The sequence below is a fragment of the Tinamus guttatus genome, unplaced genomic scaffold (genome assembly GCF_059628265.1).
Source record: "Tinamus guttatus ecotype Peru unplaced genomic scaffold, ASM5962826v1 Tinamus_guttatus_pri_ptg000023l, whole genome shotgun sequence".
Classification (NCBI taxonomy): Eukaryota; Metazoa; Chordata; class Aves; order Tinamiformes; family Tinamidae; genus Tinamus; species Tinamus guttatus.
This window is the reverse complement of record NW_028288557.1, coordinates 1,244,605-1,388,783: the sequence shown is the minus strand read 5'-3', so window position 1 is coordinate 1,388,783 and position 144,179 is coordinate 1,244,605. Positions and strand designations below refer to the sequence as shown.

Here is a 144,179-nt window from a genome sequence, read left to right as displayed (position 1 = left end):
CAACATAGCGAGGAGCTAAGCTGCTTGCTGCAATGTTACCGCAATTTACAGCTGCAAAAATATTAACATTTTGCCTCCTGCACATTCACCACAAATAGGGAAAAGAAAATACATGTTTTGGAATACTGAACACGTTGTGTTTGGACGCGCTTTCAGATCACAAAACCCAAGACATTTTTAAAACCAAGATCACTAAAGATGCATTATGTAATACCCTCTACCTATTTCCAGGCTATAAAAATATATGTTTTGAATGCAAAGCAAGCTGGCCATAAACTGTGACAAATCCATGGGGATGCCCCTAGAGGAAGGTAACTTCTCCAAGGGGTTGAATGATGCCCACCAGGGACACACGCCATCCAGGAGGACAGTGAAGCCCATGTATACAGATACATGTGAAAACACATATACATATATACGTACATAGATAGCATTTGAGAACAGGCAGCAGTTACAAAAAAAGCAACCTTTACTTTCCTGTAAAGGGGTTGCTGAGGACACCTACTTGCCTGTCTTCCTGCATTTCCCACACGACCCAGGCGGAGGGAAAGGAGGAAATGCTGGAGATGAAGGCAGGTCCCACCGCTTGCTTCAGCGGCCAAGACACAGCGATATAAACGGCGATATAAAACTTAATGGACTAGATACAATAGAAAAACCTGGGAGAAAAGATCACAAGCTGTAATTTAGCAAGGGGACCCTTGGAAAAAGAGTTAACATGTAAGGATACAAACAACCCAATGCAAAGACCACCCTTCATTGTCTCCTTCTTCCACAGGGCTACGATTCAGCTGAGGTCTTCTGGTATTGCACTGAAAACCACTGTAATACCATCAAAACCAGTAAAAGATGTCTTGAAAACTCACATGTCTCTTAAAACATCTGCGCTTCCTTCAGAGCAAGGGAGTACTGCACAGACCTTCTGAACAGCAGATTTCTGCCCTTGCTAACCTTGGACCAGGCATTTTTCATATCCCCAATGTTTCACTGTTTTCAATGACAGCCAAAAGTCACAGATGCAGAAATCTGTGGATTCTGCAAATTTACCATTGTTCTACACTTCTTGCTGTTTCCATCAAGATCACGCTTTGACACATATAAAAAAAATACTTGTATTGAGATACATTTACATTACAAAGACCCTTCGCAATAAAAAGCATTGCCTTTTTTTCAACTCAGTCATTCATATAGGTACCTGCCTCAAGCCATAAATAAATAAATAAATAAAAGAAGAGATACTGTTGCTCCCCCATCTACTCACATTAACAAAGCCCTAATTTCAAAGATTAGTAAAGACTTTGTAAAGGGTATCATCATAAAACTTGGAGTAATTTCCTAGAAGGTCACCTTGATTATGGAAAAGAGCTTAAGCAATTTAAGCTTTTTTTTTCTCAGGAAGAGAAGAATAAGCAGCAATTAATACAGTTTCCTCTGAAGATGTCTTTGCAATTCAGGCATATATTTATGTTAATAACAACAATAGTAATTAACAAAACATTCCAGTACCTGAAGTAAAATTCCCTCAATTCTTCAGTCCCTAGGGACTGGAAGAACCTGAAGGAGGTTTAAGATAAACTTACAAACACAACAGGCAAGATAGATATGTGCCTTGCTCTATTCTTTCAGTCCCTATCTCATTTTGCACACTTTTAATCATTTTTGATCAGGTGATGAACATGGCAAAAGCCGGGGCGGGGAGAAAAGGATCCATTTTGCCTCTAAAGACTCGGCAGTAAGAGAAGAGTCATTTCCAACATAAACGCAACAACCCCCTGAGTGAAGGTGCAGTTTGTTGGCTCGAAAGGCCTGATCTAGGATCTCCTGAGAGCTACGTAGTGTCTTCTCAGATATTTGACTCCCAGTTACTCACAGGAAGAAGAAAGGAGCGTGGTGCAAAGTCACCATTCTGCTCCACGACCTGAAACGATGCAAGCGCTTCTCTGAGAAGCTCGGGAACACGAGGCTGTTGCTTTCTGGATTGCAAAGACGTTTTCTGGCAGGCTTCTTACTGCTATCCAAAGCCCTCTACTTTTTATTTTTTACAAAATGATGTAATTGAAATCATATACTCGTACCCCAGACACCATTTCACTTTTACAGTACAACAAAGCAAAACTGATGTGCATTGATCTGTCCAGACAGCTTTAATGAAGTAGAACACCTTCTACAGTGTAATTTCTCTCCTGATTGTGTTACTGTATCTTATTATTTGTATGTCATAGAAAGAATATTTTATTCATTCAATACCTTAACCATAACTTATTAATACAGAGCACCTCACCTTCGTGGTTAACGTGGGACCGAGACAGAGCATACTGAAGCTTTATACTGCAGACACACTGCCACTTATTTCACTGCAACTGAAATGCTAGTTGAATTATGCCTCTTATCTAGCTCAGCTTCACATTATTAGCTCCAGAAGCCGATCTGTCAAACAACTTTTATTCACATAGCCAGCAAAAATATTTTTTTGTTCTTTGTAATGACTTAAAAAAAGAATCCCAAGATATATCTGGAAGAATAGCAGGAGCTAAGACACAAAAAGATATTGCAAGAACCAAAAGCAAGCTGCAGGGCACAACTTAAAGAATGGCAAAGAAATACGCAGCAGGACAAAAAAACCTTTGAGACAGATGCTGGGGAAGGCAGCTCCTCCTAAACGTCCAGCCAATGTCTTGCAGGAACATCCCACTCCAGTGGCTTGGGGAGAGCTGGTTACAGGGATATATCTTGTCATGTGTAGGTCACGGAAGAGAATATTTTACTTATACTGGTACATTAATGGCAACTTTATTGCTCATTGTAAATTATCATTAGCAGAAACTTGTGCAGGAACATACCTGTGGGCACCTTGTGTTTTGTCCATTGACATTTACTGCATCCCACAGCTGCAGATCTCAGGCTCCAGTGCTCTTCCACATGTTTCTTTCCTCTATTCAGGTAGCTACAAACTTCCTCCTGTTGAGAGAGAAACACCCTGGATGAACCACATGCAGAGATTTCTTGCTTTAGCCAAGAGGAGGCAGAAGATCAGGCCATTTCTTAAACTCATAGGTTTGGGGAAAAAAAAAAAAAAATCCAAAACATGATGCTACCCAGGCTGACCAGAAGTGATACTTAAAGCACAAAAGTTGTGTTGCACTGTTTTCTGCACCTTTTCCTTCTTCCACCAGGTATTTGCTGAGAGGATGCAGCGAATCTCTTGTAATTCAAGAGATTTCCCTTTTTAATTGACCTTTAGCCTGCATTTATGCTATCATTAACAACAAATACTTTTTTTCTTCCCCATTAAAATCGAAATCTGCTCACCCAAAAATAGTTTCTGCCCTTTAACCCTTTGGATTTTGTGTGTATATTTTTCATATTATCAACTCAGGCTATTAGCCTCAGTGATCATATTCCAGTAATTAGAGGCAAACTGGCATGCAAATTGCTACTTGCATGGTCCCCTCCATTACCTTATTTACAGTATGGTAAAAATTTCACTTCCAGGGAAGTCCAAGGCAATGAGGGAGAAAAAAAGTCGCGGCGCATGATGCTGCGCAAGGCCCTGTGTAACCCCTGGGGAAAAACACAACTGTGTGTTAGAGCAGTGAGCCAAAAACTCACGCTTAGCAAAGAGAGATCCCCATGTTTTAACTCATTCCTTCAGCCTGGCATTTCTAACGATACATTTTGAAGAGCCCGGGTGCGCAGGAGGGACCGCACTCCCTGCGCTCCGGTGCCATGCGCCGCTCGCGGCAGCGGCCGGAGCTAGAAGGAAAAGTTCCCCACCAAGTAGACCAAGCCCTTTGCCAAGCGCTGACACGGCTCAGGTACCTGCAGAGCAGAGATTCAGGAAAATGGAGTGTTTCTGCAGCAAGGTCTCCTCTATCTGGTGTCCATCACAGACTCAAGATAGGGTGTAATAGAGTAGAAAGAACCTAAATGGACCAAAGAACAAATCCATATATTAAAATTCCCCTTCTTTCATTTGCTCGCTTATCTTTGCCACGCAACTATAATAAAATAATGTTAGAAACTAGCAATTCCTATAGTGTTAAGCTTTGGTCATCATTTAACCCATGGATCCCCTCCAAACGTGCACGGAAATAAGCAGCGTTTTTGTCACAACTCGACACACGTTACTGCAGAAATAATCATCCACCACCACAGCGGCTTTTTTTTGGAAAAGAAAGAAAGAAAAAAAAAAGGGCTAAAATGTACAAAAATTGTTAACAGTCACCGTATAAATCATGTTCTTCGCATTAATGTTATGCATCTTTATTTTTCAGGAATCCAAATAGCGCACGGTGTGAGTCTCTGCAAATCACAGCCACCCTCTGAAATGTTTAATTTACATGTAAATGAGATTCAGGGACCTACCAGTTGCAGATATTCCCTTTTTTGTCATAAACTGGCCTTTCAGCTTAACTGCAAAGATAACATTATGGCAACAAGATTACAACCGGTCCTGTAAAAGTTTTGCTTTAAAAACACCGACCACAAGAATTCAGTGAACAAGAACTGTGCCATGCGTAGGGAAAAAAAACACAGCCAGACATGAAAAATCTTGCTGCCAGAGCAGCAAATGTGAAATGGCTTAATTTTCCAATAATCATAATAAAACTAGGACTTGGGGAATTACGGTGTTTTCTAACGCACCAATTGTTTAGCTGAAGAAGTCTGTCTATAGACTTTATTTTTCCAGAAGAAAAACACCCATCGCTTCTGCTACTCGATATACAAATTCTTATCTTAGTCCAAAATATTTCAGGCATGTTCTGCTAGAAGCGGCTTCCCAGTGGAGGTAGCTCCGCCACCTCCGTTGCCTAAGGTTTAGCTTCACCTACCTCTTGCTCAAGAAACCTAAATGGAACTGCTGTAAAGACATCTCAGATGTAGGACATGGAAAAGGTTTTCACTCCAGAGCCTTTTCCATGGCTCCATTACCCTGTCAAGGCACCCAACTGCAAAGGCAGCATGAATTCAGGATTTTTGCCTGCCTGTCACGACGACACAGCACCCCAGCAGACCATGTGCTTAAGAAGGGCTTTGCAATGGGAAGAAGGAAGAAGAAATCACACAGGCAAGTCCCCAAATCTCCGTGACATCTCGTTGCTAAGTGCCCATCTCCCCTGCCTGTGTTTCCTAACTCCGTGTCTCCCAACATCCTCAAACATGCCATACGCCTTAACGTGAAAAACATCCTCAGCTGGTTTAAGCACTTGAGCAATGTCACTTCTTAGTTATGCGCCAAGCAAAAGAAATCCCTTTTTTTCCGTCTTACCCTGGATAGGAACCCCATCTGTTATCTTGGCTGCTCTGCTCCAGACTTTTTTTTTACTAGTTTCTCTCCTTTTTTTTTATTTTGAAATTGGATGACCAAACCTTGACCCTACGCACCAAACACCATCTCCAAAGTGCTTCATAAAGAGTTGGCACAATCCCTCAGGCTTTCCCTTCTTGACCCAAACTAGTATCTTCTTAAACAACCTTTGCTGCTGCTGTTACTTATGTAGCAGCCTGGGGACTTACAGGTGACGTCCCAAGCTCATTTTCCTTTACGTGGGCAGTATTTCACTTCCATGCTTTCGAGGTATCTCAGTCTCTGCAAATACTAATCGAGATCTGCAAATATTACATATGTTACCTTGGAAAGTCAATTAATCAAGCAGGGTGTTCCTGAGAACAGCTGCTTAACAGTATTACAGAAAGTGTTTGCTGGCTCCATGTAAGAAATCAGTTATGTTAAGTCATATTACATCAGGAACCACCATGTCAGGATCTAACTCTCATTCTGTTCCCTGCCACATACAGTTATGACCATAAACTTTCCTCTTTTTTCTCCTCCTGATAAAACCCTGGAAAGGAACAGGGGGCTTTGCCTCAAAAACCATCTGAAGCCAGCACAGTCTTGGTTTTTCATATGAGAGATAAAACTTTGACTGGAATTGAATATTCCCAATATTAAGGGTGTTCCTAAGGCAAAAGGGGAGGAACTACAGGGGACACCACACGCTGGTCCATCACGAAGCTGGTCCATCAGGAAACAGGCATTTGCTTCACCGGGATGTGCCCAACCAGGCAGCTCTGCATCTCTAGCAGCTTCTTGGCACCGTTTCTCTTCCCGAACAATTTTGCAGCTCGCTGCTCTGGCCCTTGTGTAGCTTTTCCATTATTTTTCACTTTGAAGAAAAGCACCACATTATCAGTGATTTATTAGGATTTTACCTATGGCTAATGACGACCGATTTCAATAACCTCCTTTTGAAGCTCTCTCAAACTATTGGTTAGCACTCACGCTCCTTGCAACCCCTGCCTGAGACTCCTGCACTACACTAACTCATTAACAATCCCTACCACAGGCGGATAACGACAGGATAAATCACTCCAACTTTCACCCAATTTGCACGTGAAGCTCGTACCCTCGCCCTGCCTGATGCCGCTGCAATAATATTGCTATTCAACAAGTGTTTGAATAGAAAAAAACATCTTATATCCCTTGCCTAAATTTCATCTCAATGCTCCCCACCTTGCAACTACTCCACACGTAAGCACTAGGGCAGCCTGAAGCTGCAAATGTCTGTTTGACGTGGGGAGGCATTTTCCTTCACAATTTACTTCCTTGGCCTTTTATATCAGGCCCCGTTTCACAGTTAGTGAAGCAAAGCAACGTGGTCACTGGAAAAATAGCTTTGGGTCCAACATGAAAGGAAATAGCTTTTTATAGCTTATTACAGAGTTCTCCCACTGAACGACGGGGGAAAGTGCAGCACAACGAGACAGACTGGCTGCCGCGCCGCGTTTTACTCGTGCAGCCAAAAATTGTTTTTCCTCCAAGAACCCCTGAGCACACTGGGCAGTTACAGCCAAGCCTGACAAGACACGGAGGCCTCAAAAGTTTTGAGCTTGCTACAGGTTTCTGGAGCAGTGGTGGTGGGATAAAAACATGCCTCAAAACTGGTTTCCCCTCTGAGGGCAAGGCTGAAGTTCAGCAATTACCCCATCTTCCTCCCCATCTTACAGCCTGTTGGGCTTGAGCTCACCTTTTCCAAGAGGCTGCGTGTTCTGTTCCCAGCTGGCAGAGCTCACAGGATCCTTCCCGGGCTGCCACCTGAGCTGCTGGAATTATCGGCCTCAAAATCCAACCCCGGGAGGTGAAGGACGGTGCATTTGCAGTAGGGAGCCTTCGGAACACGACGGAGGTGTTTTCCTCCAGCTCATCCAAAGTTTTGCTCTAAGTGGGGCCTTTCTCTTTGAATCCAAAAAGTCTGTTTCTATAAAACTCTATGAACTTCAAAGAAGCACAAGGAAGTAAAGTACCATATGGCCTATTCACATTCATGGGGTTGCCATCCCACTTAATAAATCTTTCTTTACTTACATTTTTGATAAAAATATTGTGTCCTACAGGGATTTTAATTTTACGTCTCAAAAGGAGGTTAATATATTAAATTTTACTATATACAGATTAAAAGAGGACTTTTGAGATTTTTCAAACTTATCTCCTCAACTAAATACATTTTCTGACTTTGCACTTGGGGTAATTGTAATAGAGTTTTTGATCCCTGGGTAGATGGATGTAATAGTCCTATAAATCCCAGATTTTCAGCATCTTCAAAGACTATAAAATGTTTATGAGAGAATATGGTTTTAGAGACATCTGGTGGTTATATAATCCTAAGGAGAGAAATCAACAGCGAAAGCATTAAACATAAATTCTACTTTTTCAACAAAAGCATCCTGTAAGGAGGAAAAGCGACTAGCTTTCCCCTCACACCGAGGTAGATAATTTGCCCTGAGAGGTGGCTGGGTTTATCGCAAGTAGGCAGCTTTGCTCGCATTAAAGAAAAAGAAAACAAAAGATTTTTTTTCAAGATAAGTTAGTGTATATTACTTTCAAGGGCGTTTAAACATATCACAGTCTAGTCAGAGTACGATGGGGCAAGAAATTGGAGATACTGCAAGTCCCACTGCTAGACAAACTCCTTATCTCACTTGTGTCTGAGCTGGTCCTTTCTCCTAACTTCTGCTGCGCTTTTGTCAGCGAGTTCCCCAACTCCTTGACTTACTTTTCTACTTAAATACTTGCCTACAGAACAGCTCAGAAACCAAACAGCATCTTCAAACTTGTGACACTCTGAGGGGATGCTGAAGACTTGATGATTTAATAAGGTCAAATTATGAATCCTTATACATCCCTGTGTTAGTCATTGAGACACGTTGTTCCCCGGTGAAAAAAAAAGTATGTTTTTGCACTCATTCCAGAGCAGTTTTGTATCTAAAGTTTTCATTTTGGATGTGATTTACATGCAATGAGCCACATTAGTATTTCATTATGTTTGAGATTATACATGTACATAATTCAGGATATTTAAAGTCACGGTTGCTGTAGAAACCATAATTACATTTCTTGTTAAATCATTAAAGTTAACATCATTTATAGAATTGCAAAATACTATGCAAGAGTAGGAACAAGGCAGCATAAGGCCACTTCGCAGCCCTGCTGTGTCCACGCTCATGTAGGAACTGCAAAATCAGGATTATTCCCCAAAAACAACTGCCTTTACACTTGATCCTTTGCCACGCTTTGGAAAACCTGAGCTTCTTTCCAAGCAGCTGTGGGCTGGTATCTGGCTCCTTGTAGACACATGAAAACTGTCCATATTAATCATGTCTTACGTTCCCAGCCATAACAGAATTAGCATTCAAGTGCACAGCACCTAAATCATTACTTAAATTAGCATCATTTGTCAGATGAATCCTTGTCTCTCTTTCCAGTGATAATCCACAGTTAATTGAAGTGTTGTGTAATACCAAACCTGCTGGGAAAAAGAAATGCTTTAAAATTTTCTGATGGTCCATATGAAAGTGTGCTACTGGATCAACCGTATCAAGGCACATGAGTCTCATCTACCGAGGGCCAGAAGTTATTTCAGTGTCAGCAGCAATTTTATATGCTTCATTATGCTGCAATTTTCCTTGTAATTCCCAGAGACTTGGAATTGTATTTAAAAGGCATTTGCACAGGCAACGGTTGCTATCCGTACTGACTGGCAAACAAAACACAAGAAATTAGAGGAGACAGAAGACGGTCGGCGCATCCTCTCGGTCAGGGCTCGGCTCCTGAAGCCCTGTGCAGATGGGGAAGCTTCCTGCCACGGCAGGCTGCATCCCTATCCGTAACTGCAAACTGGTGGCTTTCAGCATGGAAAACCAACCCTCTCCCTCCTGCTCTGCCACTCGTTCCGCTCCCGAGTTACTGAAGTTGTCACACGCTCGACACGGTCTTCAGGTGTTTGCACCAAACCGGCTCCGTCGAGTCTTTCAGGCACTGTCCCCAAAAACCTGAGGCACCTTCTCCTTTCTACTGCCTCTCCTAATTATTTCTGATTAACTTCCTTCACCGAATGGCTATTACACTGATTAAATCACAAGGATTACCAGGGAGGCAAGCTCTTCCTTTGAACATGAGTCTGTAACAATTACAAAGCAAACTCAAAGGCAAACACCAGTACAGAGATTCTTAGGAGCAATTCGTCGTCAGCTGTCACTCAGACCGCTGCAGTCTTTGAGCTAGTTATTTCAAATTGGAAACCCATCTAGCAAAGATGTTACTGCTGATTAAATGATTGATTATAATGGCTTTAAAATACACACTTCAAAACTTTCAGCTGGGTAAAATCCATCAAACTTTGAAGTTTCATTGCCAATGCAAAACTGAAGTCTGATTTACACTCTACTAAAGCTCCCCAAAGCAGCTTGTGAAATTGAGCCCAACAACAACAAATCTCCTATAATTTGGGTACTGGATTAAAGAGACTGCAAATGCTTATAGTCTCACCAGGTATTAATTCAGATGCTGCACAGGAAAACTAATATGTTACAAGTTCCAAATATAAGAATAACGAACACGGGAGCATGAAGTATGTCCCTGAAGATCTGCATGCAACACACCACAGCATAGGGATCCAGGTCCTTGCTAAAGGTCGGGGTTTTCACGTGCTGCTTTTTGTTTTCCATCAAAACAGGTAAATCTTCAGAGTCAGGTAAATCTTCAAAGTTTGGAGCAAAGCACCACCGATTTTCATGCTTATCTAGGACTTATTGGAAAAGTGCCTGCCTTCCTTCGATATATAAAACCGAAGCGGATTTCTAGCACTCCCATCTTTCAGCAAGCCTGGATGGGAGGGTCTTTTGCTATTTCATTATGGCATCTTTTTTTCCCCTCCAATGTGTGAAAAGGGAAGAGATGGGAAGTTGAACCCAACTTTTCATTCTCCTTAAATTACGGTTCTGATAACGGAAGGAGGAAGGAGTTGTAATTTCAGCTGATGACTACACACCGGTCCTGTGTTTGACCATAAATTTTGTTTTTTTTCATATCTTCTCTCGCTGCCCCTTAGTGGGTTGAGGCCCTCACACCCACCTTCCTCGAGTGGGTGAGCACCATTCAGAAGGGAGGCACATTTTCAAAGCTTGTTAATTAAACATTATCCCTCTCTAATCACAGCTCTGCCGCATCTTCCTACAGACTTGCTTATTAATGTTGTTTTGGTGACAGTTTAATAGCCCTAAGAAGTCCAGCTAACGACAAAATTCATCTTTTTAACATTTTTCACTGTTACGTATTTATCACTTTTATTTCTATTTGGGCTTAGGTGTCCTGATTTTATTTTCATTTATGAAGCTCCTTTGGCTTCTTACGTCCACGTGGGTTGTAAAAACAATACATGGGGAAAATGACAACCGATTAATTTTACAAATGTAAGGCGTCTAGAGGAGGCCTACAAAGTTGTCCTTTCTCATGTATCATTTCTGTTTACGGCATATGAATTTAGACATTACTTACTGGACCATGTAACTCAAAAAAAAAAGTAAGTACACCACTTCTGTTTAATTTTTGTGCATTTAGTGCATTTTCCTCATCTACCAGACAATATTTAATCACTCAAAGCTAAGGAACAGAGAATAATTATTTACCCATGTCCTTCAGTAGCAGTTTTTCAGAGTTTGCAAAGGGAGGAAAAGTCCTCCCTAAAAGAGCATCCTCAGGTTATCTCAATAAAAGCAACCCTCGATCGATAGCTCTGCTGAGCCCAGGACACAGATTCCAGGGTTTACCATCTCTCAGGCCTTTGCTTTAAATGTCAGAGATTCTTGTCTGGTTTGGGAAGATCTCCAGGGAGCTGCCCCATTCAGCACCAGGATTCTTAAGACTTACTTAAAAGGACCAGGGAGAAGATGGATAGCCTGCAAATCCCAACAAAACCTCACCTCCGCTTCCAAGGAAAGTCCCATAAATCTCTGAGAGATTAGCTCTGGTTTGCAATTTGTTAGTCGGACCAAGACTGACTGACTTCATACATGAAGACCTAATAAGAGCCAGCCTATGGAAAGTACATTATAAATAACAAAAGGGGACTTTATTCCTAGCATTAAGCTCAACCACTTTTTCTGCCAAAAGCACACAGAAAAGTATTACCACACACACCTAAGGGGAGAAGTGCAGACTTCATGAAACACTCAATACACACGTTTTACCCTCTAATTTTTTGTTGTCTGCATTTTCTGCTTTCTCAGAAAGTTGCAGTGCTTTGCAGGGTAAACTTTTGAGCTTCGTCAGCATCATAGCTCAGGTCCTTTCCTGCAGTATTTTGGGTTTTCTGCCACCATGACAAACTCAAAGCAGCGCCCACTCACACTATTAGCTTCCTTGCTGACTAACTACTCCTTCTTGATGAGCTCCCATTACTCTGGTGAGGGTCCATTTTCGGTCTCCCATCATTTCTCTCTGAGCATCTCCCAGGCTGGTTTCTCATGAACATCTCTTCTCCCTCCTAAAATGTGATTTTCAGCCTATATGAGTTGCAAAGGCTCCCAAGAGTCTTGCAAAGGCCCTTTACAAGTCTCGTTCCCCCTGTTACAAACTACCTGCTGGCAAGACTCCCTTTTGCTGACAGTGCCTGCTTTCCCCAAAATACCATTTTATACTTTAGCTCCCATTAAAACACTTGTATAAAGGTTTCCGTAACAGTCCATTTATTTTAAAATTTATTATTTTAAAGTTTATTCCCTTCAATGCCTACATATTTCTGCAGCGTTACTGAGCTGCAGCAAAATGGAGCAACGTACCTTCCTCCAGCCAGAGCCTGGTTTCAGCCAGATGAGCATTAATCTGGAGTGTTTTCTCAGGAGTTACACTCATTTAGCTAACAATCGTCTCCAGACCGTTGAATTAAATTGCTTTACAAGGCACTAGTTTAATTTTAAGTAATATTCTTTAAATTAATATAAATGTGTCTTTGAGTTATATTTTAAATAAGACCTATTTCAAATGCATTAATTAAATTACCTTGTTTTATAGATATTGAACATTTAGCAGGCTTTTATCAGTGCCAGAAAGCCAGCAGTAAAGTTCCTGCTGGCTACACTCATAGCAAGAGTGAAATCTAAATGTGCCCATATTTGCATGTGTACACTTTAAAAAATAATGGAAATATCATCATTAACATTCCACGGATTCTGACAAAATTATAAACTACATACAAGATTTTTTTTAAAGGGTATTTGTTATAACCTGAACGCACTATGAAAAATCTTGCTCCTTGCAAAATCAGCCCAGCTGAATTCCCTGGTTTCCCTGAATTTCTCCTGATGTGGACTAAAATTGGCCTATACTCTCTGTACGAAAGGGCTGAAAGAAATACAATGCAATGCACTTGGTGGTTATAACTTTGTTACCTGCAAAACCTGTTTGTCCAAATACAAAGGCACATCAGTTCCGCCTGAAAATTTCACCGGCGCTAGGAGTTCGCCAACCAAAAGGGGCATTTCTCAAATTTCCAGTCTCACAAGCCAGGTCAAAACAATTTTTTTTAGAAATGCCAAAACTTCTTACTCTTTGTGCAACTTAATCCTGCCCTCCTACACACTCTGATAAATAGGAAGCATTGGCATGAATTTAGTTTAAAACCCCCCTTCCTTTGCTGCAAGGGCTCCTGTGCCGCTGGCGGAGCTGGGGTCAGCGTTCAGGTCCTGCCCATAAATATTCAATGGCAGTGCCTGTCCTGAGATTATAAATCAAATTTCTTTTTTCCAGCTAGCTGCCAAAGTTGAAGCAGCAACTAAGCCAAATGTTAGTGACTGCTGCTTCCTCCCACACACAGACATCATCACCCCCACGCAGACATGTCTGTCTATCAGCATAGCCACGGCCTCAGTGGAAGTAGTGGGTTTGATATAAATAAAAAACAAAGGACTTGCTTCATTCCATTGAATAAAGCAGTACAAAGGTTGGCGCATATTTACTATGGCATGAAATGGTTGTGGAAGAGGACTGATGGCTTCACCCTATTCACCCAACATACCTGAATGGGAAATGTATTTACATATGAATTAACACAGCAACAATAATTTTTACTTTTTTTTTTTTTTTTCCAGAGCATGATACCCTCTTTCCTCATGCTCTATATTCAGGTTTACCCTCTAATGAAAGATCCATTTATGGAGAAGCAGGAAGCAAAGAAACAAGTAACCCAACACTATCAAACCACTCTTCTCTCTAGCCCAAGGCCAAATCTTTGGCAGATCCCTTAAATTCATATTACCTAAATAAATGGAATAGAAAACCCACCCCTGTGCCTGCTTCTCTGGCCAGTTTTGCAATGCGACAGGTATTTCTGGTACATTTATGTGTGATTGACTGAGTGATGCTCAGTACCTAGCAAGGCTCCACTTATACTTTTTGTGCAACACAAAAGATGAAGCTCCTTATTCACCTGCAAAAATATTATTCCAAGGCCTAATTGTGCCCTTCTATCCAAGCAAAGCCCCTGCCAAACTGCAGATTTTTGTTGTATTAATGTTTGTAAAAGAATAAAAAAAAGAAAGTTCATTTTAATTTACTCTGTTAAGTGACAAAACGAACAGTGAATATTAAAATAATACAAGGGTTTGGCTATTTCAAAGCCCAAATGGCTCTGGGTTAATATATGTTTATTTTTTGCCTCTATAATGAATGCTTCTAAATATTCTCAGAGAAAAGGAAGACTATTACCTTTTTAATATTTAATATTTTGCAGCCGCATACACAGAATCAATTTACCATAGGTATATTTCTGGTAAAAGAAAATAGCTGTATTACAAGGCTGAAATGTAGCTCTGATTGTAAAAGCTCTGAAATACCCATGTTTTGCATCCAGAATGTCGAGTAAAAAAGTCAACCTCCCAGGCTTGAGGTGAGCTGCACATAAAATAGCAAATAATCAAATGCAAATACAATTGAAAATCTGTCTTGCACAGTGGTACATGCCCAGATCTACTCACATGGCAAAATACTCTAGGATTTTATCAGCTGGATATTTTTAAAAACCCTTATCATTTAAAAAAATGTCATCATGGCTAACATCACTGCTGAGATTATCCACACACTATAAAGGATTATATGAATTTCTTCCTTTTTATTCAGTGTATCACCTGAGGAAGAATTGTCTCCCAAACCCCATACAGAATATTCTCTATTCTGTCTTTTGTCTGTATTTTTGCTTTAGTTTTGTCAACCGATTTCTTACAAAATTAGAAATAACACAGGGCCTCCCAAAGTGAATTAAATCCTTGGATGCTATGGCTCGAGTTGAGATCCTGCAGCTTATCCCTTTGGCAATAGATGCAGGTCTTCAAAAACCATACACAAAGCAGTCATGACATACACTGTTTCAGAGGTGTGCACTCTGCATGCAAGTGTGGCAAAATACAAAGTTATTGGATATTTAAACCAGGAAAACATGCACCTTTCTGTTGCACAAAATTTACACTGATGTATATGCGGTGAATTTGTTCCAAATTCCTTCTTTTGCGCTTTTTTATATTCCCTTTATAAGATTTATTTATATTTTCATATTATATATTTATATAATCTTATATTATGTACAATTTTACATTAGAATTTTATATTCTATGCTTATAGGATATTTTATATTATATTTTATATTTATATTTTGTATATTTTATATCGATTATATTTATATACAGGTATCACAGACATCATAAAAATCCCAACACTTTAACGGATCGGGAGGGCCCCTGGAGGCTTCCCATCGGACTCACCGCTCGAGGAGGGACTGTTCCAATTGCTACATCAGGTCATCTTCACCACGCTGAAGTCTCAGTTCTTCAGCTTTTCCACACAGGTCTAGTGTCCGGAGACGCTGACATCTCCAGGTTCTCAACTTTCTGTTACTTCCCTCCACACAACTACAGCAGAAGACTTGGAAACTGGTAACAGTCATAGTATTAGTTACCAGTTTATAAGGTGATAAAAATCATATAATCTACAACAGTGATTAAAAAAAAGATAAAAAGCTCCTTCCTGTACACTGTTTTCCTGTTAGACTTGTTAGATTTTTTCTGTAGACAACAGGCCTTGAGGGAAAGCTCCACAGCCATGGCGAGACGCAGTGCCCATCGCATCCTATGGGTGCTGCAGAACTCCCAAACTAGCTGTGGTGACATGTGGGGGGCACAACCTGCCCCTCCTGAGGGCTGCCTGAACGCACTTCCTGAAGGAGGCACCTTCTTCCACCATTCCCAGCTCCTGAGGCCCTGTGGCTCTCCTTCTGCTCCCCTCATAGGGGCAGACATGGTGGGAGGCCATGAGGCCCTCGCTGCCGGCCTTAGTGGATTGAATTCCTTTCAGAGAAGATAAGGAAGATTTTCCAAGACTTTTTGAAAGCCAATTCCAAGAGCAGATGCCTGCTGGGACTTGCTAAGATCCCTGCATTCCCTCCTAGAACCAGACACGGGCCAAGAGTGTGTGGAAGAATTGCCTGAAAAGGGGGAACTTAAAGGAAAACTAGGGCCTAACAGAAGTTTTGGGCTTACCGAAGCTTGTGTGGGCTGATACCCACTTGCCACGTCCAGGATGGCTGGTACGCAGGGACTCTGCTCCTCCACGGTTCCCTTGGCACCACAACCTGCCCTCCTCGCAGCTGCAAAGAGGAGTAACGGAGGGTGGAGCGGAGTGAGGACACCACAGCCGAACTCTGCGATGCTCCCTGTGCTGGGTCACTGACAAGCCGCACAGTGGCTGCCCAGTGGGAAATGCACGATAACATGTCCGGTGCTGAGCAAGGGTGGCAAATCACCCCTTTTGGATGAACTTTGCTTCACCTTTGCTCATCATAATGCCAACACGCACCTCCATCCCAAAAGCTACCTGCCTCCGAGGTACCTCTCACTGAGCACGCACTCTAGATTTTCTATTGACTGCACCTTTAAATGAAAGTGAGAGATTTTCACCAATCAGTAACAGTAAATATGACTACAGTCACTCAAGCTCCACCTGAATGTGAGAAAAAAAAAGTATAAAAGGTGAACTAAGGAGGAAAGAAAGAGGAGGGAAGACTCCATCATAACTTCTGGGATCGCTCAACGGGCTGAACCCCCTTTCCTCCCCTCGGGTCGGGACTTCACCTCAGGAGACTCAAGACTGAGAGCCCTCTCCCATCTTCAGGGGTGAGTGATGATTGCACATTTGTACATCAGAGCTAGCAAAAAATCCCACGCCATAGTAAAGAATTTCCTGTGCTGACATCCGAAACCTGCTTTGTAAATGCTGCATTTGAATAAATCCCACTATTTGCGAACTCGACTACTTGTTTGGAAGGTGATCGGGCCTACGGTCTACAGACTGTTCGTGAATCTGATACTGCCAGAGTTGGGCCTAGAGCTACCACAGTATCTTCTGTGGTATCTTCTGCCCCCACCACCACTTTCAAACTGCAACAGAGAGACACTAAAGAACATAGCGCTGCATGCACAAAAACACACACACTGCAGTGCAGACCTGCTCCTAAAAATGAAATATTCCCTCAGCTCTTCCCTGCCCCCAGTGCCTGCTTGCAAGTTTCTTTGAGAAAAGTGGTGACAGGGAACAAACTCTGATTTCACTTTTTCTTGTCACATAACTCAGCCAACCTCAACTCCTCTTTACTTTTATATTCTGTTACTTATATACCTGCCGAAACGCTGGGCAGCAGACATCACAGCCAGGGACTCAAAATACTCAAAATACTGTGTTCCCACTACTGCACTTCCCTTTGAGACCTCTGCTATTCCTTCTCAATGCATCACTCCTGCCCCAGACATTGCACTATAGAGAGAGGTGCTTTCCCCCACTGTAACAACTTACTATCAGGCAGACTGTCTCCAATGTTTAGCTGCTCAACTGGAGATGATCAGGGACTGCCCAGTCGGTGTTTGCATCCTGCACACTAATAAGATAGGGATGACCGTGGTCAAGACCTGCCAAGATCACAGAAAAGGATTTCACACATTTACAAGTCAAGAAAATAAGAGTGAAGATTTTTGAGCAGTTTTGAATGGGGCCTGTTATGGATGTTTACCTTCTGGGCACCATTTCAGCCATCGCTCTTCCCAAGGACTATCCCACAAACAGCAAGAAGCACCTGCTTTTCATGTCCTACCAGTTTTAGAGCTTCTAGTTTTTCAAGAAATGTTAAAGTACCATCTATATTGAGGAATTCACTGTGGCAGAAGCCCTGCTGTCTGTGCTTATAATTTTAATATTTGAAGGAGATGCCCATCTTTTCTTCTAATAAGCAGCAGTAAATAATCCCAATTAAATACTTAATATCAGGGTATTTGCCCTTTACCTATAATTGTCTTTTTCTCCACTCACAAAGGGAGATGATTTAGTCTCACCTATACGTTTACTAACACTTTTCCCTCCTAGATTAACATTTCCAGCACTGTTTGACATTTTGTTTTCATGATTTTCTTTTCCAATTATCTTTTTATTAGCTGTGATTCTGTGCCTTTTATCGGGGGTGCGGAGGGCCATCTGTCAGAAACTCAACGACTGCTGCATGAGCCTTGCGTCAACATTGCACATATGCAACAGACTTAAATTAAAATTAAACAGCCCAACAAACAGAAAACACCTAAGTTATTCTGCCAGAGGTATGAATAAAGATTGTGGTGCCATTAACATTAAAAAGCCTTGTTGCTGCAGAAGAGTGTGGCATCAAGAAATATGTGTCTTATGCGGACGCAGAACCTCCTGCAGGATTAGGACACTTCTGACAAGGTGCAAAGGCCTCCAGAGACAGCACTTGCATTTTCACTAGTTTTATTTTCATCAAGCCTTCCCCCAGAAGAAATTCTGCCTTCAAGTTTAATTAGCGTCTACTTCCCAATTTGAAGAATGCTTTTCAAGTTTCACTGCACCACCATTTACCAGGTAAATATTCCCAGGGACACTTGGCAGATTTTTTTTTCCTCTCTTTTTTTTTAAGCAGAATAATTGTCTTACTTTTTCACTATTGCTTTAAAAACTAAGCTGTATTTTACTGTGCATTTCTTTGAAGACCCTTTCCATCAGCAACAGCAAAGCTATTGCACACCTCCAGAGCATAACTCCATGCCTCTGCAGCAGACAACAAAGCTGCCTCCTCTGTCCTTGGAAGGACCGTTAGCTGGAGCTGCAAAGTCCCAACGTGAGACTTTGGGAAAGACCTCTCCAGGCAATGGAGCAGCAGCAACCCCAGGATCATGGTTATGGAGGTACCTGGGTACCAGAATTTCCCCATTGTTTGGTCTCAAGTAGAGAAAATACTCACCTGCACATTTTCCTCATAGTCCTTCTACTTGTAGTTTTAATGGTCACTCGTTCTCTAGTTGAGCAGAGACCTGTCCACTTCCAGGAATATTGGAAAAAAAAGAGAGGTTTCTTACAACATCCTCCCAAGGCAACTCTTTGTGTACTCTTCTGGACATGCCATAAACACAGATGTCTGAATTTTCACAAGCCACTTACCAAGTAAGTTCATTTCCCATGAGCTTGCTCATATTTCCGTCATTCTCTCTCCTCTCTCTCTCCATCTGAGCAACTTCAAAATTGAAAGAGGTTTCAACCCTAGGAAAGTTGCCTGTGAGGTCCCGGCGTCTTCATTTTCTCTCTATGCCCAAGCAGTTTTTTCTTAGTCGATTCTCCCATGCTGCGCTTAAATAGAGTGCAATTTTTCTCAGTCATGTTCCCTGGACTATCTTCCTAAATTAACTTGTCATCTGTACAAATTTCAAACCCGCGCAATTTAACATTTCACTGTTCCGTTCCCATTATTCCTCGGGAATTTTCTGTTGTGAAATGTCACGGTAGTTATCTGAGATTATCTATATCACATTAGCTATAAGTTATCACATTTTTGTAGAATTTTTATTATTATGATCTATCTTATCTGAGTGTCTCTGGTAGAAGTGCCCGACTCTTCCTCCAGCTGCGCTGATCCAAACGCAGCCTCGCTCCAAGCGCTGACAGACGCATTCCAGACAAACCGGATCCCTGGGATCCCGTATGGTTCTTCTACAGGATTTGATCATTTGAGGAAAACAGCTGTCAGGAAATGTCTTCTCCCAGAATTTGGTGCTAAGCTTACTCTTAATTATTATATTTAGAACACGGCAAGTCAGAACAACCTGTGGGAAATGCCAAAGATGCAGAGTTTTTTTTTTTCCCCTTAGTTCTTGATGGCTTTTAAGTCTTTGTAGCGGAATGCCTGGCTAAGAAGGTGACAAATGTCATAGAAAAGCTTACATAAAAATGCTTACAAATACACGTGCTGCCAACTTACAGTTTTACCCTTACAGGTCTTGCAAAGTCTTTTCCATTTCTCTAAATTTATTATTCTTCAGCACTCTCCAGAGCAGTGAAATAGTTATCCTAGTAGATTTCCAAAACCTCAGAAAATCCAACCCATTTTGTTCAAACCCGGCAGTAACATTCCCTTTGCTTCAAGCGATACTGTTGAGGCCTGGTTACCCTTCTCAACATCCTGCACTTGCTCTACTCTAAAGCTGCAATATAAATGTTTCTTCAACCTTGAGGTTTCTTAAGAATATGTTTTAACAGCACCCCTAGAGAACATGAAATATAGACTGTCTGGCAGAAATTTTAACATCAATTTAAATTTGCTCTTTGTCTCTGAATATTTTATTAGGCTCCAAAGTTTTTCTTTTTACTTAAAGCATTTACAAGGCACTTTTTCCCCTAAGTGGGGCTTAAAACCATAAGATCCCTAAAGGTTTGTTTAAGGGTATGTGTTTAAAAGGCATTTAATTCTAAAACTTCCATTTCTGCAAGTAATTTCAAGCCACATTATCTCCAACTTTTCTTCTTTAGTATATAGCAGAAGTTGTTTTTCACTCCCATCCACACTTCACATTGCAGAGTTGGGTTGGTGACTCGTGTGCGGAAAACCTCACTGTCAAGAACTAAATGTCCAAAAAGTAGACAGAGGAGTCCTAAAACTGTATTCGAATAAAGGGAGAGTCCACCGGGCACAGCCCTGTGGGGTCTCTCCAATTGCTGGGGGACGTAGCCCCCCTTTTATCCTAATTTCCCGACCGTGGGACGCCCTCTCCTTTTCCCCACTGGCCAAGGCACCCAGAAGCTACAGCCTTCCCGGCCGCCTACACCAAACTCCTGGCCTCGCTCCATCTGTTCTCACCTGAGGTCCCCCGACTCCTTCGTCCCCCTTGCTGAAGAACATGCAGGAATTCCCTCCTTTGTAACGGCACCAACTCTTGGCATCTGCTCTTTTGTCCCACTGCTCATGGCTCCTCTCAGTCTCCCCCCATTTTGTCCTGCTCTTCAGCCAGATTGGGGGGAATCCCCTTATTGTGAATACACAAACTTGGGTATTCCGCTCACTAGCCTGGGTATTTGCAGGTAAATTCAAAAGTCACAAATGTAATATATATTTTTCTACATATTTTTTTCTGAATCTGAACTTTTCTCTTTCACTGATCATTTATTTGATTTATTTATTGTGAATCACAAGCAATAAAGAGTTGTTGGTCCGTATATCTTACACATCGGACTGAGCATCTTGCCTTGTCTCATTAGTTGTTTGAAAAGTCATTTCTTCTGGCATAGTTTTTAGGTCATATGGCTGACTTTGCCACTTACATTAGTTCTTTCTGAGATGTTATCTATGCTTTCAGTGTGCTCGTTGACTTTGCATCACTTCCCTTGACTTTCCCTGTATCTGAAAAATCACTGCTGAACAGCTGTATGTTTTTGTTGTTACAAGGATCAAGCCAGAAGTTTAGGTCAGAGAAGAGATCAGGACAAGAGCTTTCAAAAATGAAAAAAAAAAAATTGTCAGCAGCAAGATCCAAGCTCATTTACGCCTCCCCATACCCTTCACAACTGCTCTAAAGCTTTTCTTAACGTATTTCTAAATCCTCCTAGGTAAGCACTTTTAACTTCAGGAGAGCTGTGGACAGGTAAAAGCTGCAGGTACCGGTTACAGTTTTGGCAAAGCAAATACCTTGCAGCCTGAATGAGTCTGTATCATCTGAGAAAGAAAAAAAAAAACATTCAGAAGAATCTTTCCTACCACCTTAACTGCTGTAGGGGAAATTAAAATAATAAATCATTCTTTGACAGGGAGCAATTTCAAACAAGCAGTTTTGGATTTGGAGTGTGACGACCATCACGAGTTTTTTGTCCATTTCCACGACACAATTCAGTAGAATGACACTTTGTATGAACAGCAGAAAAATTAAGGGGGTTGAGGTCTGCTAGCTTCAATCCAGAAGAAGAGATCACGATGGTTAGTAAGATCTTAAAGGAGCCAAACTTGTTTGTTCTTGCTGAAAAATCTACAGAACTAGAAGCTTTTCATTATAAACGTACCTCTGGGTCCTGCCTGCAAAAGGAAACCCACTGATGGCTTGAAAAGCACTCAGTTGAGCACAGGGAGCCTGATTACTTCCCGGGAAACCAAAGCGCTGCCCAATTTGCAGCTATTCTAACGCAGATGCTCTCCTTATTTACATGTCAGTGCAACACTAATAAACTTGGCTCAGGGCTCCTGTGCTGCCTCACTGCACACCCAACGGGGAAAGAAAACAAACCTTGGCATGGTGATGTGTTCCCTGGCAAAACGTTTTCCCCCGACGTTTTTTTAAACCTGTTTCCAAACACTGAGCTAACACACAAAAGAACTCAGAAAAGGGCGCCTGTGTGTCCTTGTAAAAAGGTGGCTTTCCAGTTGAGGCCAGAAGAACTGTGCAGGTTGCCAGGGAAAATAAAACAAAACAAATCTCTCCCAGACTACACAAAGCAGAGTTTTGTGAATCTAGGCAGGTTGCTGTACTGCTAGGTATTGTTAGATAGATGCAGAAAGTCTTTTGATGGCCAGTCCTGCTGTAATAAAGGTGTGTGTGAAATTCGATAGGAAAAAATGAAGACATACACCTGGGGCTGTCATGATCTGACAATCCTTATTCTGAGCCGCAACAGTTTCAGAATGTTTCCTTTTGGAAGCAGTCTCAATATGTTGCATTATGCCTCCATTTACAGTCTCTAATTAAGGGGTTTTATTCTGCCATGAATAGGGAAACATTTATGTAAACTCTATAAAGCTGTCAGCAACATCAGCTCTTCTTTTACCTCTAGCATTTAAAAGTTTATGGGTTGTGTTTTTCTGCATATTATAAGCAGAGTTACAGATTTACTCCTGCCATATTCTGTGATACGGCCTGATGTCTGCTAGGTATTTTGACTCACCAGTAGCTGTAAAACTTGGAGCCATATCACAGGAGAAGATGATCCACACCTGAAAGAGCCAGAGCTTCCACAGTAATCCAAAAGGGAATAGAGAGGAGGCGAGGGGGAGACACTGCGAATCATTTCATGGTGCACAGTGGTAACAAAAGGAGATTCTCGCTCTTTCTCATCCTCTAGAGGCGCAGTTTGCCATTAATAACAACACCTAAAAGTCACTTAAATCACCAGTGAGTACTTTTGCTTCTGCCACTTTGATGCATTGTTTTAGCAGAGTCCCAACACACAGTACTTCATTGCATCAGGTTAGATCTCATTTGGATGTTGAGCATTTGCACTGGCTTTTCATCATCTGACACACTGTGCTTCAAAATATTTGCTGCTTTCATTCAGCCTCTGTCCTTTTTCATTTGCCAAAAAATCTCTGATAAACAACATTACCAGCTCTGCTGCCTCTGTGAGCTGGAGAAAGCAGCTCCCACCAGGTCACATCACGTGGCTCCGCTTCATCACATGGCAATAACAAGCTCCCCAATTAAAAACGAAGCCTTCGGTGATGAATAGCTGGTATAAAAGCAGTCAGGACCTGTACAGAGAAAATAAGATTTGCTGCAATGAGAACTCTTACTTTTTGCTGCTGCTCCAGAAAAATTAAAACAGGGAAAAAGCGAAGCAAAAAAGTGATACTTTTGGATCTGTTTCAACTGTGTAAGAGCAGAATAATACATGGCATTCAGTTAAGATTTCTGCTCTAGATTATTTATATAGCATCCTCAGAAACTCCCATCCCAGGTGGAATAAATATTTCCAGACACCACGCATTGGTGTATACCTAGCTTATAGATATGTATCAGCCATGGTAACATAAAGCAAGCTTTAATTTGATTACTTCATACAGTGAAATGTGGTGTTTTCTACAGAAACAAAATAAAAGGCTTGGCCTTTGCTTTTCTCCTACAGCTACAACCAGCATAAACATGGTAACATATTTAAACAAACTTGATCTAGTTTAAGGACACTGATCCCTGAGGCTTTCCTTAGGAAGGAGATCTTATTGGCGTGGGGCACAGTAATTGCTATTTTGTTCATTTATGAAGGCAGTGAGTTGGATTTATTAATCCGATAGTGTAGAATGGAAAGAGATGACAACACCTCTTGGGATATGGGTTCCTCATGTAACACAGCAAAGAAAGCCAGGGCAGGGGGATATTGGCGCGCAGAAATTTGACAGAAAACTTTGAAAGGAGAAGAAAAAAACAATCAAAAGAATTGTTTTTCAAAATTTGGTAGCCATTTCAAAGCTTTCCATAGGAAATGAAGCATTTTGGAACATTTTCCCCCCTCGGAGCAGCTTCCTCCAGCCTGCAGGCGCCACTTTGCAGAGCGGGTCAGAATCACGTCCTGTCTCCCACCTACCATCAGCTGGCTGCTCGTACTGAGAATCGCCTTGGACAGCCCCGTGTTTGTCCATGCCCGCTTCAGGAAGCTCTGCTGTTTGAGGATGGTGATTTGCTTGTTCACGGCCACTTCCACATCGGGCACCTGAATATCAAAAATGAGAGCAGTTAGGAGCAAATCCTCCGCGCTGACCTCAAGCTGACAGCAAGACGCTGCCCTACACATCTCTGCGTGCGCTGGTAGATTGCTTTCCACAACAAGCACCTCAATATACTATAAATTTTAGAAAATGGCTGTCTGACATTTGACTTGATATCTTCATTTTGTTTTCTATGGCAAAAGGAATAGATTTCTGTTTCTGAAATCCTCACTTTATTCAAGCGGTTCCCCCCAAAGTCACAGAGGTGCCTGTCGCACAAATCACAGTGGCAGAATTATATTATATAGCTTTGAAGAATAGGGAAAGAAATGGTAATGGCAGGAAATTTGTGAAGGGAGCAGGGAAAAAGATATACATTTTTCAGAAGGAGAATGAAGGACATGCAAAGAGCAGAAGTATTATGGTCAAGCTAATGCTATATAGTGATTTCTTTGCATTGATTTGTGACATTTTGAGTGCAACCAAGAAGCTAAGTATTCATTTTTCTTAAAAGCTCTGGCTCTGGAGTTTCTTTATGGAGCCTGAATGCACGCTCCTTCCTGCACCTTCCTGCAAAACCTTTCTTAACACTTAACTATTTCCACAACACACACACTCCTTTTTTGATTATCAGTAATTTCCTGTCCTTTTTATTATTAAAAGGTCAATTAAGCTTCTTGGCAGCATATATTACCTCTTTCACTTCCAATCTGAAGCCAGGTTTGCAGAAATACAAACAACTCTTTCCTGTTATTGTAACTTTGGTTTTACCCCACTGCACTGGAGGCGATTTAGAGCAGCAAATCACTCTAATTGCATCTGCTTCTCTTGCATTTTTCGTCTTCAGAGCTGATTACAGCATTTTTTGATGGCACGAGGCGTAACATTTTATTGACCAACAAAGAAACATCCTGAAACACATTTCATCTCCCTCCTATTGATCTAAGTTGAGCCTGGCAATCACTTAAAATCGGATGCTTTACAGGCTGCCAGAGCAGCCTGCGACGTGCAACAAGCAGCGATTCCTGATTTATCAGCAGGACTCACCCCGCTGCAAGCAGGGGGCAAACGCCCCGCGGGCTGAGCGCGCGAAGCCAACACGAACTTCCAAAGCTCTGAATCTCCGCAAGCCATCGGAGCCCACGGATGAGGGAAAACTCCAAAGCGTGCCTTGGAGGGAGAGATTTGAGGAGATTAATCTATGTAGTTTCTCAGAGGAAAGGTTAAGCGGTGACTTGATCCCGGCCTGTTGCTATCTATGCAGGGAAACACAAGTTTCAGAAGAGGTGGCCTTTTAATCTAGCGTTCAAAGATACACAGGATGATTGGATGCGGCCTGACAAGCTGCAAGTCTAGAAATAAAGCCCAGGTTCCAAGTAGTAATTGCCAGCTAAAAGCTCGCTTTTCTGTCTTTCCTTTCTTTGGTAACCTGAGGTAATATTCGGACCAACAAGAGGTGCATAGACCTCACACTCATAGACACAACACTCTCACTCAACAGCAGTTAATGCAGAAAACTGTATGTGACAGAAGAGCCAACACTATAAGATCAAAAATTGTCTCTTTCCACCTTCTCATTATGCAAACCATGCATTAAACTGCGTCCCTCAGCTGAGTTATGTGCTACCACGTGAGCAGTTCAGTTCTGCACCAAGAGGAGCTGCGAGAAAGAGCAAACCGGACACCAGGCAACATCCCAGAGACAAATCGGCCTCCAGGGATAAAAACTTCCAATGGTCTTTAGGGAAGACAAGTGACTGGGGCAACGACTGAGAAAAACTGGTCTCCAGATGCTGAACTCGCTGTTCAGACCTGCAGCCTCAGACTGATGGAAACTGTTGGAACTAAAAAGAGCTTTTAGCAAAGATGGTAAGAGAGGTGGAGAAACCTGAGAGCACAGAGGACTGACTCCCAGCAGAAGGTGCCCAGGATTGCACAGAAACGTTAACACCAGATAAAATTAGGCCTTTGCCTATTTTCTCATTTATCTCAATGCTTTTCCCTGCTTGATTTGTACCTTGTATGATCTACCCTTCCCACTCCTGCTTTTACCAAATCATAAAGAATACACCGGGGGAAGATTGCGCGCTGAAATGTCTGCCATTCTTGTAAGTGAGGCCACAAAGAAAAACATCTTGCATGTTAATCATTTCTGAAGGCTCATAATTGTTTTCTGATGAAAGCCGATGATGGTGTGATGGCTCTCTGAAGACATATATCCAGTAAAATGACTTCTTTTCTATTGTCTTATGCATAAACTATAAGCCTGATGAACAGCCCCATCCTCTAGTAACTATTTTCCACTACAGTCCTCTAAGTGAAATTGATATTGCACAAAGCTAAGCACCACATAAGCACTCTGAAAACTACATATTCAAGGGCAAACCCTGCTTTCTCCTTAACCATTTCCCACCGAATTGCAGCAAGGGCAACAAGTACAGCTCCAGCAGAGAGCTCTTCCTCAGCAGAAACCCACGGCACCTTCCTCATCTCTTGCCAGGTTCTTCACAAATCACCCCGGGCTAAATGATCGCTGATATCTGCTCATCAGCAAACTGCCATTAACGACTGCAACGGGCTGGGATGTTGCTTCCACAGGGCCAGATGGTGCTTTGAAAACGGTGCTGACTCACAGAAGGAAGAGGAGTAATGAGATACTAAGCGGCTAATAATTTAGCTTGACTCTAAATCCCACAGCGCGTTGTCTTCCAGTAAATACCCTGTAATATCATCAAGTGAAGAACCAGAGGCAGATAGCTGAGCGGCAGCAAAACACATTGCCACTACCTAATGCTTTGCACTTTCTATCAAAAAGCCGTTGTGCTTAACAGATGTGGAAAGAGATGAAGCTGAGTTACGAGAACCAGGGAAGAAATGCTCAGGTTCCTCTGGGACAACCTGAAAGTGCAGGCGAATCCCGGCTGGGTATCATGAGTTATTCCTCTTTCCATCAAAAGGGTAAAATCTGGTGACTCCCAAGGATTAGGATTTCGTACAAACATTCCCAGAATCAAAATGTATTTTCTGAAGCAGGCCTATATACCCTGTCTCCAGCATACTGGAAATTTTATCCTAAGATTTTCAATCTGTGCAGTGACCTAGGCATATTTTTAAACAGTTCAGCCTACTTTCAAAAAAACCTCTCTATGCTTTATATTTTTTCACAGTATTTCCTGCCTAAGACAGGGCATTCATTTTTAGGGTTAGGATTTTCTTTCCAGTTTCTAAATAGACCATCTGAGTGGGTGCACTATCGAAGATTGTAGGTTCCTAAAGTTACAGGATATCCATTAATACATTTCTGTCACTGGCTGTGAAATTAAAGTTCAGTCTCTAGCAGCATGGGTAGCGTTTTCCTTCCAGCAGCTTCCAAAACCACAGGGAAGGCACTGTTTTATAGTTAAAACCATGTCCAATTTCAATGAGTGATTTATTACAATTAATGTAAATGACTTAAAGCAGATTTGAAAGCGTATTAACTGCTTATGCTAAATCAAACGTGCTAATTATTTGAGGACAATCTAATTATTTTGACGTGTAAATAGATGTTTATGTGAACACAGAGTCAGGAAACTGAGCACTTTCTTGGAGAGACAAATAACTAATGATATTCCAGGAAAGCCTTTTCGGGTTAAGAAAAAATGAACTATTTGAAATTAAACAGATCTCTATTTAAATCTTAACATCACTTTTAGATGGACTAGATTATCAAAGAAATAGCTCACATTAGCAATAAAAATGCAATTAAAGTAATACTCATAGGGCGATTAGTAAATGTAATGATGGTTTCAGTCTTGCAGAAAGCTAAGGGAGGGTTTTTGCCTCGGGATGTTAGGAAGACTGAAATTTCATAGCTGAAACAAGGAAGGTCCATGGGAACATTAAGGAGAAGGAAGGGAAAAGCCAAGAAGTGCTGCTCAAAAAGGAAAGCAGGGGTCAGCGAGAGGAGCCAAATTTGGTAAAATTAGAGATTTCTGATGCCTCCACCACAATTTGAGGAAAAGGTGTGAGTGAAGAGGCCTTGGGATGAGGGCTGTTATGGAAGAAGGGTTCAGTGAAGAGACAGTTCTCTCAAGACAGAGAGACTTGAAGAAGTCATGAACAACTGAGATCTCTCCAGACCCCAGTGATGATGATTTCATCTAGTAGTTTCAGCAACGCCGTTAAGTTTCCTATGAAGTAACAAACTGCAATGTGTAAAACACTCCAAAAAGGTCCTAAGTCCAAGAAAACATTGCTGTGTTTGCAAAAGCAGTCTTCAGCTAGGAAAAGCATGCACCACTTGTGAGGAAATACGAGAAAAAGTACAGATAACAGCAACGTTTTCACTTCCCGCGTTGTCCTCTCCAGGATTGTCCTACTTTTTTGGCCAATTGGCATCATCAATAAAAGCTTGACAGCCCGGAGCGCACAAGACACTGCGCAAATTACCTTTACGGAAAAGTCGTCCGTTCGAGCACGGGGGAAAAGGAAAGGCCAGTTTTAAAGTGAGCAAATGGTGACATCTAGCGGTGGAATAGATCTGCCTTCCCTATTCCCCGTAGAGCAGGGCTCCTCAGACTACGGCCCCCCAGGGCCCTCAGTCCGGCCCGCCGGGGGTCGCGGGGGGACCAAGCAGCCGCCACTGAACCCGCGCACCGGCCTCCGCAGCCCCCGAGCACCGCCGGGACTGGGCTGAAACCAGCGCCTGTCCTCGACCTGCCCCGCCAGGGGCGCCTCTCGGCTACGAACCGCGCCGTCCTCCTCCTCCTCCTCCTCCTCGTCCTCCGCGACGCGCGGCAGGCGGGAGGCGCGGCCATCTCCTCTGCCGGGCAAGCTCCGTCGGCAGCCCCTGCACTGCGAGCTCCAGCCACAGAGCCCCGGCCTGGCAACGCTCCCTCAGCCCCTTCTGGCCGCCCTTTCCGCACTGCGCGGCCGGGCTGAGGAGGGGGCGGCGGCACCAGCGAGGGGGGCGGCTGCCCCGTGTCTCCCTGCCTCCCTCCAGCTCCCAGGGAGGACACGCAGCCAGCACCAGTGGGAAGCGCGACTCCGAGTGCGGGGTATTCCAAGAAAAGTAGACTTCTGATTACTTTTTCACGGAGTACAAAGAAAGAGCCGTTTGTCTGATATGCCAGAATTCAGTGCCTGTGTTCCAGGAATACAATTTGCGTCGACACTACGAAACTCAACATAAATATGATTCTTTGGTCGGACAAGTGAGAAAAGATAAAATATTGACTGAAACATGGATTGACAACTCAGAAAAATACTTCTGTGAAGCAAAAGCAGCTCAATATATCATCGCTTCGAGCAAGCTATCAAGTTGCCGAGCTCATAGCACGCACTTGCAGAGCATTCCTAGAGGGAGAATTTGTTAAAGAATGCCTTCTTTCTGTTGCCAAAGAGATGTGTCCAGAGAAGGCAGATTTATTTAGTACAGTGAGTTTTTCAGGACCTACAATTACACGAAGGATTGAAGAAATGGGGGAAAATTTGAATCTGCAGTTGCAAAACTCCTCAAAAAAACTTTGCTATTTCTCATTGGCACTCGACGAAAGAAATGATGTTTGTGATTCTGCACAACTTCTAATTTTCATTCATGGGACAAATGATTCTTTCGAAGTCACAGAGGAGCTTGCTGCACTGAAAAGCATCAAAGGAACAACTACAGGAGAGGATACCTATGAGAAAGTTGGCCAAACTGTGAATGATTTGGAGCTGGACTGGGGTAAACTGTTCAGTGTGACAACGGATGGTGCTCCTAGCACGGTGGGGTCCATGAAAGGAGTGGTTGCACGCATTAACAAAGAGAGGGACAAACACAACCATTCACATCCGATAGCCATACACTGCATCATCCACCAACAAGCACTGTGTTGTAAATCACCGAAGCTGGACTCTGTCATGAAAATTGTAGCTTCTTGTGTTAACTTCATTAGAGTTCATGCACTAAACCACAGACAGTTTCAGCAATTTCTGTCTGAGCTAAATGCTGCCTATGAAGATATTCTGTACCACACAGAAGTCCGTTGGCTGAGTCGAGGGAGAGTTTTGAAACGATTTTATGACTTACTTCCACAGGTCTATGATTTTATGCTTTCTAAAAACAAAGAAGTACCAGAGCTCAAAGATGCAGGATGGAAATGGCACCTTGCGTTTCTGAGAGATGTAACAGAGCTACTCAACAATTTCAATGTGCAGCTTCAAGGAAAGGGGAAGCTCATCTGTGATATGTATTCACATGTGAAAGCATTTCAAGTCAAATTAGACCTGCTCATTAACCAAGTAAAGGAGGAAAACTTCTGCCATCTCCCCACAACTCAAAACCTGTCTGCAGAAAAACCAGCAGTTGCATTCCCAAACAAAACATGTATGGATGTACTAGAAATGTTGCAAAAGGAGTTTCAAATTAGATTTAAAGAGCTTCGTCTCCATTAACAGGACATACAGCTTTTCCAGAACACATTTTCTGTTGACATTGAAACTGTTGATCCGATTTACCAAATGGAATTGGCCGAACTACAGACATGTGACTCACTGAAAGATGCATTCAAATCAAGCAGCCTTACTAATTTCTATGCATCTCTCCCCTCAGAGACATATCATAATCTCAGGAACCATGCACTCAAAATTGCAACCATCTTTGGCAGCACCTATGTCTGTGAGCAGGCTTTCTCCCGAATGAAACATCTGAAATCTCCAATCAGATCCAGACTAACTGATGAACACTTGCATCACTTGCTACAACTAGCAGTGACAAATATGGAACCTAACATTGACCATCTCATTAGCCAAAAGCAGGCCCATAGTACACATTGAAATATTATTTTTGTTGATTACAATTGTTTTTCATTTTAAATATTGCATTCTTTTTCCTGTTTTTTTTTTTGTGTGTGTGTGTGTGCACTACTACAAATAAAATATGTGCAGTGTGCATAGGAATTTGTTCATTTTTTTCCAAACTATAGTCTGGCCCCCGACAGTGTCTGAGGGACAGTGAACCGGCCCCCTGTTTAAAAAGTTTGAGGACCCCTGTCATAACCACAGGGAAAAAATCTTTAAAGCCTTCCTAAATACGCAGACGAGTCTCCTTTAAGATATGAATCAAAGCCAGTAGTCGAGACTAAAGTGCTCCTTTTTGTGATGGGAACTGAGAACCCAAGTCTGTATTCAAATATACAAACGGCAGAGCTCACCGACACACACGTCCTTCCAGCCCCTGCAATAAGCCTAGTGCCGAGCCACCCAGATGGACGGAGCTGGCACGGTGCGTACAAGGAGAGCCCGAGAGCAGGGTTGCTTCGGCTGTCAGAAGAGGGGTCTTAATGTTGTCAACTGCCAACCTGGGGAAAAAACAAAGCAATAAAAAAAACACAGTGATGGTTGTCAAATACTGGGGCCTCAGAGCAGCTGTGAAACCTCCATCCTTGGGCAGAATCAAGCAGACACAGGCCTGAGCAACCTGGTCTGACTTGGCAGCTGGAGCAAACTTGGAAGGTGGCCCTGCGTCGCATAGGGAGCTGGACCTGAGGACCTCCAGGGCTCACATTCCTCCCAACTGAAGTTATTCTGTGGTTCTGTCATCTGTGATACCTACCTGGTTGTGATGGTACTTAATAAACACACTCCAATAACGTCTACTGCATTCCCTACAGAAAAGGCAAACAGACTAATGCATAGACTAACAAATTCCCTGAAAATAGCCATTTTAGGGAATGCATGAATACTGTGATTATAGATTCCTGAGTCTCTGCACTAAGAAATATTAATACGTTTCTTTCAAGTTACGTTTATCTTGAAAATACAGTCTTCTCACAACTGAGAGTGGCATTGTTCAGCACTAACCTGGGGTCCTTTTACTCCCTTTTTCTCTAAGCTTAGCCATAGTATAGAGATATGCACAACACACCCCACAGCTACACCAGGAATATAAAGAATATATTACAGAGAATCCACAGTGAAATAAATTAATCTCTGGCACTATTTGCATAACAACAAGCGGGATGAACATCACTCATGCACATAAAACTGCTGCAAGGACAGCTCCTTTTCCCAGTGCTCTAGTCCCCATTTTCTTTGTCATCTCCCAGCTGCAGGATTCCTGGTCAGGCCCCAACTGTTCAGCTGCTGCCTCTTCCCCCAAGCTTCGGTCCTCATGTCTCTCATGGCTTTCCAAGGTGACGCTCAGGAGGCTGCAGAAGTTGAGCTAGCAACGTCACCATCTCTGCTCCCTGCGTGACCTCGACTGCGCTGAGCTTCTCGCTGCAAACAAATCAAGAGCTAAGACTCCGTTTTTCACCAAAGGTCCCTCAAAAGTAGCAACGAGTCACTTCGCTTTTTGGGGCCATGGGCACACATTGCCTGCTCTTACGAAGGCATAATTCACTAGCAGGGCCATAATTGCAATGCGCAGTTTCTCACTCCAGAGACGAAACATTTATAACACTGCAGATGCAAATGTGGTCTTTGGTACGAGTGATGGCACTTTAATGACGAGTCCTTTTCAATATGCAATCGGTAGTGCAAATAATGGCTTAGTTATATACAGAACAGCTTTGCAGCATAATAAAAATGTTCTCTCCTGTGTGAGAGATGTCCTGTTTAATTGCACTTGAAATGTGAAAATATCTTAAATTTTGCATAATAAGCAAACTAGAAATGTTGTATAATAAGTAAATGCCATCCCCCAGGAAAAAAAAATCAGTCTAGTAGAACACTTTGTATTAGAGTAAGAAATAATATTTCTACTGATTATGAACAATGAAATACATTATTTGTCAATGCAGGACTTCACTTTTCAGCATTTGTTAAGGAATAGAGCAATATGTTACGTACAAAACTTGCAAAGTTTCTTGCCCAACTCTCCCTCACCATGAAATAATAATTAAAACCGCTAATACGTGTTAGCAAGATTCCCAGGCTGCCAGGATCAGCTTTTAACATGATCACATCATTGATCTCTCTTATGTACTTACAGTGTCCTGGCTTTGATGAAGGCCACCCATGTCCACGGCAGATACGCTACCACTGCAGTTCATGCTGACTGTCTTGCAACAGCCTGTCATTTACAGAAGACCATTAGAATAATCTCCATTTAACAGGGCAACTAGTCTTAAAATCACCATGCACACATTTATGCATAAAACGCCTGGGCATCCTCTGACTTCATTGATAAAATCTCTGCAAGAAAGAGGGAAAAAATCCTCCAGACTACTGGAGAACCCTCTGGTTTTTGCATAGGTGAAAAATGGAGCTTGGGCTGGAAATAAAAAAGTGCATGGGGGAATGGATATCGTTTCTCTCTTTTTTTTGGGTAAAGAAAATATTCTGAGAACTGCCTTTGGATTGATTAGCTCTTCCTATGCACAGAAGGAAATTGCTGGAAGGGGCTGGAAGAAGGAGGACAAACAAATTAGCCTCAATCAATGACTTTCTCAGCACAGTACCAAGATTTGGAAGAACCTCCTGATCAGATTTTTTCCTTGGGACTCTTTAAAAATAGATGGTTAAAAGCAAGCTCACTTGTGCTTGGGAACAAAATGGTATTTGAGAAACTCCTCATGCCAGGCAAGGTGTTAAAGTACTCTCACAGCATGAATACAAGAGTCTGGTTTATTATCCTACTCTTGGAGCTTCTAACACATCTCTTCATGGCTTAAAAAAGTGTTATGGTTATATAACAACTCTAATAAAAATCACAGCTTCTTTGAGATATGAAAAAAGTTGAGGCCTTTTGTTTTGACCTTCTTGTTTGTGTGTGTGGAGGGTGTCTTTTTTTCTTCTTTCTTCCTTCTTTTTTAGAAACAGCCAGCTCTCACAAGCACCCTTTCCCTTCATTCAGCCCAGTTATTTCCTAAAAAAGCCCAAGTCCACTTTCCTGAAACCCATCTGCCACTCACCTTCAAGCCCTCCTGTGAATCCTGAATTCGGGCATCACCTACTGGTTGTTGCAGGCTCTGGTTACGGAAGATTTCAAGTTTAGGAGAGTAAAAAGTTCCACTTTTTATCCCATCTTTGAATATAAAGTGGACTCAGTCAGGTAAAGAGTTAGATCTAAATGTATTGGGCCTCAAGGAGACTGTGGTGCTGAACCCTCTTTCCGATGTACATTGCACATTAAAAAGCAGTTAAGCAACTGCATCCCAGACTGCCAGCAGATTGTTCACTAATCGTGATAAAGAAAGATACAGCAAATGCGTTATGTCAAGATTCGCCTGAATTTCAAAAATTTCTGAAAGCAGTAGAACTCTGAGGCTTGTTCCCAAGGTTATTTGTATGCCGTATGGTAACTTGAACAAATTTTCACTACTCTTCAGCCTTCACAAAGGTAGGTTTAAATAGCAATGGTGACAGTTTAACTGCAGCACAGTTATAATTATGAAAGATTTAAAGTAGCTTTGGAATGGGAGTTCATAAAGAAAAGTGTTCTTATGGTGTTAATGGAAAACATTGACTATTCTTTATTGTGACCAAAAACAGCGTGTCAGAGATCACAAGGTGCCACAGGCCTGTTTTAATTAGCAGTGATCTAACAATAAAATATTCATCCTGGTCTATAATAATCAGGGCCACAATCTTTTTAAGCTAATACCAGAAACATGGTTTTTATGGCTTCTGACAAAAATGTGAAAAAAAGAAAAAAAAGACTCAGTTTAACATCATAACCCAACATTTTTAAAAAAAGTGGCAGCATGCAACAAAGATCTGCTCATCACCACTGTTTTTCTCCGTAATTTTAGGAGGAACAAAGAGAACTGGGAGTTCTCCTGGGAATGAGACCCACTATGCTAAACAGATCAGTTAGCAGGAATTCTGACCTGCACCTGTAAATACGCCAGCTCTGCATGCAACACTGGACACTCTGCCGGTATCCTCATACTGATTATAATTCCTCTGGTGAAGAGAGTAACAATTTAAACAAAAAAACAGTGGGCTACAAGATATCAGAGACGGTAGAGTATCATAAGTTCGAATACAAACCCATTATCAATGTCCAAAAAGGCAAAAACAGTTAAAACGCAGGAATACATTCAAAAAAGCTAAACACTTATGTTCCTGTATCATGTCCTCCAGTATATAGTGGATAAGTAGAAAAAAGAAAGTTTTTGCTTAAAAATGGTGTTTTTGATGTTTTTTCTCTCTGCTCTTACTACTTTCCAGTGTAACTCCTCTACTGAAGCACAGTACACAGGAAAATCAACAGGCTTGCTGGGGAGACCCTGGGAGTTGGGATAGCTGAGCAGAGGTATTGATTATTTATTTCACTTTTATCAGTGCACTGCACGGGTATGGACAAGTCCCAGGGCAGTTTCTATTTGTACCCTTCCTAGGGCATATTAACATCAACATGTTGACTGCCCTACTCAAACACTTCCTAACGCAGCACATGCCATAAGACAGACTCAATTGCGAACTACAGGTTAATTGGACCTTCATTGTTGATACTCCAGAGTAAGAGCTGACTGAGGCTCAAGAGCAAGCACCAATACCTAATGGCAGACTTGGAAATGGAGAGCCCAAGAGGTGGGCAGAGGAGACATGAAAGATGCATGAAACAGGAAAAAACCACTGCTCAAATGGAAGCTGAAGCTGGCAGCAGTTGGCTTCTCCGGGCCTCCATTAGGGGCACTCTGTAAGATGTTGCTACAAACTACTTGGACTTGGGAACAGTGCTAAGAAGCTTTAGCTGATGACCAGCAGTAACAACATGTATGCATAAAAGCAGCAATGGCTTATCTTGGATAACTGCTTTTAGATAAGGACATGGAAAAACCCCTTGGAAAATGTCCCAACAGCTGTTTCAGGGTGCCTACAAAGTCATTTTGCATCCTTAAATTTGCCTAAAATTCTAAAAGGTTTTTTTTTTTTTTTTTTTTTGCATGCATTCACATGCACTGCTGAAAACTCCTCAAAGCTTTTTCTACAGTCTCAATCCCTTAAGTCAAGGGTGCTCAGGGTTGGTAATGAGACATGCTGTATTGGTACACAACTCATACAAATGTAAAAGTGAAAAGAAATACAATTTCATTGCCAATTAACATCATGAGTGCACCGTGATCATAACACCATTACCATGCTCCTACAGTCATTTTTGTTTTCTGAGACATCCCAGTTCATCAAGCATGCATTTGCTGTGTACTCAGATGCAGTAGTTAGTGCTTTTATAGCTAATTCCTAGTCTGATGGGAACAGTTCAAGTATTAGATAGCGACTCCTGTAAGATGAAGGGGAAGTTTATGCGTGTAATTTCAAAGAAAAAATATTTCAGTTGTCTGGCTCCAAAAGAGCCAAGAAAGGTAAGTGATAAAAGCACCAGCTTAAGACTTTTTTTGAACATAAATTCAGGCATTTTAATGTATTTCTTAGTAAAGCTACATGAGTTTCCATGTAGGTTATTCATACATATTATGGCACTCAGACTCTCCTAACAGGTATTTAGTTACCTAGGGTATCTAGCTTTAAAAGAAGTTTACTAAAACTATTTCTCTAAGAAAACACTTCTGCCCCAACCTTCAAAACCCCATCATTTTCCTCAAAGTTTGCACCAAAACACAATTATTCACACTTGACATTATTTCAGAAGTCACCTTTGACAAGGATGCCACGTTAACTTGAGTCCAGAACGCTAGTGACTGGTGAGCACAACAGCAGGCAGCAGCATTTCACCCACTTGCAACAAAACAAATCGTGTCCTGCTCCTTAGCAGTTAGAATATAGAAGATTAACACTTGTGTAGCCGTTCTTTGCTTGGACTAAAGTCTTGGAAGTAATTACACATGCTAGCTAGGAAAGAAGTCAAATTTAATTAAAGGAGGCTTACAATGGTAGCATTTTCCCCACATAAGGCAATGTTCTGACATCTACTGGCCTGGTACCCAACCATACATTTTAATACACAGCATTTGTTATTAAAAAGGAGCATATATATTAATCCAAAGATAAGAACAATTAAAGGAACACAAATGACATACATTTAAAACAGGCCCATATATCTTCATATAAATCTCACAGCCCTGCCAGTATTTTGGTAGGTTTCTATTGCTTTCTTAACTCATCTGAACTATTGTATATCATGAGGCTTTAATACAAGCAGCTTCGGGGAAAGAAAGAAAAGAAAAGGTACATTAGAGAAAAGAAAATTGTGACAAGTAAAAAAAATCCAAGAAGTATTTTTTTTAAAAAAATCTTTACTTGCAAAATTAAGCAGCATGCTATTTTATGATTTATATTTGAATTTAAAAGACTAATTAGACTGAAAATAAAACCTAAAAATGGCAATTCTATAAATAATGAAAAAATTGATTTCACTAGACTTTAACAAAAAAACATTTGGTAATTAAATACTTGCTACTGTTTGTTACGTTGATGAACTTTATTAGGGTTAAAACTATAACAAAGTTCATCCTAAAACATTTTGCAATGCAAAATTATTTTCACTCAAGGAGTGTCTCAAATTGAATGCTAAGAATTACAAGCAATCTTCAGAAGCAGACACTCACATTCGTAAAACTTTATACATCTTTTGGAACTAAGATATTTATACTACTAAAATCAAACATGCATCACTTTCCATACATTCTGGTATCATGATTTATATTACATTATGTAACACCTTTCTTCTAAACAGCAGCAGTTTCATCATACACTTGCTCCATTTTCTTTGGATTTCTGATCTTTATCTTCGCTCTTCACAACATCCTTTAAGACAAAACAAAAAAGATCAAGTTCCAAAAGTGAGATTCCTGAAGTGCACGGCAGTACAAGACCAAGAAACTGCATTTATTTTTAATACTAAGTGAAAAGTCATACAGTTATTCATATTTGCAGTGTATCCCTAAAAAACTAAGAGGGTATAAAATGAAAGGCAACTTGTGACCTTGTAAAAAAGGACCACAGGAGTTTTACTTTGTATTCCTTTACAGGCATAGAGGAAAGAAAAAAAAAGGAAAAAAAAAAAAACTTTCTGCAAAAACAGGGCCGCATAAAGACACCGATGACTCCAACACCTACTTCCATTCAAGTCTTATTTAATGGGACCTCTCAACGTTCCTTGGGAATATGCAAGTTGGTTTCCACACAGCAAGAGAGATGATGAAGTAATTTGCCCATGCTTGTTTTACTGGAATACCCTGATAAACTTAAATACCTGCGTTTTGCCTAGAAAACAGACATCATACTCCTAACTGAAGAGAGGAGATATAGAAAACTTACACCACAAGGGATGGAGAAGGTCCATTAAATTATTACAATAGCTTGGGATTTATATTCAAAAACTACGTAACAACTAATACAAGTCCAGAACTTTTCTTCTGTTTAAAGCTTAGGAAAATGTGTTTTGCATATGTTATTTTTAATCAACTTCTCATTTAGCATCTCATACAATATAAGATATTATTGTCATGAATTCATGTAGATTTTTTTTTCATTTGTAAATGTTTTTTTCAGATTTAGTTTACAAAATGCTTATATGCAATAAGCAACAATGGAATTAAAAAAAAATCTAACCTGTCTGAGAACACTGTGTATTTCATCCATAACAGTGGCTAAATTTTTGATTGTCTTGTTCAGCTGACTCTCAAACTGCAGATTTTTATCATCCGAGGTTTTCAAGTTTTCCTGTAGTTGGCCAAGATCCTTTTTGACATCTTTGAGTTCCGTAGATAGACTTTTGTTAGAATTCTCCAGCTGCAGTATGGTCTTTTCATCCTCATCTAAAATGAGAGTCAGAGTCACTTCCAAGGCTACATACTTTGTATCTTAACATTCCACTTTCACCACACCAAAAAATTAAATGAACACTGAAAGACTACATTGTGTTACTATCTGGTAACGTGCTATTTTGAAAAAGAAAAATGGTTTAATTGTATGCAACAACAGTACTCCAACTGTTGCTGGTATGCAAGTTCCAAGGGCACATGACAGTGCGTGCAAATATCTAAGAACACTGGGTCACAAGTATTTCTCAGATGGGTTTATCTGCCCCGAAAGTCCTAGGATGTTGCATCCATACTAGCACTGCCTTCAAAGCAGTGTCCCACCTGTTTTTTCTTCTAGCAACTGCAGCTTTTGTTCTATCTCTGCCCGCACTCGTTCACTTTTCTCCAGCTTCTGCAAAAGGCTCCCAACATCCACCATGGCTCCATTGTACACGATGAGGCCAGCGTTTTCCTCCACAGCTTTTGCTTCCTGCTTTATTGTAGGCGATGGTAACAGTAATCTGTTTCCTACAATTGAGTAAGGAGTATTAAGAAATAATCATTAAGCCATTTTTCAGTTGCCTGCGTTTCTAATGACCAGCCTTAAAAGAACATCCTGCACTAGTTTAAAACAATACCCATACTAATTCAAGAGTCACACCTCTAACAATACAGAATTAAGATCATAACATACATATATCTACATATGCACGAAAGAAATAGAACATGTCTGATGTATCCCTCATTTCCTCCTTCCTTCTCCCTGCCTTCCCAATACTCCTCCATTGTATTTTTCTATTCTTCTTTTTTGCAGCAATTGCCTCCCAAGAATCAAGCTCCTTTCTATGGCCCGTAGGACGTGCTGTGATCTGCATGACTGCAAAGGTACTGTGAGAACATGCAATGTTGTCAATGAACATTCAGCATTAACCTCTGTCCTCCTTCCTGGTCCAAACAAATATTCTAAGAAACCATGCTATGAAAGTAACCCAGAACCTCTTGGAGGTCAGAATTACCACAGTTTAAGTGCTCAAAGTTTACTTTTCTAAAAGAGCAGGTTCTCTGCAGACATCTCAGAACTCTATCTTACCTAACATATCGTCCTGCAGCTCTTCAGACTCCTCCTGATTTTCTTCATCTTTAGAAGTATCTGTTAGTCTTCTGTAAAAGCAGGATTCTCTAAGTACTACTTTATTAAGTAGCTTTTTCACCTAAAATGGAGCCATGGAAAGCAATACTGAGTTATTCATGCAGTGTAATGGGTGCTAGTGGACAAGAGTCAGCATACTGCCTAAATAAGTATGTTCTACTTGAAAACCCTACATCAAGAAATTGCAAAGCTTTTTAACATATTGAGCTTAAAAATGTGAACTAGCTAGGAGAGAGAGAGACTTTTCTCAGACACATTTAAAAGCTACATATTCAACACAGGCATATTAGGAGCTGCAAACTGCATCTTTTCAACTTAAAACAATTCACATTAGAGTACCTTTTAAACTAGAAAGTAGAATGCCTAGAAATTAGGAATAAAATACATAAGCAATGGGCTTCAGAGCTGCTTTCCACCCACCCCCTTGTAGCACTTCTGTAGTATTTTCAAAGGCTTTTTTACAGCTATACAAAACCTGAGCACGTGACAGGTGCAGCCCAAGGGTGTAGAGTATCTCCTCCATGTCCTTTTCCAGAAGATATCCACAGTGGCTTTGATCAAAATAAACAAAAGCCATCAGGAGATCTCTGTTAACAGTCACCATCTGTGTCTTGTCTTTCTCCTACAAAAGATGTGTTGTGTGCAAGTTACAATTATCATTTTCCCATCAGCTACTAAAAGTAAACAAACATTTAAGTTAACAAAATTTTCCTCAGTTCCATTTTATCATTTCTTTCTGACAGGTAATTAATATAGCTAGTTATTTATCTCCTAATTAATAAAAACAACTTATGACAAAACTTATGACAAAAACTTTCAAACATTTACTAGGATTACAGCAAGAGGAACAATAGTGTCCGACAGACACTAGTTCCTTTTGTTCAAGCTAACATGCCAAAAAGCTCAAAATATTAACCTAAATAAACCTTTCCTTTCAATCCTTCCTCAGCCACCCCCCAATTAATATATGCTATTCATCAGTTGCTTCAAAACCCAAATCTCATTGTGCAATGAATTAATAATCATTCAGCTCTACAACTGTTCTGCACTGTGCATTGTCATTATTCCTACATTTCCTAACTTTTGAGGCAGAAACAGTCAGACACTTGTTTTAATTTTGTATCTATGCAGGAAGTTCACACATAAACCATGTAATCTATGTTCTTTCCTAGTCTGAATGTGAATGCAAGCTACTAGCCTCAGCATGACAGAAAAAGCATCTATTTTCCTACAGGGAGATGCTTAAGTGCTGCATAATGATACATGCATTTTCCTGCAGGGACACGTAGAAATGTTATGTAATTATTCCAGGTATTAAAATTGCCTTTTTTTTTAAATACATATTGTTAAAAAATGTGGTAATTACTTTATCTTTAGATGACCTCTCTTTGCAATGCTTATTTCCCTCTCTTCGGTCTTCCCGTTTGTTCATTTCCTCTTCATCTCGGTCTATAAAACAGAAAATTAAACATATCCACAGAAAATGATCCTACAGTTACCATCACAAAAGGACATGCATTCATTAAAAACCCCCAAACACCTGGAAATATTATATTTTCCTAAACAGAAGGAAACCAAATGACATTTTAGGTTGGTCTCATACTTTTATTTCTCCTGTCTTTCTCAAATTTAAGAGATTTAATTTAACCCTCTAAAATCCTTAAATTTTCACACCCATGCCACAAAAGAATAAATACTAATGAGGCTAAAATAAGTTGTGCCAACACCACCACCTCTAAGTGGTGCAGAAAATCATCCCAATTCTCCCTAATGAGTCTGCATTCAGCAATGATCGTTTATGTTGGCAGAATCACTACTCTTTATTGTCAAGTATTTTATATCATAAAAACTACATCAAGCACATAATTAAAAACATGTATTTATATTCATGTCTGCGTGATTTTTTCATTACTGGTGTATTTGCTTTTAACCTTCAAGATTTTCCAAGTTTCTCATTACAGCACTCGTTAGATGTGAAGGACCAAAGTGGGTGTGTTTGTGTGTGCGCGCATATGTTTGCAAGCGGACTACACAGTAAAACTTCATCTAAAATTAAAGAGAAAGAGGAATCTGACAACTGCAGGGATGGATTATGCCATGCAGTTCTGTGCCTTGTCTGTGTCTTTGCTTGGAGACTCACGTGCCAAATCAAGCTTTAAGAAACTGCTCACCTTTCTCGGTGGGAAAACTTTGAAAAAGTTCTATACCAATATTTGTCTAATTTTGCCTTTTGCCAACACGTTTTCTGAGAACCACAAGCTTTTTCATGTACCTCCATGGCCTGCTGGATGTGTTCTCACCAACTCAGACTGAAAACGGCACAAGGACAGATTACGGGAAGGCAGCAGCACTTGTACAGGAGAAAACAGCCCCGAGAACTTGCATAGGGGCCAGATAACAATCAAAGAAGAGATGCTTGGAAAGAGAACATCAAGCCTTTGAGGCTGGTGGAGCGCTCTGCTGAAAGCACTATCAAAAACACTGGCTAAAAACGCTGCGACTGCAACATTTATGTAGTTCAAAACCACCTCTCCAGCAAAAACTGAACCAATGACGTAAGGAAGGAAACCCCTAAAATACAAACTAAAAAGCCCACAACATATCTTATTCCTTCCTGCATTTCTGAGCAGGGAAAAAGGGCAACTGCTGCTCTCTGGAGAGAGGAAAGTTCCCTGGCCCCTTTCCCCATTTTTTGGGTGAACAGGGCTCCACCCAAACACAAATCAGCTGCTCACAGTATCATTTAAGATCCCCACACTCTGCATTCTGGCCTAATAAAACCAGGGCGACATCTTAAACCTAAGAAACAGAAAGTTAGGCACTTCAAAGTGGCTTGGTTTTTCAGAGGTGCTGAATACTCACATCTCCTACTGACTTCAATGGGAGTTGCGAGTGGTCTGCATTCTGAAAAAAATAAAACCACTTCTATACACATGCCTTACTTTGCAAACCACAGCTACAGGTTACATAAACTATACAATGCCTAGCATAAAAGGCAATTATGTCTTAAGAAATCTCAAGCAGATCTGGTCAGAATTACTTTAATAAGATTAGTAGTCTAATAATGCAGTTTTAGATTTTTAGTTCTAGTGCGTTCTCCACTTTGAATTCAGTGGCAATGAAAAAATTTATCCAAAAGCCATAACATCCGTAATTCAAAGATACCTTCATCTTCATCTTCAGCATCTTCTGCCTCCATTGGATCATATTCTTCTTGGTTATTATCATCTTCAGTTTCCTCTTCATCTTTAGAATCATCTTTCCTTTTATCTTCCCTCTGAAACAAGAATGTATCAAGCCAGAAATAATAAGAAATAATATAAGTGAAAGCTGTCTCGCTACAGTCACTCAGACTGAGTGGGTCATTCAGTCAAAAAATTAAAAAAAAGCATATACAAATCTTCAGTGATATTTATATCAGTACGTTAAAACACTACAAAATAAACTAAACCTGTAAAGTTTTTAATGATTATGAGAAGCATATTTTAAAATAGATTAACGAGTCAGAAATTATGACTCATATGACTCATGGTGACTAAAAGAGCTTTAGAAAGTAACAGAGAAAAACACAAGACAGCATCAGTTTAGTATGTACTAGTTTATGTTAGCTAGCTACAGACCTTCTTCTCATCTCTATCTTCTTTTTTGTCTTTGTCATCACCAGACTTTCTCCTCTTGGGCTTTGGTTCCTCATTTTCATCATCTTTTTCTTCCTTTTTTTCTTTTCTCTCGTCTTTTTTGCCCTTTTTGTCTTTTTTGTCCTCCCTCTCTGGGAGGGAAACCAGGGCTTTATAAATTCTCACTCCAAAATCCCTCTGAAGCATTTCATTGAACAGTTCTGCAAACAATGAAACCTGCATACAAGGAGGAATGAAGTTAGATAAAAAACAAAACCCAAAGAACTTAAGCACTTAATTACGAATTGTTGTCTTACCAAGTTTTCATACAGCAGTTAAAAACTCTGATCCTGAATAAAGTTTTGTTTTGAACACAGATACCTGAACAAACTTTAAAAAAAAAAAAATCCTATACTGCAGTTTAAGACCTAAACTAGCTCCCATTTTACTGTATAAGTGACAAACTCACTTCCATAGTGCTCTTCTAAGCTATCCATCACAGACAGGGCTTTTTTTTTTTCTTTTTAAATGTGTACTGCACACACAAAAAACAGTTTTAGTTTAGGTTTACCTTTAGTTTTAAGTTTTATTTTGCCATGGTATTGCTTACGTTTAGAATTCAAGAACACAGCACTTGCTACACTGAATCAAAAAGAAACAAAGGGGGCCGAATTATGAGCCGCTTATATTCAACTGTGAGGCATCATCTTCTTCCTCAAGGCAACATCTCCATATAGAGCTCACTAAAGAGTTGTTTAATGGAGTAGTATGGCTCATTTACCTCGAAGGAATGCTCCTTGTTATCCTCCAGTCTGTAGTCCAGAAGAACACTAAGAGACATAATGCTGCAGTCAAACTTCCCACTCTTTGCTGCCCAGTTGGGGTGCACGATGATTGCAGGCTCATCAGGCAAGATGTATCGCCTCTCGCGCCGCTGGCGCTCCAGCTCTTCTTGTCGCTTTCTTTCCTCTTCCTCAAAAGAGGAAGTTAAAAACAGAAATCAACCCGGCATATTCAAGAATTCAGATGAAAGTTTACTCCCATTTTTTTTCCCCCTGGTCAGGAGAAACACAACCTTTATAGATGCAACTGATGCAAATCAAAAGGCTGTAAAGCATAAAACTGCACAGTGTGGCACATTGAAGCTGTGGGAGAAAGTAGCAGCTAACAGAAATGGCAAGCACCTGCTCTCTTACCAAGAGAAAGCATTATGCAAGCAGATACAATTGCAAATTATGTTAGATCGCAAATTATGTCACTATGATTAGCAGGTAGGAGAACTGAAAAGGGTAGGTTTTAAAAGTAGAACACACAGCAACTTGTCTGTACATCCATGGCCCTTTTCGGCAGTTGGCTTCAACCTCATGGCACATAATTTATCTTCACAATAAAGCAACAAACCCTAAAGAGTACCAAAACTAGCTGCAAAACATAAGCGGGGGGGAAAGACGACAACAACAAAATGCCTTCCAGCACACAGAATGTTTCCCAGAAGTGAAAATTCAAGTTTCATAATAAAGATAAGCCTAGGCAAACAACTGGCCACAAAAAGGAGTCGAGTTGGCTGAGGCACTATCGTCTTTCACAGAGACACAAAACAGCCCCAAAACCACACTTGGCAAATGATAATTCGCTATGGCTTATATGCTGCAGAGAGCTAATGCAACTAGGCAGCTGATCTTCATAAAGGTTTAATAGGTTAAGATCTTGCAGAACGCGCTCACCTATTTGCAATAAGTGCAGTTTTGCTGGGGGGTTTTGCTCTTTTTATGAGGAGGATACGTTTATGGTCTGACATTAACTGCTAATGTTAAGACATGCTTTAACAATTGCACATTTCAGCTGACTTTCCTGGTAGAAAAACAACTTCAAACTTGCGAAGATTTCACTCCAATTCAGCACCTCCGGTTACATAAAGAGTTGCCAGGCTAGTCAGCTAAGAACTACAAAAATATCAGCAAAACTAGTGCTTTTTAGATTTATATACTTACTTTTTTTATTTGTAAAATTTTATGTATATAGTAAGAATTACAGAAAATATGTCCAAAAGCTAACCTCTTTGTCATCTTCAGACTTCCTATCTTCCTCCTCCTCCTCTTCTTTCTCAGACTTCTCTAGCTCCTTCTGCTCTTCTTTTTGTTCCTCTACTTTCAGCTGCTTTGTCAGTCGAGCTATCAACTGAGACTTCAGTCCTTTAGAGCTAAGAGTTCGACTTTCTAATTCTTTGCGAAGGTCATTTACCTGATAAATAAAAGCTTTGTAAGTGGTATCAACCAGTGACACTGTAAAACATGAGATTAGCAGAAAAGATGAAGTAAAATTAAGAGCACCGAAAGTCAAATGCATCTCTTTTAGATCACTTTTGATAAAAAAGTATTTTCCTATTTTCCTGATACATAATACATACTATATATAAAGTCATGTTCTCCTCAAGGAATCTCTTTTCACAGGAGCAGGCAAATTATTTGGTGCTGCTTTTTTTGTTACGTCTCCTGACACAAGGTTTTGCATAATTAGTGCATTTTACTAATATGAAAGTAATTTTAGGTCCCATCTTTTTGCATGTAAGTAGACAAGGCCGGATTATTGCAGAACTTTCATTTTCCAGTTTAAAATGCTGTATCACACATGATATGCTTAAGTTGTACACAGTTCAAAAGATCAGAAGAGATTCCATTAGTATTATTTGGCTATTTAAATCAGCAGCCACACTGCAACATTGCATCTAAAATTAACAAGGCGGGGTAAAACACTGCTAAATGTTTTTCCACAGGTAAGAGATATGCAAGAATATTTTGGGTCTTTTCTTACAAATGAAAATGCACAGTTGAAAAAAAATAATAATAAAAAATAAACAAAAACAACCACCCACAACCTTCATTGTTTTCGGATCCAGTTTAGACCAGTGTGTAGGTGTAGAGATCTCTTTAGCTTCCCCATCATCTTTTTCCTCTTCATCCTGACAAACAAAATTAAAAAAAAATTATTATTCAGAACGGCTGAAAGTCTTAGATTTACTTTTTAAATTCTGTTGCTGATCTGTGCAAGGTCACAACTGTTTCAGATAGTCTTCTCCTAAAGTTTTCATTTCGACACGTTCACACATACATTCTACCACTTTATAAATTGCCACAGTGCCACTCAGCCAATACAAGCCAGATCTGCGGAACACAAAAGGGTGATAAGCAACACCACGACCAAAATCGGGGTTACACCGACACTGCCGGTCGCCGTGAACCACACAGCACGTGATCTGCCCCCAGATTTTAAAACCCCAAAGTGACTCTTTGTTCAGTTAGACCTTCCCTTATTCCAAGATGCTCATCAGCCACATGGCCTGAAATTCAGATGTTTCAGACTAATGTTTGTCCAATTTCAAGTAGCACAATTAGAACTGGCCAGAAGAGAGAATTTGGAAATTTTAGAAAATGGCAAAATGTTTATATAGACAGCTATTCATAAACTGCATCTCGCTCAACAACTGGTCCCAGATTCCAGCAACTACTTCTATGATAAAGTTTTTTCTGCGCACGTAAGCACAATTTAATTCCATTTGCGGTATCAGCAAACACGTTTTAAGTTAGTATACTAGCTGAAATAAAAATAAAAAACAGCATTCGCTACACTGCTGAAAGCTGGTTTACCAGTCATTGTTACCAGTTATGTTCCTCCTATGTATGTATGTTGTGTAGTATGTGGTGTGCATTTTGTGCCTGTGTTCCTGTGCCTGTGAGAAGCAGAAATAGAAAAAGGGATTAGCGTTCAGTGCCTGTTCTCCATCAGCCTCCTTGCGTTCACCCTGAAGCTTCTCGACCAGCTGCTGCTTGTATCCTCGGGAGAGGGTTTCCCACTCTGAGCGGGTGGGAAGGCAATGCCAAACATCCGGGAAAAATAAAACCACTGTCTCCACATGAGCTGGAACTGTACGCCCCTTGTGGGTCTCCTCAGGGCGATGGTAGCGAATCTCTGCAAAACGGTACCTGTTGCAAGGGAAGAAGCATGTTGGAAAAAAAATTCTACAACACATTTTTCAAGAGCCTAGATCACTTGTAGCACATCAAGTAAAGAAACTTTGCTGCAAGACCTTGAAGTTTATCTAAAGAAAAAAATTATGGGAGCCGTATTTTCTCTTTTGGCACATTTGTACAATGTATCGCAATTTTAAAAGATCCACCAATTTTATGCTCTTTTATGCTACTGCTAGGTAGTGCGAGTAGATTTAATGCGCAAATAAAGAGTTGGAGCACTTCAAATTTAGCACAGAGTAGACTTTTCTGATAGTAGTGGAACTGCACTAAGTGTGACACAGGACAAATAAACTCATCAAGAGAAAATATGGCTATAACCAACAGCTAATTATTTATAACAAAAGAACAATGAAATGAAGTTCTCTTGACGATCTTCTCCAGCTATGCACAAAACGAAAAATATTTTCAACATACATCCATGAAAAAATTACAGAATAACATGTCAAAATCCAGACTTTTAATTAGTTCTTAATGTATTATTCAGCACAGTTGGCACCAATCGAGCTTATTACAAATCATAACCTCCTTTTGAGTAGTTTACCTGCTCTACCACAAGCAGCTGACAGAAAAGGTGTTTTCACTTTTTCTTTCTTAAATTTGGATCATAGGCAAGTATTTCTAGAGCGCATAGGGTTTTGCGGCACGGTACTTACCATTGTGTGCACACGCTTAAGTCAATCCCTGTAAGAGCCTTGCAACAACGAATAGCCGTCTTGATCAGCACTGAAGGGTCCTTTTCCGGATCAGGTCCGTCCAGTGATGGGGACCAGTGTCCTCCGATAGCCATAGCTTCATCTTTGCCTTTCATACCCACTAAAAACTAGACAGAAAGAAGCTTCTGAATGTTCCCCTGCGAGGGGGTAAAACATCACTTACCCAAAACCTTAAAAAATATTTCATAGCACAAATACTGAAATCCATCAGTAAACTGTTATGTTATTTTGAAATCTGAAAATGAAAGTCAGTCAAGAAAGAGTTCAGTTATTTTTCTTCCACAGATTATTTCAGAAATGGAATAGGTTTAAAACATCATTACTCATTCTTGTTCTATATGACTTTCCATCAGGTTTCTTTATGTGCATAGGCTTATTCCTTTGCAATTAGAGGCTTATAATCAACAAACAGGAATTCAAATGGTGTTTTAACTCTAGTAGACACACGTATAGACGTTCCTGCTTAAGAGTGATAAAGCAAAGCTACAAAAGATAAAACCACAGAAGCATTATTGAATCTGTACATTCAGAAGCTTAGCTTTGAAGGTGATTAATTAGAAAACAACAGATACACGTTGCTTTGAAACACTGTAACACTTGAAGTTAAAACAGTTTTTTTCATTTTAATGACAATGCCTAAATTCCACTTCACATGATTATTACTTAACTGCTGCTTCATTTGAATTCTCTTCACAGTTGAGCCCTTGTAGTCTACATGCTTGTTAAAAAAGACTAACAAAGTTAATTATATATAAGAGATTAAATATCTCTGGTTTGACTAAGCTGGAGAAATCAGTAAAAGCAAGTGCAATGACGATAAAGCTCTAATAAAGCCGAAAAAGGAGACGTGACATACAAACTAGGTCTCTTCAGGGAAAAACGAAGCTGTCATTTAGCCTATGAACTCTTTTCTCATCAAGGTATTTTAAAGCTCTGTAACTAACCTTCTTGGCCAAGAGTATCCGGCATTGAAACATATTTACCTTTACAAGTCTAGCAGGATGCTGAAATCCGTCACGAAGTTCCTGGGGATCTTCAGCCAGAGCACATGACTTATGATAGAGATCCTCCATACTAGGACTAGCCATCAACATCACCTGTTGTGCAAGTCAGAGCAGTTTGATGAAGGCCTCCCACTACGACCGCTGAACAAACTTGCGCGCGCTTACACGCAGACCTATACTCAGCCTCAAGGTCACAAAACTCAGCGAATGCAAAGCCTGAGCATACAGCTGTATGAGCCAGGTCTGAAGGGCTCGTCGGAAAGATCTCTTTCCCTCCTCCACCATCCTTCACCCATGCAACGTGTGCTATATTATACAGTGGACTGAAAGTATTGAAGAGCAGCTTCAGCAGCTTCAGGACTACCATTCTACTTAGTATATTATCACTGAATGCACTGAATAACGCAGCACACGCAGTACATTTCTGCTTTCAATCACTGACTTCTGCCATTTCACCACACTTAAAAAAAAATGGCCTAGCACACATCAGCCTCATCTTAGAAAGGAGAGAGGGAGGGGAAGCTAGGTTAGCTGTTGGGCACATATGGCCCAAAGACTGCACTCAGACCCTGCAGGAGCTGGCTCTCTTGCCTACAATTAAATCAGTACAATATGGTGCAGGGAAAGGAAAAGAAGCCCCAGCATAGACAAGAAGTAACAGAAAAATAAACTGCATTTCAGTCATGGTTTTTCAAATTCTATACACCAGCTACTCGCTGACAAGTTTAAAACCCTATTTTCATTAGTCAGTTGTTGTAGCCTATTTTCAGCTCAGTGGTAACCTGCTTTTTGCCCTATACGGAGAAAAAAAAAAATCTAATGAACAGTCATAATACAAGAGGCTGCACAAACCTTTGCACTGTACAGATGGTCAGCATCAGGTGGATCAAGGACAGCAGCGTTTTTATCTATAGGATCTACTTCTCTATGCATAACGTAGAAATTGCAGTAGTTTCCCAGCTGAAACGGTCTAGACATAGGAAAAGCATCCACCCAGGTAAACTGAGCATCAAAGAAATCACTTGGGATATACAGGTTCTGGTAACGCCTCCTCAGCTCCATCATGTCACAGCTGCGGCTGGAATAAACAGCATTTTTTGAAAGATACAGTAATAAAAAGAAACCAAAAAAGCACAACGTTAAGAAGAACATTCACTGGAAATACAACCACGTTACACCTAACCTAGAGGAGCACTATTTCGAACTGTAAAGTCTTGAGACCAGGAACCACATGTGAACCTGTGAACAGCCACGTGCAGCTTACAATATTCGATACTTTTGATCATTTTGAGTCATGCATAATTACTAATGCTTGAAAAGGACTAACTAGTAAACATACTTTAATTAAGGTGTCTACATATTAGGGAAAATAATAAATAGAATTATAAGGGTATTGCACAGAAGCCCTTGAAAACAAGAGCCTAGTAAGTTTATTATAAGGCTCTCGGCCATTACATATTTGATTTTTCTTTGAAGTTCAGATCATTATCTAGCACTCACTACACACTGACACAACTCATGGTAATCTGTACCTGCCAATAAAATGAGATCTTCTAAATAAAAATCTGGTGCTGCAAACATACCAGTCCAAGGAGAACTTGGAAAACTGAACGGTGTAACGCGGAACAACACGCCGTGGTCTCCGAGGCGATCTCTCCCTCTCGCGTCGGGGCGATCTCTCTCGGGAGCGTTTTCTCTGGGGTGATCTTTCCCGGGACCTACGTCTCTCTCGTTCTCTTTCACGACTTAAAAATTCATACAAGATGTACATAATTTTACATGCTGGTAACAAAAAAGCTTTCTAGAACATTGTAACACAATAAAAGCTAGAACTGTCACAGATGTTTCATATATGAAGATGAGAAATTCTGAATTTTTTGTTTCAGTATACTGTCCCTTTTATAAAAGCAGGAATTGATTATGTAGTGCTTTCACTACAGATACACAAGAATGCTTTAACAATATCTGCTGGTGAAACCATGCGTCATTAACTAACTCTGAAGCAAAAAGATCAGCTCTTTTAGAAGATGAAATAATAACCAAAGCAACCTACAAAGATCTGACATCAAGAACGTACCTCCTGTCATCTTTTCGATTTGGCATAGAGTCTCCTCCTCTGTCATTCCTCCCAGAGAATCTGGATGGCGGTTCTAATCTTCGAGCTGGTTGAGGCTGTGAAACTATACGAACGGGTGGCTGTAACAAGCCAGCTGAAAACAAAAATTCACAAGCTGAATACATAGCAGGGGACAACAGTCTACTCTGTATCATCAAAAACGTTGACTTTACGGTTGTTTTGAAAGATGCCTAACAGTGAAACAACTTAAAAAGTAAAGTAAGTCTACCCAACCTCAGCAGAGTGCTACCTTCTTTCTCACTGAACTGCTTTCCAATTTATTTTAGAATTGAAATTTTTATAAAGTATCTTCGGATGGAAGTAATAGAATCTAAATAAGAAGCAGGTATAACCATAAATATGTAACTCCCAGAAAATGAAATTATTTGAAGACAGATATGCCATATACTTGTCGAGCTAAAGAAAATCTAAAACTTAATTTTGAGCCTACTAACAGATAAAAATAATTTCTTTGCCGTAAGAGCTTATCCAGGGCAATTGTGCTTAGGTGGTAGTTCAAGAATTTCGCTGCTTAGTTTTACTGTGGGTTAAGTAGTACTGTAGGTTTTATTATCAATCCTACTGCTTATTCTTCAGCCACTGAAAGTGCAAGTGACACCACAACAACCTTTAGTTTTGACTAGTCATATTGAGCAGTGTTCATTCCCTTAAATGCCAACGTGGCTGACTAAAGCAAAGATATGTATAGCAAAAGGACAATTTAAAGGATAGCACTGTGGAAAGCTTCATCATATTGGACAACGCAGAAGACCCCAGTAAGCACAAGGAGAGCAACACCCCGTAAGCGGAGGAGCACCTTTCTGCTGCGGCTGCTGCAGCAAGGGCTGGGGCTGCGTCTGGAGCAGGGGCGTGATGGAAGCGGCCGATATCTGCGCCTGCAGCAGGGACTGTGGCTGCGGCTGCGCCTGGACGCCGAACGCCGTCTGCTGCGCCATGGGCTGGAGAACGGCCGGCGGCGTCTTCAGCAGGGGCTGAGCTTGGCTCTGGTTCTAACGGAATGAGCAGAAATGAGCCGTGGAAGAACTTGCGCTGGAAGCACCGCAACAAGTCAGAGCAGGTCACCGTCTATACCTGGTTGGGAAGAGTCTGGATCCTTTGTGCATTCCATTTGAACGGCATGTTGGGATTGTAGGTAGCTTCTACCAAGACTCGGTCGCCCACCTGAGGGGTCTTTCCTTTAACAGCACTGCAAACATTGGAGAAAGTGTATGCTGAGAGTCTGAGCAAGACTGAGGAAGCAACTTTTGTATTTGAAAGGTATATTTGGAGGGAAGTAGAAGTTGTTCATTTAAAAAGCTTACAGTAACAGCATCTACCCTCAAATTCGGTGAACGGGCTACCTGCTTCAGACAGGAATATGCACAGAAATTTAATTCCCGTCTTTGGTCCGACATTTTAAGTTCCCAAATTGTACGTATTGCACACACCGAGAATCATATGCACTTCTGCATCACAAATTCTTCTGTTTTATATTATAAATAACTTAGTACACTCAAGAGTCTCCTAGCTTAGTCGATGCATGCAGAAAATTCATGCAAGAAACTTACATCTAGAATCTATCAGCTTATTCAATCTTCTGACTTTCAGCATTCATAGAAAAAACAAAATGACTGCAGACATTACCAATGCAATAATCTAAACTCTTTTATTTGGAATCTCATAATACTGCAAGCAAGTAGTTACACCTTACCTAAGCTGAAAAAAGACATCTTCATCCACAAAACCAAATGTATCATGGAGCTTAGTAACTACCCCAGTGAAGACACGCTGCTTTTGTGGCTGGGTTTGCTGCTGACTTGAGCGGGGTGCTGGATAAGAAACAGTTATCTGGGCTGCTGGTTGAGGAGTAGATAGGCTAAGACTGGTAGGCAGGGCAACAGCTGGCTGCAAGGAAGCAAAATAAAACAAACTCCATAAACCTCATAAGCTGCTGACATACCTGCAAGGAACAGCGCCTTAGCTCATGTAGACAGCAGTTTAAAAACCTTCCTAAAGCAACTACTCTGAATGGAGATTTTCAGAAGATGGAAGTCTATTTTAAGATGTTTTTCTTTTCTACTTGAAATGGACTGTCTTTTTTTTTTTTAAATTCACATTTTAAAACTATAAACTTTGCCTAGAGAAGAGAAAGGAAAAAAAAAAAAAGAGAGAGAGAAAGAAGACTGCATTATTGTCCACATGCTCCTATACACTAGGCTTGAAGAGGAGATAAGCTCCTCATCTTGCTAGGAAAACCTGCTTAGAGATCACTCTCCATTCACAAAGCAACTGTGTTGCAAGTCACCAAAGGGATTGGGACTAACAAGAATCCTTCTCACAACTTGAAAATTCATGTGCAAAAGCAGAGTAAGGAGGTAGAACACAAGTTTTAGAGCAACAAAATAAAATTGAGCTACCTATTTTTACTTCATACTTTTTTAAAAACACATTTTGAAGTTTAAGTGAAAACAGAACGTGAGCAATTTACAATGTGCTAAATGGTGGCAGGTTTTATGCCCGTCAAGCTCAGCAATAGTCTTTTCAAATGTCTATATACACATAATGCAATAATGTTAACACAAAATTAAATTCCTTCTCAAAGGAGAAAAAGATTTTCCTAATTTGTTACTTACTGCAAAACACTTGAAGTTCAACCCGTAAAAGTAATGGAAACACCTATTCCCCCTTAGGATTAAGGAAAAGTGTATGCTGCTCAGTTATCAGGACCAAGGCAATGCATATTTTAACATCTGGATAAAATAAACCTGTACCAATATAATGTCCGTTGATATTAGCTCATTTTACAGATTAAGCCATTTAGGAAGTCACAAAATTTGCACTCCTGCATTATCCGTGTTTGGGGGTGAAGACCAAACAATAAAACCAAACTAACCTGGGTTAAAATGCTCTGCTGAGGTTGCTGCAACTTAAAATAAATAAAAAGTTATAAATTAATTTTATATGCTTAAGGAAATTGTACAATTTTACTTCCTCTTTACAAGCAAGTTTTTGCTTAATCTGAGTCAGTTAATAGTAAATTCTTTGCAGTTTGGTCATTTCAGCAGTTTGCAAATCCATAAAATTGTGCCTATGTGATTAACTTTAGGATCACATGATTCAGCTTTATTCAGCAAGCAGAAATGCTGTTTCTTGTAACTCAAAGGTAATACCTATATCAAAAATAATTTTGGCAGCTGAAGGTGGTTGACCGTGGATGACCGTAAGATATGTAAAAGGGAACTTTTTTTGTATAGTATCTTTCCAGTAGTTAAAATACACGGCCCTGTTTAGAGCAAAGTTTAGCAGAAATGTTGTACACATGGAATTGTGTATTTTTAGTGTCCTCTTTGCATGAAGGTAGGGCAGGCTCCCATTCTGGATACATCTCTCCATGTTTGTGAACTTCAAGTTCTTCCACTATAAAAAAAAATTACTTGGTTTCTTTAACAATTTCCCATGCAAAGTTGATTTTGGAGACAAATCCTACAAGACACACAACCAACATTATTCTTCTAAGTTATTTGTGATGTACACAGTAAGAATCAGACAAACCTGTTGCTGTACACTATAGAGAGTCTGTTGAGGTTGTGAATATTGCTGAAACAGATAAAAGCAAAATATCTCATAAACAGGAAGTAGCATTACCCCCAAAATGCCAAATACAAGTTATCTGCTAAGTGTGTTTAGATAGAAACTAGTCATGTTTAACAACTGCATTACAAAACACAGGAATGCTATCAACATATAATAATATCCTTATAACAAATATACTTTAGACTAGACCTCTGGTGTACTGTTTCTATGTAAAATTTTACTTTGGCAATTTTTGTTAAGCCTTACACACAAGTAGCGTGGACACAGTATGAAGTTATGTAAAATGCTATCAAGATTACACATTGTGGTTGGAGATACTCAGAACTTTAAGCATTCACCTTGGTGTCAGATTTTTTTTTCCTGAAATGCTAAGCTAAGATCTAGCAGCCATCCTCCCACTTTCACAGATTAATACTGCTATCAATAGCGCTAGACCTAGAGTAAGCACTACAGCTTTTAATCAAGTTTGTCTTGCAATAGTAGCATTCCCCCCTTGCTTTTTTCCTGGACAGGGGTCCTAGGGACAAGTGTACCTGCTGTAAGGCAGCTGCTGCAGCTGCAGCTTGTTGCTGCAAAGCAGCAGTCTGGGTCAGCTGGTAGTTGGTTGGTGTCTGGGTGGTGAGGCCCGCTGCGGCCAGCGCCGTCTGCTGCGTGTAGATGGTTGGAGAGGCTCCAAGCAACGATGGCTGCTGCACGCCCAGAGCAGCTGAAAAGAGAGCACACACATGAGCACTTGGAATAACTTCAAACAGGTGGCGTTTCTAGCAGCTGCTCTACTGGAAATAGTGTGAAATGGTGCACTCCCGAGTCCAGCTCTTCAGGTAGACAAGCCCAATGTCAAAACTTAAGCTGAAGCATTGTATCTGCCTAGATTCTCTGAATTCAGTTAGAGTTAGTACCTCACAGGAGAGGCTCAGAGACTCATTTATCTCATTCCTTCAGGTTGCTTATGATTTTACAGCTCTAGCAGTTGTGCTCCACACACTGTCACATATGTATTCTAGGAGATAATATTGTTTTAATAATAAAATCAGTACCATTCCATTTTACAATAACAGTAACACATTTCCAGTATGATAGGATCTTTCTGCCCTGTAAAGTTCTAGCTTTAACTTTAAAAGCCAAAGAAACTAGTTCTTTCTCCCATGACAGGCTCTACATTCCTCTTCCTTACTCCTCCTCTATCAGTTCCTCTTTTGTCCATTTACATTCATCTGGAACATCACCAACATCTTATAAAGGCACCTTAGGCAGTTCTTTGATGAAAAAGTTTTGCTGCTGCATCCTAGAACAGCTTCCATTTTACTTGGCTGCATTATTTAGCTAGCTCCCTCAAGGCCAATAACACGTCCATTAATCTTTCTTCTCTTATTCCTCACTGCTGAAGAGAAATTCCTGCAGGCACACAAATTCACTTAATGCTACCCACTTTGAGGCTGTTTGATCACCCTAGCCACCACTGAGTCCCCTCTGATTCTGATACTGTGCTGTGATGAAGATGGAAACACTATCATCAAGCTGGCTTCAGCAGCAACTCACTTTTTGTAGGAAGGATGCTCACAGGAATATTAACATGCTTGGTCTCAACGTCAGATCTTCAGTCACTCTGCCTTCACTTACACCTGGCATTATGACAATTTTCTTTCCAGCAGAGCCCACAAGCATCTCTTATGCAATTCTCAACCCACACTACTACCCTTATCCCATCTTTTCCATTTAAATTAAGATTTTGCCACCACTGCAGTCGCTTTTATTAGCTTTCAGTATTAATCAAGTACCATGTTATCTGCAACATTGCAGATGAACTTGCAGCAAAGACCAAAGTCAGAACAGTGCTGAGATACCCCACAGACCAGCATCTGTAGTAACTTTTCTAGTAATTTGCCCTCAAATGTTTCAAGAGTGTAATCTGACCATCTTTTATTTAGGTGCCAACCTCCACCACACAGGTTCTGATGAAGATACACAATCCTGTTTGCTATGCTAATAACAATAAATAAAAACCACATAGCCAGAACTGACCGAGGGTGGTACTGACATCTGACTGCCATATAATGGTTATTGCCAGCAAGCATCTGCAGTGACAAATAAAAGCTTCTTAGCATTTGCAATTATCACCCAGTAAGTACAGTGCCAGAAATGCCTTGCTTCATATGAAACCTAGCAAACAACTTCTACTAGCACTAAACACTGCATAAATTGAAGTCAAGAAAGGCTTGCATACAGATTCAAGTCCCAGCCTGCTGCTTTATTTTGGGTAAAAAAAAAAAAAAAGTTTCTCTGGCAATAACAAATTCAGAAAAAGACAGTATTAATCACTCCCTTGATGCTTAATTCCAGAGATCCATTTTCAAACTACGGAGATATTATCCTCATGGCACATGATACAGATTTGTTAGGATTATAATAAAGGAGTGCGACACAGGGCTGTGGGTATTTTTCACAATTGTGACAAATTGTGAGTTTGGAGTCTTTTGTGGTTGTTTGGGGCTTTTTTTCCCCTCCCTCACAGACCTGCAAATCCAATTTTAGACAACGATCATCATTAGAAGATACTATTGCCTTAAAAATCAAGTTTCCTCAAGCCTAACACATATGCATTGTAAATGCCATATAATCCTCTCCCCAAAAACTTCCACCAGCAGGCACACAATAGAACCAGGCTTAGTGTGTTCATTACAGGACATCCCTTTATAGCAAGCCAACAATTTGCACATCAGCTGCCATATCCTTGTGGTTGCAAGATTCAGATGAGTGCCCAAACAGCCACAGAAATCTAGGGCTTTACCGTGTCTTTTCTTTGGAAAGGTTTCAAACTCAAGCTCTATGAAAACAGGTTTCAGTATGCAACAATCTTGAAGACGGTCTGTACTAGGCATACAGATATAAACCAAAAGACGTGTCAGAAATCAACAGCTGAGAGAACAGAAGGGGAATTTCCTTCAGGGAGATGTGTGTGTTTGTGTGTGCAAGGAAGCTACTCATCATCCTAAGCCTGCAGACAGACTGACACAGAAAGCCTGCGTTATCTAGGGTTTTATTTTTGGCAGGAGGTTATCATTTAATTTCTGCCTAAACTATGCTTAACTAGTGTGAAGGGATTTTACTCTGTTCTTAATCATACAATGCATTAAACCCCTAGACACAAGAAAATTTCACTGTGTTGCAAGTAGGAATCTCTCTCATCATACGAAGACCTCTGCTGACACCTGGAATTACCTACCTACCTTCTAATACCAGAGGCACACAAGTAAATAGTGAGCCATCCCAAAGAGATTCCAGGAACCCTTCATTATACCCATGTCACTCTACAGCTACACAGCACTGTCATACCTTACTAACAGGTAATAGGGCCCTAAATAGCAGTTACTTTTCCACCAGAGATTGCCAAGACAATATGCAAGTAAAGAACTCCTGGTATTATCTTTCCGCAGTTATAAAATTTGGTTTATAACATCATCAGTGAAGATGAACAAAACCGTTCCTTACTTTTGACCATAGGAAAAATTAACTAACACATTGCCTGTGATATGAAAAAAAACGAGAGCTATTCTGTCCCATGCAAAAACATTTGATGCTTTGGAGAAAGAACCCAATACATGGATAAAGACAGCTGGCACACATAAATATATATATATGTTTTTACCAGTTCTCTGAAAATATGCCAAACTTTGGTAAGCATGTAGGCTTTTTAAATCAGGTTTATGAATACTAAAAGCACAGTCTACAGGAGAAGTTCTCAGGCTTGCCTTCAGATGAAGCGGTGTGTACTATTCAGCGTGCCTGAGCAAGGCTCCTGGGCAGGCGAGCACCCTGGCAGCGCGCACAGCTTCCTGCAGAAACGTGCTCAGTGCTACACGCTGCTCTTCAGCTCTCAACAAGATCAAGAAACACTATGTATTAAAACAATAACCACCACCTGCTGTCCTATGCACTAGCCATCTGCACTGCTGATTAAAAATAAATAAATAAATAAAGTAGGTGACAGTACATGAACAGGTGCTGAAAGAGGAGCTGGGCAGCCGAATCCTGGGAACTGGATTGAACAATAGTGACTGCAGTAGCACAGGAAGGGGCTTCAGGGAAGGAAGCAAGGATCTAGAGGCTTTGCAGAGAAACTGTGCAGAAGATACTGAAGAGGGCAGCTAGGAACATGAAGCAAGGTGGGACAACTGCAGGAGGAAGGGAAAACTGCAGACAAATGTCGGTCTTTAAAGGCCCAAGGGTTTTAATCAGGTGCTATGGATGGAAAACCCTGGAAATACTGCCCTCTCTGAGCAGGTGAGGAACTTCTCACAGCAACTGATGCTGACTGCTCCTCCTATCCCAATCAAATTTTGCACTTCATTTAAGAAGGCAAAGCAGCCTAACTCCGAAAGCTGGAAAAGGGTAAGAAGCTGCGAGCTTCCAGCCACCTACCTCTGCTTCCTCTTCTGCAGAGCCCCCTTCTGGCCCTAGCTCAGCAAGGCCTAAGATGGCTGCCAGCTCCTCCCTCCACTTTCCTACACCTTTTGCTCCATGGAGGAGCAAGGACGTGGTGCTCAGCTCAGCCTTGCAGCACCTCCTTGGGTGTACGGGCCTGAGCGCGCCCCAGCGCAGGGCTCAGAGCTCCCGCGCCCATCGGCGCCCCCTCACTGCCCCCAGGCACCGTCACTCAGGCACTGGAGCCAAAGGCAAAGTTTCTCTCTCCCTATGTTCACAATTCCTGTCTTTTCCACTCAACTTATTAAGCAATTTCTATCCAAAGGGGATTGGCATCAGACATGCGGATTATCTATGTCAGGAAGAGGCTCACTGGGATTGACCACCATGAAACCTACTGGTAAGAAAGGGGAGAACCCAGACCCTTAAGGATATGCAGTAAGATTGGATGGACACCCAAACGGAAAATGAGCAAGGCACCTAAATAAAAACAGAGCAAGTTAGCAGAAATATTATTGTGGAGAATATTTCCTCCTCCATACTCCCCGTAAGGACTGGGAGGCATTCCCAAATTTTGCCAAGCTTCAGGAAGTAAAATTCATAAAGGAGACACAACATTCAGTTTCATTATCTACTGAAAGGTACAGAGGATAACTGCAAAAATAGCCTAACAAGACTACTGCCCATTCTCATATTTTGACATCCTGAATCTTCAAGCCCTGTTGAAGGCTTTTTGCATCAGACTGAATTGAAATACTTTGAATTCAAGAGGAGAAAGAGGCAACTCAGCACTGGAAATGAAAATACCAATATTCACTGTGCATCAACTTCATATTCCTGCCTTAAAACCTTTTCTGTCATAAAAGAATCCTCATGAATCATACATCGAGATGCAACCAGCTAAGCCTTCAAATGCACAAGTCTGTGATTCAACACAGCTACATATGAAAACCTAAGGACAAAAACACACGGACATCAGCAGGCAATACCCTAACTATAGTGAACTTTTGAGTTTTAACTTGTCACCAAAACCATAAACACTTCTCCCTCCAACAAGCAAATCTCAAAGACATCTCCACTATGTGACATATGCCAAATATATTAATAAAAGCAAAGTATTTGTAAACATCAATGTAAGCTGCCCTGGGAATGAAACACAGGCACCCCATTAAAAAAAAACTGTAATGTACTATTAGTGCTACTGTTATTTCATCCACATTAATGCAATCTGGGGAAAAGTAATATGATTTACAGAACTTTGGATATGATTAATTTAATTTTACTGCTCGAGAGATTCAAAGACAAGCCAGCTTTGATTTTACTCATTACCCCTTACAAGAAAAAAAACATAGACCTAAGGTTAATTAGTCTTCTTTAATACTTTAGCCACATTAGAAGCATCAAGCATGTACTATTTTAACAGACTTTATCAATAAAGTAGTTAGCAAGGAGCGGCTCTTCACTACAAATGTACTAGATGTCAGGGTTCACGCACCAAATTAAATGTAAACTGACCTGGTTGAGACACTGCAGTGGCTGTAAACTGAGTAGCCCAAGGGGGATTCTTCTGTCCTCCAAACTGAGCCATCGCGGAAGGCAAAAACCTCCTGGGTGTCTGTCTTCTATAACTCCAATCTAGTAAAGGAAAGCAGCAGCTATAGTCTTAAGAACATTTATCATTGACCTATTTTAATTTCAGGTCAAAAAAAAAAAAAAAGCCAAACTGAAAGATTGCCTTCACATCCCCAAACCTGCTGTGCAGTTAAAAGCTGGGGGAAACAAAAAGTTGTACGACGAGTTATTATATTTTCCTAAGAAATGATCTCCATCCTCCCATCCTTAACAGGGAGACTAAGGCTACCTAAACAAAAAGAAAAATGAAAGGAAAAAAAAAAAAAAAAGGCAGCGCTGAAGTTTGGGGAAAGGTGACTGCACAGGATGGGTGTTTTGTGCTATGGTCCTACGGTCACTTCCCCACAATCCTGGGGAGCGGGGCAGCATGAGGATCACCACACGCTTTGGGAGAAGTGGTTTCCTTGGACAAGGGCAAATCCGCAGCACCAAAAATGCTAGGATCGCCCCTCACCCCCCACAATTTACCTCGTTCCTCCCATCTCGTCCTTCATCAGAAAAAGGGGGAAAAAAAAAAACTCCTGGATCACCATCAAGCCACCTCCTTTACCTAGCTTGGGTTTTCCTTTGCTTTTTAAAAATTGAAGAAATAAGTAGAACTAACCTATTATTATTGTTGTTGTTGCTGTTATGCATGCGCAGCTAAAACACTAGCTAAATTAAGCACTTAAACGCAAAGAAAAAAAAACAAAAAAAAAACCCAAACCCCACAAATATATAGGTATAATCGATAAACATGTATATGCACAATTAAACACACATTTATATACAAACGCATATTTTAAGGTTTATTTCTAGAGGAGTAGCGCGGGCCAGGGGCGGCCGCGGGGGGGGGGGGTGGGGGGGGGGGGGGGGGGGGGGGTGGGAGGCGGGCCCTACCTCCGAGCCGGGCGCCCGGCGGCGGCCCTTCCGCGCGCCCCGACCCGCCGCCGCCCGTGGCCGCGGCCAAGCACGCGGCCGTTGGGGCCGTTAGAACGGCAGGAGCCCACCCTCCCCGCCGGTACCTGCGCGGCGCCCCCGCCGGGCCTGCCCGGAGCCATTTGAAACGCGCCGAGACTCCACACGGAACGCGCACACACCACGCACGCGCCCCACAGCGCCCGCCCCCGCGGCGCGCGCTGATGACGTCACGCGGCGCGCCCGCCTCACGCGCCGCCGCGGCCCTGCACAATGCGGGCGGGCGGCAGCGCGCAGGCGCAGTGGGACGGGGCGGCTCGGCACGCACTCGCGCAGGCGCCTCAGGAGAAGCGACCGTTGGACCGAGGAGGCGGTCGGCGCCATGTTGGCCTGGGCCGTCCGCCATGTTGCGGTGGGCTGCGGGCGGGCGGATGGCTGTGCTCCCCGCTGCCCTGAGAACAAAAGAGCAGTAGCTGTATTTACGGAGAGCAGCGATCTCCCGTCCTGTCCCGTCCCGCCTACTGCCGCGCTGTAAAGTCTTAGGGTGCCTTTGAGCGGAGCCTCATCCGGGGGAAAGTGCGCGTGTAAGTTGTTAGCGCTGAAGGGTAGGGAGGTCAGCACGACACGCTCTGCGTGGAAGTGAGGCCTCGGAGTGTTCACACGACGTTATGAAAAAAAATACAACTTTGGGAATTGAGTTTATACCCACTTCTGATAGATGGTATTGAAAGGCAACTGCATCAAATAGATTTTTTCCTTTTAAAGGTAAATTAATTCTTATCTTACGTGGACTGCTTTATGTTGTGGAAGGGTAACTAGCACTAAATAAAAGATCAAAGGGTAAATGGAAATTCATTAGGTTGGTTGGTGTCCAGTAATACACGCAGGTAGATCTGTAGGAATTTTAAAGGATAATGCAGTTTAGGCTTAAGCTGTAACCTTGTCACCAAAACCAGGAATAAACCTCTTAACACCAGTGTAGTATTAAGAAGGAGGCATTCACTTTATTGCCGCGCTGGATGCATGGCCCACCTATTGTGCATATGGTGGCTGTGCTAAAGCTTTTATTTTTCTATTATCTACATATGCATCAAACTCTGGGACTGATCATACATATTCATTCTATTTTCCAGAACTAATTATAATATACCCCACCCTCGCGTGCGTACGCCCTCTGTACCTTTGGTGGGTTCTGGTGGTCATCCGTTCTTGCCCACTTGATGGCATCCTGGAACTCACTTCCATATATGGCCTCATTCCGGCTCAGAAGGCCCTGTTGGGTCCCACTGCCCAGTTTCAGGCAGTTCCTGGAAGATATGGTGGCCATTATCTTTGTCTTTAACCGAGCTTTGCTGTTTTGTCCACATTCTCTCATGATGTACCAGCAACATCCACTGTTTTTTCCATCAACAACAGCAAAAATATGTGCTTGGGTGCCTTCTCTCCTGGGTTTCCTCACAACAACCTCTTACAGGATTTACATGTTTGACACTGGTAAATGCTGAGTAACTGTTGTAATACAAAGTGCACTGCTAAGGTAAATGAGGTACATGTAGTCTCATTTCTCCAACCGAGTAAACAAACAAAAAAAGGCATCAGCTTGAGTGATGGCCCCATTTCTCCTTTTTTTGCAAGTCCTGTATATCTTTTAGGTATACAGGACATTTTAAAGTACATAGGATGTTTACGGGCAAAAGTTATAAAAGGTTAGAGATCTAAATGGTACGACATTTCTGCAAATTTGCTTAGCATAAAACAAGTTGATCTGTGGCATTTTGCAGTGGTCTAGCCATTCTTGACTACCATCTTTTTTTTTTTTTTTTTTTTTCTGAAATGAGAACAGCTATATCCTCCTGAATAGGGTACCTGTTGGTAATTAATGAAATACTGTTTTGTTTTCTTTTGTTTAAAAACCTTTTTTTTTTTTTTTAAGATCGTGACTAAAAGAACTCGCAGAAAGGCCACCACCTTGTGTGTACTGCTGTTAACATGGTCATGGTCGTAAGTATATCTTTTTTTTTTTCTATCACAACATGAGCCAGCCTTACTGATCCAGCCCTGTAGAAGCAAAAATTAATAGATACACTGAGAAGCAAAAACACTTTAGTATCAGGTAGAAGCAGGTTCTTCATACTGGCTGCATGTGGAATGCACATATAGAAGTGGATATTGCAGGTCTCCCATGAGCATACTGGGTAGCTAAAAAAGCTGGTATATAGCCTGGTTTGAGACAGAGGAACTTCTCTATTACTCAGGGAATATGGAACTGTACTGTGAGTTTTAGACCTGCACTGATGGTAATATATATCAACACTTGCTACACTGTATTCTGTGTTTGGTTCGGTGTCTTACCTTCACCTGAAAGCAAAACTAAACTAAAAACGTAAAATTCATTTTTGCAATAACACTTGCCCTTGGCGAAGCTGACTGCTTCACATTCCCTAGATCGGATGGAGCAGAGAAATAATGACACTCATCATCCAACAAATGTTTCCTGTCTTCAGAATTTCTCTAAAGTGTCTTGTATCCGTAATTGTATCATGAACTTGTTGCTGTCCAAATGCACTGCAAAAAAATGTTTGCTGCAGGGGTTTTAAAAATCTAAAAGGAATGACTGAGAGTCAGTTGCAAATTGTCATTGTTGTTGCTTTTAGAAATACATAGTACTTCAAAGTAGAAGTGCTCTTTCTCCAAATAAAGGAAATGACAAAAATGGTTGTCCTGCTTTATCGTTTCTTTGAAAATAAAGACGTGGGTTGGGATGTTTGTAAAGACAAGATAAGAGCCCTATGCTTCAGATGTAAGTTTCCAAAGTACTTGCACTAGCACAAATGCTTCAGTATGTCTCTTTCCTAAATAGCTACACATGATTGTAACCAGAGTTATATATTGTAGTGAAGGCATTATGGCTGAAGACCTGATTTATAATGTCCTTCGTACACAAAAAATATAACATTTATCAACTTGTCATTACACAACCGCAACAGAGACACAATGATATTTTCCTGTGTTAGGAAAAAAAAAAAAAAAAAAAAAAACCTCCTCTGAAATATCCTAGGGACATGCTGTGAAAGAAAACTATTGAATGAGGCATGTAAGAAGTTCAATTTTGTGGAGAAAAAAAATGCAACTGAAACGTTTAAATGTATTAATACCATGTGCTTGAATGAAATGTGGGGAAAAAATATAATGTTTTAATATTGACAATCTGTGCAACCAAGAAGACACAGCAATTGGTGTTTCACACCAAACACGAAACTGCAAGGAGAGCTAATAATGATCTTTAAGTGAGGACACTGTATCTGTCCTGCTTAAAATTTAGCAGAGCCCTCAAGAACACAGGAGGGATGTCATGGAGTTAAAAATCTCATTTGGTTTAGCAGGTGTGACGTGCAAAATGTTCCTGTCTCTGCCACTATAAGGTCTTAAAGACCAGGATAAATATGCCATGGTCTGTTACATTCCAGAAAAAAATCAAACGTGTTTGGAATGGACCTCTAACAAAGCCTGTTTTTGTTTAATTTATGTTAGAACACTTATTTTTAGTTAGTTTGATGATGATACACACCAGGATTACAGGCACCATCACATACAATACATGTAACTGGTAAAATTCCCTGTCTAAGGGGACTGGCAGTGGTTCAGTAAAACAACTTTAGAGCATGTTTTCAGGAAGCTCAGAAAAGAGAATCTTATCCCATGGTGACATTCATTAGCATTTATTGGTTTTACAAAATTACTGGAGATCCCACTCTGAACAAGGTCGGTTTCTAGAATTGTTACATAAGGGCTTTCACTGAATGGGTTATTTGTAGATTTTTAATGTGAACTATTGTTCTGAGTTAAAAAATTGCTACGTGTGCACCCCCCAAATTCAGAAATTCTACCACATTTTATTATATAATACCATGTGTTTGTGAGATTAGGTGCACTTGTGACTTTATTTCCATAAATATAAATTAAAAGTGTAGGTAATTGAGATGAGATTGGTCCTTCCTCAATTCAGGTTTGACGTTATGTGCTAGATGGCTGGACTGCAGTGTGTACTGTGTCCTACGACATGCAGGGATTTGACATAGTGAAATCATGGATATCTGCCAAAATAAGTAAATGAAAATCATATTTCTGCTGATAATTTAAATGTTATTCTGAGATAAAATAGAGTGAACATATTGACAGTGAGATGAACTGTAGCCTAAAAACCATCTTAGTGACCTATTAGTGGGGACTACTCAATGCTTAGTGAGATAGATAACTACTGAAAATAGTTGTGTTTCGGTTCTGAAAGCAGGTCCCTGCACAGTCTATGTTGTTTGCAACTATTCCTCTGATAAACCCCATGAAATGTTGCTTTTCCTTCAGCTGAACCAGTGCCTCTGTGCTTGAGTGCAGTTGTCTAACCAAGTGCACAGCAGATGTTTCTCTTGAATAGTCCTGTTTCACATTTAAAAATGTCAAGAAAATATATTATTTTGATCAAAACTATTTATTGCAAGAGGGTTCTATTTCAAAACTTCTTTTAGATAATCACTGTTAATACCCAGGTTTCAAAGAAATACATCCTCGCGAAAGGGGGAAACCTCCATATGGGAAATGCAACTGTCTTTAAAAGTAAGTTCTTAACTTGTCATATAAGAATTTGACATTTTACTTTAATCATAAGTACTCATCTGAGTCTTAGAAGGTGTTAGTGGGGTACAAAATCTCATCCAATTTTGGTTGAAGGAAAAAATACTGTGAATATTAATCTTACGTGTGGATTCCTGTCTAGGGAGAGCTGTATGTAATGTTTGGATTGTTCCACATGGTTTGTGGAAAGACAAAGAGGTACAATTTGTGCTGACTGAGGAGTACAGGGATAGCTGCCCTGATTGTAAGTTTTAAGGATTCCTTCCTGCTTACTCAATCTGACATGTATTAGAGCACTGTTGAACAGCATAATACAGCACTGGCAAAAAGTTTGTAAACTTGCAGTTTAAACTTGTAACAATTAATAGTTTTTAACAAATATTACCATTTGAGGTAACATCTTAAAAATGTAAAAGCAACCAAATGTACTGCATGAATATTCTATTATCTGTAGAGTTCATGTAAGAGCTCTAAGACATGAACGTGCAGTGGGGCTGCCTCCGGGTGTTGACTATGTGAGATAAGTAACTGCTTGGCGAGCTTTCAGGGATGGCCAAGCCAATCACATTGGTTTTGTTCCCACGAGTTATGGGTGAAGCTGTGCTTTTAAACCTCTGTATGTAATGCATGCTGTAACATATGAGAAGGTTTTAGTAGAATATTGAATAGGAGAATATTCTGAATACTCAGAAACGTGGCTCTGATCGGGCAGTTTAAAGATGCAGTTGGCCACCCATTCCTCAGAGCTAGAAGACGTCGCTACTTATAAAATGTCTCTCTTGAGATGAGGTTCTTGGGTCTACTCCCAACTCTAAGTCCTAGAGGGCTAAGTTAACTCATTAGTACATTTCTAACGGTTATCGGTGGTAAGAACGTTAACTTTCACAGAGAAAATATTTCAAAAGCTCAAAATATCTGCATTAATACTTTGTCTTATTCCTCCCTTAACAAGAAGGCCTGTTTAATGGCTGGCCACAGGGCAAATAATATAAACACAGTATACAGACTCTAGAGAATACTTTATTAGAATAATTTTTTCCTCTTGTCAGAAACTTTGTTTTGGGGGAATTCAGTTTGTGTTGGGAAAGAGCATTCTTTGATTTCAAAAAGTATTTTACAAGAGGGAAAAATGCAGGAAAGAAAAATTAGACGACTGAGTGCAAAATAGAAGTATAAAATTTATTTAAAACCACCCACAAAGTTCTGTGTAATCAGGAATGATACAATTTGTAATAGTCTTTTTAAAAACTCATGACAAGATTTAAAATATATTTTCAATTACAGTATTCATTTAGCCTTATTCAGTTAGGACAATTAAAAAAAAAAAAAAAAAAGAAAGTTTACGTTCTAAACAGATGAGACACACAAGAAAAATAGAACAGAACAGACAGTTTCCACAACAACAATTTTTACATGTATGTTTCAATACTAGTATCAACATTTCAATGCATCTTGCTACATAAACATGAAATCATGTACAACAACTGCTTGCACCAAAAAACATAGCTTAATTAGATCTTTCAAGTAACATGCAGTCACAACTCACAAGTCTTCAAGTACTGCTGGTAAGGGTTCCCTTGTCTGCAAAGATTTAAGGTTCAGTTCCCCAGCCAGAGTAACTCCTCACAGCCCCACAAGCCCCGTGAAGCTGTGCTCAGTTACACCAGGAGAGAACCAGGCCCGAAGCGTTCTCGAGAAAGGAAGCAACTTTTATACTTTCTCCTGTAAATACTGTGACAGAGTGAAGTGCTTTTTCTTTCCGATTTTTTTTTCCTCCCTGTAAATAAATTTATTTTGCTTTATTTTTGTTTCAGATCTACAGTAGGTTGGTAACTGAAAAGAGTCAAAAACCTCAAATTCAGAAATAAATAACCAAATGCATCCCAAAGAAAGAAGGAGAAAGAAAGAATTAAAGAGAAAGGAAGAAAAAAAGAAAACACTGTCAATTTTGTGTTGTTTGCTTTGTCATATAACATATATATTTTTAATAGCATTGGAAAAAATAATTAGCCATAACATTTTTGTATGGTGTGCCCTTACAAATTAATGTTTTTTTTTTTTTAACGATACGAAGTTCTGAACAGTATTTATGGCCTGGTGTATTATTGTCACAGTATGAAGAGCTGTCCCCTTCCAAACTGAGCAAATGATCTTATAATTAAAGCCTGAAGCACCTAAAAGTTTGGATTAGTTAGAACTGGCTTTCTTTTAATGATCCTGGGATATCAGGTTTGCTTTTCTGGCCTGCAGTTATTTTTCATTCAGAGGAGCAGAGACTCAAAGTTCAGACACTGACTTTTGAGTTGCATGGACTAACACAACTGGCATTCACCAACCTTGTCTAAAACCTGTTTTCATTAGGCTCTGCAGTATCACTACGGTTTATAAAGTTGCAAATGAAAATATGGGATTTAGTTTCTTATCAAAAATGTTACTTTCTCTTGTTTTGAAAGAGAAATATTTGATAACTGGGCATAGTGGGGCTTGATACTCCTATAAGGCCCCATTGAAGTGAGGAAGGTTTGCGTGACCTGAGAACACAGAGCAGGGCCAACGTTATCCCTGTCTTGTGTCACTGCATTTAGGACAGGCGATGCGTTGGCTTTTAGCTGCGTGTTTCCAAATCCATCCTCCTGCAGCAGTACCCACGGCACCGCACACCCTGCTGCGTCGACTCAGCAAAGAACCCAGCTGAGGAGGTTCCTGCAACGCCATTTGACGTCACCCAGCGAAGGGAAGTCAAATAATGAAAAACAAGTAATCGTTACAAGAAAAATTGCCCAGATAATTTATATTATCCACAATTTTGCTATTGTCATTATTTTGAGGTACAGATCTTTTACCAAATTCTCTTTGTAGACAAGGTTGGAAGAAGCGCAACCAATATAAATACTTAGAACCTGTTACAAAATAAACCAGACCAGTTTCCTTTCAACCTGTATTTCTCAATTAGTAAAATTTTAGATGTTACTGGCCAATATGTGTGAAATAGGGATATCATGAAATTCATTTCTGATGATTGTACAGATCAGTCTTTTGGCAGGGGCTCTCATTTATACTAAAGGCCTTTTATACCACTGTCAGGGTAACAGGATGTTCCAAAGGATGGATATCTATTTAAGGCCCCTGTAAAGGCATGCAAAGGATAGTAATATAAATGAGAGCCAGGCCCTTTATTCCATTAAAAAAAAAAAAACTAGACCTTTTTTTCCATTACAATATTATAATAAAAATACAGATATACATGTAAAATATTTATCGATCATTCAACTCACAAAACTTTCCACGACAGTAATTAAAACGTTCTGCGGCAACAACTGCAATAGAGGCAGCCAGGCTACCCGGTCCTTGCTCCGCGGCGGCAGCGTCTTTGGCAAGCAGGTCGGCCCTGCAGCTGGCAGCTCCGGGTGGCTTCCCCGCCGCGTCCACCCTGTCCCCCACCTGTGTGCCCGGGTCGGAGCTTAGCACGCAAAGCGCCAGGAACAGCATGAATAGGTCACTTGAACGGAACGTGTCTAGCACCCCGATCTTGAGCTCACTGCAGTGACGCTGCTGGAAGATTCTAGCGTTTTAATGTAAGTGCAGGTGGAAGAGTGACATCTGTAAAGGTCCAGTAGAAAAAGAAAGAGAATAGATGCTGTTGTGGGAAGAATTAAGGGGAGAGCATTGAAAAGCATCTTGTGTCCTTTAAAGCTAACGTTTAACGTGTTTACAAACTGCAAACAATGTTGGGATGAAACAGAGAACTAGAGTGGAAAAAGGATCCTTACATCTTTGTAGCTCAAAACAAGGAAAACAGCGATACCCTTTTATCAAAGGCAGATCATAATGAAATGTTTTCAGTCAGTTCCACTTGCTGCTGGAGGAAGAAAAAAATCCATATTCCACTCTTCTCTAAGCAGTTCAGCAATAAGGCATTTAGCTTAGCAATACTCAGGCTTCTCACAAGGACTACGACTGATCTCTGCACAGGGCAATAACCAGAAGATGCACAGAAACCCTTCTACAAGGTCTGCAGCATCTGTCTTTGTCAGGATTTGACAGAGCTGGGAGGAATTCAAGAGAAGAGAGGGCACAGCAAAGAGATGCTCGCAACAGAAGCGAGAATGCTCAACTTCGGACAGCCATGCCTGGGAGCAGACAGTTTGAGTCCTGCAAAGTGCCTGCTCTTCACTTACAGGCAGAAGAGCAGAGCGTCATAAATCTTAATTGGACTTGGAAACAAGAAAGCACCGATAGCAAAAGATGCTGAAACATCCCTCTGTCTTGGGATGAAAAGTTATCAAACTGCAATATTCTAGGCTCCCTATAAGAGAAGATGACTTAACATCATAAAAAAGGAGCAAGAAATTGCTGTTTCAAAGATAAAAGATGACTGAAAGAGATTTTGGAAGAATAACAAGAAGAATAAACTCTTACAGTATTCCTGAGATGAAGATTAGCCAATTTATATATAAAGCAGAAACAGTTTGAGAGGAAAAAAAAAGGAAAAAAGAAATGGCAAGCAGGCTGACGTCTCTATTGCTGCTGCTGCTAAGTACTAAAGCAGATGCACTGAGGGCCACGGAAGACTTCTGGAGTGGTTACAATGGTTTATAGCACCCAGCAGCAGGTTGCATAGCCCTGTGCCGACTGTCCAAGTAACCAGCTCCAGAAGACCATCCACAAAGATGCCCTGCAGTGGGAAAGGCAGCTGCAGAAGCACCCTCATCTCCACGGACTGGACAGCAGTACCTGCTAAGCAATGCTAGTAAATTTAAACGTTCTTGAGGGAGATAATGTTGCTGGGTGGAGAATGAAGACTTCAAAATTTAGGAGAAAAGGTGATAAATTACAGTATTAAACTAAAAATTGAATTCTGAAATGACCACAGATGTTTACTTAGTGGCAACAAAATAAACATGAAATACATTTTAAATCACTCTTCAGAAGAAATAAATGATCTGTATATACTGGTGCCTCATGCAATATTAACTGTTAATGTGTGGTCCTTGAGAAAGCCTCAGGTATAAATCTCTTCCCTTTATGCAATTAAACTTCTGCAGCAACGCACTGAAGGACAACCTGAACAGCCTATGAGAACTGTTTGACTACGGTATCAGATGATTCCAGAGGACATCAAAGCCACAAAACACTAAGCAGGCACATCTTCGGAATGGTGGACATGGGCCACTGAGATCAGAGAGGCCACGGACTTTAAAAAAAAAAAAAAAAAAAAAAAAAACTATTTAAAAGAAGATGTACCAAAGAAAAGGGTCAATAGAAAGCACCACCCCATCAACCCCAAATGTGTACAGAGAGGCCTGGCTCAGAAGCCAACTGCTCCCCGCAGAGCTTTGCGCCCCATGAACGCTGGGAAGGAGCAGACCAGGCACAGCAGCAGTGCCTGCTGCCTTGTCCACACAGATCAAAGAAAAGGTGATTTAGAAAGAAAAAGAAAAAGGAAAAAAACAAGCAAACAGTCTGTGTGTGCAGAGAGCAGAGGAAGGACTTAAGGAAACAGAAGAATCTGTAGACATATTTTGTAGCGTGATGACTGGACTCTAGTTTGATTATTTAAGACCAGAAGATACATAGCATTGTGGGTCACCATTAGGCAGACATCTTCCACATGTGAAGAACAAAATGCACCTACAATTTTGTGGAAGATACGTTACAAAGATCTCGCTGGTGAAAAAGTTTCATGACCACTGTGAAGCTGAGAGAGAGTTCATTTAACTGCAGGAATACATTGCTGACAGGCATATATAAAAACGGTGGGAGTGGACATGCAATTTAGTTTTTTGTGCATTTCCTCCTGTTTGCATAGAGGTTATGGGATTTCTATCAAAAATCGAAGAAAGTCATATATAAAAACTGTGGATTAGAAAACTGATGACCACCTAAAATAAGGAGATAATTCCAAAGGGAGAATTTTCATAAGAGAATAATGGCAGTTTGAACCTTACATTTTAAATATAAAACATACAGATACAGTTTTATCCATATGTTTCCATAAAATTCTTGTTGAGAAACCTACTGAATAAGGAAAACTAGAAAAGATTTCAAGAATATAAGCCTGAAATGGGTCTGAAACAGCCCCAGTGGTCTTGCATGCCTTAACCAAAGATATTCCACCTTTCTACACTTGCCATGGCTACCAGCAATACTGCCCACAAACTCTGCATTTAACCGAAAGTAGGACACCCATTGCAAACCTCTCTCCTTCAGGCCTTGCAAGCCCCGGTAATTGCAGCAGGGTTGCCAAGGTCTGAGTAGGCACAAACTTTGCTCAACGGTATTGGCATCCAGCCAGCTAGACATGAAAATTGCATGAAGGCTTGACAAACGAGCACATTGCAGTCTACAGGGCTGCGGCGATGTAAACACCACCCAAATGTAACCCACGGAACTTTGCATAACACTGCAATTATGTTAAAAAGATCTTTTAACAAAGAAAAATACCTGTTGTATGTTACAAGTAATCCTAATTACTAAAGAAGTTGCTATGTACCCATGCTTAACACAAAGTTGCTTATGATGCTAGAGTTATTTCCTGTTTTACATACAGAGAAGCACTGTCATAGCTCAGACAAGGGCTTTTAACAGCAGTTATTCCTAAGTAAGAGAGTTAGCTTAGAAAGTCCTTACAGGACAATTGGAAATCAACTGTTATAGCTACCAAGTCCCAAGAAGTTGAGAGATCTTTAAAAACCTTTGGGATCTTGACTGAAACATTTTCTGCAATACAAGATAGTGTGTTACAACTTAGTAAGAGCAGAGAAGCTGCATGAGTAAAATTCACTACTTAATTGGGCACGAATGCAGTAATTTCCACAGGACCCAGTGACTCAAAAGCCCTTTGGAAAGCATTACTGCTTTCCTTCAAGCTGAAGGCAGAGTGGAAGTGCTGGGCCCGCCAGAGACAGAGACAGGACACAGTCTTTCTGAGAAGTCAGAGGCGCCCCGCGTTGGATGAGAACAGGTTTCGCTGCTATCCTCTGAAGAAGGGCCAGGACAGCTACAGGCTGCTGTCAGCCCGCAGCTGTACCCACCTACCGGCTTTGCACCAAGCACCTAACGCCAGCTGTCAGAAAGCAAGAAAAACCCAACGGGTCCATCTCACCCAGCCCTTGGCAGCTCCTGTCACTCGGGACGCAGCCTCTGGGCTGGCTGCCCGGGAAGCACTTACAGGGCAAGAGCGAGTTGGAGTGGTTGTGTGAGCCAGAGAGCATCGCACCCACCAGAAAGCAGTTTGCGACTGTCAAGAGACAAGTATTGTTATAAAATGATAGCCTTACTCAAACACAAAGAATATAATTCTGTGCACAAGACTGATAAATACTCTGAAATGTTACAATAAATAGCACACAGTTGTAAGTACAGTAAATAGTTGCATTTTCTATACTGCAATGCAGTAATAGAAAACACTAGCTTCCTGCTATGTGCCACACCAGGAGATAGAGTGGCCGGCCAACCTGCCTGCTAGATACACATGGGAAGAGCAGCTAGGAAAAAGACAGTCAGGGAAAGAGCACCGCAATGATATTTTGTTGTACAGATGATGTATTTTTTCCACATGTAAAGTATTCTGCAATAGAATAGCAAATGTGAGCTTTAGCACCCACCAGTTAATAGCACTACTGTAAAGATACATTTTTCTTTTGAAATAAGGTAGACCTGGACTTAGCAATGGAGTCACGTGAGAGGTGACTTGCCAGGGGCTATGTTAAGAGGTATCCTTTAAATGCACCTAGTCCATTCCTCGGATCTTTGAAGGAAGCTGCTGGTTTTTCAGTGGAACATTCCTGTTATCTTGAAGGCTCCAGGCATACGCATGTTAAAGATGGGCCTTCACAGGGGAAGAGTCAAGTAATACCGACCCACTTCAATGCTCCGAGCATCTTGAAAGGTAACAAGAGATGGCTCTGTGACTTACTGGTTTTGTGTAGAAAAAATGTTATTCACACAGGAGTGCTGAATGAGAAATGACTTTTCACTTTGTTTGCATTATACAAGCTAAAGCTATCAGCACTATCGGTGAAAACAATAAGGTATTCTTTCCTGTCGATGATTTATCGTGATGTACGACAAGGGGGTTCAGATGGTAGATACATCAACAAGACAGCTAGAGAATGTACAGTACTACTGACTGTATGGACAGCTGGAATTCTTACTAATCTTAGGCTCACCAAAAATATACAAGTTTTAAAATGGAAATCTAAGGCACACAAAATACCATAACGATTTGATGTATACTGTATATTACATAGTCAAGAAGCATAAAACTGCTGGTACAAAATGATGGCATAATATTGGTTTTGTTTTATTATTATTTACAATCCCTTCATATCCTCTAGTTGAACTAATATTAAGCTTTGAACTAAAATTTGCAGCATACCCGGTTTTACAAATTTTACTTAAAATAGCTAAGATACAAAGAATGGGTTCAATTCCACCATCCTTTGCCATCAACATTTGTGTTAATTTTAACAGGAATCTGTAGAATTGAATCCAAGGTCATTACATAACGACTGCTACTGCAGACCTCGCCTGCCTCCCGCAAACACGACACTTGTATACATTTGTACAGACAACAATCTCATTGATCTATGGCCAGATTTAAGTATTTGTAGCACCAAGGTCCTAACTGGCACCATGCATGAAAAATACAACTCACCTAATTTTCGTACCGAAACTGTAAATACCATGGTTACAGTTCAGCTTTTTGAGAAAAAAGCACCATGTCTAGTTTTAATTAAAGCGGATCTAGATATTTCCTATGCTTTTGTTACAGCACCACTACGTTGTAATATCCTCAAGTACGTTATTAGGATCTCTTCACACGGGAAAACTCTAACCTCGTGCCCGCCGCGGGCCGCCCCGGCGGGGAGGGAGGATCTCGCGTGGCCCCGTGACAACTTGGTGCCGGCGCCCTGAGCCGAGGCCTCCTGCGCCGGCAGGACAGGGACAGCTAAGCAGAACTGCTCTCACGAAACAAGGTGCAGGATGAGGTCAATCCATAGCTAACGCTGTCATTTGGTAATTTGTTTAAATAAATAAGTATTAAAAAAAAAAAAAAAAGAAATACATAAGAGGAGAATCAGAAAGAAGAGTGGGATGCTACAGTATCGGAAAGTAATGGAGTGTCTGTTTTTCCTCTGGTTCCACAAATATTCATGTCATATGTCACTTCTCCAACAGAAATGCCAAATGTTTGGAATGAAGAATACAACAATCCTTTCTACATGAACTGTAGAAGTCACTTAAAATTCTTACAAAACACTTTGTAAAAAAATGGATTTAGAAAGCCTTAGCTGGTGAACATTACAGAAGAGTTATTCTCAACTAAAAAAAATACCTTTAAATATTAGCCATTTCTTACTTTTCCAACTGTTATTTTGTATTTTTTCCAATTTTTCTTTCATAAGAGAATAAGGCAACTCCAGGGGGTATTTCTTAATCCAAAAACAATCCTACCCCTGAGACATCAGGAACATTTGGTTGTTATGTAACAAAATGCTCCAGATGAGTGAGACTTACGCACTTATTGCTCAAATAAATCCTAACAAATGCTGCCTTTAGAAAAACAAATAATGCTCCTAACTTCCGACAGCAACACGTGTATTGACAAGATGCCTCTTAATTTCATATTTGTATTATCACTTACCAGAAATAAAAGTTTGTGTATTTCATAATGGTTGTTTACACGTAACATAAAATCTTCAGTGAAAAAGGGCAAGTTAAAAACAATCATATATGCTATGAGCATACGTACTGCAGCCGTAGCAATATGGAACTCTACACAGCAAGAATAAAATGATTTCTTCTGTAGAGTATGCACAAACCTTAGACAATATGATCCTTATACTATACTATTTCAAGTTAATTTTAAAAATAGAAAGTGCTTTTAAAATATATATTTACAGCTTAAAAACAACTTCCAGCCATCATGACCAATAATTTCATTTCATACATTACGACAAATCTAAAAGAGAGGAAAATTCATTGGTTTTCTAAAAGATTTATCTGCAATTTGGACTATATATAGCAATGGTTGGAAGTTGTTAAAGCAATGGCACCATGAAGTAATAATTCAGCTTATTTACTTGTAACTGTTGGATGTGGTTAAGCACCAAGAGCTGTGTAGAGCTATTACTGTATAACTTGATTTAACACCATAAAATGTGAACCTGTTAAAATCCCTATAAATGATTTTTGTAGTAAACAGACTTGATTTAAAGCACCAAAATATAAATTCCTAAAAGTAATAAACTGAATGATTCAATCAAGGTTAATAACCTAAACAAAGTCTTTTTTAGAATGTATTAAAACTATACAACTTTTTTTTTCTTTTTTTGCTTAAAATGTGCTTGAGCACCACCAAATGTTAAAGTCACAGTTTAAGAAGAAATCCCCCCCCCCTTTTTTTGATTTTACCTCAGCCTTAAAATGGTTGAGATGAACAAATAGTAAACGACATGAGACTTGTTCTCTAACAGCACCTTACGGAACCTCTGCGTGACGCTGCGCCGAGGCGGCGCCCGGCAGCAGAGCCTATGCCCAATGGTTGTACGGCCCCGCGACTCGCGTGAGGGCGTAGGAGGATACTGTTATTACGTTATCTTTAGTTACTGTTAATGCTCGGCGTGATGGAATTTGGTTGAACTCGTTGTCTTCGTAAAAGATCTCTCTGCTTTCACTGGTTTGCTTCGTTTTCCTGCTGCTGGAGTTTAGATCGGTATTTTCCGCTCCTAATCTTTCTGCTTCTTTTTCTTTTTCTTTTGCCCGCTCGGCCATCTTGGCTTCCCACATCGCTAACCCATGTTTTGGCTCGTTTAAGTTCTTGTGTTGGTAGAAAACTAGAGAAATGCGCGTGGGGTGATTGCGGTTGGGTTTCTTAATAGGCGTGGTGGCATGGAGCTCCCGCCTCGCGCACTCGATCAGGATGGAGCCGTGAGAAGGCGCCACGGCCACGCCGCCGATATCGTCATCCAGGAAGTTGTGCTCGCTGTCTGACCACAGCTCCTCCGCCTTCTCCTCGGGGTCAGCCGCCTGTCCCGGGGCACTGCCCTGCTTCTCGTCAACACCGTCCAGGTCGCACAGCTGCTCTGCAGGGGAGCTCCCCTTCTGCACGGGGCACCCGTGGGAGCAGCCGCCCTCGCTCCCGCCCGCCTCCCGCGCTGGAGGCCTGAGCGGCCCCGGCAGCTCCGCGCAGGTGGCGGTCGGCGGAGGAGCAGCGCCGTTCGGCTCCGGCCGAGCACCCTGCTTGTCCGGCTGCTGCTCGGGCGCATGCGGCAGCGGTGGCGCCAGGGCCGGCTGCGCCACGGGGCCGCCCGGCGCCGCCGCCGCCACCTCGCCGTTCAGCTGCTCCTGCAGCAGCGGTCCAGGAGAGTCTTTGACCGATGCATCCAAGTTCTTGCAGTTAAGATAAGGTGGCACGTGAGGTTGCTTACTGCTGCATTCAAAATACCCGTAGGGAACGGAAAAATCCTGTTGAATATTTGTCACTGCCGTTAGGTCAGGCTTATGTGCCAGCGATGAACACGGATGTAAACTATCCACCTTGAACGGGGAGGAAGCCGCATACTGTTTAATCAAGGAGCAGTTTTTAGTAGAGTTTGAAGTGTGTTTCATGGCATAGAGGTGATCAGAAGTCTCCGTTTTTATTCCAGGTTTTAAAGCATCTGTTTTGTTCCCTAAAAAGAAAAATGCACACCAGAGAGTAAGTATTTGTCCTCAGTTAAGAGGATATAACATTTACACAATATTCTCATAATTTTCTGAATATTCATTACTAATTCTCATAGCTTTCTAATATGAGAAATAACAACTATAAATTTTTCATTTTAATGAATATTTTTATGATTTAAAATGGTATGTTAATTACCTTGCTGAATTAGTCCCTCCCTCAACCTTTTCCAGTCAGATTGCTGAGAATAGGTATATATAATAGAAAGGTGTTTCACAGACAGATTAATAGAATAAACAAAATCAAGTTAAGTACTTGCTCCAGATTCACCCAGCTCTGTTCTACCCAGACACTTCTTACCAGCTGGCTGCTCCCCTTCAGCAATGCCCAAAGCAACAGGAAGCCCTAGATTTTACAGAGGATTCTACACTGACTGCTGAAATTTAGGCTGGTTCTCTTGGCAGCTTTACCCAGGTCATGACTGAAGACAAAGTATGTTTATAGGCGGTGCCCATCTCACCAAAAAAAAAAAAAAAAGAAAAAAAAAGAAAAAGAAATCTCTGCATTAGCGAGTCTTTTACAAACCTGCAACCTGTGATTTGGCCCCATCTCCCATCCAATTGCCTAACATTAATGGTTCCAAGTGCTCTTGGAAAGGCTCTTAGGCTCCCTGGCCACTTTCTGGTCCTGGCAGCAGGGCTGGGTTTCAGCTAGAGCTCCCCAGCGCCCCACGGCTGCCTGCGCCCGCCGTCCTGCTCTGCCCCACAGATGCACAACTCCAGGTGACTAACTGCTCCAGGTAATACCGAATAAAACAACAACTGGTCTCTCTGGTATTCTCCCTGCTAGTAACAATGCATAAATAGCTGTGTATTAAAAGAAATCCTTTCATCAGCAGTAGAAAAAAAGCAAACACATTTTGGACATGTGATACAGTTACTACACAAATACTGAAACCATGGAGACACAGGAGATAACTGCATCAACCCTAAAAATCCTATTCTATTAAATTGAATCCAAAACATAAAATCATTCAGTTAAGAAAACCCAAACAAGCCAATGCCTTCCTCCTAAAAGATTTGAAGCAGCCACTGTAAAACTAAGAACAGGAACAAATGTACATTTAAATCGTGATTATATGCCCTCTTGTGAGAAAATTTGATACTGCTTCGCTACTCCCAAGCACTTGTCAGCACAGGCCAACTAAAGACCCAGCTGGACATGCTGAAACTACATTATGTAGAAATTAACATTTTCTATCTATCTGTACCTATATGTATCACATGTGTGTGCACATACATGTACATGTTTGCAAAGGATTTTCTAGCGTGGTTTCAGCACGCCGGGATTCCTGTGCACTGCAAGTTCCTGGGCACCCTTCCGCGCCCCTGCTGCGTGTCCTCCTCGCAGCCCCCACGGCGCCCCCAGAACTTGCATCCAGGCTAAGTGCCTCACTACCCACGGGTGTCAGCAATACCACTTTTGCTGTTCTTTTTCCATCTTATTGTATTCAGAGTTTATTTGCTGCCTTCTGCCGTTACCGAGTTAAAGCAAAGCACCGAGTTGAAATTACAAAAATACATTTCAGACATTTTTTTTTCCTGGCAGTATTGCAATATTTTTTCCTAAAATGCAGACAGTCTTGAATTTTAAAATCATTTCTTCTCTTTAATCTATCACATGTATCTGGATATCTCTCATAAAGTAAAATTAAACATCATGGCGTTCTGACTGGTTAATTTTCCTCTACTCTTTCCAAAAGACACGCAGTTACGTTTTAATTTCATTAATTCATTTTCTCCTCTCTCCTCCTAGTTTTTATTCCATAGCTTCATGATCCTCTTCCTGCTTTTCCATTTTTATCGCTGCAAAGTCTCCCAGATGAGTGCTAGCCTCTGTTCTGAAATTAATGGTCCAAAACGCAACCCCAGATACAGTCTCATTAGCGCCAGCTAAAGCACCGCTGTGTGGCCCAGCTAAGCAATGACCGTTCCCACGTGGCACCAGCGCCATCCTGGTCTGGAGCAGCACGGCGCACCTGAGCTGGCTGCTCTCACATTCCACCTTTCTCCTCCTCACCTAAAATACTTCAAGGGAGAATTTATCTTACCATCTTATTAGACAGAAACCTGCTTTCTGCAAATCACCTGCTTTGCAGCGATATCCATGACGCTGAAGAATTGAAGAAAATTGTCTCATTATACAGTTCTGTGGTATACATAGTTGACTTGCAGTTTCTCAGAAAGCCCTTACCTTTCAAAGTGGATAATTCAGTTCTTGTACTTTCAAATGGTAGAAATTCAAGCCTGCTATTTACAGAAATACTCCTACAATAATATTTCAATATCCTCTTATTACCACTATTTATTATTAGGGGAAGGGCACTTGAAAATATCTCATTAGAGCAATATCATTATCTGCTGTTATCAACCTAACATGAACTTATGTTGGGTGATCATCTGTTTTCTCCTGTTCTGACAGAGAATAATGAAGAAGTGTCTTCTTCATTAGCTCCTGGAAAGCAGAAATTGCAAATATTTCATAAGAAGGAATAACGAGGAGTTTTTCCTTCCCTTTAGATGGATAAAACACAATACAGTGTCATAAGTGACTGCTGGAATAAAGACACCACTCACCTAAACAATGCAACGTGTTGCTAAGATTTTCTGGAGCTTCAGTTTTCAGCTTCAGTGGCGTGGAATATTTTTTATCTATTAACAGCTGCTTTTCGGACGGGGTCCTCCTTGTGTCAGGTTTCTTTTTCTTGGTAGCTCTGAGAGGCTCAGCTAACATTCGCACTTCTCGGGGAAAAGCTGTCAGCACCTGTATCGCCCCAGCCTTTATCTTGGCTTCCAGCCCCTCTTCAGTGCCAAATTCATCCGTTTGTGAAATTTTGTAGAGAGGTAACACATGGAGCTGTTCATCACTTGGAATCACCCCCACTCTCCGGTTATCTTCCTTCGTTAACGTGCAGACCTGGCAAGTGCAGAAACATTTACAAATGCAACCACATACCGAGAATACAGCAACTACTTGCGTATTCAGGCGTTCACCTGGACTTACTGCTGTCTCGTATTTTATGATCTCATTGCTATACATATTTCAGATGGAAACATCTGACAAAGACTTCGTCTGATTTACACTGCAGAGAAAACAAACTGGTATCTGAAGAATAAAGTCTAGGCATTTATCTTGGACAGATTCTTTGTTCAGGAAGAATGCAACTTTGGGTCAACTCATACTATCTACAAATATATTTCAAACTCAGTAAGTAATTTCATCTGGAAATATACTGGGAATTCCTAAAAATTGGATTTCTTTCTCTGTGCATGTTTTTAATATATTTGATGCACAGGTTAAGTTTTAAGAAATAATAAAAAAACATTGGGTTAAGCAAGAAGTTTCCTGAAGTGTGGGACTGTTTTTTTCCACCCCTCTCTCTTTTGGCAGCTGGGAAAAACATAAATGGAGTTATTCACAATATAGTTGCTCTATATTATAAGTAAATCTCAACTCCAGCTGTCTCTCTAAATACACTTTTCAAAAACGAACACTCTTCCCCAGTTCTGCCTGCTGTAACGAAATCACAAGGCTCAGTTTGGTGTCTCTCAGGCCACTGACCTACTTTATCTTACGAAATTATACATTGCTGTAAGAGACTGTAGCTGAGAGAAGGAAGCTGCTTAGATGTGGTTTGATAAGGACACATCAGAAAAGTGAATAAACATCAAGACTTTCGCCTTTATTAATTCTTTTAACATTTCCAAATCACTGCTGGACCTTTACAGCACTTATGATTTTCAGACCTTCTAGGGGTCCGGCCATTATTAACATTAAGCATTCACCTTAAAACAAGACCTAAAAACATCAGCTTGCTTGTTTGCTAGGGACAAAACAGAGCAGACAACATTGATCATGTTTCACCTTGTGCTTTCCAAGGGATTTACATTATGATCACGTGTATGAAAAATCATCCCGTTAATGGTTTTATTGATTACATTCAGAAGAGGCTTCTAGTTCTCCCCAAGAGAAATTACATTACTAGAAGACCATGTGTTGGTATCATGGCTTAGTTAAGGTATGGCTTAGTTAATTACTAGCTACAAACAAAGCAATTTCGGTGTCATCCCACGATAGAGCGGTACTTCCTAGATGGGCACGTTATCTTCCCATCACTGTGCAGGCTGCACGTGATGCTAGTCATGAAACGGTTAATCCCATTTCCAGGCTCCTGTCACCATGCCTAACATTCCAGGGAAGAACAACGATATAATCTAGGAAAACAAGCTAATTTTATTTTACAGCATAGATTTCACACAAAGGCATCACAAAATTATTTCTGGGATAGTATAATTACAGAATCACAAACTAAAAGTCCTAAATAAATAAGGTAGTGAGGGACTTATATATAGCTGTATGCAAAGCTTGGCAGTTGCAAAGCAGCAAGAGGAGAAAATTTAAGGGGCACAGAGCAAGGAGAAGAGCTTTTCAGGTGGCATTTTGAAGAGGATCAAAGAAGGGCTCTTGGCAATGCGGAGGGGCCAGTGGAAGCCAACGAGCAGCACTCACTGTGTGCTTGCTCCATGCGCACTTACCTCCACAGGCAGCCTTGGCACTACGAGGAGGGTTGGAAAAAACAACAAGTTGTTCCGTGAGCAGCAGGCAGAGCCCCCTGGAAGACCCTGTCCCCGCATGGCTCCGCGCGCCCCTTGCGGCCCTCTCCCCCCACACCTAAATGCCCCAAAATGCTCCGAGAAGGCCCAGCCTCCACAGTGATGAGGTGCCTGCAGGGCTCAATCTGCCAGCAGATGCTGAGTTACTCGGGAAGGGGGGAAGAGAGAGACCAGCAGAGCACAGGTCCGCAGTGCCCCTTCTCCTAGCAAGCCCCAGCCCCCTGAATTCAGTGACAAACAACGTCAGCACGCGGGCACCTTGCTGCCGTGCTCTCACTAGAAACGCTGTGACGGCTGCCTTGGCAATCGTCAACCCGTGAGCTTTCCCGCCTTCCAGACACGCACGGGAAAACCTCATCTCGTACCAGCCGTTTATTCTTTTTGAGAAGGTCAGAGATTTTCTCTCAAAACCTGACTACTCCTAACAGTCTTTTCATCTGATTTCTAATAAGGCAAAAGTATATTAGCTTTTTTTACAGTGCTTGACCCATTGGAAAATGCAGTAGTAGAGGGGAGGAAAAAAAAACAAAAAAACAAAACAAAACAAAAAAAAACACAGCTTGTATCAGTGGACAGACAGCTTGTTTCAGCTCCATCACAAAACCAATATCCTCCTTAAAACAAGAGCCCAAAGGACTGTTCAGAGGAAGCATGGTATATGGCAGTCATAGCAGATGTGCAGAACTGAGTTTGCTGGTAGAGTCACTCCAGCACACAAAATACATAAGTATTGAATTAAAATACATAGCTTTGAGAAATGTACAAGTGTATGTTAAACAGAAAATTACTTTATCTACAGCCTAAGTACCAAAAGAAAAAAAAGTATGTATATTTTCAAGAAAATTATCACCCATAATATATTTACAATATATTTACAGCAGATAATTCAGAAGTCAATGTAGAGGGAAAACAACTGAGGCTCAACGGATGTGCTAGCAGCCTGCAGTTGAAGCAGAGTAACCCAGCAACTGTGAAACATTAGCTACAGAAGCGATTAATTAATATTGAAATCCATACAAAATATTCCGTAGAAAACCCTACAGAAGCTATTGCTGATCAATTTGATCAATAGTAAAACTAGAGAAAATTGTGGACGAGGTTAAGCCTGATTTTCACAGCAAAGCCACCCATCCTGCTGTACTAAACCCTTTTTCCAGGGCACACAGCCGGTCCACGCAGGATGCGCAGAGCCGGAGGCAGCGCTGGCTCTGCAGCTCATCGATACCCTTCACTGCTCTGGGCCTAGGGACATAATGGCTGAACCGGCATTTTCGTGAGAGCTTTTTTTTCCCTTAATTGAAATGCACCCATGAACTGAATGAAATTCCCTCCTGAAAAGGCCAAAGCAGCATCTGTGGCCAAAGAGCTCCGAGTGCCTGACTGCAGAGCTCTTTGATGTGCCTCGGCCTCGTGAACCCCACGCAGAATTGACGTTGCCTTTTCCGTTACGGGGCAAGAACAGATGTTTTGAATTCAAGATGCAGCAGAGTAGTCAAAACGCTCTTCCAAACTTGGAAGACGCAATCGAATTTCCTATACTCATCCTTGCCTCGCAGATGGGAAGCTGAGGGGATGCCTGTTGGCACACACAAAACCCGCAGCATCATTTCTCTTACCATTACAAATATAAATGACTTCATTTTCTCTTCCTTTGCAATTTTTGAGAGAGTGTGTGCATTTTTATTGCCCTAGGACAGACTGAGTAAGCTCGTGTAAGTCTGAGGAGGCTAGAGAAGGGAATCCCAAATGTACCTGCCTCAGGACTATGTACGAGTAACAGTGACATTGCCTGGTATAATCTGAACCATCAATTTAAGCATTAGGATCTTTTCTTTTGGGAGGAACTGTTCATGGATGGATTACTGATTGACGCTGACTTCTTACATTTGTTATTAATAAATTTTGTACTGTAGCTGCCCTGGAGGCATAGATTTATCTTGCTTCCTTTCCTTCTTCTACAGTTCCTACAGCAAAAAGGGCAATGTGCCCCTTAGGATGAAACATCTATGTACCTCCTATAGAGCTAGCCAGGGTGTCATATATAAACATAAACCCCCTCACTTCTCTGGTTTAAATGGATTCACACAGGCATAAAAACTAGGATCTTTTGCAGCTAATCCACTGAGGTAGCAGAAATACTTACGTTCCACAACCTCCATTACTAACTGTAAAGCTTTTGCGTGCGTGTTGCTCAGTTGCAGTCTAACTGCATTCGCTCAAGGAGCTCCCTGGCCCGACTACTGCCGTCACGCACATCACTGGTTCTCAGGGGAACGGTAAAAGACGGCGTCTGAGTAAAATCAGCCAGGTTTGAATTCTTCAGAAATTCTGTTCATGAGCAGAAGTTGTGCTTGCTGCTTTCAGTAAACATGTTACTTTTACCCCTCTATAGGTGCTGTATTTTCATTTTACTACATTCATAGTTACGGTTAATTTTTCCACCAAAGCACAACTCCACTAAATTCAGGATGTGATTTTGCTAATTAGGAAAGATGTTCAGCAGCTCAGCTATATAGCACACTGTATATCCTATGCATCACTCATTTCCTCACTGTAGAACTGAAACTTCCTGTCAAAAAGTACCAATTTGGGATGTATTAATACTTACAACTATTTATATATAGCCTTTAGTTAGAAGCATGTTTCAATAAATAGATGTCAAAACTAAATAAAGAGAATATGTTGCATCCAAAAGTTACAATTTATGTTCTAACAATTTCAAACCACACTTGACTACTTAAAGAAAAGGACAGGTCAGTCTTATTTCACCTCTTCTTTGTTCAGGCTTTTTTCTGTTCACGATTCTCATTTTCTGAAAGATGATTTAACTAAGTAATTCCTGTCCGATTTTCTCCCTTGCAATTCAATAATGCTTTTGCTGCAATGACCATACCAAGAATAACATGACTAATGTAGATTTTTCTTTCACATTGGAATAATTGGATGTAACTTCAAAGGTAAGTCACCTACCTTCATCAACTACCCCATGGTTTCATACTACTCCATAATATGAGTCTGTTTAACTTCTGACTAGTAATTATACTGATAGGAAGCCTGATAAGCACACAGTGTAACTATATGAGAGGTTGATGAATTCTCATGTTGAGGAGGTAATTTAATAGTGAGATTATTTGTATAAGCTCTTCTACAGACATCTATACAACTCTCTGGGTAGATGACTTCATTATTTGACCTTGAACATTAGACCTTTATTCTGAAGAGCTTATCTGTCTTGTGGCCAACCCTCCCCAACAGGCTTGTGTGTCTCAAAGAAACGAAGGTGCATTGTAGGAAGGCTCGCTCCCATGCCTTCCTTTAGCTGGCCTACAACAACATGAGCCTGTGTCTGCTGCAGACTAAATGAGAATAAATACATGCAAATAACATGGAAATTTATAACTGGCAACATGCAACTAAAAAATGTATCCACTAAATCAAGCGGCATTTTGAAATCTCAGTAGTAAGCAGCACAAATAAGAAAATTGCCTGTACGTACCACCGTGCTCCCGTTGTGCATGTTGTGTGTGTCCTTGTGGGCGTGGGCACAGAAATCTATGCAAGCTGTGACCCCCGAGAAAGGCCGGCCGTCCTTGCACCCCAGCCGGCAGTCTGGGCCCATGTGCTCGTTTTCCACCTAAGGTAAAATAAACTACAGGTACTTAGGACTGTCAGGGAGTGACTTAGCACCCAGGGAGCCCAACTACATTTCTGACTGAATAACAAATCAGTAAAAATTAGGAGGAAGTACCTTGTTTCCATTGAAACATGTGACGCCTACTTATTACTGGATGCCAGCAAGATAATGAGCTCAGAGCCTAATGCATCTGACCAGTATTATTTGTAAGAATTTTACCAGCGCGTAGTTAGGGCAGCTAACTGACCATCAGCTGAAGTCAGCCTGACAAAGTGTTTTAAAACTAAATAAATCCACAGGACTCACCCCATCTGTGAGCTCTGTGGCTTTGTACAAAAGTTTGGAGTTTCAGCTTAACTAAGCTGATTATTTAGAGTTACTCTTGCATTATCTGAATATCACAGACCTACCTGGTTCTGAAACGCCTCAGGAGCAAGTTTTTTATAAACTGGAGCCACATCAGTAGCTAACGTTTGCAAATTATTTTCAAGCAGTTCCTCCTGCAGGTAAAGACAACATTCAGAGAACGGTAATGTACTTTAAAAGACTCTAATCCAGTTTAGAGATGACTGACACAAGTCAGCAAAGCTAGAAAGTTCACCTCTATCTTACATTGTATTAATCTGTCTTCTTTTCTACTATCTTTTGTCACTAGCTGCAAATAGACTAAAGTTATCAGAACTGATAAATGCAAGTAAACCAAGTAACAATGCAGGACACGTGCTAGGGTATGGAAGCCCCAGAACACAATGAATTACTTCCTGCATTATTTTTGCCTTCACATACATGGACAATTCAAGGAAACAGGTATGTTCCACACAAAATTGAAAAGTAACGTCCATAAAAGAGAAAAAAAATCACCACAAGGAGACAGAACACCAAGTATGATGCTTTTTTTTTTTTAAAAAAAAAAAAAACAGAAGCTTAATTTCTACCAATACAGTTCCTGCTAAAGAAATTCTGGCTTTCTGCTTTCGTGTTCCTTTTTAACTGATGAGTAACTGACAACGGCATTTAACGTTACTTTCAGCTCCTTAGGAAAGATGTCTCCGATTGCAACAGCACTCTTATCAGGAATATTTTGTATTTCATTCTTTGAAGGTGCAAAACCCTCAAGACTTCAGGAAAACACCTACTAGATCTGGAAGACATACTCAGTTCCTTGCGAAAAACCTTTTAAACATGGTACTAACGAGATGGGCTTCCACAGTGGTGTAGCAGCTAAGCTCTTATTTACACAAAGATGATCCCTAAATTCTGGGCCAGGCTTTTGGAGACAACTGCAGCTTCAGGTTTGTACACTGTGCAGTGGCAAAAAAATAACAGCTTGTTTTACAAAAACATCTCTGTATATGCTGTAGATGTCCATGTACACAAATGTAAAAGTACACTTTGACATTTTTCGTTGTGATGCTACATTATAAAACAAAACTATACTTTAAAGCCATACTATACCCAGTTATTTTAACTGGGGATTGCTACCACACATTCTGAATTGCACTGAAGGCAAATACATCCTTAATTATCTATCCTATGTACTATTCTTACCTAGGTGTATTACACCCTTAACCTCATCTCACTCCATCCAGTGCCTCAAATGATCAAACGATCCAAATCTTTCTGGACTTCAAATCTATCTTCTTAATTTGCTATACCTCCTAGTTTTATGTCATCTGCAAAATCATCAATATCCGGTATTTAGCTGAAAGAATTATCTGCTACTAAAATTAACAACAAAACCAAATGAAGAGGAGTTATTTAAATTCACTTATTTGTGATGCACTGCCAACCTCTGCAGCTTGGAAATGCCCAAGGCCCTCACGGAGGGCAGAAGGCTGTGGCACAGGGGTACCCTAATGGTGCATGTGCTGCCCTCACAGGCAACCTACAGTCATGGTACATCCCTCAGCCTCTCTTAGCTGCAAGGAGGCTTTAAAACTTCCCAGAGAAAAGGGAGAAATAAGAATAGGTAGATCAGACACCTGGAAAATGCCTGGTTAGCTGATAGGAAATCTCCTCTTTCAGGTGGCTGTTTCTATACACTGGGGCACAAAGCCTCCAAATGGACAAAGTAGCTAGAAACAAACAGCTCTCAGTAGCCAGGCATCACTTCCAGAGGCCTCTGCAAAGCTGGTGCCAGGCTCTGTGTCTGACTGCAGCTCAGAGTGCTCTTGTTTACCTGACAGGCAGGAGGGGCAGCCGCCAACACAGCCTGCAGTCTTGGGGAGGGCATTTCCATCACCCAGGATGGAGCTATTGTAGTGCCCTTCCATTGTAATGGGTCTGCATAGAGGCTAGGCAAGGCCTGTGACTACTGCTGATACTGAAATGCATAATAGGAGACACTGAATTTTCATGCAGTGAAAAAGAATATAAACACTGCTGTTACAGAACATTTAGTTGGCTACATGTAGGTTATGCGTGTGAGAAAGAGGGCGAATATCTGTAGATTCCACTTCTTGTAGTGGAAATAATCTGAGTGAATACTAGAGGAAAACAAAACAATATACAAATATATACAACTATATATATATACACACACATATATATATATATAAAAATCTTACTTGTTTGGAGTCATCAGTCAGAAGCCTAAATTTCCGGGGGTTTTTGCTTCTGGCAAATTTACAGCCATTGAAATACATACTCCATGAACAGCCAAATGAGAATGATGCTCCACAAGTTTCGGGATCAAGTCCTTGACATGCACATGTACGGCTATGAAAGGAAAAAAGGACATGGCAAGGCAGCTGATAAAGCAGTTTTGTTGTTGTTTTATAAAATAAATAGCATCATCATTAAATACACAGTGAAATAATGCATGAATTTATAAAACACACAGTTTAACCGGTATACTTGCCTTCAATTAGATAGTTAGGTGTGGAGGATTGCTTGTTATCTTTCTCAAAGACAAATTAAAAACCCCCAATACCCCACGCTACTATGATTTTGATTTATCCAGTTGGATTTAGAGAAGCACAAGAAAAGAGCACGCATACCGAATCCCATCCCTAAACTCAGTAACTATACACAGCATACATTGTGTTATATCTTTCTTATGTGTGGAGATACCGTGTCACCAAACTGATGCAACGTTTAAAACTGAACCCCCCTAATCATATGAACACTGCATTGAGGTCAACTGCATCCAGAGGGATTGCTTAGATATAAGCCAGACAAATTAGCATACCACGGCAGAAATGCTGCAGAGCCTCAGCTGCAACATATTAGCTCGTCAATTAAGTTAGATTCCTCACATTAGTTAATCATTTCAGGCAGAGAATCTTTACACACTCGTTTATTAAAAAAAAAAAAAAAATCCACTGTTTTAATTATGACCTATTTTATCTGCAGCAGCATAACGGAAGGGTGGCAGTGAGGGCTCGGCCCACCCCAAACTAATGAATGCAGTGACTGCTCAGTTTTCCCTTTTTCTGGATGCCACCTAAGGAACAGGCCACAGGATGAGAACGGGAACTTTTTGTGGTAGCACTGCTGCATTAAGTGCTCACAGTAACACCGGCTGTCCTGAAAACAGCAGTCACTGCTAGGTGCCAGACAGGGCTGTACAGCTGGGAATAGAAGGGCGTTACTTGGAATGAAGCAGTGACTAAGAAAAGGAATTGCCCATTCTGAAACTTTGGAGAGAAGGCTCCCACCCTCTGCCAACATTTATTTCAGAAAGCTCAGGTTGCTATTTCCTCTGTTTTGGATCTTGCTGGGAGAGCAGCTCTGTCAAGGACACCCTGAGTGGGCTGTGTCCTTCCCCTCATGAGCGGTTCATGGCCACCTCCTTCCCTGGCACCCCCGGCATCAGCGTCACTATCGCTGATGGCCTGCTCTAGAAAGGCCAGGAACCAAGTTCTAGACTGAAATGACACCTAGTGGTTTGCAGTTTAAAGCAAGTTTTTGTGTATTTACTGTCAGCAGTACTAGTATTGCTCAATTCTCAAGTTTCTTTCATGCAGAATGACACTCTAACAACAACACATCTAGTGCTATTAACGGAACTTACTCTTCATTTAACGCACATCTGCGGCTTGTGGGACAGCCGTACTTTCTGAGGCTCTGTGTCAGTTCCTTGTACAGGGTATCAGCCAGGAGATGTGGGATCCCTTCCCAGGCCAAAATCAGAATCACTATGACAGCAGTTTGGCAGTGGTGTCCTGCACGCTGACGTACCAAGCACAGCAACTTTTCTTCATCGCTACTTCTTCGTATCACCTGGAAAAAAAATGTCGTTTTGTTCATTCCCAGATAAGTGTAGGAAACACTTGCAAGACCTGGATGTCAGAACTTTGCGCACTCTATCTGCTTTACTCATTACTAAGCAAATAAACAGTTTTCGGAACCAAAATAAAGCAAAACGCTCAAGTAATGCTAACAATTAAACTGCCCACATTATTTCCTATCCAGTCACTTTTGGGATCTACCAAACTGGCTTCAGTGGAAGAAATTGTACATATACATTCAAAGGCAAAATTCAGTCTGCAAAGAATTAAACAGAGAATCAAAGTAAGCAATACTGCTGCCCAAAGGGTCTTCCCAGCAAGCAGACCTGCCTGGGACAGCATCACACATTGCTCTCTGGGGCAGAATGTCATTTTACATTGCATTTCCATCTGCAGAAGAAAGGGCAGCATATTTTACAGAAGTAGGAACAGTTTCAGTGTCCCAGCCTACATAAACAATAAAGATGATGGATAAGAAGAAAATAAATCATCTTGAGATAGCAGAGCTACTGAAAAGCTAAGAGTTGTCCTGAGACAACCCCAAAAACACACCCGCCAAGCCGGAGGCCAGTGCATTAACACCCCACGCAAGCACACACGTGTTCCAGCCGCCGCCGTGGCCAGGCGGCCGTAGACAAAACAGTTCCTCACTTGTGAAACAAGAAGATTGGAGGAAAGTGGTGAAAATAAACCAACTTACTGCAAGAAGAAATGAGATTTTTTCTTAATACCACCTGCTAGACTATATACATAGCAGAGCAGAGTTCTGAGCAGAGTTGCGAAGTTTTTTACTAAATTGTAGCTCCACACTGCAGTTTCAGTCAACTGCATCCATACACGGCACCTGGCCTCGATTGGCTGTGCACAGCTTCAGCCAGCACCTCTCACTTGAGGCTCATTTCTCCCCACGGCCCTCTGAGCTGGGGTGGGGGTGAGAGTTTCACCTGTCCTCTGGGTACCCGCCAACAGCAGGGTTTTCGTGCAGACCCCCTATCAAGCTGCTGTCCAAGTGCCCTGTTGCCAGGCACGCGGCTATCTGTCACACGCAGCTCCTGGCCTTGTCAGCTCTGAGTATCCACGTTACTTGAGCTAATTAAAAGCAGGGAGCACAGCACCCTCGCAATTAATCTACAAGTGAAAAGATTTTCAACAGAGCAACAGTTTCAGTGAGAATCTGTGCAGACTTTGCAGGAAGAAGAAAGCTTTGAGTTAATTTTTATCAAGAGAGAAAGTATCGCTCTTTTACAGTTTTTTACAAAAAGCCTTAAACTTAATGAGAAAACAAGTAAAAGCTTCTGAGACGCCTTTCCACAAATGGAGTCTTGGTTGTGACTGACTAACCAGTATAGTATTTTCTATAAAGAAAGAAAAATAATGCTACTCATTTCCATTTGAGTGAGGTTTAAAGAAAACCTATTATGGTTGATGCACAATACAGATTATTCATGTCTGTGTGAGTTTTACATTCTTTAGGCAGCACAGTCCCTTTAGCCCAGAGAAAGAGGAATTTAATGTTGTTACTCTGCACCAGGGGTGATGCTTTTAATCTCTTTTTCTCTTTGTTTCCCAGACTTCACATTTTCTTTATAGAAATCTAGTACCTCTTAGTTTCTCTATATAAAAACAAGTTGTCCTTTGTGAACTCTCATCTCTTTCTGAACTGGGAAGATGCTGGAAAACTGACAAACAGAGAAGAATTTACAGTTTCCTATAAACTAACATGCAAATGGAAACGCCACATGGTTCTCTACAATTTAACAGCTCTTCTAATGTGGAGAATTGCCACCAAATTCCTTGCTGTATTTATTTACTCTTGTTCATGCTATACTGACGCAGTTCTATTAATTTTGTAATTTATCATTTATTTTCTACTGCCTGCACTATCAAATGAGTTTTTGAACTCTATAATTAATTGTTATTAAAGTTAAAGAAAAAGGACTATCCTTGCCTTTCTTACTAGACTTGTAGTTATCTGAAAACCAAAGAAAACAGAAAACTAAGAAAGCTAAGAAAAAATAAGAAACTATCCACTGTGTATCAAGGTTTTATACAGTGTGCTTACAGACCGGATTTCTTATTATTTCTCTAAGCAATGAGGCTAGAACAGTTTTTCTTGACAGATCATTTCTTGGAGTGCTCTTTTTATTTAGTTGAGAAGTCAGTGATTAATTTCCACTACACTTACTGCAGCTTGGAATGATTGGGGATAATTACAGAATCTGTTAACTCTTAAGGAACCCCAAACCACTTCTCACTGATGACCACTCACCCGCACCAACTACCTGCTGGAAAACACCATACTTGTGTGAAAATTATATAATAGCAACGTGACCTTACAGTAGTCATCAAGAGAGAGGTGTGCACGGAGTCCCAGTCCACAGGGCAGTTCTTTTCGGCTTTTTTTTTTTTTTTTTTTTTTTCTCCTTGGCATGCATTTGATACAACCAAGGTCCTTGTCAGTAGGCAAGTGAAATTAATATACTGGTATAGCTGCCATGACTACAATACTTGTACATTTATGAATCAGTTCCTCATGCAATAACTTAAAATGCAAACACACGTGATATTGGAAGTTGTAGCCACAGATCTCAGTGCGCTCATTGTTTACCTATGAAACAGTAAGGTGCAAAATACTACACTACTACTATACAACAAATAAAACTAGATTTGTTTTTCTGACTACAGACAAAAGCACTAATCAGTAGCAAAAATCCATCTCCCAGCTTATCGATACGACTCATGATTTCTATGCTATAGTTAGCAAAAATGACAATGCAGATAATCTAATACTTCAGTTTGTTCAGTAATGGTCCCCAAAAGAAGAACAAAAAAAAAAATAGAAAGATAGTTGGTAAAATTCTAAAGCTAGCTTTTTATAATGGAAAAAAAAAAAATAAAACAATCCTCTTTTTTTTTCCCCCACCAAAGAAATCTGTTCTGATAACATAATCATCAGAACAGGCGTTTAAGAAGTTCGTAATACATTAAGTAACATTTTTAAACTTTATATGACAACCTTTTTGCAGGTAAGGGCACATCACCACTGAAGTCACTTAACCTGCAGCTGGGCATGAAGCTACAGGCTGCTCACTCCTTCACCTCTGCACTAACATAACCACATCTAGGGCACCAGGACAAACCCCCTCCTTCCAAATATCCTTTTTATGTACATACATATCAGGACTCGGGCTAATCCAGCACCAAACTGGTACGGCACTGATTCGAGGAGGGTGCTCAGTTACTTGGGTTGTTTTCAAAACAATTTTGTGTACATCGCTCCTGTGCCCTCTCCTACCACTTTCTGTACCGTGTCTGTTGTGAATTATGGAGGCTACCCACATGTTCCCATTTGTGCATTACCTCCAATGGGAAACCACCTTTTCTTCTGTTGGCTACACCAGATATTGTGGAGTGGCAGTCAGTCAACATACACAAGTCTACGGGGTGAGCCCACAGCCTGCCAGAGAGGACAGGTGCACAGAGCACAGCTAAACCTGTCTTTCTGCAAGCCACAAAGGTAAAAATAAACACACTTCACTTTTTGGCTCCTGCTTTTGTTAAGAAAATTGGTCTAATAAAGAGGTGTCATAAGCAGAATTTGTTCCAGCAATTTATTCCAACTAATTATGGAATAAGCAATAGGAAAACTGAGTTTTCCACTCTCCCATGCACAAGGAAATCACAGCCACAAAACTGGATGATGACAGCAATTCTTGAGGCTAGTTTGCTGTATCTCGTTGTGACTCAGTTCAAAGGGTCTAAGAACTGGAGCAGGTCAGATGAGCAGACTGCTTAGTCCTGCCGCAGGAGTAAGAAGGATGCAGAGGTATAGGCGGCACTTCTCCAAACCCACCACCTTTTGCTCCTGCTGAGCTCCCCCCGGCCTGGTGCCCTGTTGCTTTGGCTGAGCATGCGAGGCTGCTGCTCACAGCTGTGCAGCACTCGTGGGTTTAGTGACCCTGCCTCCCCGCGCTCCCTCCCTGGCATGCTGGGCACTGCCCCTGCACCTTTCCGCTTGTGCCGCGCTCCCGAGCTGGGGGACTCGGACTGCAGGCAGCACTCGAGCTTTGGGAGCAGCATGCGTGACACGCTCAGCGATCCGCTTGTTTGTTTTGTTCCTCCTTCCATGTTAGCCCTTCTTACCAGTATTTGCTGTTCCCACCACCACGGAGCTCTGGAGCTGATGGCTAGTGAAGTGTCATTCCCCAAGCAGCAGCACTCCGCCCGCTGCCCATAGCAGTGTAGAGATGTACAGCACTCCCACATCTGCCTGCCTTCACACTGACCACAAATTCACCTGTCTACTGACCATTCATTCTGGATTACCAGTTCCTACTGCAGCTCACAGTAACTGGCCACTGTCGTCAATGTCCTGAACAACTCGGTGTCATCAGCACTTTCTCACCTCAGGGTTTCCCACCTTTATCCAAATCATTTTGAAGGTATTGAACAGCATCAGTAGAGTTATGCTATCAATAAAATCTATTTCAGCTGTCCAAACACTTGAATTCTACTTACTTGAATTATTTCTTTTAGATTGTTGAAGCAACTGTCTCAACCCTTGGCAGGAGCTCTGGAACAAGGAATAAGTTTACTGTGAATAAAAATTACTTGATGTCCCTAAACATAAGCCAGTCTATCTAAATTAGCACGTACATGACTTATGCAAGGTGCTAAGAGTCAGACTGCAGGAGCTCAGCATACCAGATGCTGAATTACCATATGGATGGGAAATTCCTTTCCAATTTAGGATCACTAGAATAGATGTGTTAACTTTAATATGATATAAACCAGACACTTCGAACAAATAATCACAAAATTTTAATTGTGAATGAAATACAAGAATGTTATCTATTACTGGGCCAAAAAAAAAAAAAAAAAGGAACCAACAAACAGATCTTTTTTAGGCTTATCTCTTCTCCCAGTGGTTCCACTGGGTCAACTCCTTTTAGCCCATTCTGAATTTCTCCATCAAAATAGCAGTGCTTCCCATGCGGGATATGAGTAGATGCATCTAAAATGAGAACTTATCCCAGCTGCTCATTAAAATTTCCAGAAACAAGTGACTTGTTTAAAATAGTTTACCTCCGTATTTTTGACAAGCAAATTTTCAGCTAATTTCTCCCATTTATCCTGCCTCTGCTGCCTCCGTCCCCCACAGGAGCAGGTGATGAGCTGCCGTGCAGTTCCATAAGAACCTGCGCAAAGGGAGAGGCCCAGGGCTGCTGCTGATGCCGGCTGCTTTTGCAGGCAATGCTGCGTAGCAGCGACAGCAGCAGAAACGCTCCCGTATGTAGCACAGGTGGCTGCCCTTCTTTTCCCTAGCTCATTCATCCTGCCTACTCATTAGTCTACATGAAATTCCTTCTGCTCTTGAAAAAATGTTACATCCTTTATTCTCAACATGTCCAAGATACATTAAAATGGAAAGAAATTCCACATCCCGAAACTCACTCTTCTCAGGAGTGCTGGCAGACCCCAGCAAATGAGGCAGCACAGAATGATTACCCTCAGTAACAAATCCACAAAGTTACTTCACTGTTTGCACAGCAATGCTCTTGGGGTGTTTTACAAGAATTATCTGCCAACACCATTTTCAGATTGCTACAGGAAGCAGTGTTGTGCATATACAAATGAGCAAATTGCATCACAGGTAGGGGAGTTTTTTTGTTGTTGTTTTGTTTTATTTGTTTTTTTTTTTTGGTTTGTTTGTTTTTTAATGAACATGAAATCCATACAGCAAAAATGAGGACAAAATACAAGACTCAACTCCAAAGCTCAGTAAAGCAGACAATTCAAAACAAAGAAAAAAGAGTCTGAGAAACAGTTTGTAAAAGGCATTAAGAAAATCCTTAATACTAAATTTTTCAAACAGATTAGCGTCACCTGAGAGCATCAGCTCTCAGATTTTGGACCATCCAGGTATAAAAGCAGGGCTTGGAGACAGCAGGTCTTTCTGGATCTCCAACAGCCATTCTGGAAGGTCCCTCACTAAAGGCTTGGGGAGGGGGGTAAAAGGCCTCATCCTAAACAAAACAAAACCACATGTGAAAAACTGGTGATAAGACATGAAACAAGAGGCTGGTGTGTCCCTGCTGCAGCTCTGTAGAACTGCTCAGGCTCCTCACATGTTTCCTAAGGATAAACAACAGGACGACAACATTTTTTGATTATGCTAAGTAATTCAGAGCAGTGAAGACGAGTGCAATCTGCAAACAATGAAAGAGTTCACACTGCTGGGCAGTGGGAAAAGGGCAGAGAAAATCCGCTGTAGATAGATCTACTCTACTAAACGTGGAGAAAACTCCCATCTTCACACAGAGATGGACTCTGAGCTGACCATTACCAGGCAGGGATGAGAATTTGGCATAAAGAAAGAAGGGAAGCAACTTCTAGGAGTTACTGGGAAAGAAACACAAGACTGAAAACATTACTATGCTGCTTGTCTACTTCATAACTGCATTACTGTATGAGGTAGTAATTCCTCAATACAGAGACATAACAGACTAGGAAAAGATACCGATAAGGGCAGGAAAGGGAAGATGACAACACTTCTGAAGAGCAGTCAAGCCACCTCCAGCACAGGCAGCCACACAGCTGGGAATTGCTGGGAACAGCAGGAGTCCTCAGGGAGGCAACTGCTCAGCTCTTACATCTTCCTGCTGCACTGGTGGGTCAGTCCTGGAGACAGGACGTGGGTGGGAGGACCCCCACACTGGCCAGGCTGCACTTATCTGCTCTTATCTTGCTGTTTGCTCAGGAGGAGGACGCAGCCTTAAAAATTACATTTCAACTCTGGAGACAACTGATAACAACATTAACTTAACTGGCCTAAGGCAATGTCCACTGAAACCAGCAGAAGGAACCAACAGGAAACAGGTTTAATCCCTAAGTTTGAAGACCTGGCACCTACCTACCAGGTCAGCTGGCAGACGTGGTGATGGGTATAGAGGTTTCACTTCAGGGAAATAGAGGGATGCCTAGAGTGAGCTCTTTATGAACAACTGAGAGATAACATAAGAGCACAAAGCATTTCACATGAATTTATCCAGGTAATCTTTGTTTACCATCAGACTCTTGAGAGCAGCAAAAAGGGCCATTTTCCTTATCAGGTGAAGTCGGGATACAACAATGGGACTGAAATAAGTCACTTATGACTGGCTGGCTATAGGGGATGCTCAGAAATCTGAAACTTTTCTGTTACATGAATCAGTTACTAATGAGGATTGACAGGCCAGCATTATATATTTTTTATTTAAAAAAAAAAATCACAAAAATCTTATTACATAGAAATCTTATATACTTCAGAGTGGTGGGGGGGGACTCAAGAAATATAAACAAAAATGACAGTGCACCTACCCAGAAAGATATTGCAGAATGGTAAATTATTGCCTAAAACTACAGTTAGCACCTACACAGATAGCCACACATCTAAAGTCTCAGGCAAAGTCATGATTCTGCAGCAGAAGACTGTAGATGAGACAGCAGTTCTGATGTGTAAAGAGAGGTGAAACAAAGAGGCTATTGAAAATAGTCTGAAAAATAGTACAAAATAACAAGTTCATCTTGACTGGAAACAGTTCAGCTCATGCGAGTGTCAAACTAATGCGCACAGATACAATAAGGATAAAGTTTCAAATCCTGGGTAGTATTTAGTGATGCCATTTAAACTCAGTTAATAGGAGCATAGTTGTTCACATCTAGAGGAACAAGAAAATCACCCCAAAATATTATATACTCTCAAAAAACACCTCTTATATTCTCAAAAGAGAAATGAAAGGGAAATTCTTTGGAAGTTGTGGCGCCCTGAAAACTGAAGGAAGAAATGTCAGCACCCTTTAGGGAAAGCAGTCTGTCTGGGCAAATATTTAATACACCAGGCACATGCTTGCAGCCATTTCAATAAAAATAATTTAAGAGAAAATCAGAGTTATGAAATGCAGTCACTAATGGAAGAATGTATGAACATAAATATTTTACAAAGCCTCTTTTGATACTAAACTGCTTCCTAATGAAATGACAAAAGAACAAACTAACTAGTGGAAATAGGGCAAATTGGGGAAACCAGTTAACTATGACAGATAAATAAATGCAATCCTTTCTCATCACATTTGCTCCATCATAGTGCTCTCGCCAGCAAATCTCTCGACAGCCCTAGGGGCAAAAATTTGACCATCTGCAGAGCAGAGATGAGCCTGTCCCAAGGCACACTGCAAATGGGGAAGGGAAAGTATCTGTGCATCTGACAGAGCCTTGTGACTGCAATTATCAGAGAGCACAGCAAACCTTTTCCATATGTTTTAAAATAAATTTCACAATTATGTTTCTTTGGTCATAGCCAAAACCCAAATATGCTCCACTTTAAGAATTAAAATTAGCATTGCCAATGAAAAATTAACTCACACACTAAGCATATGAACCAAAAATGTGGATTTTATAGAGATGAAACAGTTCTACAGAGATTTCTGTGATTTCCTTCCCTCTGTTGTACTGAACAGTCACACAGTAACAGTTAACACACTTGGAAAACTATGCATTGTCTTCAGGGCTGAACTTGCACACAAAAGAAGTCACTGCTGCGTAATACAAGATTGAAACTTTGTTAAATTATCACTAAAAGGTACTCTCTACAACCCTTTAAACATAGAAATTGAAGAAAATCTAACTGGACTGCAGGTCTCATACAATAAAAGTCTTTTCTCTGTGCATCCTAGTGCTTTCTGGTTGCTGCACTGTACATACATGTAGGACACCAAAAGCCACTCGGGTATACAACAAAATCTGTCATTGCTGTTTTACACAAAAGTTAGTATACTGTAATGGGAAGAGGAAAAAAAAAAAGAGTTAAGAGGTTAAGAGTTTCTAATCTAAGATTTTTAACTACTGTCCTTGTTAAAAACGAATGTTTACTTGGTTGAAATGGTTAGAAAAATCATTCCATCGAGCTATCCGTTTATGAAATTTGTTCTACTATCATTTTTTCCTGGATACCAGTGTGTTATTAAAAATATCTGTATCAACATGCACATACAGGTTTCCTTTCTAAGGACTAGTTTATGTTCTGAGTATGAAAAGCACATTCTGACTATTATAAACATAAAAGTAGTAAATATTTAACATGCAATACCATTTACTTACAATGTACAATAACCTTATTTTTGCTACAGAGGTACAAACACTAGCCTATGCACTGTGCATTATCTTCACGAAATTTTCAGTTAAGTTTGAAATTCCTATATGTCAAAAAAATTCTTTTAATTCTCCAAACTCAATTTACATGATTTTCTATCTACTTTTACCTCCTTATTTTTCATTTTTTTTCCTGGTTTCAGTAAAATATAAGGACAAACAATTTCTTTCAAACTCTTTCCTGGAGCTTGTCTCATTTCCTGCCTCCTGTGAAGCAATGAGACAGACCAGCAAAAACTGTCACTGTAACACCTACATTCCTGAATACTGAGTTCAATTCATCAATGATAATAATTAATTCCATGGGATTTAGGATTGAGCTTCCATCACACTTTTCTTCATGAGTTCATGCAATTGAGGAGGGTATGAAAAATGTTACTGCCCTGTTACTCAGTTCTCCCAGGCAATCATACCTTCTTTCCTCTATTTCATGCTTCTTAGTAACTTAGTTCATATGACATGGCAACGCTGACACACTGTTCGGAGCCTCTTACCCTTCATTTTGTCATTTCTGTGAGCTCTGCTAAGCACCTTTCTTTCACTCTCACATTTGAACTACAGCACATCATGTAGTACCACAGCGTAAAAATGCTCTCCTTTCCTACACCTATCGGGCAGCCTTGTAGAACACACTTTCATCACAGACCACACCATAAAGGCTATGCATTACTTGAAATTTAAGAGCCACACAAAACAATTTTACTGCTGTAACATAAAAACTTACCCACTTGGCAATTGGACACCCCTGAGAGCTCTTTCCTTCCTTTCCTGTATAAACCACTACCTCTATTCTTACAGCGCTTCCTTTTGCTCCATACCTGCATTAAAAAAAAATTCATGAGTACAACTAAAACTGCTGCAGACCATTTTAGAACAGGGAACACTTTCAATAAAACAAGAATAACTTTTATTTTTGTTTTACTAAGAGCAGAACAGAAACAGGATTTACATCTTCATATAAATCCTAGTAGACTTAAGTCACAAATGTGCCCTTTCTGTGCAGTTTGCCCCAGCTGGTTACATGCAGGACACTGGAGAACCCAATCCTGCGAAGTGCTTCTCTGTCATTCATACCAACTTCAACAGCACCTAAGAGCACACTGCACCTGCTGAAGCTGTACCCTAAAGCTGCTGGAGCTCAGACAGGACAACAGAGTTTGGAACAGGAATGACAGTGTTCACCTCATGCATATCTGGGCAGAAAAATGCTTTACAAATAAGTACAGCAAAAAGTTTGAAAAAGCAAAGCCAAACATTGCACCTGAGTTGACAGGTACACTTAAAAATACTGTGGGCATTAAATGCTGAATTTTCCTCACCTGTTCTCCATTATTTCTCTCACAGCAGCAACAGTTGGTCCTGTCCCAAGGTGTGTATAATATGGACCTTCATCTTTCTCTATAATTTGCTCTGTAAACAAGTTGAGAAAATTAGGTTTGCACATGTAAAAATTTACACCATTAAAAGTACCTTAAGAGCTTTACAGAAGCATCCCCCAAATTAAATACAAAAAGTTAACCTAAATGTAACAAATAATACATTGATAAACTTTTCTCCTTAAAGCGATATAAAAATTATTTCATATCTGAAATAACTCCTGTTAATATGGTAATGGGTATTCCTGCTATTGTAAAGTAATCCTAATCATATTAATCTTTTGCTTTCTTTAGCCATGTTCACTATCGGGTCAGGTACACATTAGCTGGGTAAGCGCCCAATGCTTTGTGAGTAGGGAAAAGGGAGAATGGAAGCAAACATTTAACCTGTGGACATACACTACAAAACAGCAAGGAGCAAGAAATCTGCCTATGTAATATTTACTTGTTCAGTGTCTGACTTGTTTTTCTATCTCTGCTTTGACAGACTGAAAATAAATCATGTCCAACACCATCAAATAAGATGTATTTGCAAAATTTCAAACTCTGAGTTTGGTCTGACATTCCGTCCCCGATCGAGTGTTATTACATCTCTAACTGTCACCTGAACTCCACCTCACCTCTCATCTCTGCAAATGAGAGACACCTAAAAGCCTTTGACAGGTACTGATTCAAGGCTAAATCACATCGCTCCCCAGGACCAGCGCTGACACTAACAAGATGGCCCACAACTCTGCCCTTCTCCTTGTCTAACAGTATTTAATTTAGGCAACATGGAAAAGGTACTGGAGATCTGCCCAGTACATCTCAAGCAAAAATTACTTCTAAACCTTGAAAATCATAATTTGATACACTGCAGATAAATTCACATGAAGCGCAAGCCAGTGATGAGAAAACAAGTAGAAAAGTTCCTTTTCTTTTACTCACATTTAACCATACTAGTTGCAAGGCCAAAGATATTAAGATCTGATGTACGCTGCATGCCCAAAGGCCTCCAAACAATTACAGAAAGGGGGAGGGGAGTTTCCTCCCCTTCTCCCACTTTCTAAGAGCAAAACACTCAGCCTTTGCAATGGCAGAGTAACTGCCAAGTGCAATTCCTCACAGTAAATGCAGCAACGCAAACACGAACCCATTTGAAAGGTGAGTGCAAAAGTTAGCAAAAGGACTTACCGACACAGTCACAAGCTGGCAATTCAGACTGTCCTTTTTTCGTAGGTGTATCTATTAAATTTTTGGTAGGGGTGTCAAGAAACTTCATAGGTGACTCAAGAAAACTGCTGAGCGTGTTCTTGGCTGGCGAGCACCCCGAGTCCCCCGTGCTCTGCGGCTGGTCCGTACCAAAACTTGTCGCTGTCAGAACGGTCACTTCCCCTGCACACTCAATACTCCTGAGAGCTTCTGCGGCACCCGGCATACGGGCCCCACCACAGGGAACAGGTCGTGGATGGGACTTGGCATCTACTCGCTCCAGGGCATCCCGCTGCAAACAGGATTTGTCGTCGTTCCGCATTTCGTTCGCTCTGAGGTTAGGCTGAGGCAAGGGATGTGTCTGACCACCATTTGCTGCTTGCTGTACCTGAGAATTACTTTTTTCTGTAAACATTTGCACGTTTTCACTTGGTCTGTTTAATAAGGATGCCGTTTTCAACTGTGAAATGGCCACAGGATTACGGGAGGGCAGGTCGCTGTACTGGTTACTTGTAATAACATTATTTTTCAGGGGATCAAGATGTAGAGGGTCACCAGAGCCTGCAGCTTTGATCTGCTCATTCAGCACTTCGCAGCCATATGGCCTGTCTTTTTTCTCCTGTGATACCTCAGGTAAACATCTGTGGAACTTTATCTGAGTTTGTGGGAGAAATAATCTTGTTTTTTCTTGTGATAAAGTACTCGAATTCAGTGCTTTCTGTACTTTGGTTCTTGGAGATTTCTTTTCTGATGCAGATATTCTGGAGTCCTGTGGCATGGTATGACCAAGCCGGTGCAGCTTTGATGATATCCAAACGTCCCGTAACTCACTATGCTGGCATGGCAGCAGCTCAAGCTGGTTTGGATTATTTTGTTGATAGCGTGATTCCTGAGGCTTCTTTTTGTGCCTCGGTTTCCATGGCACAGCATTTCCTTTTTTATTTGCTGCTTGCTTCTGCTTTAAAAGTAAGGAACTATAATTATGCCGAAGAAATACGGTTTCTTTTTTCTGCAACAGGCACTGATCTTGGTTCTGTTTTGGCTGCCTCTCATGTGATATTAGATTGAGCAGCGATGCCTTAATGTCGTTCTTCTGCTCTGGATTTGTCTTGTTTGATTCAATTAATGCTGCAAGTTGAGTTAGTTGAGTAGCTACATCCTCTTCATCCTGGCTGTGAATTCCTCCTTCTTTCATTAAAGAGCTAGTTTTCAAGTTCAAGTCATTGCAGGTTGGTTTTTGCTCTAACTGGGCAAGAATTTCCAAGTTGTTACTGCTTTGTTGGACATTGAATGAAGCATTGCAATACCGGGCAAGTGTCACTTGATCATACATAAAATTACTCTTGGTAGTATGGCCCCAAAATGGTTTTGCATTAGATGTTACACCAGCCAAGGTTTTGGTATCCTGTGAGGATAAGTGTAATTTATACATCTCACCAGCCAGAGTGGCAGGTTTATCATGCAAGTCAGCAGTCAAACTTTGCCCGTTGTACAACACTGCCTTGTTAGGGAGCTGTTTCTGTGAGGCCGCACAGTGAGACAAGAGCTGCTGCTCATTCTGCAAGTAAGTGTCTTTGATTTCCTTCAATGTAGGCGAGGTAAAGGAGGATGAAATATCTCTTCTGTAACTCTGGGGCAAGCTGGAAGCTGTTTCTTCTATATATTCTGTACTTTTGGTTTTAATCGGTGAAGTTTCTAAAGGGGCTTCAGACAACTGTGTTAAAGCTTCAATAGCTACAACCTGCTCAACGGTTAAATTTCTGTTTTTAATCAGGGACAGGAAAGTGGGCTGGAATGAAGGATTCTCCTGCTTTATCTCTTGATTGGGTATTTTAATGCCATCCTTCTCTGCAGGGGCTTCCTCTTCAGGCAGTGGAGGACAACACAAACTTCCCTGCAGATCCGAAATGGAGCCAGTTTGCAAAACAGACTTATCAGAATCGTGAAGGACCACACAAGCGCAGTTTTTCTCTTTCATGAAAACATTTCCTTGCTTTTCTGCATGAACACAACTAACACCAGTTGTCAGAGTATTTACAATGTCATTCAGATTAGCAGCTTTCGTCCAATGTGTATGGGAGTTGCTCGTCAAATCTGCTCTTTCCTCTGCAGGTACTTTTTTCAGGGAAACAACTGATTCTGGCGGTGAATAATGTAGGGTTTTTATGCCATTTCTGATGGCTTGTGCAAGTGACTTTTTTGGCTCAGTTACCTGACTGGGGGAGACTGCTCTTTCACTTTCTCCAGTGCTTTTCAAGTGTTCGCTCCCTGTCACAGTTCCATGGATGTCTCCGTTGACATGGACACCAAAAGATGACTTCTCATTATGTGCCCAATTCTCTGCTTCTAAGCCTGTCATTCTTTCTTTCTCCTTACACTGTGCATTTTCGAGGGGTAGTGTTTGGTTTGGTTTCACCCTGTATTTTTCACCATGACCACATATACTGCATTCCATGAGTTCTGGTCTGCGGCCATTTACTGGTTTGTTTTCTAAATTTGCCTATAAAACAATTAAAGAAATGTTTTAACAGCTGCTAAAATAAAAATAAGAAGCATAAGCTTTATGACAACTAAGTCTTATTTTGACAGATATAAAGAATACCCTAATTAAACACAGGCACAGATGTTGACAAAAAAAGAACAGGAAGTCGTAAAAAAGTCTGAAGCCAAAGGACCTGATTCATATTTATAGTTAGTTCTGTTTCACTGTTCTGGAGGGGAAAAAGGAAAAAAAAAACAAAGACAGAAAAAAAAAAAAAAAGAAAGCATGTGCATATGGCAGTGGCAGAGTTACTATGACTATAAAAATAAAAGACTTCAGCCCTTAGAATCAGATCTGAGGATTAAATTTCACATTGAATTTGCATAAGTAGATGAAAGTCTCCCTTGAGCTCAAAGCGGGACTGAAATCTGAAGGTTTGTGTTGCAAAAAGTTTACTAGGAACCCAGTGCAATTGTACGTCAGTGGCTGGACCAGGGAAGTGATACAGCACCTCTCGTAAGAATGGCTATTTTTCAGCTTCGTTGTGATTCCCTCAAAAAAAGGACAAGAACGACAAAAACCTAAAGGAATGAGAAGCCAAAAGACTGTCAAAGTAAGAGCTATGTTGCTGGAACTCTTTATACATAATATGCATAACTCTTTCTACATAATATACTCTGACAATATCAGCAGTGAGTTGTTGCAAACAGTGGAGACCATTGCTCCTGTGACAATTTAAACCACAAAAAGCCTTCCAATGTGAAAAAGACAGGATTGTTAGTAGAAAAGTATAAATTAAGACACACACAACAGTGTTCAACTTATCAGACAGGTGAAGGTTACCATCTAAATACACACATCTCTTGCTGAGCTATCAAGATTACTACTGTTTTATAAACTCTAATATTTAAATATATTATTTGTCTTTCTGATAAGTCACAATATGTCAAAAACTAGACAGTAATAGAATATGTTCTGAAAAAATACTCATATAGGTCTCATTTAAAATAGTATTATGGCTACTAAGTATGGAGCTATGCAATTAAGTAAAATACATATGTGTATACATATATGCTTATATTCAGGCAAGAACTCAGGAGAGAACAAGAATGAAGACAAATACAATTTTATTAAGTTAAAATGTATTTCTATTTACATTAAATTTTATTAAAAAAACACAATAGTCAGCGCTGCTACCTAAACGTATTTTAATCTTTAAGAATTAAGTATTCTGCAGCCCTAAGCCCTATTTAGCAAGCAAAATGGTACTGCTTTATAAATCAGATATAAGCAATACAGCACATTACTTAAACCATACCTTAGCACAATAGATCTTACAAGCATGCAGAAAATAGCACCCAATCTAATACATGGAATAGCACCCAGTGCTTAGTTAAAGCAAAACACATTTTAATGGTCATATCAATGAATGCATGGACTTTTCTAAGAAAATAAACTAAAATGTACCAATGTAAAACAAAATTCTGATTAATGGCAATCAGCTGGATATCACTGCCAGAAACCCCCAGGCAAAATGAAGCATATGGACCCAACTTCAGATGGAGCCCAGTTTTCACCCTACAATCGTTTTCTAACTGATTAAAAAACAAAATCAGGAGAAAAAAAGAAAAGCATTGATGCATCACATGAGGAGGATTTACATTAGGAAAGAAAGATACCTTATAATAATGCCTTTTTTTTTTTTTACACTGATTTCATCACACTGATCATAACTAATGATCTGTGAGCCTGAACTTATCTGAATCCTTGTGGTTTTCAATGATCCACAGAGCTGAAGCATCACTGAGCAATTTCTAAGGGTTTCACAAAAGCAATTAAGTCAGCCAACTGCTAGCAGAGGTAAATGACATACACGGGCATCTGTGGCTGCACCAGAAAACATGTTAACATTACAGCATTGAAAAGTAAAACTCACAATTCTATGCCCACAAAAAAGATGCGTTTAAATGAACTACCTTTTCCTTTCTTCCCCCTGCCCCTTGTGTCTTGTAGCACATCAATCTATCATCAGCCAGAAGTTCTCCAAACAATACAAATTTGCTATTGAAAATCAAATAATGAAAGAAGGAAATATGAACAAATATATTAAAATAATTTCCCAGCATTTAAAAGCTTTCATCATGAAAAAGAAAAGGGGGAAGAAGGTCGATGATCAGAGATGAGATGGAGTCCCCTGACAGAGGCCCAAGTGCAAAAACACCAACATACTTCTCAGCTATGCTGTTCCTCCCTGAAATACCTTTACCAAACCAAAAAGCTGTGCTTGAAATTACTCAGAAGCTTCCCCAACCTGTCAGAAGTGCATGGGTGTAGTGCTGTGCTTACAGACACCACGAATCTCAGCATTAAAGCAGGATTACTTTAAAAAAGTACTCCCCACACATCATCATTTCCACTAACATAACTTGAAGCTTCCCACATGCAATGAGAAAAGAAAAAAGTAGATGAATAATGAATAATCACTGTCATTGTTTGATTTATATTTTATTTTTTCATATAAGGAAAAAATTATTTTCATATAAGGAAATAAATTTTTTTTTCTTTTAAATCAAATTCCTTTCCTTTTCCCTTCCCTTTTTGAGAACTGCTTTTTATCTCTTGTCACTGATCTGCAATGAATCCTAACAAAACACCTTTTTCTTCCTTTCTTACCAAAGTTTTCAGGGGCCTATCCCATTCCACAAGCAAAGTTATTGTCTGCAGTGTAAAAAGCAAGGGAGATCCCCTAGCAGGGCCTTGGAGTCTTCCCCTCAGCCTAAGTCTGGCACACCAAAAGTAATAGCTCAGCAAAAAAATTGCAGCAAAGCAACCTAGCAGCAATCTATCTTTGGGCCTAAACCAAAGTACTTGAAACTGCAGCCAAGGACCCCACACTTGCACACAGAAGCCTCAGAACTCATGCAGGTTGAACACGGAAGACCGATCAGATTTAATTCTGAGGCTTTTAAACAAGTGTAATCAAAACCTAAGGAACAAAGTGATCAATAAAAGTAATTTCCTCTCTTCCTCATTAATGGGAGCACTCCTCTATCCGAAGACTCAAAAACACTAAAAAATCACCCCCGTGCATCGGCGGGAACCATGAGGGTAGAGCCTCTTTAACCATTGCTGAAGTACTTAACCTGAATCCAACATCACAGCTCATACTTGAGCAAATCATCATGCCCATTCAGGTTGGCAGGAGCTTGTAACACACCTCAGAGCTCGGCTATATTCACCAGTTCACTCAAACACCCCAGGAAAAACATTCTTTAAGAAAAGCTGCTTGGGGAAAGTAGTAAGAACTTGCTCTAATATTTGAGTATGATGTTTCAAACATGGTCCTACTGGGAGACTGCCACCAGCCCACCAAAGCATAAGAAAATAGCAGTCAAGGGACAGCAGCAATTTATTTCTGTTCTCTGCTGCCTGCTCTCCAGGACATGCAGCCAAGTACTGGACCAACATATATAGGTAGGCAGGTAAGATCTGGATCGGATAAGAGATACAAGGCAAAGAATCAGTTTGTAATTTTGCCAACAGCAGTCTCCTGGGAGAAGCATCTAACTATTGCATTATACAGCCTAATATTATCAGTATATCACAGCCGTCCCTTGAAACGCACACGTAAAAAGATTTGTCCCCCTCTCACCCCATGCACTTGCACATATCAGCAACTATTTACAGCTAAAAACATCAACTGAAAAAATAGCAAAATATTATGTCTTTCTAGTTCAAATGCTAAAGTAAAATATTGCAACAGTATTTCAGATCCAGCACCCTTCTCCTTTTAAGTGTTGCTGTGGTACAGGTGGAAATCAGTAGACAAAACGCCCTCCAAATGATGCAAGCACCAGAAAAAAAAAAAATCACATGTGCTACTTTCATCTAGGCAGCAGATAACCCTTTACACGGGCCGCATGAAAAGAAACTGTTTCTAAACTGTAAGAATTCCATTCCAATCGGGAACTTGCTTGAGAGTTAATGTCAAGGATTGTTCATCTTCCACCTTTTCTTACTTGATATTTTTAATTTTGTTTTCTTTCAACTACTCATCTTCCACAGCAGGTGCAGAGTGAACCGGAGAAAAATGAATGGAAGAACTCAAATATGGGCAGGTCAGGAAAGAACACTACATCTGAAAAGGAGAATCCCAGGAAGCCACCAAAGTAAATGGTTTAGTTTTCTTGTCCTATAGTGTCTACACTCCTCAGCTTCAAGAAAAATATTTTGAAAATAATAAGCACAGCTACTAAAAAGGGAACAATTTTCTACAAGCACCCCCTCCCATTTCGTGAATAATCTAAATCTGAAAAAAAATGCCTATACTAACTTCTTCACGCTAAAGGTCCCACTTTAAAGACCCTGTCTCCTTATTTTAAACGTAAAACCATTTGGGAATAAGTGGAATGCAATAGTTATAGCAGAACAGAAACTCTATGTTGGGGCCGATGTTAATACAAGACAGGTTGGAATGCAAATATCACTCCTAATAAATTAATATGAGTATCTTAATAATGATTACGCATCTTTTTCCTCGATTATTTCTCTTTTTTTCTGCATGGCCAACTATATTCTTCATTAACTACAGGTATGACCTGCCATCAAATTGCTTTGCTCTCAGTTTCTGAGGTCAGTTAATCTTACATTTGCCTTCACAATATTGTGCAGATTACCACCACCACTTCTGCCAAGCTTCTTCGTGATACTTCTGCAGGTTTTGACTCTCTCATCTCTAAATTTGTCCTCAACAGAGTGGACTCATGCCATTCTCATTTGCGCACCCCCCACACACATGCAGAGGAAATTCCCAGCAATCTTAATCTTCCTGCCCATTGCAGAATGGCACCCCCATATACAAGTGCCCTCTCCTCCTCACTTGAGTTTCACCTCCATTTTATCTACCTTTCTAACCTCTTGGCTATGCTCTTCAAACACTAAGCAGCTCTCCCACCATGGAAGTTCCTCATCTTGTCTTTCTACACAGAGTTTGTATATTATGGCCTTAAAGCCTTTCTTCTCTTCATTTTAATCCCACACCATTAGCAGGATCCTCCCATCTGTTTTGTACCAATAACTTCAGCAAGAGCGCCTTATAAGTACAAGTAAAAACTACAGTACTTATTAACAGTATTGAAGGTATAGCACACTAATCAAGGCTCTATATGCCTCGAACGGTGACCCCCACACCAAGAAGGGTATTTATTAGGTTATCACTTGGAAATATGCTGAGCCACAAACTCAGGGAAGCCAAATATCCAGGGAATCCATTATCCTATGGAAGCACCCGAAACTGGATGTGTTATAGAAGAAAGAAAAGCCATTACATTTTTTTTTTCCTCCTGCAATAGAAGCCAGTACAAACCAGTATTTTGCCTGGCTTTTACTGTTGTTTTGAATTACATCATCATTGGTCTTCAACATTAAAATGGATGACTCGAAGAGATACTGGCAGCTCTGGAACATGTAGCACTAACCCCCCAAAAGGAAAACAATATGATTAGCAGCAACATATATTCCGTAACATAAACCTCCCTTGATGCACTCTAACTCAGATTTAAAGATGAAAGAAATTCAGGCTTTGGATTTATAAACCTGAATGTTTCTTGTGGTCTACTCATTTATGCAACCATTCCCATAGCATTAAGAAAGCACTGCCTGGCCAGTAACTGTAAATGGAGAATCATCACAGAGTGTTCATAATGAGTTCTTCAGGGAACATCTCACACCTGTATATTTTTAGCAATGACCTGGAAGAAAAGGTGAAATTAACACCAATAAACATAGATTGACTGGAAAAGGTGCTGCAAGCAGACATTTCAGTACAGCTAAAGTTAAGTACCCAGGAATGGACTTCAGGTTGTATTTACAAAATACAAGGTTTTTTCTACCTAGAAAGCAATCACTTCAGAAGAGACATCAATGTGGTCAATAACCTAAATCATGGTGGTTTTAGAACTCCTATAAAACGCTCATGGCCAAAAGGGTTAGAGAGTTTTGATGCATAAAAAACAAAACGTTTAGGAAAAGTCAGGTTATTTTCAATCCTGTATTTGGCACTCTGGCATCTGCTAATGCAACAGCAAGTCCAGCACATTTCAAGACAGTGATGCACCGCTAAGAGCTTAAGGGGTCAGAAGAATGATAAAAAGATTGAAATATCTTGAAGAGAAAGCCCCCAAGAATTCACTCCACCATTTGCCAAAGGAAAAGAAATTTGGAAGACCACAAATTAAGGCTGCACCTACATGGGACAGAAAGCTGATAACAGAAGGTTTCTTGTTCTACAGCCAGAAGTATAACAAGACTGAATGACTTTAAGCTAAGACCAGAGAAATCTGGACTGGAGCTACAGGAAGTAGGGGAGAGAACACATCAGAAGTATCTTGTTAGTGGTTTTGATGCACTTTTCATCATGGGCATTTTCCAATCCAAGTTTTTGGAGGTATTTTAAAAACATGATGCTTCATACAACAACAAATTCAGTCTTACAGCCTCCCTCTACCAGAACCACCTCTCCTGGCTTTATGACATGCAAACAAAGCTGACACAAGTTAATAATTTTCCCTCAGTTTCAGTTCAGTAAAGATCTGAACTGCTGCCTAAGAAAACACCATATTCCAGTTCCTACAAACTAACCAGGAAGATATTAATCTCTTTAATTTAGGATCTAGCTTAAGCTCCTACATTCTGTTTTACAAGCAATTTTACTATTTACACGTTGCTACATGCTGGTAGCAGCTCTGAGTTCAAATCTGTTACAGGCAAAAAACAGCAGTTAAGAAGTTAATTAGTTTTTTTTTTTTTTTAAGAAGTAATGAAAAAAGGAGAAAAAAAAAAGCAGAGAAATACCAAAATATACAGTGTAACAAGTCACGCCCAAGTCTTTTCCAAAAGTAAACATTTTGTTTATGAGTATATTCCTGCTTGGCTTTAGAGGTGATGAAATAAAGCCAAAAAAAAAAAAATCATAAACTTCAGCAATGATAAACTTGAGCAATGAGAACGTCAGTCAGTGACAGGTAAGATCAGCTAAAGACAGAAGACCAGCTAAAGGTAATTCAGGTAAGGAAATAAAAATAGCCATGTGGTGCACAAGGTGCGCTGATCACTTCAGTCACCTAGCTACAATTCATGATTTTGCAGCTATGTTTTGTCTATTTCCATGAGAAAGAAAAACGCCTGAAATAGAGCAAATGCTGTTTCTCCTCTACATCTGTACCAGATAGCATACTTTTGGCTTTGGATAAGTCAAATTTATAGTGCCTGCAACTTCTATTTTCTCTTTAGAGGAGCACTGACTCTCACTCAGGTACTCAAACAGCCGCAGTGTTGTTCTGGAGCAGTACAGCAACAGCAGCAATGTTTGTGTGGTGAATAAGACAGAAAGTTTCCATGTATTTAAAAATATGTAGCATTTACTTTTGTAACAGATGACCAATGCCTGAACTTTACAAGTCCAGCAAAAGTTTTACAAAAATCAATTTTAGAGCCAAATTTTACAACAGAGCATGAATTAACATGTAACACAATACAGACAACAGCAAAAGAAAAGACTAATTAGGAAGGAATTTCCAGTTTCACCATAAACTACTGAATTTTAAGTTGGCATTGAAAAAAAGATTTTAAAATCTTCATAATCTTTTTTTCCTCACAAAAAAGCAGTTACATGTGTTTTATTTATTTACATATAAACATATAAATATAATGAAAAGTGATTCCAGTTAGTCCCTTGTAATTCCTTGTTCCTTTTCTCTCAATTTTTTACAATTCAGAAATTCAGCATTAAAAAAAAAAAAAAAGTATTTCACAAAAATATATGGATTCTTTTTACTCCTCAAATGAAATCCTACAGTTAAATTCATTTTAGTAGGAATGAAATCTTTCGGTCTTTACACAGACCAGATTCTTACTAAAGTCTGTGAGAAAGTAGCTGGAGTAGTATCTGAACAATGAATATTTTCCTGTTCATTAATATATTGTATAAAATCTCTGGTGTGTAAATCTTTCCGGTATGTAATACCACAAAAAAAATAGTCCCATTCAAATAACCTAGGGGATTCTCACTATTTTTTTCAGTTTCTGAAGGAAATAAAAAAAAAAATTGGTTGGCAATTTGTCATTGCCCTTTTTCAAATTATTTTCTAGATACTACTACAATTTAACTAATATATGGACACCATAAACAACAAAGATCAACAAATGATTTCTGGAATTTGCAAAGCTGTCTCAAATATTTCAACAGCTATGTTATATAAAAGCACAAGTAATTAATAAAAACTCATCATATAGTAATGAATACAAATTGTATCAACAAAATAACATATTTGAAAGAACTCTGTGTTTATTTTGTAATGTCGAAGTGCCATTAACATCATCTAAACAATACATCAATACAGTTACTGCTCATGTATCTGACCCACATCCATACATGGACATGTTTTTCTTTCTTCCTACAAACTATCTACTTTTATTTAGTCTTTCAAGATAGCTCTGATCACAAACACATTTTCTGCTTTTTTAATAAGCTCTTCCATTACAGGGCTTCCGTTACAGTGGAAGCTTCAACACGGCACTAAAACAGATAGCGATGGGCAGGATCTACAAAAGCCCATGATTCGAAGCACATGCAAAACCTCAAACCCCACCAAAACCACCAGATTCAGCCTGACCTTATTCCACTACCTCCAGCCTCATTGTACCTCTGCCTGCAAGGTCCCCCAGGCAAGAAGTGACACTACTCTCAACTTCCGTGCTAGGCAATAAATGAGTTAAACAGAAACCCTCACTTCTCCCTGTCCTCTGCTCAACTGACAGCACTCCTTTCTTGGAAAGTATCATCCATGGGTCCCCAACACTCCACTGCTCCCATGTCCAAATGATCCAGCACTATCACAACTCTTATTTGGAGCTATTTTTTTATTCCATGCATGATCCAAATTAAGGATAATAAAACTACCGGTGTACAATTAATAAATTACAAGCTTTCATAAAGACCTTCTTAGTTTGGGTTCCATTCAAAAGTGCCTATGTATAGAAGAAATCTTAACAGTAATAAAAAAAATATATATAGTTGCTCATGCGGAAGTGCTGAAAGACTGCACAAGGAAACGTGGCTCTAAATTAAACCAGAATCAGGCATCTCATTTCAACTGAGCTGCGTGGGCCTATCCAGGGGAAAACAAACTCACTCATCATTTAGATACAAAATCCACATCCAAATAGGACAAAACCAAAAAAAAAAAAAAAAAACTTTCAAAAAACATTACCAAGCTTTTTAAACTAAGGTACCTAAATAACTCCTTATTTGTTTTTAAAAATAAAATTGACTGTGGGCCACTCGCATATCAACAGCAAAATTTTCCACACCAAAGAAAAAGTCACCAAAACAAAACAACAATAGAGCACAAAAGAAGCAGGCAGTCATCTTCAACATGTAGCGTGTACTCAAATCTTATATATATATATTTTAAATGGATAGATTTCAAGATGTTCATATCCCTTTAAGAAACACTAGATAGGCATTCTCTGGACAACATCCTTTCCAACTCATATTGCACCATTCTGTCTTCTTTGACTGTAAAATTTCACTGCAGCGCAATTCCATCCATTGACTTGTCGGTAGAAGGTTAAAGAAGGTTAAAATAAAGTAATAAAAATAAATTGCTTCCAGCTAAATATTCTGGTAGACATTTTGCACTAAAAACATATACCATATATCTTAAGTTGAAATAAATGTTCAAAAATAAGTTCAAACCATACTCACTCAAAGCATGATCATGGACATTAGCAGTTGCTTTTTCTAACTCTTGTTAGCACATATACGGGCTTTAAAAGGTGAATTTTGAATTTCTTTAAGCAGCACAACTTCAATGTAGAAGAGCTAAGAGTGGGTTTGCCATACTGGCTTCATATTTGATAACTGTTCTTGATGAGAAATACTACATTTTGTATGCACAGAGGACAAGAATTAAGAAAGTACTCAAGAGCATAATCATAACTTTCACAGAAATATGGCTATTACCTGTTATTAATATGATGCATTTGCTACACATAAAGCAAATGCTCTAGATATCAAGTCATCTTTTGACTTGTGGCTTGGCTTAAGCTGAACTGATTTTACACAGGCATCGCTTGCACTTTCTTGGCATGCACAATTACCATTATGATGCCTACGCATAAATGCACAAACAAAATCATTCAAAGAACAAAGAATGTGCATGCAGTTACAAACTCACTTAAGATTGCTAGAGGTCCCTTCCAACCATAAGCATTCTGTGATTCTATGATTGGGTGTATTATTGGGGATCTCGTACAATCTATTCCTTTATTTTAACCTCCGTCAATGCAGCAAACATTTGCAGCCATTCAAATGGTAGCCTTGGCTCCACAGAACCTAGCAGAGAGGCTAGGGTCTGCACTTCATCAGCTGCATTTGGGGGAGGTTTCCTTACTGGCTTCCACTGCTAGCTGTGCTTCATAACTGCAGATTTCCCTGGTAATATGTTGCCTTGTCCTTCTGAGCATTGTGTTACAAACTTGCATGCCACTGCAAACATTTCCTCACTGCTAAGAAGAGTGGCACTGCACTGCCCAAACTGAGTGAGAGAAATGGCTAAGTGACTAAAAGGAAAATGGTGTTACTGTGCAAGTGAAGCTGAGGGTACATAGCTTCTGAAATTCAAGCAATTCAATTTTAAGTATCGGTCCCTTCAAATAGATGTGCCGTTATCCAGAATAAAGCCCAAGAGGTGTCTGCTTAACTGAGGAAGGCGTACAAGGTTAGCATGTTAAACTCCAAAGTACTCTTTCAGTTGTACCCAGTTCTATGGGCTCACATCTATTCTTTCTTCGGTGAGCATCTCCTTGCTAGACATGATGAGTATTTCAGACGTTCATTCAAAATAAACATGGGGAACTTAATAGGGTATTTATGGCGCAGAAGAATTTCCTAAACAACTCCTCTTACAATAATGAGAAAGGAGAACAAACATGGAAAATTATAAATAATAAACAAAAGTTACAGAATCCAGTAAGGAAAAGTAAAGCAAAAACATGGAAAGTGATAAATAACCAACAAAAGTTACAAAGTAACACTACCTATCACATTTAATTAGTCTTACTGGTTTTATCTGCCCAACGCATTTATATGGGCTGGGCAGCATGGCTCATTTCCGCACTGTACAGAAGACATGTAAACATGTTGGTCCTAAAAAGCACAACCTGCAAGATATCCTAGCTATCCAAGTAAATGAATACACATCTACAAAAATATAGGACAATTTGAGAGAAGTTACCTACGCTTAATATTAGAATAGACTTCTACAAAGCCTCCTTCAAAGTTCGTAACAACGCTGGAGGCAAAATACAGTAAAAAAAAAGAAAATTGGAAATGCTATTTCATTTTTCAGCACTCCACTGGTCAGATTCACTCAACCACTGCTGATCAGTCAGAGGCTTGAGTTACAATTCAACAGGAATCATTACAGTACTAGTTTACATACTAATCCCACCCATAAAAGAATGAAGGTTAGAAATACACCAGTGTTGTACTTCTGAAATGCCCTTGTGAAGATGTCTGTAAATTATATAGCTTTTTATAATTTTATTCCAGTTGAGAGAGAGACATAGCTGAATTTAAAATGACTAAACTTCCCACAAAACAACACAAAATCCCAGCCCACACACTTCAATGAAATTCCTTGAGCAATATGACCCCTCTCTTGGTGAAGGCAAGTGAAGAACTCAAACCAAATACAATTCAGCACCACAAAACAAAGAAAAAATACTAGAAGACACAAACTACAGTATCTAAAACCAAAGATGAAACACCACACAATTAACTCAAAGGGAAAGTCAAAACAAAAATAAACAGAAGTCCAGTGAGTAACACATGATACTATACATACACATAAAACCAGACAAGCCTTTCCATCTAAGAGATAAAAAAACAAACAAACAAAAAACTGTTCAAGAAGCATTTGGGAAAGGAGGAAAACAACAACATCATATTACAGAGCAACCTGCCCTGCCATCAGATCAGAAAGAGTGGTCACATAACTCAAGAGAAATTCGGAGACACCACGACACCACTATGACATATCTTCTTAGGAAAAATAAGTGTAGATATATATACAATCCCACCTCAACATCACCAATCGCACATTACAAAAATGACTCATTTACAAAAAGACCTTATTTTCCACACTAGTATCTACTTAACCACAGAAAAAATATAAAAATATGAACAATCGCTAAAGCTTTAACTGTGCTTATGTACCATGCTATGAAAGCAGCAATAATGAAAACATTAAAAAATCATATCCATGAAAATGAAAGATCCTAATTTTTAATGAATTTATTTAATGAAGGAGATAGTATTGTATTACCACAGTTACTGTTAGCACACAAAGAGCTGGTTTGCACAACTACTCCTACATTAGAAGAGAGGCAGAGACGCTTCTGAGACTAATCTCAGCTCCAAAACACTTACTTGTTCCTTCCTTAATCTTAAAATTTAACTTCACTTTGCCCTAATGACTAAGTTATAAATCCATTAAACAAAGTTTTGTAATGTACAACGGTGAAAACAAACTGTTAAAAACTGGAATGTTTTTGAAACAAACTATGCTACAGACATAAGTTTATCAAATCTACTACCAGATCCAGGAACTTTTTAGACTGTAATGTATCCAAACAATCCTAAAATATCTGAAATCATTTAGCTGAGCTCAATATAAGAAAAATAGTTCTGCAAACTAAGAGTTTAAACATAACATTTTTCTGATTTTCTTTCACTTCACCTTACAGTAAGTTTGCACCATCCACCCTGCAACATTCTCGTTTTGAAAGAAATTATGACTTACTTCTACTCAAAATACCCTAATGAACTGAAAATGCAGCATCTATGCACTACCCGATATTTTTCTAAAAAAAAAAAAAAAAGCCATAAATGTAATACTGTATCTTGTTATAAAAACTTGAAAACACTGATCTTCTGCCATCCTGTTATCATGAAAGATAGCCATCTTAAAAATCTCAAAGAAAGGCACTGCCTTGTGAAACCAAAGATTGCTGTAAGTTTCTGAATTCTTCAGATTCACTTGAGGTGTTACAAAGCTTAAAGAAAAAAAGAAGGGAAGGAGGAGTTGTGACTACAGTAATCTAGGCAGGAAATTTCCAATTTCATTAACTTGGTTTATGTTGCAACATTGACATCTTCCACTTAATTTCAGATGCTATAAAATTTGTGTAATAGAAAGGAAAAAAAAATCAACTATTAAGTTTGGAAAGAACAAATAAGGCACGGAAGAAGCTAACGTGAATCTTGAATACAATGGAAAGCAAACTTTGTAGTCTGCAGACTTGTGCACAGATTCAAATATGTATACAACATACTGGAGAGAGAGAGGGGGAAAAAAAAGAAATGTTCTGTGCTTTTAAAATTAGCTAATCTCCTGAGGAGCTGGAAAACACTGCTTCCCAGAAGTTAACCCTTTGCTGGCCTATTCTAGAGGACGAGAAAACACTGCTGAAAACGGGAGGGGTTAAATATCAAAGCAATCGGTGGTTACCTTTAAAACTCTTTGCTTCCTCCTCTGAGGCCTTTTGTTTTCAGATAGAACCTAAAAAAACATCAAATCGCAGAATAAGTGGTGGTCACAAAGGCAGGCACCTCCAGCTTTATTACCATTAAAGTGCCCCCGTGCTGACGAGTACCCGGAGCGCTCGAGGCGCGGCCCGCGCGCGGGCGGCGGCCGCGGGCCGAGCGGAGAGGCGCGGCCGCCCCGCCGGCGCCGGCCTCGCTGCTGCGCCGCATTCCTCACAGCGGCGCCCGCGACGCGGCCATCTTGCTTCGTGCCGCAGCGGCGCCCTCCTCCAGGCGGCGTCGCGGCCGCGCGCCTCGTGCGGCGCCCGCGCCCCGCCCCGCCGGGCCCGGCGCGCGCGCCCCGGGCGGCCGCAGCCAATGGGCACGGGCGGCGCCCCCCTCCCTTCCCCCCCCGGGAGCCCTGCCCACACAAAGGGGCTCCCGCGGCGGCCGCCCGCAAGCTGCGGCCTGGAGCGGCCCCGCCGCGGAGCCGCGCGCGCGCGCCCGCGGGGACACGCGGCGGGCGGGGTCAGGCGAGGACACGGCCCGCGGGCGCGCGCGAGCACGGCTGCAGCCGCACCTGCCCGCGCAGGTGCCCGCCGCTGCCCACGGCGACAGGAAAGCCGGCTCGGCTCTCCTGGCAGCTGCCAGCACGGAGGGCACCGCTCCTAAACACCTGCGTGCCAGGAGACCACAGCGCGCGCAAAATCTCCTTCTCCCAGGTCCCAAGCACTGAACAAGACAGACAGGCAGCAACTTCATCCCGGCACAGCAAACCCGCTCACTACCATGAGGCCGCCCAACAGAGCAGCTCCTCCAACCTGTTACTTGTCAGCGAGACATTCAGTGAAACACTCTTCCTTGTGCCCTCAATCCCACAGGTCAGCTATGAATCTCTGCACTGCACAGGTCAACAGAAAGCAGCTCTTCAGCTTTGCAGCTACAAACTGCAATTTTAAGCCATTTTCTAAATCTACTATTAAATTCTCAGTGCAAGTTAGCTAAGCAGTGCAAATGCACGGATTTGAACGCACAGCTAATTCTCTACCACATCAACTAATTGAGAAAGCTGTTGCCTTTTTGTTGTTGGCTGATACCCAATATTTAATACTCGATATTTAAACTCTTAATTTATTGTACTAGGGCTTCATATAGAGATAATATGATTTAGGCTCGGGTAAAATAAAAGTATTTACTGTTAATACTTTCCTAAAATACACGTTTAGGAAGGATTTCAGCCATAAGAACAATAAAAGAGGTGCCTGCACTCAGTGATCTACTTTCTCTTTGCAGCTTTGGCTTTCTGAAATGTTTTACAGCCCAGAAAAATAAAGAAACAACACCCAGCCTATTTTATTTGCTTAGAAAAAATAAAGCTCCAACCTGTTCAGCACCCTCATTGAGGCCCTAGTGTGCAGCTGAGCAGTCACCAAGCTGAAGTTCAAAGCAGCACCAAAATTGCAACAAAAACTACCAAGCAGTACTTAATTATTGTGATGAAAGAAATGAAGTGCTGAGATTTCCCCCTTCAAATGAGAGAAAATGTCCCTGTAAGAGCCATAGGAACCTGGTTCAGGGGCTTAGGAGTAGGTTCAATGAGGAAGCAACTTTTCAAACACAAATGCTAAAACTAACTAGACCTCAACCTATCCCACTACCCTTTAATTTAAGCCCTACTACACTCCACACCCAACGTCACCAAGAATGCCGAGGCGTAAGAATTACTTTACACACATGCTCTCTGCCAGAGCGAGTAAGCCACACTACTCCCACTAGCCCTGCCTCCACAGGACATTTCATATATATATGTGTGTGTGTGTGTGTGAGATGAGCTATATATATACATATGTATATATTTATTTATACACACACATACACACAGAGCTTTGCTCATCTTTGCTGCATGTGTTAGAGAACTTCACCAGCTTACACACTACCCCCTGCAAAACTCCCTAGTATCATACGTCAACTTTGTGCACACTTACGTTAAAATTTATCAGGCTTCAATATTTCTGGATCCTGTTGCAAAATACCACAGAAAGTTTAAATAAGTTGATCATAACCAAGTCTGGCTGGAAAACAAAAATTCCATTTTACTCTATTTTTTGAGATTTCAACAATTGGTCAGGCTCCAAAGCAGAACAGCGCTTTCCAAAATTCAGCCAGACACAGACAGTAAATGGAAGACTGAGGTTCAAGCTTTCCCAACAGGAGTTTGATCAGAACAGATAAGACCTCTGAAAGCTTTCTGTTAAATCAGTATTTTCCATTCAAAAACTGGTTTATTGAAAAGTTCCTAAACAACTCTAATTATAGTATCCTTTTAAACACGCCTGAGTTTTAGGCAGCATGTTCAAAACCCACAGTTAAGCAAGCCTTATTGTTACTTAATATTTCCATGTTACTCCGATTGCAACTATTAAATAAGATGCCTTGGCACACTTGGGTAAACCCAGTGAACATACACTCGGTGCCTGGATTTTTTGGCTAAGCTTGCTCACTTGAGCTCCTGCTAATTGTCCCCAGGTCTGTCATGAAACACCAACTCAAGTGTATGCTGCTCACCTCTAAGCACCACTCCGTGGTGAAGATGCAAGCCCTAGGGATAGTGAAAGCAGGGCTGCAGATGGGGGCAGAGCAGCAGGGTCCAAGGCAGCGGGGCGGCCTGAGGAAGCAGCAGGTAGGAGAGGGGCAGTTCCTCTCCTTACTCTCACTTTCTGCCTGCGAGGCAGCCTGGCATTCAACCCAAATGCCAGACAGGCAGCTCGGGCCCTGCCGACCTGCTTGCCACCAGGGAGGTGGGTGCTCTCTACAGCACCCCGTCACCTGAGCCTCCAGGGTGGTGAGGTGCTCTCCATAACACCCCAAACACAGGCTGCACGGAGGGTGAGTGGCGAGCTCACTCTACAGAAAGGCACCTTCTGAGATGAGGGCTCCTGACAAGAAGGAGTTTCACAGTGGCTCTAGAAAAGTGCCGTGTGTTGGAGCCTTTTGGGTGGCACGTTACAACACTCTGCAAGCTCCCCTCGGGAGCAAGCGGAGCGGCGCGGCTTGGCGCCCGCGCAGGCCACGGCTACGCCCTGCGGCCCCGGCCAGCTGGGAGCCGCACAAGAGCCGCAGCCGGAGCACAGCGCGCCACAAAGCGCGAGCACCGCGCACCACCGGCTGCTCCTGTTATACCCTGTCAGGGCTGCAGGCACTCAGGAGACGGAGCTTTTATCCCGAGGGCGTGCTGTTCTATCTGCAAAACCTGTCTGCCCAACACTGAAATCCTTTCCTTACAAAAACAATAATGAAATAAATTATGCTCTGCCTCTCCTATCTAATGCTGCTTTTGAAATCTCACGAGTCCTACCCTGCATAGCAGCAGATCCAGACAACCCAGACATACCTGATGACTCAGGAGCAACCAAATAGACCATTTCTGGAAATCAGTAGGCTTTTTGCTAAAAAATAGCTGTGAAATAGCCTTCAGAAACAAGTATATTATTTCAGAAAATAGTCTCAGAAAGACCAGACAAAAGAAAGAAGTTTCGCATTCATGTATATATGTGAACTTGTCAAAAAAACTTCTTACAATAAAGTATTCCTCCGTTACTCACTGGAAGATGGTAATTGAATTCAAAACCTTTTCCCTTTTCTTTTCAAAGCTTACTTAAACTTTTTACTTACTGTACCGCTCCTCTTTTTTTTTTTTTTTTTTTTTTAAAAAAAAATCAGTAAGCCTGTTTTTTCCCCTTATATACTTCAGGATTCTTTCTTAACTTTAGCAAGCCCTAACAAAACAGCCATGATGCGAATCTTTCAAGAAGGAGAGCACTTCATAAAACCATGTTGCTATACACAGGGGCTACGAACTACAGCCCTTCTAGATGCTTTATCCAGACCTTCAATAATGTCACGTCACTGCAAAAGCCATTACGTTCAGCAAGGTCAGTACCGCCAAGGGTTTATGTGGAGGTTATTTTTAAGTGATATTTTCAAGTCCAATACAGTTCTCAAATCTTTATCTGGATTATGTGTGAATTAATGAAAATAACAGTAGCGTAACTCCAAACCAGCTCCAAACGTGCAACCGATACTCTCTTAGGGTTGAATGCTTGGGCACACATGTGTCTGAACACACACCTCAAACTACATTTACGGATACTACTGGCCAGGCCTTGATCTAACAGTGAAATCATGCCTTTTTAAATTTAAATATCACTTAAAAAAAAAAAAAAAACCTGTATGTATGGACCACCAAATCCTGTACTAGCTATTCAGAGCCTTTCAATATACAAAGTTCACATACATGGTGAGTGTTGTACCACTGAGCTAAAAAGAGATAATTCCCTTTAAGGCAAAACACCATGCTCACATAGAGGATGTCTATCCCCTACACCCTCCTCCCAGCGAATCACCTCCAAAAAATGCTTACATTCCACCAACATGAGAGAGATGAAGGATGCTTTCAAACAAGAAATGTACGGAAGCCAACCTAACTTCTCATAATTATTATGTTCACTTTCTATACCATGGACAGAGACCTGCAGTTTTTTCCCAGTTGCCTTCTGTAACAAGTTACTGTCATAGAGGCCCCAACCACTGCAGCCTAAGCCAAGCAGTTCTGGAAACTGCTGGACAGAGCAACCCCAATCCCTCCCCATATCTCAGCGTCTTTAGTGAGCACTCATATCTACATCTTAGACATGCTTTTCACTTGCATTTTCTCAGAATGGTTCCTAAGGAGTGTAAATGGGACAAAGACTTTCCTTTTTTTTTAAAAAAAAAGGACACATTGGAAAAGGTACCGGGTTTCATTCAAATATAGTTTCATGAGAAAACACCTGACATACTCTTAAACATCAGGAATACTCTGTTTCCTCCATTTAACGCTCTGAAGCTTAAGATGAAACTTAATGAGAAATGAAGCAGGCCACTGGTGCAGCTCCAAGGGATTGTACAAAATGTGATCATTTTTATAAAACAAAAGCACACACAAGAAAGCTGCCACTGAAAGGAACATAAGCAGGGAATCTCTCATAAAGGAAGCAAAAGGAAAGAGGTGAAGGGGCAAAGCTAATTTGCAAGAAGAAGGTCAGCCTGCGAAAGAAGTATGTTTAGTCTGGAAAACAAAGGTTGACAGAAAAGCTGCAGTGTTTCCTTTCACTGACCCTGCCAAAGCCCTTCTGCATGGCTTTTAAATCACTTCCTACCTCTACTCCACCAATTCTCTTTCACGAGCTTCTTCAGTCCCACTGGCTATATACAAGGAAGAACATACTGTTGCTACTATGCCACCCTCTTGCTGTAAATGCCACCATCAGCCTCTGTCACCTTTACTGCTTTATTATGCACCTTCAAGTCACATTTTAATTGCCTCTTCCTTCGCTTTTATTTTTTTAAAGGGTATTCAAGTGCTGTAGAGGTGAAAATCTGAATGAACTTTGGGCCAAGCTCTTTAAACCTATTCCCCCAAGCACTATAATTTAAAATACACTTCCCCCACGTATACACAACCTCATCCCTTCACTAAAGATTATAAATGTAATTTCACCAAATGCGTACCATCACATTCTTTTCCATTCCTCCATGATCCCAATGACTTTTTTTTTTTTTTTTTGCTAATATGCGAGCATTTGGAACAAAGAGTTAAAGCCAGACTCACCCCAGGTTTTAAGCATTTACACAACCAAAAGAACACCACAACTAGCACACCTTAATCTGTATTTTTATAGATAACTTGAGAAAGTTACTATTCAGTGTGTTACTGAATACTGAGTAGCCCAACAGTAACCACAAGCTGCGTAAAGCCCCACAATAACCATCATTTCCCTTCACAGCGTTTTTCTGTACTTGAAGCTCCAGAAGCATGACTTAACTTACAACTTTTCTGGCTTACCTCAACAGGTAGCGTTATTGGTGGTGGTGGCTTTTTCAGTTCTTCGCATTTTCTCTTTTTACATATCCGGTGGCTAGTTTTGCGTTTCCTGCAACAGCTGCATTCTTCACAATTTGTTTTCCGCAGACAAGGCTCGCAGACTCCACAACGCCTTCGTTTCTTCTTTTCTAGCATAGGGAACAAAGACGAATATGGAACGGGGTAATCACAAGCTGGCTTTTTAAGAGAGGATGGCCCGGAGGCCTCTGATGCTTCAATGCTGTCACTCATGCTGTCCTGAACCAAATTCAAGTTTATTCCAACGTTTTCCAGCTGTGATGAATAATCATTATGCTGCAGTCTTGAGTCAGCTGGCAAATCTACATTTATGGCTTTTTCAGAGGCAAGAACAGAGATTTCTGTGCTTGAAGGCAACACTGAAACAAAACCTTCAGAGAACTGTCCAGAGCTTTCACCGAAGATTTTATCCACTGTGCTTTTTTCCTCATCAGATGAAGTGGGGACATTACCTGAATTCAAAATTGAAGTTTCTGCATCAATACACTTAACAAGCTGTTCAATTTCCTCCACTTCAATATTGTTTAAAGAGGTATTGGAAGCTGATTCACATACTGAAAATATGTTTTTTGAGTCAGATTCTGAATTCTCTCTTGTACAGCTCTGATCAGAACCTGAGTTAAGTTCTTTGTGAACAGGTACAAAATCCATAACCATTTTTAAGTGGGATTCTGTAAATGAACTTGAGCCTTCAAAATGTAAAAGGGAATTTGATTCAGCGGTAGCAACTGAGTTGGAATGTGAAACAGGTTCTTCATTCACAGACTCTAAATCCCAGTCCACCTTTAAGCAGGATTCTGCAAGTGAACTTGAATCTTCTAAATGTTCTTGTGAGTCAAGCTCAGAGGTAAACATAGACGTAGAATTCAAATCATGTTCTTTATTAGGTAGCACCAGATCCAACTCTGTTTGCACCTGGGATTCAGCAGGTGGACCCAACTCTTCTAATGGTACTGCTGAACTGAGGTCTGAGGTATTGACAGAGCTGGACTCGAAATCAGGTTCATTACTGTTAGGCACCAGATCAAAGGAAGTCTGTAAAAGTACCTTTGAGTTTGATTCAGAGGTGATTGTAGAATCAGAAGGAGAAGATGGAAGCACAAGCACAGCATTTTCAACAAATGCTTCGACTGAACTACCCGTATTGACATGGCTGTGTGTCTGCTCACTGGGCAGCTCTTCTTGCTTACACTCCACCTCTGACGCTTCTGGATTGTAATCAGCTACTCCACTGTTTGGAATGGAGTCATTTGTTTCAGGTATTTCTTTCTCTTTGTCTTCACTATCACTTTTGGTGGCAGGCTCTTTGTCTGCACAGCATGGCAAATCCTCTCCAGGAAGAAGAGCTAATTCATTTTGTGCTAAATCTTGTTTCAAAATGCTTTCGCCTGCCTCAACATTTTTTTCTTCTACTACTGCCAGAGCTTCTTGTTCTTGTTTTTCCTTTGTTTCTAGCTTTTTCTGTGCTGCAGTTTTCCTGGGTTTTGCAATTGGAGTTTGGATCCATCTACGGGTGAATGTTCTGTTACGAAGAGACATTGTAAAGCCATTGATGTTGAAAGCATCCTGGCTATGAAAAAGAATATTGCCGGCTTTCTCCAAACTCACCCAAGATGCTCCAGACAAGGTTCTGGTTATGCTGCTCCTGAGAAGTCTACCTGATGAGCTCATGATTGGTTTCTTTTCTTGCTGTTTTTTCTTAACATCTTTTTCTTGGGCTGTCTTTTTGCACTTTCCAGAAGTAACAGCTCTTGTGGAAGTCTTTGTGGCTTTTTTCCTCACTTGACTAGATTTCTTTTTGCCTTGGTTAGTTTTTCTTTTGCCTAACTCTTCCTTTTTGACTAATCTGGAAGGCCTTGCGTGGTGAGCCATGGCTGTTTAGTAGTAGAAACTTTAAGAGGGGCGATGGAAAAAGATCATGAGCTCTTGAGAGAACTTTTCAATAGAAAACTGTACACTTCCATTGCTGCTCTCTGTAGTGGCACATAGTTAACTCTGGAAAAAAATAGAAAAAAGTATAAAATAACATTAATATAATCCTACTAAGCCAAGGAAGCATATATTAAGCTGATCATTTAAAAATAATACTCAAAGGGACATGGGTACAAGTAGAAATATTTGTATCAGACATGAGATTTAATTAACACAGAAGCTTTGAAAACACTAGTAGTAGATTACAAAACCAAAAACTTGCCCAAATGCCTCTAATACACATGAAAAGGTGAACAAAACTCAAATGATCAGACAATAGCTTGTTTATCATTTTACATTAATTAAAAAGCCTGATTTTTTTTTTCAATCTTTTTAGGGTTCATTAATTCCACTTCACTAAGAATGGGTAAGATTATATCTATGGGCACACTATGAAACATATACGCCTATTACTGTGACCCCACAAGACAAGGCGTAAAGCTGTGTTTATCTAGCACGCGTGGGCATTCACACACTTTCATGAGAGAGTCTTATTCTTTTGCCATCGCAGGCATGAAAGCACTAACTAGCTCCAGGAAGGTGGCTAATTCCCAGCACTGCTCGGAGAAGAACCAGAGCACACTAGAATAGCTCTTCCAAGTGTTACTGTCTGGTTATGTGTCAGCATAACACACTATACCACAAGCCTTGCTCCTGTTTTCCCTGGCTACACCAAAGAAACCCACTGTGGAAGCAACTGTCTTTGCTCCATCATTATGGTTACCATCATACTTGGCTTCAACAAAATACTACAAAGTTTATCCTATGTATTTGTCCCCAGATACGACTACAAGGCAAAAGTCTTCACATTTCCCAAACACAACTTGTGCATCTCAGAGGATACAGTGGATACTCACATTCTTCTTGCTCCTAAGTAATTTCTTTCAAAGTAGGTGGCATTCTTTACATGTAAAGCAACTCTATTAGGTACACAGTTTCTTTATGCAGGCTTTTAAGTACCTATGGAAAGCCTTTAAAGCTTTCCTTTTCTATTGGAATAGATCAGATGGGAAGATAAGAGGCACCATAAAAATGGGAGCTGACCAATCCAGAGCAATATTGTAGTGTGAGACAAGAGGGTGCCTTCGCTTCCACATCATTCCGGTGAAATCCTTACGTCTAAAGTCACCTTCTAGTTTCTTATACCCCACTGCTGGAAGCGGGGAGAGGATGATGCCTGAAACACTGACTTTAAGAGGAAGCAGAAAAGGTAAAAAGCTGCTGGGCTCCAGGCAGCACCACCTCAGACGGCTGCTAAGCCAGAGCACATGCCCCTTCCCATGACCTCAACCCCATCCCGAAGCCAGCAGGGGAATCTTATAGAGGCAGCAGGTACCCAGAGCCTGCTCTGGTCTCTGGCCGGCAGAGCAAAGGAAAAGGCACAGAGCACACTGAGAGCAGCCCCGGGAGCAGAGCGGAGCTGAGCGCACTCCCGGCCTGCAGAAACACGTCTCTAGCACGAGCGGCACTAACAGCTTAGGACCATGGCACTGAACAGCGCAGCGCGGCGCCCAGGTAAGCACAGCCGGCGTCCGCTGCACTGGGCTGGCGCAGCCAACACGGCACTTGGCGCAAGCACGGCGGCAGCTCGCTCGGCACGAGGGGTGGTGGAGAGCAGCAGAGCTAGGGAAAGCCCAGTCTGCACTTGGGACACGGCCGCAACCCTAAAGCTGCCCTCCCGCCACTCCACTCTGTGTTTCAGTAGCACAGCACAGCCAAGGCCAACAACTCCCCAGACTCTTTTAGACTCTCATTTAAAGCCATCTTGCAGCCCTTTTTTTTTTTTTTTTTTTATTCAGCAACAGTAAGCTGACAGAGCTTGTGTACTACAACATACAAACAAAACACCTCATCTAAACATGCTCTAATTATTTTGCACCGTATATTCATAAACATATTAAGCTAACATTATTACTGAGGCAGCAATTTTCAAACAAATACCATTTTAAAGTCAGCAGTACTATAGAAGAGAAGGCTGAACAGGCTTCTAATGTCTTTTCAGAAAATAATGCCTATTACACACCCGATAAGCAAACTAGCAACATCCCTGCTCCATCACAGCAAAACAGCCAACCTGCGGAGACTAAATATATCACTGATTGGGCATCAAAGGCCATAGAAAGGAAGGACCTGAACAGCTCACACAAGAATAAAACCTAGACCAGACACTAAAATAGCAAAGCAAATACACTGCTGAAATTAAAATAATTTGATTACTTCCCTCCCACTGCTCTTTTCTGGTTTGGGAAAGGAAGACTTTGCCATTAGCGCTCATTTTGTTACCTAAGCATGAAGGAGCATGCCAGAATCATGCTAGCAACTCCATGAAATACCTGTCAGCAGCCTGCAAAAAGCTACCCAAGTTTCTTGCAGTTTTGATGAGCGTGGGCCCTTCATTCCACAAAATAGCCCGCAGGCCTGTAAAACCAGTCGCAAACAAGCAGCAGGCAGCATATCTGCAGCCATTAGTGGCCAGGGCTACATAACAGTAGTCGGAGAGGAAATGCGAGTTACTCCCAGGGACTATAGCCAGTGAAGCAAGGAAGAAAGAAACCAAACCAGGCGGGCCAGGCAACATGGGAATGTGCGTATGAGGAGGGAACCAAAAGAGATGAGATAAAGTTTCTCCTCTTTATCAACCTTGAAACACAAGCAGAATGATGAGAGAAAACAGGAGACCAGTGGAAACAGTGACTGGATTTTTGAAGATACTGAATGGGTATGAGGGCTTTTTTAAAAATTATTTTCTACACCAAAGTTGCCATTGCTCATGTTGAAAAGTGGAAATCACGATTTTTAATCATTTTTAATTTAATCTTGTAAACAGTGATGCTTTATTTTTTCTGTCATTTTTACTAGGTGATACTAGGTCTTTACCCACATTTAGAAGTTGCAACATGATCACTGAAGTACTAAGATCAGAGACCTGCGTGGCAAAAGTCGTAGAAAAGTATCAAATCCAAAGTGCCAAAGTGTTACTTCTTTCCAGGGCCTAAAATTAGAGGCTGGTTGAAGATCTCTTTGTCCGAAGATACTGACATTTGTAGAAGTTTGCCAGTCGTTTAAACAATGTTTTAGGCAGATGTTCAAGGCAGTTAGCATCTCTTGCTCAGGCACCACAATACAGAGAAGACATCAACAGCAGCTTTACCTGGTTTGTTTCAATTTCAACACGAAGAATTCATACTTTTCAAGAGATCCAGGCAATATATCTCAAAATATATCTCTTTATTTTGTCAAAACTCCAAACAAGTATGAGGATTTTACCTTCAAAATAATTACAGAATTTAACCCTATATTACCAATGTGTCTCTGGAGGAAGAAAAAAAAAAAAAAAAAAAAAAAAAAAACACAACTTCTCTTATTTTCTTTCATTTTCTTACACACACAAAAGAGGAAATTTCTTTTAAGAATTGTTCAACAAAATTCTGTTTCGTAACTAGTTCTTGTTGGAAGACGGAAAAAAGAAAGACTAAAAGGTGTTATCTCATAAAATGGTGGCAGTTCTTTCATGACATCATGAGACAGCAAACGACCTCTGAAAAAATACAGTTGCAGGACAAAAAAAAACCCAAAACAAAACACAAAGCCAGAACTAGAATTGACTAGTTTCACTACAGTCAGATACACTCATTAAATACATTTAGTTTCAGTGTTTAGGTATCTTTTTAAAAATCTCTTGAGACCTGCTGGGTGGGGAAACAGGACCTGGAAGCTTTCACAAGAGCCACTTAAAAATAACATACAGATCCCAAACAACATAGGCCACATTTAGATTTAGGACCGTCATAACATCTCAACAGTCTTAAATTGTAAAGTATCCTGTCTTCCAGTAGCAAAAACTCTAAAGAAAGATGCAAGGGACATCACAGGGGACAGAAATTAGAAAGTCCTGCCTTTACACCAGCTACAAAACCACATATATATATATATACACACACACACACACCTTTTCACTCACTCTAGAATTACATTATAACATTTGAATATTCTTCTCAGTTTTATCAATGCTAACCTTTTTTTCCTTTTTTTTAAATAATTTTGTTAAACTCCCTCTCTGCTTTCAGTCACCAGCAGTCAGTCCTGACAAGCTCACTCTGTAGTGCACTGGGGTTTCTATAATCTCTCACACTGTTCAAGACGACTGTTTTCTATTTTACTAAGTACGCGCCTTCTATTTTACTTTCCAGGAATAGGGCTCAAGGTAAGCAAGCACATTTTACTCGTCTTAAACCTGGGTTTACAGCAATAGCTTGGAGTAAATGAAAGTCTGGGACAGGTTCTGCAGAATGCCAACTAGCTTCTCACAAATGTTCACTCAAAGCATATTCCTAGATGCTTAGTCCCCCTCTAGTCCCCTCTAATTCTGCACTGATGCTATTTTAAACCTTGCTTTTCTTTCTTGACCCCATTGTCTGGGGACTTTACCTTCTTAGCAAGCAACAACAACAAAAGTAACGAAATCACCTTATCTCAGACTCAATTAAACGAAGGGGGAGGTGGAGAGAAGACCCTTCAGGCAAAGATTAAGCCTGGAAAATTTCAGCCTGAAAGGTGTTTTGAAATGTAAGCAACTGAAAACACAAAGCAGGATGAAAACGCTTGGGCCAGTTTTAACAACCATGGGTAGCATGCCAGGTAAAACACCAGCAGTAGAGATTTTGAATTATTACACCTTGAAAACTGAAGTCTTACAGAAATCATCAGTGTCAGAGTTATTTGGTACATCTCACCATGAATTCTTCCCTGATTACCTGCCTCACCTGACTGAGACCATTCTTGTTGACTCCAGAATCTCCTAAGAGGACTAAGCCTCATCCTACGAGCAAATCACCACTACGCTTGCAATGCTAGAGAAACTCCTTCTGAAAAGCACAAACAAGTCTTCTCTGTTATAGTCAGGGACAAGTTGTCCAATTTTGCCCCGATTAAGAATAAACTATACTCCTAGTTCACACTGACATGAATGAGATGATAGCCTTAGAAAGAGCCCCAAGCCCAGCCTGTTAAAGTTACTATTTGGAATACTTCATTATTATTTTCACACTTTTCTCCATTGGCTTTAAAATTTGAAGGCATATTAAAAGATGCCATGTGCTTTGCCATGTTTCCTACCTCTGATGCTGGTGGAAGCGGACAAAGGTGCACTTGCATTGTTAGAGCAATGCTTCTGGAACCAGAGCTCTCCGGGCAGCTCCACGGCTGGAGCGATTGCAGGGCTGACGCACACGCGTGTACACTGACATCAGTGTGCTTGCAGCCTGCTCTGGGTGCCCCTTTGCACCCTTCCTTCTCCCCCTTAAAGGAGGAGCATCTCACCTCACGGGGCAGCTGTGTTGTAGGCCGACATTGGAGTCATGTGGCCCGCACTGCTCTTTAAATGCTGCTGGGGTGCCCAAGAGGCTGGCTGCACTGCCATGTCAGATCCCTTTGCACACCCGTGCTCCTTGGCCTCGCAGCCTGTACCTGTGCCCACCCATTGCTCCTGCTCCCCAGCAGGCCCTTGCTCCCTGCCCGCCCCGTTGGGCCAACGGCGTCTCCTTCCTGCCCAGCCTCTGGAGCCGCGTGCGGGGCCGAGCACAAGCGCCCGGGCCCGCAGGGGGGGGCAGCGCGGGGCCGCCGGCGCCCGCCGCGGGGAGGCAGCGGTGCCTCGTGGCCCGGCCCGGCCCCGGCCCGCGGGGGACAATGGGGCCGGCGCGGCGGGGCGGGCGGGCGGCGCGGGGCTCCCTTTGTGGCCGCGAGACGCGCCCGCCCGCGGGGCCTGCGCTGCGGGACGGGTCGCGGGCAGCGCCAGCGCGGCCGCGGGCAGCGCTTGGCCGCTCTGGCGGCAGCTGGAAGCCCCTCGCCTGCTGCCCGGGTCGCCGCGGGGCAGCGCTGCCCGCGGGGCTGCCTCCCCTTCCCGCGTCCCTCCCCACGCCGCAACTAGCCAAGCGCTCCCAGGACGAGCAAACGCATTAAAGAAAAGGAAAGCGAAGCCCGAAGGCGGGGAGCTGCGGCGAGCACGTACCCGGGCGGCCAGGGGCGATGCTGGCATGGCTCGGCGAGGAGCGCGGAGAGGAGCGCGGGGGCGCGCGCCGCGCCGCGTGCTCCCGCCGCGGCTTCGTGTCGCCCCTGGCCGGACCCTCCGGGGGGAGCGGCGCGGCGGGGCGCTCGCCGGGACGGGCCCTCGCGGCAGGCGGCAAAACGCGCGCTGGATCCCGGCGCCTGGAGCGGGAGCGCCGGCCGCGCCAGGGCCGCGCCGTGGGGAGCGCCCGAGCCGCCCTCCTGCCGCGGCAGGAGGAGGAGGAGGAGGAGGAGGTCTCGCTGCCCCCTCCCCCGGGCTCGGCCACCAGACGCCACCACTAGTATCTGCTGCCCCTTCCTCAGGGAAACGGGCGAACAGGACGGCGTGAGCAGAAAAGTTGGTCCAAGCTTCCTACATGATTCATTAGCATTACAGCATTTTGTCCGAGGGGAAAACATGCCACATTCTCATGTTGTTTCAGACCGGAAAACAGATGGTAAAAACAGGGCCTGTGAGACAATATAACCTAGAAAAATTTTTAAGCTTCACAATCTTTAATTATTTAGTGTCTAGCTCTTGCATCACATTGCCCTTGAAATGTGAACCAAATTCTCAAATATGAGTCTGTAGAAGTTTTTCTAATACGTGCAAGAGAAGCAATACTACTAAACATGTCCATTCCTATAAGAACATTTTGAATTCTACTGTTTTGTTATTTAAATTCCATGTGAGAAACACCTAGCAGTGGCAGAGACCTGCCTAGTCACCTCTCAGCTCCCGCACCACAAATTTGTAACCTCATCCCCTCAACTCTTCCCAGTAACTTCCTTACAGTCTAATAATATCATTCAGGAACCCTAACCAAGCTCACAGACCCTTTTCAGGTGTTTGTGAAACAAGGCGAATCAAGTATCACATTGGCTTGAATTTAGAATATTTGCCTGATTAACTGCCACTGACCATTTATTTTGGCAATACACATCAGTGGGTTGCTCTGAGGGTCTAACATAAACCTTCTCCTGACAATTTGCTAGAAAGATTGTTTTGGGTGGGGGCAGTTACATACCAAGACTTCTGTCATTCCAAAGACTTGCATTGTTAAGCAATGCCACAAATTATTTCCCTAAGATGATTTGAGAAGTATTGCTCCTGCAGACTATTGCACACACTAAGAGTACATAGAAGGGAACTCTTAAATTGATGACACAACCTGGCAGGGGCAAAGGGGGCAGCGTGAGAAAATGCTGGAAATTCTAGTCCTGAACAAAATGCAGAATGAGAAGATAATAACTTGGAGAAAAGCAGCAAGCAGGAGGGCTACAGCTTGTTTAGAACAAAAAATGCACCAAAAATTGTGCATTTAATAACCATACTAACACCTACAAAACAAGAATTAATTGCTGGTCTTCTTCAGAAGAAGAGAAAAAAAAAATCAATGGATTCACTCACAAGAACACATGCTCATGATCTGCCTTTTCAGTCATAAGCAGTCTAGATGGCAAGTAGTGTGAGGTGATAGTCTTTCCTGTTAAGGCTGATACTCATGCTAGCAAAACTACTGCTGAGCATAGGGGTTTGTAGAAAAATCTCAGTAATGAATGACTGGGCAATAAAATGGTGGAAGAAATTCTCCTACTAAAAGCTGAGTGAAGCACAAGGGTGAAACAAGGAAATCACAGCCATGAACTAGCTACTAGCACACAGAACAGATCTGGGTATCCTGACAGATACTTCTGTCAAACTGTTCTCCATGCACACAGTAGATCTTTGGGAACTATTAACAAAGGAGGGAAGACTAAACATCACTATACCATCATCGTTTAGTCCAGAGCTAGCATTTGCTTACATCTTCAACATCATGTCCAGGTCTGGTCTCCATAGCTTGTAAGGAAGAAAGCAGAATCTAAAGAGGTGTGATGAAGGACAATAGGAACAGTCAAAGGCACAAAACCAACCAAACACACTAAGATACTTCATTCAGATTGGGGGGGGGGGGGGGGGGAAGGACACGGCAGAGGGAAGAAAGAACAAAAGTCCCCATCTTGGGAGAAGTACCAACCTCTATTATGAAATCACTGTCAGAGAAAATGTTAACAGACACTAATTATTCACTGTTTGTCCATAGAAGCAGAAGGTATCAAGGTAAAATACCAATGGACACCAAAACAGAAAATGACTATTTTTTTTATGAAATTCATTGTTAAACCAGAAAACTCTACTGCAACACACTGTGGATGCCAAAAGTTTTTATATGCTAAAATATTATAGGTAAGTTATTCAGATAAGATTTAATCAAGAAATAATCAATGCAAAAGTACAATTATAGCTACAGTTACTAAAGAGTACACTGGGAAAATAATCCTGATATCACAGCAACTTTCTTTTGTAGAGGTAGGCTACTGCCAGAAATAGAATCTTAAGCTCATGAACCTTTCATCTGATGTAACACTATTCTTCTTATGCTTTAAGCATCAGGTGGTGGTGAGCATCAGTGAGCTTTGTGGAACAGCTGAACACAGTCTCACAACAGAGCAGATATCTCACCAAGAAATCAACCCACAGGCCAGGGTCAAAAGCAGGCTTGGTGAAGGCAGCTAGAGCTGGACACAAAACACCAGGCAGATCCATCTTGAAAGAGCTGAACTCATAGCTTGTATCAATAGGCTTCACAGCCAGACACATTCCCTAGAATTCTACATTCCAGACACACTGAAGACCAATGTTCTTACAACAGAGCTCAAAAAAGAATAAGTGCCTGGGCTGAGCTTAACTAGAGCTCCTGAGCCAATGGGCAGAGGATATGAGGTAGAGGCTCCAGGTGAGGCTGATCAGGACCATCAAGGCCTATTAGTGCCCTCAGGGGCCCGACATTGAGAGCAGAACTACTCAGCAGATACATTGGCCCTAGAGGGACTCCTGCAGAGTTATCTGCATCAGATCTTTTCAGCAGGCACATCACCAGTCCAGGCTGGGAAGGGTTTGACATTAGATATCACTGATGCTGAATCTGAGTTAAGTCCTCTAGAAACCAAAGACTGCAGAAATTACATTGCAAAAACACCCAAACTGTTTTGTAGGGGAAAGACGGGATCTAAGCTTGCCTGCCTTAATACTATAAGCGCATGCTGAGACACTGCACCTGGCTCCTCCTGTGATTACAAAACATGGATTAAAGCATTTGCCCTGCAAATCTTTCTCACATTTAGTAGACTCCAGTGCACCAAGCTGACCAGCCTGCACCCTGACTGGACTTGGAAGCTAGGCACTGCACTTGTGTGGTGCTATGCCCATGAACCTAGGTTAATCCAAGACAACCACTAATGTCTTTGTATCCGTAATACAGAAAATCAGATAAATCACCCACAGACTTGTGAGTTGGCAATGTCTGAAAGAGAAAAGTCTTGAATAATATGATTTTTTTTAATGCAGAAACACTTGAATTCTAATTGTGGTTTTAACAACAACTTCCTCATGCAGTCTTTCTTGGCCTTGGTTCTTTAGATAATATCTACCTGCCTGATTGGCACTGAAAAAAAGTTAATGTTTGAAAGCATGCTGAACATGGATATTTTGAGAGTTAATACTGTTTTATGAGAACTGAGGCCAGGAGTGACTATGAAGTCATCTCCTAACTCACAATATGGTACAGGTCCAGTATATTCCAAGTACATTCTTGTCAGATACTCTTGACCCGTGTCCTAGAGATTACATGCAGTTCTACCAAACAACTTTCCAGATTTGGGTCAGGTTTGCTACCACCCTTGCAAAAGAGTCATTTGACAGCAACCTCTAAGCCACACAGAATGTCCTCACTTGTGGCAGTCATTTGCTTCCATTTTCCATTTCTTGGGGGAGAAACTTGGCCCTTTGTTCACTACATGCTTGTGCATGAAGAATGTAATACATGTACACAGAACAACTGTGCTACATCTGGCCGGTAAACACAGATACTCTGGCAGCAAACAGTACATTTATGAAAGCACTGGCTATTTTTCCTTGTGCACAAACCTGCCATTCTGGATGCTGCCTGGGTGCAGTTGGCTCATCACATAATAGCAGTGGACCAGAAGTGCAAGTCTTCTCCCTCCACCTGAAATAAAAGAAAGGGCCTGCTTAGGTAGAGAAATTTGGTACCATTCTATCTGCAAGCTCAATGATTTAAGAGACTCAATATTTGTCCTGTAAAGACCTCATTTGCATACTACAGGTAGGGACTGTCAGGGTGACATTAACACCTTAACAGCTCAGACCAGCCTCACCTGAGGCTTCCAACCACCCACACTGCTCATTGGCCCAGGAACCCTTTTTAAGCTCAGGCCTGCACACATAGACCCTGCATAACCACACACAGACCAGCAATGCTGTAAGTGTGCTTGTTTTTAAATCTTGCATGTGTGTGTTTCTGTTTTGTGTGGGATTTTTTTTTTCTTTCTTCTTTTCTTCCTTTTGGGGACAGGAAAGCAGGGAATGTTTTCCCCTATGTTCTTTTTCTCTTTTCTTTCTCTCTTCCCTTTCTTTATACCTCCCAAGGGCTTGTTGCTAAACCTATCTTCTAGAAGGTCCCTAGACTTGTTTTTAGTCTTGTCTTGGGCCCTTTTTCCTACTGCTCCTTATCAGCCTCCCAGGATGGACCCTGCATCCACTTCATTCTCTTGCCACACCTAGGCAGGATCCTCTTACTAGTGTCTTACTCTCTTCAAGCACTACAGAGCATACCAGGTTGGAGAAGGCACTGTACCACAACTACCCTTGACTCCTGATTCCTTTTGTTTCACCAAGCAAACCTACCTGGTCTTCTCAGTCAGAAGAAAAAAGACTATATGTCTTTCATGACAAGAAACTGAGATATGCTTACATATTTCTAACTATTAAACTATACTCTCTACAAAAGAGAGAAAGAAAAAAGACCTTAAAGATCTGATTAGTCTCATATTGCAGAAATGTGGCTTTCCAAGGGATTTGGATATAGTTTGGTGTAAACTGAGACAACTGAACAGATCACTTGGCTGAGTAACTGGTAAGACCAGAAGTAAGTATAAAGGTGGGGAGGAATCTTTAGCACCTCTGAAGCTCAGAGGCATGATATCTTATGGTATATGCTTTAACTGTCTCAACATAGAACCAAAGATGCTGTCAGCATGCTTTGAACAATGAAAAGGATCCTTTGAGAAATAAATTTAATAAGGACAGTTTAGTTAACCATACTCTTAAAGGAATGGATATGCCTTTTTAAAAAAGTTCTGCTTCTATTTCTTTTTAAAGAACAGTCAAAAACAAATAACAGCTATAAATAAAAATACCTACCTGATATTTTTCTTCCAGTTATATACTTGAGTATCTTGACTTGAATGTCTTTCTCTTCTGCATTGTGCAACTGCCCAAAACAGGATTGTGTAACATCAGGCATGGGTGTAACCTAAGCAATGTAACAAGAAACATACTGACTTGTAAGGATGGGTCATAGAAGGAAGTTGCCAGAGACCTTCTGCAAAGGCATAACCACTTCAAGGTAAAAAAGATGAAGTGACAGGATGAGAATTTAAGATATGAAGATAGAAATGAACTACTGCTGCAGGTAATAAAGAAAATGGGATTCCAGAGCACTTGAGCAGTATTTGAATTTAAAAAAAAAATAATAATAATGATAGAGTTTTTTAGATTTTATATAATAGCAAATTCTGTGCCCAAGTTTCTTCATGTGTTAGGGTATCTCCAAGGAAAAGATTCTACCGAATTCTGTAATTCCAGATGTCTGACTTCCTTCAACAAAAAAAGCACCAATGCTGTACACTTGCCCCAGGTTACAGGAGTTAACAAAACAGTGTTTTCTTGAAATATCTGACTTATCCAAACTAAATAACAGGCTATTTGTTAACCTATCTGGAAAGTTTATCCAGAGATTAAAAAAAAACCCTAAGTTTTAAAATTGGAGCTGTTATAGTACAGGCCTCAGCTGGGGATTTGCTGAACAGAATACCAAAAGAACATGTTTAGGAAAAACCTAGGTTCTAATAATCAGTGATTCTATAGACCTGGATTCTTGCATAAGTAACTCATTCACAGAACAGTTGATTTTACTTGACCATCAGGATGAGCTGAATAAAATTATGAATTTCCCAGGTATATTCAAGCATGGAAAAGTGCTTGACAGCTTGCTGTTATACAGGGTACATTCCTGCAGTGCTGGAAAATAAATTGCTGTTTGTTTATTGGAGGCAAAATAAGTCATTGTCAGCTGGTATAATGAGCAAGTACAGCAAAATAACTTCCCCTGATGCTGAAGTAAAATTAATGTGTTGTAAGGACTGTAAACTGTTAAAGGAAATTGAGTAATTTCTGTTGAAGGCAGTTTGACACAAGCAGAAATAAAAATGTTTCAGCAAATTTGTTGGGACATGGTTTTATTGGTGTCTGCACTGAGCTGTTTGCTGTTTCTTTTCTTTACAAAAACCTGACTTGAAAATGTGTTTTGATATGCTGAAAACTTGAAACTTGTTTCAAGCTGTCTTAAAGTGTATATAAGAAAGATATGAATAACTGCTGAAAAATAGCATTAGCATCATCAGTAAGTTTTTCACCTTAATCTGGCAGCAGGTAGCCAGATAACTGATCATATCCTCAGCACCACTGGATGTTAACACTGGTAAATCATCAGTAAAACACTGGCTTAACACATGAAATGTGTTAATATTTCTTTCAATAAAGATCCAGAAAAATGCAAAAACATTGCTCTGACTTTTGCAGAGATTATACTAATTTTGATCATTCTGAGATAAACAATTGGTGTTTTTGCTATCTCCTTAATTTTCTGATATACTTGGAAATTTAAATGTGATGTAAAGAGGTACTTTTGTTGTCAGATAAAGTCAGGTTTAGAAAAGACATTTGGTGCTACAGAAAAAAACTCAACATCCACTTCAACACCTAAATATATAAGGAGACTGTGATTGTACAGTGTGGCTAATGAATCTTGGTTTTGACTGCAGGTGTGTAAAGGCTGTTTCTAAAAGCGTGTACCTGCCGCGATAGGGTGTCGAGGGCCGTTTCTGCCTAGCAAGGGGTGACCAGAGTAATCAAACGTTCTTGCTCTGCCCCTGGCCACGGGCTAGGGGGCTGCAGCCCCGCTCCCTACCTCAGCACGGCCATAGTTGCTGGAGAACAAGGCGTGAGGGAGCGCGCGCCGCTGACCGTTAGGGCCGTTGCAAGGACGCGCTGCCGCCGTCGCGCCCAGCCCCTCGGGGGGCGGGCGGGGGCCGGCCGAGCCGCCGCCGCTGCCTCTGACGCGATCCGCCCGCGCGGTTCGGGGCCGGCCCGCGCTCCGCCCCTGCGCCGCGGCGGGGGCGCCGCCCGGCGCCATGCGCGGCTCGCGCCGCCCGCCCGCCGCCTGAGGCTGCCGCCTGCGCCATGGCCGCCCCGGCGGCGGCGGGGCCCGGCGCCGCGCTGCCCGCGGGCGCGGCGCGCCGCGACTTCTACTGGCTGCGCTCCTTCCTCGCCGGAGGTGGGTGCCCGCCGCCCGAACCGGCCCCGAACCGGCCCGGCCCGAGAGACGCGGGCGGCACCTTGCTGCGGGGAGCGCCGCCAGCACCGGCCTCGCGGGGAAAGGAGGAAGTGTGGGGGGAAATGCAGGCGATCCTGGGGAAACTTCGCTGTCACTGCGGCGGCCGAGGGCTTTTCGGCTTTGTAATCGCGTACATGTAGTTCGGAGCGCCTTTCCTTAAGGCTTTAAGGGTCAAGTGCTGTATTCCAAATAGCAGCTATAACTACTCTCGATTATTATTATTATGCTGATGTTCCTAAATGGGTTTCTTCACACCTATCCCACCTAAAAGTACGTTAGAATATTCCTTTATTTATCTGTTGGCCTTTAAGAGTTTTTATGTTTTTGTTCTTGGAAAGGCATCGCAGGGTGCTGTGCCAAAACAACTATTGCACCCCTGGATCGAGTCAAGATTTTGCTGCAGGCTCATAACCACCATTACAAACATCTAGGTAAGATGGCTGCTGTATACATAACTTTAGGTTTGAAATGTAATGCTTGCGATTTAGGGTTGTTGGTTCGTTCAGCAAAGGTACTGTATAGAGAAAGGTCCTGATGAGGCAGAAGGTTGGTTTCTGTCTGGCCAGTGTGCTGGGCTCCGTGCCATGCTTTGTGAGCAAAAAAACACCAAATCTACCCTGCATAAAATGTGTCAAGCCTGTAAATTCCTGTACTGATGGGTCAGAAATGGAGATGTTGGAATAACCCTGAGTAAAGCATAAGGCTTGACCCCTTCTTACTGAAATCAGCACCTCAGTAATGGCAGGCTTGAGTCGTTTATATAAAACCCCTCATGCCGGTCACTTTGTTCCTGTCTGTATTGTTGTTCTACTGTCTGTGTTGCTGCTGTGCTCATGCCAGTTTCCAGCAGTTGTGTCAATCAGACTTTTCCGAGTTGGTAGCCCTCCCAGAGGGGCTGGCGGTCGCGAGACCAGTGACAGCGGAGTCCTGGACATGTGCTAACGTTCACAGACAGCACTGTGATTGATGTGAATTGACAGTAACGGTGAATTTGTGCTCAATGTAAGGTGCAGGTGAGCGGTGTTTGGCCCCGGATCATGTTGTGGTGAGAAAATAAGCTATTAATTGCCAGTGTATTCTGAAGCATTTCCCGTGTGCTTGTCATAGCGCCGCCTTCTGCATAGTATTTGAAATGCTTTATGTCACATTTTAAAAACATGTCACCATTTATGTTCAGTTCAGGTGGATTACAGGTCTCCAAGGCGTTCTTTTGCCTTGATTGCCTTTAAGAGATTTTAATTTAGAAATTTGAGATTTTAAACTTAGAAATCAAAGATCAATTATAAAGTGATTCAGGGTGTAGAATTAAATCTTAAGGCAAAATTCAGGTGATATATATTCATTTCATCGTCCCAAAAATGAGAAACACGAAACACTTGGCAACTTAGTACCACGCTCAACTAAGTATGCATTCAAATCTTGTGGTCTAGCAGTTGGAGGCTGAAATAATAGTTCTGACATTTTAAATCCCTATTTTTTGTTTGCCTTGCATGGTGCTGTAATTGGCAAAGTATTACATTCTTCTTTGTTTAAGGTGTGAGATACATGATTCCGATTATGAGAAATTAGTCTGACTTGAAGGGATGTTTCTGTTAGGTGTAGGCAAAAAGAAGATCTTGTAGGTGATGTATGTGTAAGTTCAGAGGCACAATAATAGTTTAGCTCATCAGAGTTCTCACAGGGTACTCTTACTGCCCTTGCTCTATAGATTTCCTGACACACGGATCTCAGACCATGTATTCTAAGAAATAAAAAATGCTTTTTCAGATTCAGCTCCTATATCATTGATTAAGTAGTTGCATTTGACTGTGGAAACTGTTTAAATGTTTTAATGAAAGAGCTGTGATACAATATTTCACAATTAAAAAAAATATGGTTTGAGAATTTGATAACTATTGTGTTTACCTTACAATGTGCTTGTAATAAGGCTGGAGGTTTTGCCCAAACTTTGTGTGGTTTTACACTGTTTTCCACCTGTTGAAAGGAATAGTGCTTCTTCTTGCAATACATCTCTGCAATAGAAAGAGCATAAGGTCATAAGTAATGAGAGTCTCAAATGTATTTACTGTATTAATGGTGGTATTTAACCTCTAATTAAGCGTGTAGCAATAGTAGATTGTTTTGTTGTGGTTCTAAATTAAAAAATAAAAATACTTAATTGCCTGGAATGCAAGTCAGTGAGTTCCCTTCGTTCTGTTGCTAATGGTAATGTTTGTGGGTGGGTAGTATCACCTGCAGTAGGTCTCCTTATGCTCTGGGGCCTGAAATACCTGAACTCATAAGAATTTGGAAGGTGGGAAAGCTGATAACCTTAAACCTCCTCCTCCTCCTCCTGTCAATGGTTGTGCCCTGGTAATAGAATTTTTCAGCTTCCATAGTCACATAGGCAGTGTGGTCAGGCCTCAAGTTCTTCACCTACTACCTTACTGTTAGTTACACTTGCTTGATTTTTATTGTGACTGTTAATATCTCTTTTTGTATTGCTGACAGGAGTGTTTTCTACATTGCGTGCCGTCCCAAAAAAGGAGGGTTACCTTGGGCTATATAAAGGAAACGGGGCAATGATGATTAGAATCTTTCCATATGGTGCAATTCAATTTATGGCATTTGACCAGTATAAAAAGGTAGTATAACTTTTTTTTTTCTTTTTCCTGGCTACAAAGAATTCAGGTTCTTTTAATTACTGAAACAAACAGTGAAACTTCTGTGCCCTATTAGCTGCACTTGTTTTCTCAGATTGCTTAGTTATACCTGAATCTGCTGATTAAAAGTGTCAGGGCAACAGTGAAACTCTTCGCAGCATTGTTTAAGGAAAAAAAAATTCTCACCAATTTTAGTGCTTTTGTCTTGCTTTTAAAATATATGTGTGTGCATATACCTGCATTAAACAAGGTATTGGGGAACCTGCTGCTAGTCATTCTGCTAAAAAGGGAGCCCTCTGTTTATAAATGGAGGAGGAATAAAATGTAACATCTTTGCTGTATTGACAGTTGACATCTTTGCTTACTACTTGACAGTTGGAATAACTTAAGCCCCAAAGTCTGGATTTATGGCCATCATATTTAACTTATCAAATGACTGTGTCACCTTGCAGATAACAATGGTGTGCATATTTCAGAGTCTCCTCCATTCTGCTCTCATGCATTTACTTTTGTAGTAAATTGGAAATAAATCCCTGAAAAATCTTTTGGGGGTCAGATGTTAGCTTGGCCATGTTTTAAAGCATTGCTTATACAAGATCAAAAATATAATCTTATTTTTAGCCATGAGGAGTTTGTTGCCTGAAAGGTCAAATTTATTTCCCATTAAATTGCCTGGTATTTACTGAATGCAGTGGAATTCAAATTGCAATCCTTTCGAGAAGAGCAAGTTTCAGAAGAAATGATCTTCCTTGTAGTAGAAACTACTTCTTAAACCTTCTCAGTTATTTGCTCTAAATCTGGAACTTCTAATTTCCTTCCAGGACTTGGAAGTTTATCAAACATCCAATAATCTGGTACATGATTTCTTGCTCTTTATTATTATTATTATTATTTTTTAATCTGGCTAAGCATGTGCTTCTGAAGATATCTTTATAAGAATAAGTTTCATACACTGTATGTGGGAAAGTAATTTCATTTTCTCAGTTTCAAACAAGCCCATTTTCAACTTTGTTCGGTGTCCTTTGCTCTCTCATGCTAGGATAGCATTCAGTTTGCCTTGTTTGACGCACATTGAAGATAACTAAATAAATAAGTAATCTGTCTCCTTAAGTAAATAATACTAATACTTTCAATTGGCCACTATGTATTGTTAATAGCACTTTTAGTACTTTAGTGTTGCTGATAAGAATTTTTCAGGAAATTTTCTAAGTAATTAGTTGTACTGTTTTGAAATTTGCAGTGTTCTAAACTTCTTAGAAACAGCTATGCATTAGCATCAACATTCTAGTAAAGTATTATATGCTTTTCTGCATTTTATGATACATGTCTGTTGTAAATACAATAAATTGTAATGTTTGGTATTTTGTAGGTAATAAAGAAGCAACTTGGGATTTCAGGACATGTACATCAATTAATGGCTGGATCTATGGCAGGTAT

General features: G+C 41.0%; 3 protein-coding genes and 1 non-coding gene across 6 annotated transcripts in view; 1 reads left to right on the top strand and 3 right to left on the bottom strand.

Annotated features, from left to right (window-relative positions):
* Window positions 1-36,876: 36,876 nt before the first annotated feature.
* CCAR1 (cell division cycle and apoptosis regulator 1) lies at window positions 36,877-61,142 on the bottom strand. 3 transcript variants are annotated; one of them, XM_010227618.2, is made up of 25 exons: window positions 60,948-61,142; window positions 55,544-55,716; window positions 54,969-55,013; window positions 54,310-54,342; window positions 53,128-53,321; window positions 52,509-52,623; window positions 52,234-52,426; window positions 51,378-51,510; window positions 50,884-51,045; window positions 50,153-50,378; window positions 49,280-49,393; window positions 48,237-48,403; window positions 47,325-47,535; window positions 46,431-46,514; window positions 45,611-45,796; window positions 44,337-44,528; window positions 43,559-43,792; window positions 43,104-43,215; window positions 42,801-42,842; window positions 41,305-41,387; window positions 40,414-40,560; window positions 39,879-39,999; window positions 39,131-39,316; window positions 38,598-38,803; window positions 36,877-37,790 (listed from the first exon to the last, which is right to left on the bottom strand). In XM_010227618.2, exons 1-25 carry the CDS (start codon window positions 61,018-61,020, stop codon window positions 37,731-37,733), a joined length of 3,492 nt encoding a protein of 1,163 aa, XP_010225920.2. In that variant the 5' UTR covers window positions 61,021-61,142; the 3' UTR covers window positions 36,877-37,730. The 3 variants fall into 3 exon arrangements, with proteins under 3 accessions (XP_010225920.2, XP_010225921.2, XP_088381197.1); XM_010227619.2 differs by lacking the exon at window positions 42,801-42,842; XM_088525071.1 differs by lacking the exon at window positions 54,310-54,342.
* On the bottom strand, window positions 48,557-48,621 carry LOC148596239 (small nucleolar RNA SNORD98). Its single transcript, XR_015913437.1, has one exon. It is a non-coding gene; the product is annotated as a small nucleolar RNA SNORD98 (small nucleolar RNA).
* A 15,525-nt stretch (window positions 61,143-76,667) lies between the features above and the next one.
* On the bottom strand, window positions 76,668-126,560 carry TET1 (tet methylcytosine dioxygenase 1). Its single transcript, XM_088525088.1, has 11 exons — window positions 124,511-126,560; window positions 118,613-118,663; window positions 102,539-105,056; window positions 101,309-101,399; window positions 100,714-100,807; window positions 90,584-90,792; window positions 89,136-89,286; window positions 86,979-87,068; window positions 86,431-86,568; window positions 80,898-81,237; window positions 76,668-78,268 (listed from the first exon to the last, which is right to left on the bottom strand). Exons 1-11 carry the CDS (start codon window positions 126,437-126,439, stop codon window positions 77,127-77,129), a joined length of 6,753 nt encoding a protein of 2,250 aa, XP_088381214.1. The 5' UTR covers window positions 126,440-126,560; the 3' UTR covers window positions 76,668-77,126.
* Window positions 126,561-139,937: 13,377 nt separating this feature from the next.
* Window positions 139,938-144,179, top strand: part of SLC25A16 (solute carrier family 25 member 16) — a 13,908-nt gene continuing 9,666 nt past the window's right edge. The window contains exons 1-4 of the mRNA XM_088525170.1: window positions 139,938-140,040; window positions 140,439-140,531; window positions 142,591-142,724; window positions 144,112-144,175. Coding sequence (XP_088381296.1) covers window positions 139,947-140,040; window positions 140,439-140,531; window positions 142,591-142,724; window positions 144,112-144,175 — 385 coding nt within the window. The 5' untranslated portion in view covers window positions 139,938-139,946. The remainder of the gene's footprint in view (window positions 140,041-140,438; window positions 140,532-142,590; window positions 142,725-144,111; window positions 144,176-144,179) is intronic.

What these genes read in the sequence shown, in the direction of transcription:
- CCAR1 (XM_010227618.2), bottom strand. Translation starts at nt 61,020, where the DNA reads ATGGCTCAGTTTGGAGGACAGAAGAATCCCCCTTGGGCTACTCAGTTT. An exon ending in TTAAGCGTGTGCACACAATG is followed by an intron (nt 47,536 to 48,236) that starts GTAAGTACCGTG and finishes CCCTTGCAACAG; the next exon opens with GTACCGTTTTGCAGAGATTC. An exon ending in AGAGGTCATCTAAAGATAAA is followed by an intron (nt 40,561 to 41,304) that starts GTAATTACCACA and finishes CATCTTTTGTAG; the next exon opens with GAGAAAGACAAGACACAGAT.
- TET1 (XM_088525088.1), bottom strand. Translation starts at nt 126,439, where the DNA reads ATGGCTCACCACGCAAGGCCTTCCAGATTAGTCAAAAAGGAAGAGTTA. An exon ending in AGAGAAATAATGGAGAACAG is followed by an intron (nt 100,808 to 101,308) that starts GTGAGGAAAATT and finishes TTTTTAATGCAG; the next exon opens with GTATGGAGCAAAAGGAAGCG. An exon ending in TGCACAACGGGAGCACGGTG is followed by an intron (nt 81,238 to 86,430) that starts GTACGTACAGGC and finishes TGCACTTGCCAG; the next exon opens with GTCTGCACGTTAACGAAGGA.